We start from the raw sequence: 121,896 nt of genomic DNA on the forward strand, positions 1-121,896 counted from the left end.
CTGTCCCCAGCAAGTTCACCCTGACTTCAGTCACCGGCCACAAGTTTGGGAGTCCCCAGGCTGCTCGCATTTCTGACCGATTGGCTGCAAAGTCAGGGATTCCCACAGCTCTCTCAGCTTTGCTACTTCGCTCAGTGACTCAGAGCTCAAGAGAGCGCTATACTCACAATTGTAGTTTTTTACTAAAGGCTACACATCAGGACCAGCCAGATGAAGAGACGCAAAGGGCGAGGTCCAGGAGGGTCTCGAATGCACAGCTTCTGAGCATTCCACCCATGGAATCAAGACGTGTGACCCGTCCTCCCTGGCATCACCAGAGTTTTTATTGGGGTTTCATTATGTAGCATAATTGATTGAATCACTGGGCATGGATTGAACTCAGTTTCCTCGAGGTCAGGCTGGGTCAGAGCCATAGCCCTCTCATCACGTGGTCAGTCTTTCTGGTGACCGGCACCCACCTCCCTGCTGCCTGAGTCATCTCATTAACATTAGCTCAAGTGTGTGAAGGGCTCAAGAAAAAGGAAGATACTCCTGTTCCAAGGATTTAGAGCCTCTTTCCCAGGAGCCAGGGACAAAGACCAGACAAATTCTTTATTATGGCAACACTGATAAAGCTGGATTTGAGGGCAGCATGACTTTTGAGGATCCCGAATGGACTCTTAATGACTTCCTGCTGAACTGGACTTATCCCCAGGCCTCATCTTGGCCAGCTGACAGAGCATAGACAACCTAGAGTGAGCCCCGGAGAGGGGCAAGGCTGGGCTGAGCATGCCCAGTTCCTGCTCCCAGCCCATCAGGCAGCCAAGCTCCTCCTCTTCCCTTGGGGAGCAGTGAGGGGAGGGTGGGAGGAGAAGAGAGCCTGGGGCTGAGGGATCAGGGTGGGGGTGATGCTGGTGACTGTCCTGACACACTTTTCTTCCCGCTCTTTGGGTCCCCACCGCCTGTGGCTCTTGCAGCGGACACTGCTACTACCAGACTGTGGTGACCCCCGTCATTGAGCAGATCCTGCCTGATTCCCCCAGCTCCCACCTGCCCCACACAGTCACCCTCGTATCCATCCCAGCCTCGGCTCATGGCAAACGTGGTCTCTCGGTCTCCATCGACCCCCCTCACGGCCCGCCAGGCTGCAGCACAGAGCACTCCCACACCGTCCGCGTCCAGGGGTGAGTGGCTGGCCTGCTGAGGCTGCAGCTGGTGCAGCTGTGGGCGCGGATGTCTAGGTGGGTGGCTGACCCTGGGGCAGGGGGGCCATGAGAATGAGTGAGCACATGGGCCCAGATGGAACCCAGCTCTGACAACTGGTATACCAGATGCCTGGTCCAATCATTCCTCCAAAAAAAATAACAAATGTTAGATAAAATATTTTAAATGTTTTCTTTAATCCCTGCATGACCCAACAAGAAAGAGAAGTAACCAGGTCAGGAATAAGTGAAGGAAGGAGCCCAGGGGTGTCAGCAGAGCACGGAAGGCAGCCATGACTTAAGGGCAAATCTGAATTGGGTGAATTAGGCTTCAGTTTTCGAGTCTTCTCATGGCTGAGTCTCTCAAAGCCCTGCCTTGCTCAAGGAAAGTGAGACTAATAAGAGAACGCCTCCCCACCCCATAAAGCTGCAACCCCCAAAGGGCTCTCAGGGTGAGGAAGAGCAAGAAATAAACCACACCTTCCACCAGCCGCCCACCCTGCCGCCCCTGGCAACCAACTCCCAGAACTAGAAAATAAACTGATTTGAACCTAAATGGAAGGGGAGAGGGAATCTCCCCTGAGAATTCATACACTTGGGTTTGCCAACCAAGTTCACATGCCTGGGTGGTTCAGAAAACCTCCAGGCAAAATTGTAAAAGTTTAAAGTACTTCTCCGCTAGGGGTAATGTCCTCAGGCCGCGACAGAATCAGACGCAGATCCTTTCTGGAGGAACCCACCTCCAGGCTTCACAGAATTTCTCTTGAGATAAGCGTCCCAAGGAAGGTGAGCCATTTGGTCAAAAATCACAGAGAACAAGGCACTGTGAGCAGGAACCAGCGGAAACAACAGGTGGCAGAAGCAGACCTGCAAAACCTGCAGATAGTAGGATTATCAGAAACAGTACAAAATAATTATGCTCCATATGTTTTAATAAATAAGAGATCCTTGGAAAAAGTGAGTAAAGAGCAAATGAATTTGGAAAATAACCACATAGAACCCCTAGAAGTGAAAGATGGGTTTAGCAGTAGAGGAGGGTTTTAAACAGCTGAAGGGAGAAGCAAAAACACAGCAAGGTGAAAATAGGGAAAGAGAGGTTAAGACGTACGGAGGACAGAGTGAGCAGCTCTAATCATCCATCTAGAATCACAGGCGGAGAGAATGGGAGAGAGGCAGTATTTGAAGATATGATGGCTGAGAACTTCCCAGAGCTGATTAAAAGATACCAATCCACAGACTGAAACCCAGTGAATCCCAAACAGGAAAAGTAAAAAAAAATTCACCCATAGATTCCCCCACCTGGTGAAACTACGACACCAAAGGCAAAAGAAAAGACTTTAAAAGTACCCATAGGGAGGACTTCCCTGGTGGCTCAGTGGTTAAGAATCCGCCTGCCAAGGTAGGGGACACGGGTTTGAGCCCTGGTCTGGGAAGATCCCACATGCCGAGGAGCAACTAAGCCTGTGTGCCACAACTACTGAGCCTGTGCTCTAGAGCCCGCGAGCCACAACTACTGAGCCCCTGTGCCAGAGCTACTGAAGCCCTTGCGTCTAGAGCCCATGCTCCACAAGAGAAGCCACTGCAATGAGAAGCCTGCACACTGCAATGAAGAGTAGCCCCGACTCGCCACAATAGAGAGAAAGCCTGCGTGCAGCAGCAACAAAGACCCAACGCAGCCAAAAATAAATAAATTTATTTAAAAAAAAATTTCCTTCAAAAACAGAACAGGCTGACACCTGATTTCTCAACAGAAACAATGAAAGCCAGAAATAGTGAAATGATATATTCAATGCACTCAGCAAAAAAGAACCATCAACCTAGAATTCTATACTTGATGAGAATATCCTTCAAGCATGAAGGTGAAATAAAGACATGTTAAGGCAGACAAAATGAGATTTGATACTAGCAGATCATCCCTAAAGAAAATTCTAAAGGTTGTAGAAAAGGTCCGAGATGTAAGAAGAAATGAAGGTTAAGGGGCTGACGCAGTTGATAACATGCTATGAGACGTTGAGCAGTTCCCTTGTCCTCTCGGGCCTTTGGGGTCTCTGTCTGAACAATGAGGAAGTCAGATACCTTGGGGCCTTCTGAGATTTCTCCTGGGCCTTCATGGACCCTTGAGAAATAGTTTTAAACGTTCCCCGTGTCTGGGTGTGGGAGCCACGTGCCAGCTTTCTTTGGATTCAGTCAACGTTTCTCACATACCTGCCAGGTACCAGGCCCCATGCCTAAGCACTGGTGAGAAGTGAAGATGGTACTTGGGGGGGGGGGGGGGAGGAAGTTGGGCTTGACTCTGCATCTCCACCCCCATCTTGAGCATCAGCCAGGCCAGCTGCTGCCTTCCATACACAAGTGAACAGACAGATTGGTGAGAGAGATGGGGAAACTCCCAGACCAGCTGGTCCCTGACAACTGGGCAGAATTTTAGGAGTAGAGGGTCCACGGCACCTCCTCCCTGCCTCCCTCACTGGGTGAGCATTCTTTCCTGCTTCTCTCCCCCCCTTTGGCCACACTGTGCAGCTTGTGGGATCTTAGTTCCCCCACCAGGGATCGAACCCGGGCCACAGCAGTGAAAGCACCGAGTCCTAACCACTGGACCACCAGGCAGTTCCCTAAGGAATATATATATATTTTTTATTTATTTATTTATTTTTTCCTCGGTACGCGGGCCTCTCACTGTTGTGGCCTCTCCCGTTGCGGAGCACAGGCTCCGGACGCGCAGGCTCAGTGGCCATGGCTCACGGGCCCAGCCGCTCCGCGGCATGTGAGCTCTTCCCGGACCGGGGCACGAACCCGTGTCCCCTGCATTGGCAGGCGGACTCCCAACCACTGCGCCACCAGGGAAGCCCAGGAATATATTTTTAAGGCTATATCCATAAGAAGTCTTTATCCATGAAAATATATTCACTATTTTTTAACTTTTTTAATCCTGAAAATTTCAAATTTACAGAAAAATTACTAAAATAATAAGTATATTGAATACCTGTACACCTTTTACCTAAGTTCACCAATTTTAACTTTCTGCCACACTTGAGGCATGTGTGTCTCTCCCTCTGTCTATGTATTTGTGTGTATGTACATATATATACTTATTTGTATATACACACATGTACATATTGCTATTTTTTTACTAAATCATTTGAGTGGAGGTTGTAGGCACCATTGACCCATCCTCCCCCCACATACTTCAGACCTTCTCCTAAGAACAAGGGCATTCCCTTACATAATTATCCATTGTATCTTACAGTGTAATGATGATGTTTAGGAAGTTTAACATTGACACTTGTATTCAGTATACAGTCCACATTCGAATTTTGCCAGTTGTCTCAACACTGTCCTTTATGGCAGTTTCCCCCTTGATCCAAGATCCAGTCCAGGATCACACATTGCATTGAATCCTCACATCTCTTCGGTCTCTTTTAATCTGTGCCAGTTCCTCAGCTTTTCATTGTCCTTTATGACCTTGACATGTGTGAAGAGTGCAAGTCAGTTAAGGAAGCATGCCCCTCCGTTGGGGTTCTACAGAGGGTTCCTCTTCCTTAGGTTGAAGTCATGCATTTTAACCAGATAACTGATGCTGTGTCCTTCTCTGTGCATCTTACTGGTAGACACAGGATGTCAGTGAAGTGCTCCCTTTATTGGGGATGTCAACTTCGATTATTTGGTTAAAGTGCAGTCCACTCTCTCTGCTGTAAAGGATTTTTTTTCCCCTTTGCAGTGTAACCAGTTTGAGTCATCTGTGAGATATGAGTCTGTAAATATCCTGTTTCCAGCAGCCTTTCACTGACTCTAGCATCCACAGATAATTCTGTGATGGCTACAAAGTGGTGATTTTCTGTGTTCTTCCTGCTGTATTTATTACCTGACTTTCCTGTGTAAGGAAGCACTTCTCCCCCATGTGAGAATATACTCTCGATAATTGAAAAATTGCTAGCAATCTGTTTTTCTTAAAGCTCTCAGTCTCCTTTCTGTCCTGCCTACCCTCCCCCAGCCCTTCCCCATCTCAAGTCAGAGACAAAGTGACCATTCTTTGAAAAGCTTTTACAAAGACAAAATGACAATCAGACAGTTAACACCAAGGAGTTAAAAGAAGCAAGTAAATTTGGCAAGTTGGCCATTCCGTGAGTTAGTTTATGGCCGAGTAATCCAGGGCACCAGCCCCATCTCCACCCTGCAGCTGTGGCCCAGCCCAGGCTACTGGCTCCTTCCCGCCGATCCCAGAGGAGTGGGAGCCTTAGCTTCATCTTGCAGGGCAAGTTTGGGGGTCAGGTAGGAAGCAGTGGGTCCAAACCCTCTTAGGACTCTTTGACGCTTGTCTGCCCCACACGTACCAGCCAGGTAGAAGGAGAGGTCTGTCCTCCATGGCAGAGACAACGGTCTGTTGAACAGGAGCCCCCGAGCATCTAGTATAGGGGGGCAAACACCTGGAGGGCATGCCACTTTTCTCCAGTTCCACACCCATAGGGGGCAAGCATTGTAATTACTATAGAACTCTTCCCACCAAACCAGAATTCGGTGTTCCCGCCAGTTGCCACCTGCCGATCACACAAGATAGAATGGTTTGCCCCACGCTCCTGATCTGATCCCCTTGGCCTTGGTTACCTAGTGGGGTGAGCAGGGGTCTGACCACCGCTCTATGCCCACAGAGTGGACCCAGGCTGCATGAGCCCGGATGTGAAGAATTCCATCCACGTTGGAGACCGGATCCTGGAAATCAATGGCACACCCATCCGGAATGTGCCCTTGGACGAGGTATGGGTCCTGAGTCTGGTTGGATGTGGTGCTCCCCTGAGAGCACCACCCCTGAGACTCACCTGTCCACACTCCTGCTCTCCCCAGATTGATCTGCTGATCCAGGAAACCAGCCGCCTGCTCCAGCTGACTCTTGAGCATGACCCCCATGACGCACTGGGCCACGGGCTCGGGCCTGAGTCCAGCCCCCTGGTCTCCCCGGTTCACACTCCCAGCGGGGAGGCGGGCAGCTCCGGCCGGCAGAAGCCTGTCCTGTAAGTCAGCCCTGCACCTTGATGTACTGTATCTTGGTACTTTCACTGACGCTGGGCCGCAGGGGGCATGGGACCTGGTCCCTACCCTCCGGTAGCTCACAGTCTGATGGGGGAGTCAGCCCTGCAAAAAGAAGGAGGCCGGCAAGGGGTGAAGGGGGCTAGAAAGAGGAAGGAGAATGAGGAGCAGACGGGGAAAGCAGCACCCCCAGCTGGGGATGACAGCGCTTCCAGGGTGGACCAGCGCCCTGGCTTCGAGGAGCAGCTGGCCAGCAGCTCAGGATGCTGGGGCATTGGATGTGTTGGGGAGTGATGGGCCCTGAGGCAGAAACTCGTGGCGGGGTCTTCGGGCTTTGCCCATCCCGGGGCGCCACCGAAGGGTGTTGCAGCACAGTGATGTGTTTCACAGAGACCACTCTGGTCCCCTTTGCAGGGAGGTGCCCGGGACCAGAGACAGCTGGGGGACTGTTGTGGTGGTCCAGGCCAGAGGGGCCAAGTGCTCTGTACCCTCTTAAAGAGAGGTGGGGAGGCACCAGGAAGAAGCCTAGAAGCAGGCTGGTCCTCGTGCCACTCACTGCAGGGGTCTGCTCAGGACTCCTGGTCAAGGCTTTGAGGGGGACACCTGGGATGACAGCCTTTACGCTAAGAAACAGTGGTACTGAAGGCATGTGTTTCCTCCTCCCTTGCATTTGTCTGGAGCTCAGGCTACCCTGCAAGGCCACCTGTGGGCATTCTGGGCAGGTAGTCTGCCTCTGCACTCCAAGGCCTGGGACTCAAATGCTGGGAGACAAAGCGTCTGATCCAGGGTCACCAGGCAGAGAAGGCCTAGGGCAAACATTCCTACCTTAACAGGAAGTCCAAGCCAGACAGGGCACTGGGTGCTGGCATCAGGATGGGGCAAGAGCCTTATGACTGCCCCAGAAGAGCTGTCCTCTGCTGCCCTTTCTGGCTGTACGGGTGACTGTACATAGACTGGCATCAATGGGGCATGGCGGGTAGGGGGAAGGGGGCAGGGCCAAGACCTGGCCTCCCCCCAAGGGGGCCTCGTCCGGGTGCCCACCTGGTGGCAGCGGGCACTGGGTGTGTCCCCCCAGGAGGAGCTGCAGCATCGACAGGTCCCCGGGCGCCGGCTCGCTGGGCTCCCCGGCCTCCCAGCGCAAGGACCTGGGTCGCTCCGAGTCCCTCCGTGTGGTCTGCCGGCCGCACCGCATCTTCCGGCCTTCGGACCTCATCCACGGGGAGGTGTTGGGCAAGGGCTGCTTCGGCCAGGCCATCAAGGTACAGGGCACGCCAGGCAGGGATGGGGCCGTGGGTGGGAGCAGGGGGGCAGTCTGTGTGTGACCCGTTGGTCCTCCACCCTCCTCCCACCAGTGTCCCCAGGAAGCCCCAGTGGACGGGTATCTGGCTTCCAGACTCGCTGGCCAGAGCTCTCCTCCACCTGGGCCTCCCTGAGCTAGTTAGGGGGAGGGGACTTACTATAGATAGACCACGAAAAGTGGCTCCTCAGGGTGGGGGATGGGAGGGCAGCCCGGACTGACCCTGAAGGCTCCCTCCCCCAGGCCCCCTTACTGAGCCCAATACCAGCCCCCTCCTGGCCTCTGGGCTGCTCACCCCCTTCACACTCTCCCACAGCAAGACACAAGCCCTTCCCTGGCTCTGATGTCACCTGGCTATGACCAGACTGGAAGGTTCAGAGTTACACAAAGGGCACCAGCCAGGTTGCCCACATGTGCAGACAGGCCCCAGCCCCTGTCCCTGGTCAGAATCTCTGGTAGAGCTACCATTTGACTTCCAGGAGACAGCCCAGCAGAGCAGAGGAAAGAGAACTGGCCTCTGGGTCAGGTAGTCCTGGACCCAAGCCCTGGCCACCCCCCTTCCTGCCACCTGGGTGACCGTGGACCCTGGTGGGAAACCTTCTTGAGTCTCAGTTTCCTCACCTGTAAAGGACTTAAGCCCCACCCCCTCGGGGGCTGCGAGCATCCCATGAAAAGTCTGCGAAGGGCTTGAAGCCGTCTGTCCATCTGCCTGGGGTGGGGATGGGCCTCCTGCAGGGCGGGCCTAGAGCAGAGCACGTGCCTGTGCTGAGTCTCAACCCCTGGGCGTCCCCACACAGGTGACACACCGGGAGACAGGCGAGGTGATGGTGATGAAGGAGCTGATCCGCTTCGATGAGGAGACCCAGCGGACGTTCCTCAAGGAGGTGGGTGAGGGGCCTGCTGCACCCTCTGCACCAGACTCCTAGGACCTGCCCCACCCTTCGCCATTGAGAGGGGGTGGGGTGGCAGAGGGCTCCAGGAGGATGTGTCGCTCAAGCCCACGCTGGAAGAAGAGAAACTATCTGCCAGGAGGGCGAGAGGGGCAAGGACGTCGCTGGGGGTGGGAGCAGCCCAAGCAAAGAGCACGGCAGCCGGCAGATGTGACCCCGGGGGCTTGAAGGCTCCTCCATCTTTGGAACTGTCCGTGTTGGCCTCTGGTGGGAAACGGGGAGAAGGAGATGTGGGCCCAGCCTGTTTGCACCCCACCAGGTGAAGGTCATGCGATGCCTGGAGCACCCCAACGTGCTCAAGTTCATTGGGGTGCTCTACAAGGACAAGAGGCTCAACTTCATCACCGAGTACATCAAGGGTGGCACGCTCCGGGCCCTCATCAAGGGCATGGTGAGTGCCGGGCAGAGCCCCTGCCTGAGACCCGTCCCAGCCGCTCCTGCCCTAGGACCCTGGGCCCAGCGGCTCCTCTGTCGGTCCCAGTTTCCTCCCAGGCTCTTCACTGGGGATCGGCCTCTGGTGTCAGAGGCCCTCCAGACCCTGATTCTGAATCAAATAAGGGAGCAACTGACTCCATCTAAGGTGGGGGGGGAAGCTGGGGCCCAGAGAAGGGTGGCAGCTTTGCTGAGGGGATGCACAGGCTGTCAGGTTAACCCCGTGCACCTGCCATAGGTTACCTCTCCCAGAGGGTCTTTGTTTTGCTTCTAAGCAAAACCAAGTCACTTACTGTTTGCCATGACATATAAAATTCAGAACCTGCTGTGACAGCTTGGATGAAATTACCGATCCTCCTCTGAAAAAGAAGCGTTTGGAGGGGAGCTTCCAGCTCTCCTGGGATGCTGACGGTGCCCCGGGATCCGACACTCAGCATCACCACCCCAGCATCACCCTCAGACCCAGAGACCCGCTGAGACCTCCTCAGTCCCTTAGGTTGGATTACCTGCTGTCACCAGAGTATGGTCCCTGCAGGCTCCAGACAGGTGTAACTTCTCAGAGGGATTCTATGGTCCAGTGCAACTTAGAAATGCTGGGCTGCACCAGCGCAGGCTTCCTGGCTGCACCTGAATCTTTAATACGTTCTGATGTCCTTGCTCTCCCATTTGAGGTCTCCAAGGAGATGGGGGGAGAGAATGGGGTGTTTCCCCAAATGATTTGAGCCCAGAGCCCTGTTCTCCAGAGTGACTCACCGCAGCTCTCTGCAGGCGACCTTGCCAGGCCCGTCTCTGCTGGGCCATGAAAGCAGGTTCAGGTTTTTTAAAAACTTGAAAAAATGGGATTTTGTAGAAGAGAGTTTTTGTTCTCAGAGGAGGTGGGTCAGGAACTATAGAAGAGTATCTCCCACCCCGTCACTGTTTGGAACCAGTTCTGTTAGAAAATTGTTTTGAATTATTCACCCACAGCCCTTAGAGGGGATAGTTGTGAGGGGCTTCCTTGGCAGTCCAGTGGTTAGGACTCAGCACTCTCACTGCCGGGGCCGCAGGTTCAATCACTGGTTGGGGAGCTAAGATCCCAGAAGCCACATGGCAAAAAAAAAAAAAAAAAAAGAAGGGACAGTTGTGGGTGTAGAAGAGAGTTGGGGGTGTGTCATCAGACCCTACAGGACAGTCGCCCCTTCCTGTCTCTCTCTCACCCAATGTCCTGCAACTGTGGCCCCGTTGGCTCATCCTGGTCATTCTCCCCACCTCCAGGACAGCCAGTACCCGTGGAGTCAGAGGGTGAGCTTTGCCAAGGACATCGCTTCGGGGATGGTGAGTAGGCTCCGATTGCCGCGGGGCGTGTGGGCTGGGTGATCAGGCCCCACTTATAAAAGCATCTCGGGGCTTCCCTGGTGGTCCAGTGGCTAAGACTCCGCGCTTCCACTGCAGGGGGCGCGGGTTCCATCCCCGGTCGGGGAAGTAAGATCCCGCAGGCCACGCGGTGCGGCAAAAAACGAAAACCAATACACGTTCTCCAGCGCTCACCTAAACTTCACAAGTTTAGAAATGGAAGGCACAGGAAGCTTTGAGAGAGGACAGAGGGGATCCAGTGGGAAGGGGAAGGTGGGAGCCTTGGGGTGACCAGGGCGGGGCTGGGGGCCCTCAGCACGGCTGCCCCCTGATCCCCGTGCCCCCCACCCTCAGGCCTACCTCCACTCCATGAACATCATCCACCGGGACCTGAACTCCCACAACTGCCTGGTTCGTGAGGTGAGCGGCTGGGCCGGGAGGGGACAGCGGGGGCCCCGCCCACCACGCTGCTAGACGTGCGAGGGCGGGGCTCTGCTGTCAGCGTGGCCTTGACGGAGAGCCGCCCACACGAGGCTGCACCAGGGGCTGCGGGCCCGGAGGAGGGCCCGGGTGTGTGGACTGGGGTGGTCAGGGCAGGCTTCCTGAAAGAAGCTTTGGGGGGGGATGTATTTCAATGGGGGACAAGTGGGCCCAGGGAACCCGGCTCTAAGGGGCAGTGACTGAGGGACCACAGGCTGTGGTCGAGGAGGGAGTGGGCAGATGGTGCCAGGGGCGTGTCTCAGTGTGGCTCTACTTCCGGGTCACCCAGAACAAGAACGTGGTGGTGGCCGACTTCGGGCTGGCGCGGCTTATGGTGGACGAGAAGACGCAGCCCGAGGACCTGCGGAGCCTCAAGAAGCCAGACCGGAAAAAGCGTTACACGGTGGTGGGCAACCCCTACTGGATGGCGCCCGAGATGATCCACGGTGAGTCGGCAGCCCCGCCTGGCACATCCCCCAGGGCCCCGCAGTCCCAGGCGGAGCTGCAGGAGGCGGAGGTCCTGCCCTGCCCCTCTTTGAGTCCTGTCGTTGGTTTCCTTGTGCTGCTGCAACCAGTCATCACACACTTGGCTTAAAAAACACAAATTAGGGCTTCCCTGTGATGCAGTGGTTGGGAATCCGCCTGCCAATGCAGGGGACACGGGTTCGAGCCCTGGTCCGGGAAGATCCCACATGCCGCGCGCAGCAACCAAGTCCGTGCGCCACAACTACTGAGGCTGCGCTCTGTAGCCCGCAAGCCACAGCTACTGAACCCCACGCACCTAGAGCCCGTGCGCCGCAGCAAGAGAAGCCACCGCAAATGAGAAGCCCGTGCACCGCAACGAAGAGTAGCCTCCGCTCACCGCAACTAGAGAAAGCCTGCGCGCAGCAACGAAGACCCAGTGCAGCCAAAAACAAAATAAATAAGTAAATAAATTTATTTAAAAAACCCCACAAATTATCCCGTAGTTCTGGAGGTCAGGAGTCCAGTATCAGGCTCACTGAAGTCTGAAGTCTGGTGTCAGCAGGGCTGCATTCCTTCCGGAGGCTCAAGGGGAGAGGATCTGTTTCCTTTCCTTTTCCAGTTTCTAGAGGCTGCCTCATTCCCTGGCTCCTGGTCCCTCCTCCAGCAAGGCCAGCAACGTAGCCTCTTCTCTCTGACATCTGTGTCCATTGTCACGTCTCCTTCCCTGACCCTGACCCTCCACCCTCCTTCATAAAGACCTTTGTGATCCCATAGGGCTCGGCTGAATGATCCAAGATAATCTCATCTCGAGATCCCTAACTGAGTCACACCTGCAAAGTCTCGTATAAGGCAGCGTGTTCACAGGGTCCAGGAGTTAGGATGGGGACACCTCCAGGACCGTTCTTCAGCCTCCCACTGATCCCCTTTCTCCCACTCCATTTCTTTTTTTTTCAGGCCTGTTACACAGCGGTCCCATGTGTGCCCAGACTGGGGCTTTATAAAGCCTCTGCACAGGCAGGGGACACGCAGACACAGGGTCAGGGCCGCAGAGCCAGGGTCACCTCAACGCCAGCTCTGACCAAAGTTAACCCCCCCCAATAGCTTAACCTGTAAATTGGGGTTAATAGTCCCTATCTCTAAGGAGTAATGTGAGAATTAGATAAGGTTTGTAAGCTAGTCAGAATTCAATAGAGAGTGGCTGTCCTGATTATTTTTAACGTCGTCAGAGAGCGGGTATTGTTTCCATTTTACAGCTGAGGCAACTGAGGCTCAGAGAGTCTGTATCAGTCCCTGAGGCTGCTGCAACAAATTACCACAAACCAGGTGGCTTAACAACAGACACTTATTCTCTTATAGTTCTGGAAGCCAGAAGTCTGAAATCCAGTAGAGCCATGCTCCCTCCGGGGATTTTAAGGGAGAATCCATTCCTTGCTGCTTATAGGTTCTGATCCTGGCGTGTCCGGACTTGTGGCCACATCGGTCCAATCTCTGCCTCTGTCTTCATGTGACTGCCTCCTCCTCTGTGTCTTTTCCTTTTCAGTCTCTTTTTTAAGGACAACTGTGATGGCATTTAGGGCCCGCCCGGATAATCCAGGACTGTCTCATCTCAGGATCTTTAACTTAATCGTAACTTCAAAGACCCTTTTTCCAATAACATTCACAGGTTCCAGGGGTCTGACACAGTTCTCTTTCGGGGTCACCACTAGGTCCATGACCTGCCCAGAGTCACATCGCTGGTTAGTGACCGAGCTGGGCCTGGAACCCCTTGCCCAGGGCTTTCACCTTTACCCACTGCCTACCCCCGCCAACAGGTTGGCTCAGACTGGGTGGGCTCGGGTAGTGTCAGAGCCTAAGGCCTGATGCTACAGAGGTTTCCAGCATCTGCCTCCTGTCCTGACCTGCTGGCCAGGGCATCCCCCCAGTGGGCGGGTCCCTGGCCCGGCACCCTCACCAGCTGACATGCCTGGCCCCGTGCACTTGCTGACAGTGGTCTCTTCATCCAGGCCGCAGCTACGATGAGAAGGTGGATGTGTTTTCCTTTGGAATCGTCCTGTGCGAGGTAGGTCCAGGGTGGGCTCACACTCCCAGGCTGCAGGCTGAAGTCTGCAGGGGCCCAGGCCGGGGAGGCTCTGGGAACGGGGCTGCCCACAGCCACCTGCATTCCCAGGGGGGTGGTGGTCCAGGGGGCGCCAGGCCCGGGTGTGACCTGCCCTCGAACCCACCTGGGTGGTGCCCAGTCCCAGGGGCCCTGGGTAACTGCTGGGCTTCGTGCTGGACAGATCATCGGGCGGGTGAACGCTGACCCAGACTACCTGCCGCGCACCATGGATTTTGGCCTCAATGTGCGAGGCTTCCTGGACCGCTACTGCCCCCCAAACTGCCCCCCAAGCTTCTTCCCCATTACTGTGTGCTGCTGTGATCTGGACCCTGAGAAGAGGTGAGTGGGTTGGGGGCTTAGGGTGGGGTGGTCCCCAGCAGAGCCCGAACCCACCATCCCCTTGCCTGTCTCCCCAGGCCCTCTTTCGTGAAGCTGGAGCAGTGGCTGGAGACGCTCCGCATGCACTTGGCTGGCCACCTGCCACTGGGCCCACAGCTGGAGCAGCTAGACAGGGGCTTCTGGGAGACCTACCGGCGCGGCGAGAGTGGACTGCCCGCCCACCCCGAGGTCCCCGACTGAGACCGGCCCGCCCAGCTGCCCCTGTCCCCGACTCGGGAGAACCCACCCTGCACCAGATTCCTCTGTGTGCGGTGGCCAGGTGTGGCACCCTCAGCGGGGCAGCGGACACCCAGACCCCTCCCCAGCGCCAGGCCCTAACTTGCCTTCTACCCTGTGGGCCGCGGCCCCTGCCCTTCCTCTGCCCCCGGCCCCAGAGCTGGCCTGGCTGCACAGACACCATCACCTCGCCCTGCCTTACCTCTGTCTTGGTGGGACCACCCCCTCACGCTTCTCCTTGCATGAGCTGGAGGACCCGTGTGAGCTGTACCCCATCCCATACCCGGTACCCTACCCCACACCCGCTGCCCCGGCTGTCCTATGCACACTCTACCCGTCTGCAGCTCCTCCGAGGCCGGGCCAGAGGACAGACAGCCTCAGACCGTGGCTCATCACTATTCCCAGGAGCCAAACAGGGAGTCTGGGGCCCATCACCCCCCCAGGGGGTGTCTAGGTAGCGTCAGGTATTGATAATTATCCAAACCCCCAAAGCAGAGAGAGGTCGTCTCCTGTGGAGTGGAAATCCCCGTGGCTGGGCAACAGCCCTCCCTCGCTTTGGGTCTTTTTGTTTCTTTATTGAAGCCACTTTAGTGAGAAGCAGGTACCAGGCCTCAGGGTGAAGGGTGGGTCCCTGGAGGGAGAGGGGAGCCGTGGTCCCAGGGCCAGAGCTGCTGGGAGGAGCAGCAGAGGGAGGCTGGGCAGAGTGGACGAGGCAGTGTCCACCAGCATCCCAGCCCCCTGAAGTTCATCTCAGCACCATCCCGGGCCTCTCCCCGAGGCTCCCTGCCAGTGGCCAGAGCAGCCCCTGCCCCTCCCCGTGCCCCTCTGTCCTCTGGGTTCTTTCTGTGTAATCTATTTTTTAAGAAGAGTTTGTATTATTTTTTCATACGGCTGCAGCAGCAGCAGCTGCTGGGGGCTTGGGGTTTTATTTTTTTGGCGGGCGGGGGTGGGGGGGCCATTTTGTCACTTTGCCTCAGTTGAGCATCTAGGAAGTATTAAGACTGTGAAGCCTTCTCAGTGCACTTTGAACCTGGAAAGCAATTGAAACAGGCCCATGGGACTCTGACTCAGGGAGGTGGGACACAGTCACCTCCATCCAGGAATCACGATGTCTAAGGAACAAAACCCAGACTCAGAATAATAAAATAAATTCTGTACTCCCCACCAGATCCCGCTTTGTGACATGTGTCTGGGGGCCCTGAGGAAACAGGAGGAGAGAGGAACTTTTTGGATTAGAAGCCTTGTGGGAAGACAGGAATGGAGGTGTGGGAATGGAGGTGTGGACGGAGGGCATAGAGGGTGGGGATGGAGGTGGTGGCCCAGCTGGGACAAGTGAGGACTTTCCAAAGCTGGGTTTGGTGGTGGGGGGAGGATTGGGGAAGAGTGGGAGAGACTAGGGAATGGATTGCTCTTATATCATGCTTGCTTTTTTTCTAAAATGTAAAGGCTCCAATCAGGAAAACAGAAACCACGCTAGTTATTTCAAATATAGGTCATTTAATCCAGGGAATTGTTTATACAGGTGGCGAAAACACAGTGGAAGGGCGAAAAGTGGATACTGAGATAACCATTTCTGAGGAACTGCAGGAGGCAGCTGCTACCCCTTGGCTGGGGCACTTAAGGAAAGAGGAGGTTAGTTTAGTTATCTGGTGTCGGGTAGCACTTCACCACTTAAATTTGGTGGCTTGAAATAACAGCGATCACTCATGGATCACAACCGCTCTGTCAAGGATATGGGAGCAGCTTGGGTGGGTGGTTCTGGTCTGGGTTCTCTCCTAGGGTTGTGTTGGTGTTTTGGGTCTGGGGTCTCTCCTAAGTTTGTGGTCAGATACTGCCTGGGGCTACAGACATTTGAGGGCTCGAGTGGGACCAGAGGGTCCACTTCCAGGGGCCCTCTGTATGTGGCTCACACCCATGGCCGCAAATTGGCGCTGGCTGTTGATGAGAAGCCTCAGTCCCTGTCAGGAGCCTCGCCATAGGGCTCCTTGAATGTCCCTACAGCATCCTCTAGGCGTGAGTATCCCCTAGGGTGAGCGTCCCAAGAGATGAAAGCAGAGGCTCCACTGCCTTTTAGGACCTGCTCTCAGAAGCCACACAGGGTCACTTCCACCGTACTTCACTGGTCACACAGACCAACCCTGATTCAACGTGGGAAGTGTCTACACAAGGCCACAAGTAACGGTCCAGGAGATACCACTGGGGTCTTCTTGGACACTGGCTAGAGACGTGGAGGGTGGAGCCCCAGGAGACCAGTGCTTGGATTTTTGATTTTATGGGGGGGAAGGGTTGGATTCCAGTTGGTGCTGGAACTTCTAAGAAGGTAGATGCAGAAATAGTGCTAGAGCTAAACATTTGCTCCTGCTGGACTGGAGGGCAGTAGAAAGTCCCTCCTCATTCACATTCCAGTCTCCCTCAGCTGGTCCCTATTAGCAGGCCCACCTCAACAGGAATCCAGTTGCAAGGGAGCCTGGGAAATGTAGTTTTCAGTGGTCCAGCAACTGTATCACAGACCAGAAAGTGGAGTGGGCTTGAGGCTGAGATACCACAAGCAAGCAGCACAACCCACCCCTTTGGCTACTCATCACCCATGCGCATCTTTCTACCATATTTGATATCCCTACAACTCTAACAGCTTCATGCCTCCACCTAACAAGACGCAAGTATCCTTTGTACACAGATGTGTCATTCTCTTCCTAATACTGAAATCAGAAATAGTACAAGAAGAGGAAAATCACACACCATTATCATTCTAGAAATATCTAAAAAGAATAATATACTATGACCAAGTAGGGTTTATCCCAGGAATGTAATAGTGTTTCAGTATTTCAGAAGTAAATCCATGGAAAACCACAGTGAGATACCACTTAACACCCACAAGGATGGCAGTAATTTTTTTAAATTTTTATTTATTTATTTATTTTTGGCTGCATTGGGTCTTTGTTGCTGTGCGTGGGCTTTCTCTAGTTGCAGAGAGCGGGGGCTACTCTTTGTTGCAGTGTGCAGGGCTTCTCATTACGGTGGCTTCTCATTGTGGAGCACAGGCTATGGGCGTGCAGGCTCTAGAGCACAGGCCCCGTAGTTGTGGCGCACAGGCTTAGTTGCTCTGCAGCATGTGGGCTCTTCCCGGACCAGGGATTGAACCCGTGTCTCCTGCATTGGCAGGCGGATTCTCAACCACTGTGCCACCAGGGAAGTGCCCATAATTTGTAAAAAGAAAGAAAAAATGTGTTGGTGAGGATGTGGAGAAATTGGAAACCTCATTCTCTGCTAACGGGAATGTAAAATGGTGCAGCTGCTGTGCAAAACAGTCTGGCAGTTCCTCAAAATGTTAAACAGAGTTCTGACCCAGCCATTCCACTCTCAGGTGTATAAACAGGAGGAATGGAAACGTACACACAGAAACTTGTACATGAAGGTGCATAGCAACATCATTCATAACAGCCCAGAAGTGGGAATGACCCAAATGTCCACCACCTGCTGAATGGATAAACAAAATCTGGTCTGTACGCACAATGGAATATTACTCAGCCATGAAAAGGGATGGAATACTGATACGTGCTACAACATGGATGAACCTTGAAAACATTATGCTAAGAGAAAGAAGCCAGACAGAAAAGGTCACATGTTGATGATTCTGTGTACATGAAATGTCCAGAATAAGCAAATTCATAGAGACAGAAAGGAGATTCGTTGGGGGGAAGAAGGGTGCATAGGGAGTGATTGCTAATGGGTATGGAGTTTATTGGGGAGATGAAGAAAATGTTCTGGAATTAGGCAGTGGTGATGGTTGCACAACTCTGTGAGCATGTTAAAAACCACTCAATTGTACATTTTAAAATGGTAAATTTTAAGGTATGTGAATTACCTCAATTTTTAATCCATCAGTCAATGAAATCCATCATATGACCAGATCATATCACATGATGTTGATAGTGTCTGACAAAAATTCAACATCCATTCCTGGTTTAAAAAAAAAAAATCTCAGCAAACTAAAAATAGAAGGTAACTTCCTTAAGCTGAGTGAAGGCAGCTACAAAAAAAAAAAAAAAACCAAAAAAGCCCCACAGCTCACACTATACTTAATGGTAAAATAATGCACGCTTTCTTCCTAAGATCAGGAAAAAAAAGGCAAGGAGGTGTAGCCTCACCACTCCTATTCACCATTGAACTGAAGTCCTGGTCACTGCAGGAAGAGAAGGAAACAGACAAGAAGTAAGATGTGTACAGATTGGGAAGGAAGAAATAAAACTGTTCCTATTTCAGAAGACATGATTGTCTAGGTAGACAATACTAACAAATCTACCAAAACAAACAAACAAACACCCTCCTAAGAACTAACTTCAGCAAAGTCAGAAAATAAAAAGGTCAAAGTCAGCGTGAAAAATCAGTCTACATACTACCAATGCACAATTGGAAACCAAATTTTTTTTTTCATTTATTTTGGGCCATGCCACGTGGCTTGCGGAATCTTAGTTCCCCAACCAGGGATCGAACCTGTGCCCTCTGCAATGGAAGCGTGGAGTCCTAACCACTGGACCGCCAGGGAATTCCAAAATATTTTTAAAGCACCATTCACAATAGTCCCTCCCAAAAGGAAATAGATCTAACAAAATCTAAAAGTTACAGATCTAACAAAATATGTGTAAGATCTGTATGCTGAAAACTGTAAAATGCTGAAGAAAGAACTCAAAGAAGACCTAAATAAATAGACATAGTGCTCATGAACTGGATTACTCAATACAATTAAGATGTTAATTCTCCCCAAATTGATCTGTTGATTTCACACAATTCCAATAAAAATCCCAAGAACATTTTTTTGTAGAAATAGACAAGCTGAGTCTAAAATTTATATGCAATAGCAAAAGGACTAGAAAAGTTAAAGTACTTTTGAAAAAAGAAAAAGTTGAAAGACACACACTACCCAATTTCATGACCTGTAGGAACTATAGTAATCATGACAGGTTTGGTGAAGAGATAGACGTGTGCACCAATGGAACAGAAGAGAGTCCAGAAATAGACCCACGTGTATATAGCCAATTGCTTTTTTTTTTAATTAATTAATTTCTTTACTTTTGGCTGTGTTGGGTCTTCGTTGCTGCGTGCAGTCTTTCTCTAGTTGTGGCGAGCGGGGGCTACTCTTCATTGTGGTAGGCAGGCTTCTCATTGCAGTGGCTTCTCTTGTTGCAGACCACGGGCTCTAGGCACGCGGGCTTCAGTAGTTGTGGCACATGGACTTAGTTGCTCTGCGGCATGTGGGATCTTCCCGGACCAGGGATCGAACCCGTGTCCCCTGCACTGGCAGGCGGATTCTCAACCACTACACCACCAGGGAAGTCCAGTTGCTTTTGACAAAGATGCAAAGGCAATTCAGTGGAGGAAGGCTAGTCTTTCTAACAAATGGTGTTGGAAAAGTTAGACATCCATAATATCCTAAATAAATAAAGATCCCAACCTAAACCTCAAACTCTATAGAAAAATTAACTCAAAATGGATCATAGAGGGACTTCCCTGGTGGTCCAGTGGCTAAGACTCTGCACTCCCAATGCCGGGGGCCCAGGGTTCGATCCCTGGTCAGGGAACTAGATCCCACATGCCACAGCTAAGAGTTCACATGCCGCAACTAAAGATCCCGCATTGCCGCAATGAAGATCCCGCATGCAGCAATGAAGATCCCACTGAGACCCAGCACAGCCAAATAAATAAATAAATATATTTTAAAAATGGATCATAGATCTAAATGTAAAATGTGAAAGTATAAAATGTTTATACGAAAACGAAGAAGAAAATCTGCATGACTTGGGTTAAACAAAGATTTCTTAGATGTGACACCAAAAGCACAATCAAAAAAAAAAAAGGTTGATAAATTAGACTTCATCAAAATTAAAACACTTCCTCTGTAAAATACAATGATTGTGGTGGTGGTTATATGTATCTATAAATGTGTTAAAACACCTAGAACTGTAAGTGGAAAAAGAAGGTAATTTTACTCTGTGTACATTTTTAAAATAATTTTAAAAAATCATACCAAAGCAGATGGCAAGCCAGAAGAAATATTTGCAACATACAGAAAATATTTGCAAGCCATGTAATAGTCAAAGAATTCTATAATATATTGAATATAAAGTGTTCCTACAAAAAAAAAAAATTGTCAGATGGGATTCAAAAAATAATTTATATGCTGCTTACAAGAAACCAACCTGAGGGCTTCCCTGGTGGCGCAGTGGTTGAGAGTCCGCCTGCCGATGCAGGGGACACGGGTTCGTGCCCCGGTCTGGGAAAATCCCACATGCCGTGGAGCGGCTGGGCCCGTGAGCCATGGCCGCTGAGCCTGCGCTTCCGGAGGCTGTGCTCCGCAATGGGAGAGACCACAACAGTGAGAGGCCCGCGTATCGCAAAAAAAAAAAAAAAAGAAAGAAACCAACCTGAAATGTAATTATATAGATAAAGTAAAAGGATGAAACGATACACCACACAAACACTAGTTTTTTTTTAAAGCTGGACTGGCTATATTTAGATTAGATGAGATAGATTAGATTAATATCAATCAAAGTAGACTTCAGAACTGGGAAGATGATTAGGGATAAAGAGAATTACATGATAATAAGAGAATCAACTAGCCAAGAAGACACGAAATGTGTATGCATCTAAAAACATTGTTTTGAAATACATAAAGCAAAAATTCCTAGAACTGAAAGGAAAAATAGATATTATAGAAGTACCACCTTTACAGCCATGTGAAGTAGTACCTTTGAAGTGGATTCACCAGCCCTAGATTGGTGACTGTGGTCCCAGTCAATATCTTGACTGCAACCTTATCAGAGACGCTGAGCCAGAACTATCCGGATAAGTCACTCCTGAATTCCAGACCATCAGAAACTGATAAGTGTTTATTAATATTTTAAGACACTAACTTCTAGATGAATTTGTTACACAGCAATAGATACCTAATAAAGCCACCATAAAACCTCTCTGGTTCTTTGACCATGACTTAAGCTGAGAATTAAAGCCCTAAGCTAGTCCCTTTCTTCCTGTAACTCTGCAGTGCAGTCAGAAATAGCCAGCCCACCTCACCATTCTTATAGTTTTCCGTAGCTATTTGTTTTCACGTGGCACTGGGCACTTCTCAAGCAACCACGAGTGGTAATCAGTTTATCTGAGATGTCTCTTTATGCCAGGGGACATGAGAATCCCATTTACATTGGCAAGGTGCTCAGCACTGAGTTCAAGGTCGGGGGCGTAACCAAATCAGTTTCATGGTCCCACCTTTTAAAGTCTACTTCTCTTGCCAGCTGGCTTCCTTCTAACTTCTGACAACGGGAATCACTAAAGGGACCTTGGAAGATGGACAAAGGGGAAAAAGGACTCCTTCCAGCTTTCCGGGGATTGTCTGTATTTCTCAAGCAACAGCAAACACTTGACTTCTGCCCCCAACTACTTGCAGCAGGCATAGGCCAGGCTGCCTATAGCTCTCTCTTCACAGGTCTGAGTACCAGCCACATGACACAGCCTCCGCAGTAGTCTGGGTACCACCCAAGGGCTCCCTTTCCTCAGGGTTCTAAACACCAGCTACATGGAGATACAATGTAGAGCTCCTAGGTCTTGGTAAATTATAAGTTTTGGTTCCCATTATCCTGACTAGTCCCTGATTGATATAGTACTTGGTACTGGAGTGGGGTTGAAATATTTGCTGGATAGGGCTTCCCTGGTGGCGCGGTGGTTGAGAGTCCACCTGCCGATGCAGGGGACACGGGTTCGTGCCCCGGTCTGGGAAGATCCCACATGCCGTGGAGCGGCTGGGCCCGTGAGCCATGGCCGCTGAGCCTGCGCATCCGGAGCCTGTGCTCCGCAACAGGAGAGGCCACAACAGTGAGAGGCCCACGTACCGCAAAAAAAAAAAAAAAGAAATATTTGCTGGATAAATGAACAGAATAATGAATAATTGAGCTTGTAAGATCTAGGACTCCCAGCTGCCATCTTACTCTCAGGAGGAGCAACTAAATTATTCCTTCAGTAATTAAATCATTCAACATCTGCTCTTTGTCTATGTTAACCTCTTTACCACTCCATCAAATGAGTCCATCAACGCCTTTCTGCTTCCACCTCTTGGCCCGATAAATTTATTTTTTTTAATTTATTTTACTGAAGTAGAGTTGATTTACAACGTGTTAATTTCTGCTGTAGAGCAAAGTGAGTCAGTTATACATGTATATGCATTCTTTTTCATATTATTTTCCATTGTGGTTTATCAGAGGATATTGAATATAGCTCCCTGTGCTATACAGTAGGACCTTGTTGTTTAATCCGTTCTATATATAATAGTTTGCATCTGCTAATCCCAAGCTCCCACTCCATCCCTCACCTACCCCCCTCCCCCTTGGCAACCACAAGTCTGTTCTCTATGTCTGTGAGTCTGTTCCTGTTTCATAGATATGTTCATTTGTGTTGTATCTTAGGTTCCACATATAAGTGATATCATATGGTATTTGTCTTTCTCTGTCTGACTTACTTCACTTAGTATGATAATCTCTAGGTTCATCCATGTTGCTGCAAATGGCATTTTTTCATTCTTTTTTATGGCTGAGTAGTACTCCATTGTATATATGTACCACATCTTCTTTATCCATTCATCTGTCGATGGACATTTAGGTTGTTTCCATGTCTTGGCTATTGTGAATACTGCTGCTATGAATATAGAGATGCAGGTATCTTTTTGAAGTATAGTTTTGTCCATATATAAGCCCAGGAATGGGATTGCTGGATCATATGGCAACTCCATTTTTAGTTTTTTGAGGAACATCCATACTGTGTCTGCATCAATTTACATTCCCACCAACAATATAGGAGGGTTCCCTTTTTTCCACACCCTCTCCAGCATTTGTTATTTGTAAATTTTTTAAAAGATGGCCATTCTGACCAGTGTGAGGTAGTACCTCATTGTACTTTTGATTTGCATTTCTCTAACAGTTAGTGATGTTGAGCATCTTTTCATGTGCCTGTTGGCTATCTGTATGTCTTCTTTGGAGAAATGTCTATTTAAGTCTTCTGCCCATTTTTTTTTTCTTTTTTTTTTGCGGTATGCGGGCCTCTCACTGCTGTGGCCTCTCCCGTTGCGGAGCACAGGCTCCGGACACACAGGCTCAGCGGCCATGGCTCACGGGCCCAGCCCACTCTGTGGCATGTGGGATCTTCCTGGCCTGGGGCACGAACCCGTGTGCCCTGCATCGGCAGGCGGACTCTCAACCACTGCGCCACCAGGGAAGCCCTTCTGCCCATTTTTTGATTGGGTTGTTTGTTTTTTGTTGTTGTTGAGTTGTATGAGCTGTTGTATATTTTGGAAATTAAGCCCTTGTAGGTCACATCGTTTGCAAATATTTGCTCCCAGTCTGTAGGTTGTCTTTTTGTTTTATTTATGGTTTCCTTTGCTATACAAGAACTTGCAAGTTTGATTAGGTCCCATTTGTTTATTTTTGCTTTATCTCTGTTGCTTTGGGAGACTGACCTAAAAAAACATTGGTACAATTTATGTCAGAGAATGTTTTGCCTATGTTCTCTTCTAGGAGTTTTATGATGTCATGTCTTATATTTAAGTCGTTAAGCCATTTTGAATTTTTTTTGTGTGTGGCATAAGGGAGTGTTCTAACTTCACTGATTTACATGAGGCTGTCCAGCTTTCCCAACACCACTTGCTGAAGTGACTGCCTTTTTTCCATAGTATATTCTCGGCTCCTTTGTTGAAGATTAATTGACCACAGGTGAGTCGGTTTATTTCTGGTTAGCCCAATAAATTTAAATAAGACTCAGACTCTGCAACCCTCTGTTTGAATAAGAAATCCAATAGGTTTGGAGTTTTATTAAATTTTTGCAGGTAGGGAAAGGAAAAAATTGCCAATGATCCTTTCTTGACTTAATAAAAAGATTAATTATGTATATCTTTCAGAAAGCATATACATCAAATTAAACACTATTAGAAGCGCAACAAATTATTAAATGAGATAACCAGAGGACTTTCCTGGTGGCGCAGTGGTTAAGAATCCACCTGACAATGCAGGGGACACGGGTTTGAGCCCTGCTCCAGGAAGATCCCACATTCAATGGAGCAGCTAAACCCGTGCACCACAGCTACTGAGCCTGCGCTCTAGAGCCCACGAGCCACAGCTACTGAGCCCACGTGCCACAACTACTGAAGCCCCCGCACCTAGAACCTGTGCTTCGCAACAAGAAATGCCACCGTAATGAGAAGCCTGTGCACCACAATGAAGAGTAGCCCCCCCTTGCTGCAACTAGAGAAAGCTGGCGTGCAGCAACGATGACCCAACGCAGCCAAAAATTAATTAATTAATTATTTTAAAAAGGTAACCAGAATGTAGACTTTCAGGGATTATTGGTTACAGTTCACACAATATAGTGAAAGACCCTGAAGTCTGAGTGTCTTAAAAGACTCATTTGGGACTTCCCTGGTGGCACAGTGGTTAAGAATCTGCCTGCCAATGCAGGGGGACATGGGTTCGAACCCTGGTCTGGGAAGATCCCATATGCTGTGGGGCAACTAAGCCCATGCACCACAACTACTGAGCCCACATGCCACAACTACTGAAGCCCGCGTGCCTAGAGCCTGTGCTCCACAACAAGAGGAGCCACTGCAATGAGAAGCCCGTGCACCACAACAAAGAGTAGCCCCCACTCGCTGCAACTAGAGAAAGCCCGTGCACAGCAGTGAAGACCAAGCACAGGCAAAAATAATAAATTTAAAAAATAAAAAAAACTCATTTGAACAAATACCATTTCTAGAAGAAGATTATACATTTGCAAACTGTCACATCAGATAGGAGTGCAGAACTGATACTTTTGTGAATGCTCTATCAGAAATAGCTTTATGATCCTCAGTGATGGTCTGCATCTCTGCAGCTGTAGGACAAGGCTACATATACTTCTCTTACATTTTCTTTACTAGCAGCATTTTCAAACCTACTCCCCAGAATTCCATTAATTAGCACCGAAAAACAGAAGAGACCTATTAAACCTAAAACATAAAGTAGGGAAAAGAACTGCCAAGATAATTTTTAGATAAAATCTACACACAAGGGCTTCCCTGGTGTCGCAGTGGTTGAGAGACCGCCTGCCGATACAGGAGACGCGGGATCGTGCCCCGGTCTGGGAGGATCCCACATGCCGCGGAGCGGCTGGGCCCGTGAGCCATGGCCGCTGAGCCTGCGCATCCGGAGCCTGTGCTCCGCAACGGGAGAGGCCACAACAGTGAGAGGCCCGCGTACCGCAAAAAAAAAAAAAAAAAAAATCAACACAGGGTTATATAAAAGAATCTAGAGGGGCTTCCCTGGTGGCGCAGGGGTTAAGAATCCGCCTGCCAATGTAGGGGACACAGGTTCGAGCCCTGGTCCGGGAAGATCCCACATGCCACGGAGCAACTAAGCCCGTGAGCCACAATTACTGAGCCTGTGCTCTAGAGCCTGCAAGCCACAACTACGGAAGCCCACACGCCTAGAGCCCGTGCTCTGCAACAAGAGAAGCCACCACAATTAGAAGCCCATGCACTGCAACGAAGAGTAGCCCCCGCTCGCCTCAATTAGAGAAAGCCCGCACCCAGTAACAAAGACCCAACACAGCCAAAAGTAAATAAATAAGAATCTAGAATCTCTTCAACATAATATTCACAAGGTTCAGGATAAAATCCAAATAGGAAAATGTGACCAATCTCGACAGAAAAGAAAGTCAATCATCCAAGGCCAATCCCCAAATAATCCAAATGTCGACATTAGCACTATGGAATTTTATTTTAAAGTAGCTATTATAATTATGCCAATGAAGTAAAGGAACATTTTTTCATGATGAATTAGGAAATCTTAGTGGAGAAATGGAAACTATGAAAAAGAAGCAAATTTAAATTCTAGAACTTAAAATATCTAACATAAAAAATTTGGGAATTCCCGGGTGGTCCAGCAGTTAGGACTCCGCGCTTCCACTGCAGGGAGGCTGGGTTCAGTCCCTGGTCGGGGAACAAAGATCCTGCAAGCCATGCAGTGAGGCCAAAAAAAGGGGAAAAAAAGGAATTGAATTTAGAAGGAGTTGCATTGTAGCCTTGGTTACTTTGGCTTCACTTTTTTTTTTTTTTTTTTTTGCGGTACGCGGGCCTCTCACTGTTGTGGCCTCTCCGGTTGCGGAGCACAGGCTCCGGACGCGCAGGCTCAGCGGCCATGGCTCACGGGCCCAGCCGCTCCGCGGCACGTGGGATCTTCCCAGACCGAGGCACAGAACCCGTGACCCCTGAATCGGCAGGCGGACTCTCAACCACTGCGCCACCAGGGAAGCCCTGGCTTCACTTTTATATTTAACTCTAGTAGTGTCCTAGAATCTAAGCACCACGAGACTGTGCCACCTCTCTTTGCTTTGTAGCCTCAATCCCATCACCCCATACCCAGCAAATTCCCCGAGAAAGTAGGGGCTGTAGGCTTGTCAGGTTGTTCAACCTATTTATCTGTTTTTAAGAAATGTATAATCATTAGAACATAACACTTTTTCAGGAACAAATCTACCTTACCCATATTCTACACACCAACTTGTTTCCAAATATAAATAGTTACCCACATTTTGTTTAGTTAAAATGTTGTTTTGGGGACTTCCCTGGCGGTCCAGTGGTTAGGACTCCGTGCTTCCATTGCAGGGGGCACGGGTTCCATCCCTGGTCGGGGAACTAAGATCACACATGCCGCGAGGTGTGGCCAAAAATTTTTTTTAAAAAAAAGTTGTTTTGGTTGTAAAACCAATCTTCTGTTTCCAAAAATAATCACATACTTCATGTATCTGAACTGCTTTTACAAATGGACTAATAAACCTTAAGCTAAACAAGATTTTATACATGTATTTTCATTAAGATATAATTCACATAAAATTCATCCTTCTACAGATAATCAAGCATTTTTTTAAGTGAATCATGTTTTTTAAAAATTCCATCGGTATTTTTATTTGTTTGGTTGTTTATTTATTTATTTTTGGCTGTGTTGGGTCTTCGCTGCGCGCAGGTTTTCTCTAGTTGCGGCGAGCGGGGGCTACTCTTCCTTGTGGTGTGCAGGCTTCTCATTGCGGTGGCTTCTCTTGTTGCAGAGCACGGGCTCTAGGTGCACAGGCTTCAGTAGTTGTGGCATGTGGACTCAGTAGTTGTGGCTCGCGGGCTTAGTTGCTCCGCAGCATGTGGGATCTTCCCAGACCAGGGCTTGAACCCGTGTCCCCTGCATTGGCAGGCGGATTCTTAACCACTGTGCCACCAGAGAAGTCCCTCAAGCAGTTTTTAATGTATTTACAAAGTTATATTTACAACCATCAGCACGATCAAATCACAGAACATTTCATCTAAAAGAAATCCCATCTGCACTAGTAGACACTGCCCATTCCCCTGCTCCACAGCCTCTGAAAACCACGAATCTACTTTCCGTTTCTATGGACTTTCCTATTCTGGACATTCCAGAATCATACAGTATGTGGAATTTTGTGTCTGGCTTCTTCCATTTAGAATAATGTTTTCAAGTTTCATCCATCTTGTAGCATGATTCATCCATTCCTCTTTAGGGCTGAATAATGTTCCATTGTATTCATGTACTGCATTTTGTTTATCCATTCATGAGCTGATGGACATTTGGATTGTTTCCACCTTTTGACTATTATAATACTGCTATGGACATCTGTTTGAACATGCATTTTCAGTTCTCTTCAGCATATACCTAAGAGTGGATTGCTGGCAGATATGGCAACTCTATGTTTAACTTTTTGAAGAACTGCCAAACTGTTTTTCAAAGTGCCAAGAGTTTTCTAGTTTCAGATCTTACATTTAGACCTGTGATTTGAGTTAATTTTTGTATATGACATGAGGTAGGGGTCCAGCTTCATTCTTTTGCATGTGGATAGTGAGTTGTCCCACTACCATTTGTTGAAGAGACTATTCTTCCCCCATTGAATGATCTTGGCACTCTTGTCAAAAATCGATTGACCATATTCGTATGGGTTTATTTCTGAACTTTCCATTCTATTCTATTGATTAATATGTTTATCTTTATGCCAGTATCAACAGTCTTGATCTCTGTTACTTTGTAGTAACCTTTGGCATCAGGAAAGGTGAACCCTCCAACTTTGTTCTTCTTTTTCAAGATTGTTTCCATATGAATTTTAGGAACAGCTTGTCTGTTTCTGGGGCAAAAAAAAAAAACCCAGCTAGGGTTTTTTTGGTTTGGTTTTTTGGCTTGTTTTGCGGAGGGGGGGGGGGGTTGTTTTTTGTTTTGGGATTTTTGTTGTTGTTTTTGGGGGGTTTTCTGTTTGTGTTTTTTTGGCTGCTTTGGGTCTTCATTGCTGTGCGCAGGCTTTCTTTAGTTACGGCGAGCGGGGGCTACTCTTGGTCGCAGTGCATGGGCTTCTCATTGCAGTGGCTTCTCTTGTTGTGGAGCACAGGCTCTAGGCACGCAGGCTTCAGTAGTTGTGGCACTTGGGTTCAGTAGTTGTGGCTCCTCGGCTGTAGAGCACAGGCTCAGTAGTTGTGGCTCGAGGGCTTAGTTGCTCCGTGGCACGTGGGATCTTCCCGGACCAGGGCTTGAACATGTGTCCCCTGCATTGGCAGGTGGATTCTTAACCACTGTGCCACCGGAGAAGTCCCCTAGCTAGGGTTTTTGATAGAGATTGCTTTGAATCTGTAGATCAATTGAGGAGTATTGGAGTATTGATATCTTAACAATATTGTCTCTTCTAATCCGTGAACATGTCTTTCCGTTTATTTGAGTCTTAAATTTCTTTCAATGACGTTTTGAAGTTTTCATTGTATAAGTTGTGCACTTCTTTTGTTACATTTATTCCTAAGCACTTTGTTCTTTTAATGAGATTGTTCATTTTGGCGGGGGGTGTTGTTCATTGCTAGTGAATGCAAATACAATTGATTTTTGTATATTAATCTTGTTTCCTTGCTGAACTCTTTTATTAGCTCTACTAATTTTTTGTGGATTTCTCAGGATTTTCTATATACAAGATCATGTCATCTGCAAATAAAGATAGCTTTTATTTTTCCCTTCCAGTCTGAATGCCTTTATCTGCCTTTCTTCCCTAATTGCCCTGACTAGAACCTCCAGTACAATGTTGAACAGACGTGGCAAGGGAAGACACCCTTGTCTTGTTCCTAATCTTAGAAAGCTTTCAGTCTTTCACCATTACATATGATGTTAAGCTGTGGGTTTATGCCGTTTATCAGGCTGAGGAAGTTTCCTGCTGTTCTTAGTTTGTTGAGTGCTATCATGACAGGGTGTTGAATTTTGTCAAATGCTTCTTCTGCATCTATTGAGATGATCACGTGGGTTTTGTAACCAATATTCTAAGTAGAAAGAACTCTATTTTTCAAATAAGTTAGTATCTGTTTCTGTGGTTTACATGCATACATTAACTTTCTCTTTTATAAGAAACTTTAAGTTGATCACTTACATTAAGCATTATAAAATAAAGGCAAAGTGGGCTTCCCTGGCGGCACAGTGGATAAGAATCTGCCTGCCAATGCAGGAGACACAGATTCGACCCCTGGTCCGGGAAGATCCCACATGCTGCAGAGCAACTAAGCCCGTGCACCACAACTACTGAGCCTGCGCTCTAAGAGCCTGTGAGCCATAACTACTGAAGTCCGTATGCTTAGAGCCCGTGCACCACCATGAAAAGAAGCCCCCGCTCGCCACAACTAGAGAAAGCCCGCGCGCAGCAGCTAAGACCCAACGCAGCCAAAAATAAATAAATTTATAAATTTTAAAAAAAATTTTAAAAACTTTTAATTAAAAAAACTATTAAAAATATAAATAAATAAAGGCAAAGCTAATTGCCTATTAGCGAACTACTCTGTATGCAACAATTGCCAATATCAGAAATACTATTTAGTGGTTGTCAATTACATGCCCTGAAATAGGAAACAAAATTCACTTACTGTATTGTTTTTCAGATAGCCCCTGGCCTTCAGAATCAGAAATAGGGACTTGCCTGTCAGTCCAGGGGTTAAGACTCTGCACTTCCACTGCAGGGGGGCAGGTTCGATCCCTGATTGGGGAACTAAGATCCCACATGCCACATGGTGCAGCAAAAAAAAAAAATATATATATATATATATATACACATACATATATATATATATGTATACACACACACACATACATACATAATCACAAATAAGGATTTCCCATAAATAAGAACCACTGCAGTGCATCTAGTGGTTAAGTCAGTTGTTGTTTTCCCAGCTGTGGCACCACATTATTAAAAGCGTTATGCACCTAGGAATTATGCTGCAGTTAGTTGATAAGCCAAATAATGCCTGTCTCCTTTTAAAAAGAGTGTTCTGTGTTCACAATTACTTCAAAATGTGATTACATTCAAATAATTGATATATCATGCTCTAGCAATTACAGAAGTGTGATTTTTGACACACGGCAATTTTATAAATTAGGCAAATGTAAAATGCTAAAAGATGTGAACAGCTGTTCTGTTTAAGCTTAGAGTGCTTCGAAATGTAGGCAATAGATTTCAGTTAACATAATCAGCCTATAATACAGCCTTCTAAATCATAAAGACTTTTGGAAATACAAATATAAACAAGGGAATTACTTTTCCAAATTACAAAATTTTGGCCAATCAATACAGTACTTTGTAATACAGTAAAACTGTGTTGTATTTGTTGGAATCATATATCACTTTAACGGTAATTCCCACCACAAAAATACTATTTAAGTATGAAATCAAATTACTAAGTCTTTTTATCAGAGTTTATAGCAGAAGCAGCTGTTTTATATAGATTAATATGGCTTTTAAAATTATATACTTTCCTTCTTTTAGAGTGCATTCCTTCTTGTAAGCTGCTGAGTTAATACAGCAAAGCAATCACATGTATGTAAAATGGGCTCTGTTTCCTTCTGAGGTTGGCCCCAAACCATTCATGAAAAGGTTTAAAATTCTACTTTAAGAAGCTCAAACATGCCAATAACTAATTTTGCAAATATTGTTAATTCTTCCATAAATAGGAAAACCCTCAATGATAGATGATCACATATATAGTTTTTTTTTTTTAATTGTGAACCAACATGACCTATTTCAAGCCCAATATCCTTAGATTATTTTTCTGGTTTCGATGTACTGGCTAGTACCACCTATACAGTGTTGAACAGAAGTGGATATTGGACAAGCTTTTCTTGTTCCTAATTTTAAAAGGATACTTTCAATATTTCTCTTTTGAAAATTATTTTTATTATAGGATTTTGGTAAATACTCTGTATCCAGTTAAAGAAGTTCCCTGCTTTCATTGTTTGCTAAGAGGTTGTAACATGAATAGATTTTGAAAAGTATGAATTATTTCCTATTCATCTATTGGGGTGCTTATGGTTTTTCTTTGTAAAACTGACAATGTGATAACTTACATTAATTTTTTAAGATTATTTTATTTTATTTTATTTTGGCCACACCACGCGGCATGCAGGATCTTAGTTCCCCGACCAGAGATCGAACCCACGCCCCCTGCAGTGGAAGCACAGAGGTTTAACCACCGGACTGCCAGAGAAGTCCCTACATTAATTTTTTTAAATGTTAAAAACCTTGCATTCTTGGAACAAACCCAATTTTGCTATAATGTGTTCAGTTTTGTACATACTGTTGGATTTTATTGGCTAAGATTTTTTATGATACTTACACCCATAATTCAGAGGAAGATGGTCCTCTAGCTTTCCATTCCCCTGTTATCCTTTTTTTGTTTTGGCATTGAGCTTATACTAGCCTCATATAATATTTGGGTACTATTCTTTTTGTTTTTTCTTTTTCTATTCTCTAGAAGACTATGTATTACGCTCTTGTGGAATTCCTTGAATGTTTGGCAGAAGTCACCTATAAGGCTGCTGTGAATGTTGTCATTTTTTAAAGACTTAACATACCGTTCAATTTCTTTCATTGACTGAAAGAAAAGCACACAACGTTAAGAGCTGTGAGTTGAGTTTTATTCAGTGTTTTGCTGAGGACTATAGCCCAGGAGACAGCCTCTCAGACAGCTCTGAGAAACTGCTCTGAAGATGTGGGGGGAGAAGCCAGTATATATATAATTTTGGCTAAGGAGCACATGCAATCAGGCATACATCTCAGTAGGAAGTTACTGCTAGTCACAAGGAACAGATATCCCAGTTAATGATTCTAGTGCTTTTCTAAGTATGGGAAGATGCAAGAATCTGGGTTCATAAAAATGTTTCCCGAAGTATAGCTAAGTATCTAAGGGCGTTTTCCCAAAGTACAAAGTGCCTCGTCCTGTTCTTGGTCTTGAATTCCTTTCAGGCTGCACTATAGGTCAGCGACTGCAGTGGCTAACGACTTGATTCTTGGAAAACTGTATGGTATGCAACATTTTTGTTTTACACATTGATGATTTTCTACGTCATCTTGAGTCAGTTTTGATAATTTGCATTTTTCTAGAAAACTCACCATTCGACTTAAGATTTTAAATTATTGTTAGAAAATGATAGTTTAAATCTCTCTGTCCTCTTTATCATTTCTGAAAATGTTAATTTGTGCCTCTTTTTCTTCTTGATAATTTTCCCACAGGTTTCTTTTTATAGATCTTCTTTATTATTTATTTGTTTGATGGTTCATTAATTTTTGCTCTTGTTTAGGTTCCTTCCTTCCTTCTGATTTCTTTTCATTTGCTCCATTTTTCTTTTTCTACATTTCTGAGATTATTTGCTCTTTCTTATTTTATATATAATTTATTTTTAAATACAGGTATTTATGGTTGTACATTTAACTCCTATAGCCACATCCTACATTTTTTTTTTTAATATTAATTAATTTATTTATTTGGCTGCGCTGGGTCTTAGTTGTGACATGCGGGATCTTTTAGTTGCAGCATGTGGGATCTAGTTCCCTGACCAGGGATCGAACCTGGGCCCCCTGCATTGGGAGTGCAGCGTCTTAACCACTGGACCACCAGGGAAGTCCCTACAGATATTTAGTGTTTGTATTAGTTTCCTATGGCTGCTATAACAAATTGCCACAAACTTGGTGGCTTAAAACAACAGAAATATTTTCTCTCACTGTTTTGGAAATCTGAAAATCAGTGTCACTGGGCCAAAATCAGGGTGTCAGCAGGTTTCCGTATAACACTTACAAGTCCCACAAGTATCTCCAAGCCTGTAAGTGCACAACATTAAATAGCAAATTAAAAACCACCATGAAAAGTCAACACATTTTCATGGAATAAAGAAAAAGTCCTCACATTTTCATTTTGCACTGGGATCCACACATTACATAGCTGGCCCTGCTTCTGGGACTCCCGTTACATGTATGTTGATATACTCGATAGCGTTCCACTCAACAATTTTTCTTTATTTTCTGTCTAGTCTTCAGACTGGATCATCCGTATGGACCTATGTATCTTCAAATTTGCTAATGCCTTCTTCTGTCAACTCAAATCGGTTGTTGAGTCTCTCTAGTGAATTTTTTATTTCAGTTACTGTACTTTTCAACTCCAGAATTCCTATCTGGTTCTTTTTAAGCCATTTCCATTTCTTTATTGATGTTCTTTATTTGATAATTGTCATACTTTCCTTTAATTCAATAAACATGTATTCTTTAGTTCTTTGAACATATTTATCATAGCTGATTTAAAGTCTTTGTCTACTAAGTCCAGTGTCTAGGCCCCTTCAGACAGTTTCTTATTACTTCTTTTCCCCCTGTGTTTGGGCTATACTTTCCTGTTCCTTTGCATGTCAGTCAGACCAAAATTTGTGTGTCAGTGCGGCCGTGTCCTAGCTGTGTGAAATTTGTGTGTCAGTGCGGCCGTGTCCTAGCTGTGTGAAATTTGTGTGTCAGTGCAGCCGTGTCCTAGCTGTGTGATTTGGAGCAAGCTACTTTATCATTCTGAGCCTCATTTTCCACAAATGTAAGTTAGAAATAGCTCTGTTGGGAGGATTAAATGAGATCTGCCTCGTAATTTTTTACTGAAAACTGAACATTTTAGAGAATATATTGTTAACTCTGGATCCTGATCTCCCAGGGACTGTTGTTGTTGATTCTATCGTTGTTGTTGTTTGCTGCTTGGCCGGTTGGTTGACTTAGTGACTTGTCTGGACTAATTCTTTATAGTTTGTCTTCCCCACAGTGTGCAGCCACCGAAGTCTCTGTTCAGTTTTATTCTGGTGTGGTGTTTTGTTGTTGTTGTTTTTTCATCTTGTTTTTACTTTTAAGCTTGACTTCCTAGGTATCACCCCTGGGTCAGCATAGCTTAGTGGCCAGCCAGTGGTTGGTCAGAAGTTTTTCTTAAACAGCTTGAGCCCGTGCCTTCCGCCCTTTGCCAAGTGGGTCTGTGTGTGGACTGGGGCACACAAAGTTCAGGCAGGTTACAAGTCTGCCTTGGTTTTTACTTTCTGCTTTTGCACAAGGCCTGATGTTCAGCCAGGGATCTGGGGTGGGGTCCTCAACTGCACGCACATGTGTGTGCACACCTCTAGATCCCCAGGAATATGTCAGAGCTTCTCAAAGCCCCCTGTGGCTATCTGGTGCCCTACATCTCCTTTTCAAACTTTTGACTGCTCTCTTGCTTGCCCCAGGCAGCACTGTAGCCTTAGGCAAATGTGACAGTGGCCTTTCCCAATTGTTTGCCACCAATCGATATTATTTTCAACATCACCCCTCACCATGAGCTTTTTTGCAGAGCTCCAAATCAGGTCAGCTCCTCCAGCAGCAGAAGTGAGGCTGCCAGTTTTCATGGCTACCATGTCTTGGCATTGTGGGTGGGGGAAGGGAAATGGAAGCAGCCTGGAGATAAAATGCCACAGACCCACTGTTATTACTGAGGTTCAATTTTTCTTGAATAAATGCCTTTCAATTTGCTGTATGCCTTTAGTTACCTTCCAGAGCACTGAAATAGTTGTATTGGATAATTTTGCCAGTTTTATCATTGCTTTTTCTGAGGAGAGGATTTGCCAAGGTCACTTCCCTCTGTTACTTCCCCTCCTCATTCTTCACTGCTTCTTATAATGCTCTAAGTAGAAATTTCTTCTTCCTGAAGTACATCCATTAGGAATTCTTTCAGAAAGGATCTGTGAGAAATAAAATCTTTTTTCTTTTTAACCTTTATCTGCTTTTTATTACCATGGGAATCTATTTGGACCTAGTTTAAATTGTATTTAGTGTTCATAGTGTTTCTTCATTCTTGAGAATCGTGTCTCAACAATTCTGGAAAATTCTTAGTCATTATATCTTCAGATATCTCTACTTCATTCTTTTCATACTCTTTCTGGAATCTCTATTAGACATACGTTGAATATTCTGATTCTATTATCTGTGTCTCCTAACTTCTTTTTCACCATTTCAGTTCTCTGTGCTTCTTCAACTCTCTTTTCCAGTTCATTAATCCTCTCTTCTACTGTGTTCAATCTGCTGTTAAATCCACCCCTGGAGGGCTTTATTGTGCTGTTTGTTCCAGTGACTACATTTTCTGTTTTTAGAAACTGTTTCTTTGTCAAATTCTGGGGGTTTTATTGTTCGTTTTCTTAGAGTTTGGATTTCTAACATTGAATTTTATGTTCTCCTCCATGCTGTTGTTGTATAATCTCAACATCTAGGGGCTCTGATTGTCCTAATTGTAATTTTTAGTCTCATATGTGAAAAAGTGTGTCAGGGCTTTGACATTTTTTAATTGTAATAATGGGTACAATTTCCATTGTAGGTGGGTCCAACTGCCATACTTACCCCGCCCCCCCCAAAAAATATATATATGCTTGTTTATACATATATATTTTATATTTTATATATATATATATATACACACACACACATAATACAGGATGCCTATATACATGTATATATATATGTACATATATATAGGCATCCTGTATTGTTCTGTATTTTTTTTCTTGTAACCCTAGTGCAGGGCCTCATCTCCTGTCACTCCTGGTTATTGACCCTCATTGACACTTAAGGGAAGACACATTATCAACTCATCGACTGTCATCTATGCTGTTTAGTCCCCTCTTTGTTTCTGGACTCCTGAATTTTCTCTTTCTTCCATGGGAACTCAGCTGTGCATCTAAAATCATTTTTAATTTAATCAAACATTTCAAACAATTTTGCTAGTAGAGTTTTCTGGTTATCCTAGCTGACAAATCAGAAACATATGGGGAGATTTTTCAGAACATGTTTCCTAGTCCTTCTTCCCCTGCCAAAATTCTGATACCACCTCCTAGAGAGTCTGCCAAAATCTGGGTGGAGCTGGGACCAGAAATGGGGTGGCGGTGGGGATCATTCCTGTATAATTTGAAAAACAACACAACTCACTTCCTTAGTGTTCTGATTCCGTTCCTGGTGTCTTAGACTTCTGTGCCTAATGCAGTTTCACGGCCCACAGGAGATACCGGGTAAAGATATGCTGAATACATGACTGATTACTGACTGATACTTGTGTTCAGCATAACGCCCACCGTGCAGGTCCCACATGTGATTAAACTAGATAGTAACTGCTCGATAAAGATCATTTTCCCTTCCCCTAAAACAGGAAAGAGGGGCTTACCAGCACCCCATGGGCGTGGCAGGCTCAGGTTAGACTACTCTCAAGGTGGACAACCTGCATTCCAGCCTTGGTCCAGGTCTCTGAGGACTGTGATGGAGGGCACGAGGGAAGCACGTGAGTTGGCCTGGACTCCATTCTGTGGATTTTCACCCTCATGCGCCTGATGAATGGGCCAATCAGCCTGGAGGACAGGCCCTAGGGGGTGCCTCACAGGTCTGTATTAGGCCCTACCTATTTATCTGTTTGGGGGGTGACACAGAGTTGAGAAGGATCAGGACACCTTAGGTGACAGTCAGGACCCTGGATCCCCTCTTTTGCCCCTTAAAGCCTCAGCTTTCCTTCTCCATCCCCTCCCTACTCTTCCAATCTGTCCCCAGCCCTTTCCTGACTCTGTCTCTCTGCAGACGACGACTCCTTCAGCAGGGCTGCCCACACCAGCGCCTCCAGCTCATCTCTCCAGGTCACCAACCCATTGCAGGAAGACCCAAAGGCTCTTCAAAGGCCAAGTGCACAGACACAGACTCCCCTTCCCCCAGCATCCTGCCCTCCTTCTGTGATCCCAACTCCAGGGTATCATCCAACCCACGCAGGCACTGTGAGTCACCCTGGACTCCGCCCTCCTCTTTCCAAATCTGTTTAGACCAAGTCTCCTGGATGGAATCCACTTCTGGGTATGTCTGCAATCAGGCCTCTGCCTTCCACCTTCCCTCCGCACCATCACCTGAGGTCAGTCACCAGCGTGGCCCTCGGGATCATCATACCTCCTAACTCAGCTGCAGCCTCTAGTCCGGGGTTGGTGGCCCTTGAGCCTGATCAGGGCCTCAGACTTGTTTTGTCTGCCTCCAACTGTGGTTTGCTTTGCTTCTGCTTTTAAATGAGCTAACACTATCAACTAGAAGATCTCACATACAAGGAAAGAATTCTGGCTGCTCTTGAGTAATTTGCGGGGCCCAAATGCATGCTGTCCCCTTGGAGGGGCTGTTAGCTGTCCCCAAGTGGCAGCTGTTCCCTGATGATCACAGACCCCTAACCAGTCTGCCTTGCCCCTCAGGGCACTGGAGACTAAGGCTTTTCTCCGGTCTGTCATCATCCTCACTGCTCCCAGCTAAAACTCAAAGTTGACGCTGTCATTCAGCAGTTTGTCCAACGTCCTGCAGAGGAAATCAGCCTCTTTAACCTGGCATTCGAGTCCCTTCCCCAGTCCACCCAGGCCAACCCTCCAGCCTCACCCCAGTCCTTCTCCCCTGGAGAAGCACAGCTTACCCGTCTCACAATTCCCATACACATCCTGCTTTCCCAAACCTTTCTGCCTGTAATTGGGCTTTTGTTCCTACTTAGTTTACTTAAGAATGATTGTACTGGACCATATACACAAAAGTGAGTACACTGAGTATAAAACATTGTCTCGATGAATGAGCGCTGTCTTGGAGGATAGGCTCTTTTTTTTTTTTTTTTTTGCAAACTTTTCATTAGGATAAATTTCAAATACTAAGAAATAATAAGTTAATGAGTCCCTTCTGCCCACTACCTATATTCAACAATTGTTAACATTTGTTGATGTATGTATAGGGTTAGCTAGTTGGTTGGTTGGTTTTGCTGAACTATTTGAAATCAGTTTGCAAATATCATTACGTTTCACTTCCTGAATATATCAAATACCTAAGCATGCATCTCCTAAAAGCACATTTTCTTCAAAACCACAAAACCATTATTAGACTCAAGAAAATTAACAACAATTCCCAGTATTATCTAACATCTAGTCCATAGTCAGTTTCCCCAGTTTTCTCAGCTAAGCATTTCTCAGCTGTGTTGTCATTGTTGGTCACATCAGGATTCAGTTGAGGCTTTAGGGCAACTTTGCATGTTGTGTCTCTTTGTTCTTGTGCCCCCACCAATCCTTTTGTCCCTGACATTTTTTTGTCCCAGGCCAATCATCTTGTATAAATCCTACCTTCTGGATTTGTCATGTTTCCTTGAGGTGTCATTTAACCTTGTTCCTCTATCCCCTTTACTTCCTGTAAATGGGGAGGGAGGTTAAATATAAAGGCTTGACTGGGCTTAGTTAAACATTTTGACAGGAACATCTCATGGGTGATGCGGTGTAAATAGGGGAAAGGAGTTTGATTTAGTCTCCATGGTTTTCTGCTGTTGTTGTTGTTTTTGTGGCAGTGGCGCACAGCATGTGGGACCTTAGTTCCCCAACCAGGGACCAAACCCATGCCCCCTTCCGTGGAAGCACAGAGTCTTAACCACTGGACTGCCAGGGAAGTCCCAAGTCTCCATGTTTAGACTGATGTCTGGAACTGGTGGACATTACAGGGAAAAAGGGAGCTGTGTACAGACATCAGAGCTGCTGAATGTGGCATGGGCTGCCTTGTGAGGTGGTGAGCCCTCATCACCAGGGGCATCCCAGCAGGCGCTGGTGGACCATCAAGTACCTTGGTGAGGAGTCTGCTGCTTTGGTTAGAGTGCCAGACCCCCTCACCCGCTGGATACTTTAAGGGGTGCTTTTGCTCGTCACAATGACTGCAAATGTTGTTGATAGACAGTGGACGCTGAGAGCCTTGCAACTTGTGGGACAGTCCCATAAAAAGAGCTGTGTACCCAAGATGCTGTTGAGGACCCTGGGCAAGGGCTTGGTTAGAAAAGGGGCTTTCGAACCACTTTTAGCGATGGAGCTATTTTTCAAACAATAGCTTCACAGAACTGAGTATACAGAATAGAATCACGGTGCTTAAAGCTGGGGTGGCTGCGCTGTGGCCCTTCTCCAGAACCCTAAGGCACCAGAGAACACATGTGAAAACCACAGAGCTGGGTAACCTGAGATCCAGATGCTTCTGAAATTCTCTGTCACAGGAGCGGGGTGGTCCATTCCAGGCCCCACGGCCACCATCACTCACGCTGTGGGTACCTGCAGGCAAGTGCTGGCCCTCTCAGGCTCAGGTGAGGGGACAGCAGTGCCCACTTGCCCTTACAAGGACTGCAGGAAGCGTGGTCCAGCCAATGCCTGGCTTGTGGCGGGGGCTCCATAATGTTTGTTAAAGCTTAATCTGAAACTCATTTGTTTTCTTGAATAAGAAATACATTCACATGGTAGGAAATTCAGAAGGCACACACAATTATACTGTGGCTTCCCCAGCGGACGGAGGTTAATGCTCTTCCCAGCACACACTTCTTTTTAATGGGCGTGTACTCCTCTGTGTTTTTCTTTCCATCTCAGAATCTCAGAGATCATTTCATTCCAGTTACATGGAAAGGTTTCTCATTCCTTTTCTGTAACTCCTTTTTTTAAGTATAATATACATATATAAAAGTGAACGTAAGGGAAAAAGCTCAATGAATTTTCACACACCCAAGAGACCAGCGCCCAGATGAAGAGGCAGATTCCAGCCTCCCAATGCCAGCATGTGCTACCCCAAAAGTAACCACTATCCTGACTTCTAACACTGGAGTTTCGTTTTGCCTGCTTTTGGACTTTTATTATAGAAATAGACTCAGTATGTTGTCTTTTGTGTCTGGCTTCTTTCGTTCAACATTACGTCTGTGAAATTCATCCACACTGTGTGTAGTCGTAGCTGATTCATTCTCACATTTGTGAGCTACTCTGTTGAATGGCATGACTGTTTATTCATCTATTCTACTGTTGCTGGGCTTCTGGGTGTGCTCCAAGGTTTTGTTGTACCGAATAGTGCTGTTTGTGGGTCAGGCACTGCCCAGGAACAAATCCAGCTCCCACCCGTGGTGCCCTGGGGAAGCTGGTGGGTGCATTGTGCAGTTGCACTGTCATTCATTCCTGTGGCAGGGGTCCACGAGTTTGAGTTTCGGCCCAGACCCCTCATTACAGCTCCTTTATATTCCCTCTTACTATCCCTGTCCTCAGGCGGTCGTGGTTTACCCAAGCATCAAATCTTTCTGTAGTTCCCAGAGAGCTTGCAGAGAACAAGATTATCCTGCCCTCCAGGCACTGCCTGTGAAACCCACATAGCCCTGGAGGAAGGGCGTTCACAGCCTTGAGGCACAGCAGTTGTCTTTGGGAAGGGGAATTGGGCGGCCTGAAGCCCAGAGTGCCGGGACGGGGAGGACAGACCTCTCACCTTAAACCCCTGGATGAATTTTGAATATTCATCCAGGGGTCATGCATATAAAACCATGCATGTGTCATGCATATAAAACTTACTCTTTTTTTTTTTTTTTTTTTGCGGTACACAGGCCTCTCACTGTTGTGGCCTCTCCCATTGCGGAGCACAGGCTCCGGAAGCGCAGGCTCAGCGGCCATGGCTCAAGGGCCCAGCAGCTCCGTGGCATGTGGGATCTTCCCGGACCGGGGCACAAACCCGCCTCCCCTGCATCGGCAGGCGGACTCCCAACCACTGCACCACCAGGGAAGTCCTATAAAGCTTACTCTTAAAAACAAATGTTATACATGTGTGTACATATACACATAGAATACGTATATTAGAGTGTTTGGGGAACATAGATGTCGGGCTTTCTAGGGGAGGTGACATTTGAGATTTTGGCTTTTAAAGAAAATGAGCCCATCAGGAAAGCGGGTTGGGGGTGATAGAGAGGGCCTGCGAGGAAGAGGGAATGGCTAGTGTGGGCAAAGGCCTTCAGGCTTGGGAAAGCGGGAAGAGTTTGGGGAATCCCAAGATGCGTGAGGCTGTAACGGAGGCACCCAGGGGAGCTGGAGCCCCTGGAGGAAGAGCTCTCCAGGGAGAGTCTGGGGTCAGGAAAGGGCTGAGGACAGAATGGAGGAGTGGGGAGGGGATGGAGAAGGAAAGCTGAAGTTTTTAAGGGGCAAAAGAGGTCATCCAGGGTCCTGTCACCTAAGGTGTCCCTGATCCTTCTCAACTTTGTGTCACCCCCCAAATAGATAAATAGATGGGGCCTAATACAGACCCCTGAGGCACCCCCTAGGGCCTGTCCTCCAGGCTGACTGGCTCTTTCCTCAAGCACGTATGGGTCCAAATTCACAGAATGGAATCCAGGCCAACCCACATGCTTCCCATGTGACCTCCATCAAGGTCCTCAGAGACCTGGACCAAGGCTGGAATGCAGGTTGTCCACGCCCTAGGATTAGTCTGACCTGAGCCTGGGGAGGTGGTGAGCTCCTGCTTCCTTTCCAAGGCTGCACTGTCCAATATGGGAGCCACCAGCCACATTTGGCTATTTAAATCTCAACGTCAACTGGTTAAAATAATAAAATTTAAAAATCAGTTCCACAGCCACACGAGCTGCCTTTCAAATGCTCAATACCTCCTCAAGGTGTACAGAACAGAAATTATATCAAATGCTCAGCTGAGGTCCCAGGAAAGAAAGAGAAATCCCAAATGCCAAAAACAAGAGGGGACTGACCCCGACAGACGACAGCTAATGAGCTCACCCTGCTTCTGGGGTGAGGATGGGGTGAGAAGCAGGGGCTTGTGCTTAAGCGCATGTGGGGACAGAAGACAGCCTTGGGAGCACACTTAAGGTCAGGGCAGGTCCTGAGATCTCTGTATAAAGCTGGACCCTTGAAAAGCCGCACTCTCGGCAAAAGGGCGAACTTGAGAAAAAACGCCCATCTACAAGGAGGTGACAAGCAAGCCTGTCTGTTTCAGCCTGAGAATCCAAAGCTCCCAACTCAGCATCGCATGGTTTGGGATATCAATTTACTGGACAGGAATGGTCCAGAAACTCCCAACTCTAAGCAATGACATAAATACTGAACATAGTCTGGTGATACTTCTGGGAGATAAGCAAAAAGGGAAAAGCTTTGAAGCCATGCTCCCAAGACCCAGGCTGCAACAGGCTCTATTGGAGGAAAAAAATAAAAGAACCCACCACCCTAAGGGTGAGCTCATAGCAAGAAATGTCACAATCCCTGGGGGAACAATCCATGAGGATTGAAAGTCAGAAGACACAACAAATACAAGATAACAGGCCCAGGGTCTCCAGAACACACAACGGTCTGACAGAGAACACAAAGTTAGTCTGTTAGAGATGAGTGGTTGCCTTTGGGGGGAAGGAGCGGGCGTGAGAGAGGCTTCTGGGGGTACTGAATGTTCTGTGTCCCGACCCAAGTGCTGGTTACATGCGTTTGTTCAGTTTTGAAAATTTACTGAGGTACATACCTATGATTTGTGTACTTTTTAGGATGTATGTTATAATTCAATAAAATGACATAATAAATAATTAAAGGAAAAATATTAGGAATCAGAATTCTAAAGAATAAGACATTATGGGGGTGGAAACAGAGGAGGCAGGTTTTAAGAAGAATCAAACAGAACTTTTAAAGATGAAAAATGGGGACTTCCCCGGTGGCGCAGTGGTTAAGAATCCGCCTGCCAATGCAGGGGACACGGGTTCGAGCCCTGGTCCGGGAAGATCCCACATGCCGCGGAGCAACTAAGCCTGTGCGCCACAACTACTGAGCCTGCTCTCTAGAGCCCGCAAGCCACAACTACTGAGCCCATGCGCTACAACTACTGAAGCCCGCGCAGCTAGAGCCCGTGCTCCGCAATGAGAGAAGTCACTGCAATGAGAAGCCTGTGCATCGCAACGAAGAGTAGCCCCCACTCGCCGCAACTAGAGAAAGCCCACGCACAGCAATGAAAACCCAACACTGCCAAAAATAAATAAATATTAAAATAAATAAAATTTAAAAATAAAGATGAAAAATGCAATCAATGAAACAAATTTTTATAAGGGAAATGAGTTATGTAACAGGTTAAATGTACCTGAAATGAAAATTACTGACCTGGGAGACATATCTGAGGAACAGATTAAATGTGCCCAGAATGCACAGAAAGCCAAAATGGTGGAAAATATAAAAGAAAAGTTAGGGGACATAGAAAAGAGAATAACAAATTCGACACAGGTCTAATAGGTTCTATAAGGAGAAAGAAAGAATGTGGGGAAGACAATATTTAAAGAGAGAATGATTACTAATTTTCCAGAGTTGATCAAAGACACAATTTTAAAGATTCAAGAAGCAGAAACTCTACCCCTGCTCAGAAACAATAAGTCCACATTAATTTTTTTAATAAGTATTTTATTTATTTAGCCGCACCTTGCAGCTTTCAGGAACTTAATTCCCCAACCAGGGATTGAACCCAGGCCACAGCAGTGAGAGCACCAAGTCCTAACCACTGGACCACCAGGGAATTCCCAATAAGTCCACATTTAGAACCATCATAGTGAAAAGGCAGAACAAAGGCCAAAAGAAAAACTGTTTAAAGCTACCAGAGGGCAAAATGCTGATAATCTGACAGTGAGATTGACAGCAAAACAACAGCAACATCAGAAGACAAAAAGGGCAAATGGAACATCATCATTAGATTCTACAGGAAAATAATTCCCAACCGTGGAATCGATACCCAGCTTAGTCATCATTCAATATTGAAAGTAAAATAAAATTTTTTTCAGAAACGACTCAGAGAATTTCTCTCTCATAAATCCTTTCTGAGAGTATTATAAAGGATGTACTCCAGGAAGAAAGAACTAGAATTCAGAACGAAGTGGTCAGTTGCAAGAAGTGATGAGAACAAAGACATGATTAGTACACATGTGGACAAATCTAAACAAGCATGGACTTTTAAGAAGACTAATTTTGGTGTTGAAAATAAAATACTGGAAATTGATAACTTTTGAGATGTTGTATTTGTTTTTTTATAAATTTATGTATTTAATTTATTTATTTTTGGCTGAGTTGTGTCTTTGTTGCTGTGCACGGGCTTTCTCTTGTTGCAGTGGGCGGGGGCTACTCTTCATTGCAGTGGCTTCTCTTGTTGCAGAGAATGGGCTGTAGGCGCATGGGCATCAGTAGTTGTGGCACACAGGCTCAGTAGTTGTGGCTCATGGGCTCTAGAGCGCAGGCTCCGTAGTTGTGGCACACGGGCTTAGTTGCTCCGCGGCATATGGGATCTTCCTGGACCAGGGATCGAACCCCTCTCCCCTGCATTGGCAGGTGGATTCTCAGCCACTGCGCCACCAGGGAAGCCCCTGTATTTGTTTTTTTAGGTGTGCCCTAACCTAGGTGCCACAAACTGGGTGGCCTAAAACAACAGAAATTTATTATCTTGCAGTTCTGGAGGCCAGAAATCAAGGTGTCAGCAGGGTTGACTCCTTCTGGAGGTTCTGAGGGAGAATCTGCTTCACGCCTCTCTCCTGGCTTCTGGTAGCTGTTGGCATCCCTTGGCATTCCTTGGCTTGTAGCTGCATCACTCCAGTCTCTGCCTCCATCCTTACATGGCCTTCCCCTCTGTTCTTTTTTTTTTTTTTTTAATATTTATTTATTTTCTTTATTTTTTTGGCTGCACTGGGTCTTACTTGCAGCATGTGGGATCTTTCATTGCGGCACGGGCTCTTCATTGTGGCGCACCAGGGTTCTCTCTAGTTGTGGTGTGCGGATTTTCTCTCTCTAGCTGTGGTACAGGGGCTCCAGGGCGTGTGGGCTCCAGAGCATGTGGGCTCAGTAGTTGTGGCACATGGGCTTAGTTGACCTGCGGCATGTGGGATCTCAGTTCCCCAACCAGGGATAGAACCTGTGTTGGAAGGCGGATTCTTTTTTTTATCAATTATTTATTACTATTATTATTTTTTTATTTTTTAAATTTTTGGCTGCACTGGGTCTTCATTGCTGCGTGGGCTTTCTCTAGTTGCAGCGAGCGGGGGCTACTCTTTGTTGCAGTGTACGGGCCTCTCATTGCAGTGGCTTCTCTTGTTGCAGAGCAGAGGCTCTAGGTGCACAGGCTTCAGTAGCTGTGGCACATGGGCTCAGTAGTTGTGGTGCACGGTCTTAGTTGCTCCGCAGCATGTGGGATCTTCCCAGACCACGGCTCGAATGTCCCTTGCATTGGCAGGCGGATTCTTAACCACTGCGCCACCAGGGAATCCCTGGAAGGCAGATCCTTTACCACTGGACCACCAGGGAAGTCCCTCCTCTGTGTTTCTATCTCACATCTCCCTCTGCCTTTCTCTTCTAAGAATCCCTGTCATTGGATTTAGGGCTCGCCCTAAACCCAGGATGATCTCATCTCTAGATCCTTAACTTAACTACATCTACAGACACCCTTTTTCCTAACAAGATCACATTCACTTGGTTCAGAGGATTAAGACTTGTTTTGGGGGACTACTATTCAACTTACTACAGATGGCTAGAGAGTTATTAAAGAGTTGTAGGGTCCTTGTTTTGTTTTGGATTGATTTTAGACTTTGTGAAATCAAATATGTGTGCTGGAAACTAAATGACAATTTCCCAAATATCTGAAATAAAATTATTGTAAGTTGGGAAGGAATAAAAAATTTTGACCAATTTAATAGAAGATAGAACCAAAGAAAGGCAAAGAAAAAGTACAGTATATAGAAAGCACGAAATAGGATGACATAAATAATCCAAATATAGCAGGACTCACAATAAATGAAAATGCACTAACTCACCAATTAACAGGTAGACATTACCTGATGACATGCTGTTCATACTGTTTAACCATATACTATTTATGAAGCCCACCTCAAAATATAAAGATTCAGAAAGGCTAAATATAAAGGGATGAAAGAAAATGTGCTAGGCAAAGAAAGCTGGTGTGCTTCTGTGTGTCCTATGCATTAGTAAAGACATTTAAATAGACTTTGAGCCCTCCCCACCCCCCAAAAAAAATTAGGAATAGAGAGAAGGCTCACTACATAATGTTAAAAGGATTAGCAGACCAAGAAGATAAGATTATTTAAACTCATATGCAATAGCAACAAAGAGTGTCCAAATATACAGTGCCACAATTACAGAGAATAAATTGACAAGTCCACAACCACAGTGTGGAGATTTTAATATACGTCTCCCATTAGTTGAGAGCTAGCTCAAGCGGACAAAAATTAGTGAGGACACAGAAGAGTTAACCTACCTTCACAAAACTCCATATTCAACAATTAGAGACTACACATGGAACATTTTCAAAAACTGACCACATGATAAGTCAGAAATAAGCCTTAGGGACTTTCCTGGTGGCACAGTGGTTAAGAATCCGCCTGCCAATGCAGGAGACGTGGGTTCGAGCCCTGATCCGGCAAGATCCCATATGCCGCGGAGCAACTAAGCCCATGTGCCACAACTACTGAGCCTGTGCCCTACAGCCCGCGAGCCACAACTACTGAGCCCACATGCCGCAACTACTGAAGCCCGCGCGCCTAGAGCCCATGCTCCACAACAAGAGAAGCCACCACAATGAGAAGCCCACACACCGCAATGAAGAGTAGCGCCCGCTTGCTGCAAATAGAGAAAGCCCACACACAGCAACGAAGACCCAACGCAGCCAAAAAATTAATAAATTAATAAATAAATAAATTTAAAAAAAAAGAAATAAGCCTTAATAAATGCCAAAAATTTAATACCGTACATACCATCTTCTCTGGTGATAATAAAATGAGGAATCAGTAAGAGAAAACATACGCAAGTCCATGCACATTTGAAATTTTAAAATACACTTCTGAGTATTTTACCGCTCAAAGAAATGAAAATACCATGTAACAAAACTGGTAGGATGTGGCTATAAAAATATATACTAATACTTAGGGGAAATTTTTTAACCTTAAATGTATATGTTAGAAATAAAGACCAAAAGTCAGTGAGCTGGGCATCCAACTCAAGAAGTTAGAGGGAAAAAAACAAAATAGAAAAACCCCAAAGGAAAAAAAAAGGAAACAATAAAATTGAGAACAAAGAAACAAGATAGAAAGCCCATAAACCCAAAACTGGTTCTTTTAAAAGTCTAAGAAATCCCCTGATGAAAGAAAGAGAGAGAGAGGGAGGAGAAAAACTATTGGGAAAAAAAAGGGCCATATTATAGATATAGCAGAGACTGTACTGTGAACCACTTTATAACATTAAATTTGAAATTTTAGATGGAATAGATAATTTATCTTAAAAATATAACTTACCAAAATGTATTCAAAAATGTATTGAAGAAGAAATAGAAACCCCCAATAAACCTATAACCTTTTTTTTTTTTTTTTTTTTTTTGCGGTACGCAGGCCTCTCACTGCTGTGGCCTCTCCCGTTGCGGAGCACAGGCTCCAGACGCACAGGCTCAGCGGCCATGGCTCACGGGCCCAGCCGCTCCGCAGCATGTGGGATCTTCCTGGACCAGGGCACGAACCCGTGTCCCCTGCATCGGCAGGCGGACTCTCAACCACTGCGCCACCAGGGAAGCCCCCTATAACCATTTTTTAAATGGGTCGTTTAATACCCAACCACCAATTGGTCCTAACAGGAAAATAAATAAATTGAGGTTCAGGCACATAATGGAATACCATAGAGGTGCTAAAAAGAATGAACTAGTTTCACAAACGTCCACACGAATACAAGTAAGAAACAATTTGGAATGGAATCATGTGCAAAAGGAATTGTAAAGTCTGATAACATTTCATAAAATGGTAAAATACAAACAATAATCATATCTATTCCTTAGAGATGAAGGGATTGACTGTTAAGTCAATGGCAAGTGGTGAGAGTCTGCAGGCCAGGAGGACTTGGGGGCCCAGCTGGCCTGGTGGGGGTCCATACTCAGCTCCAGTGCCTGGTACCATGGAGAAATGAAGGCCCAGGGTCACCAGATCTTCCCAGTTTTTGAAAGTGAACAAGAAATCAAGGCATTTATGTGAATTATGTTCCAATTCTTTGAAAGCCTGAACTTGGGGAGGGGAGATCTTCCATAGGAGGATCACATTTGGTCTATGGCCCCCCCAGTTTCTGGCTTTTGGCCCAGGCCACAAGAAGTTGGGTCTGGGTTTGAACAGGAGCTCTGGGGAGAACAGGCTAGATCAGCCACCCTGGAAGCAGCCTAGATTCTGCCCAATGAAAGCTCCCTGGCTTAGGCAACAGGCTCTTAGATATGACATTTAAAGCATAAACAACTAAAGAAAAAAAATAGATAAACTGGACATCATTAAAATTTTAATGTTTCAAACACCACCATAATGAAAGTGGAAAAAGAAACACCCCACAAAACTGGAGAACATTTTTGCAAATCATATCTGATAAGGGTCTTGTATCTAGAATAAAGAACTCTTACAGCTCAATAATAACAAGACCAATAATTCAATTTAAAAACAACGGCTCTGATTACACATTTCTCCAAATAAGATATATAAATGACCAATAAGCACATGAAAAGATGTTCATAGCCATCAGGAAAATGCAATTCAAAACAACAACGAGCTCCCACTTCATAACCACAAGATGGTCATAATCAAAAAGATAAGTGTTGGGGAGGAAGGGGAGACATCGGAACCCTTATATACTGCTGGTAAGAATGTGAAATGGTGCAGCCACTTTGGAAAACAGTCCACAAGTTCCTCAAATAGTTAAACGTAGAGTTAACCATATGATCCACCATTTTCACTTCCAGGCATAGACCCAAGAGAAGGGAAGACACACAAAATCTTGTACACAATATTCATAGCAGCATTATTCATACTGACCCCAAATGGAAACAATGCAAATGTCCATTAGCTGATGAGTGGATAAATAAAATATGGCATACCCACACAATGGAATTTTATTTCACAATAACAAAGAATGAAGTACTGCATGGATGTACTACATGATACAGCATGGATGAACCTTGAAAATATTATGCTAAATGAAAGAAGCCAGTCACAAAGGATCACATATTGAATGATTCCATTTACATGGAATGTCCAGAATGGACAACTCTATAGACAGTAGATTAGTTGGTCTCTGACTCTGGGAGAGCATATGGGGGTTGGGGAGTTAGGCTAAGGGGAGCAGAGTTTCTTCTGGGTATTGAAAATGTTCTGAATTGATAGTGTTGATGGTTGTACAATTCTGTGACTATCCTACAAACCACTGAATTATACACTTTAAATGGGTGAATGGCATGGTATGTGAATTATATCTCAATAAAACTATTAAAAATAGTACTAATGAAGCACATGAATGGTGCCATTGTTGAATCACAGGGTCTTTTTGTCCACAGAGCACCAGTGGCTGCGGAAGCTCTTTGCAATGCTACCCAAGTTGAGGCATGGGAGGAAATGGGATGATGAAGAAAGGGTTTTAATCAAACTCCAAATATTTTCATCTGATTCCCAGTTTTCATAGAAGCAACCAGTATTTATTGAACTTCCTCTATGAGACAGTCCCTGCTTTAGGTGTCAAGACTTCATCAGCCAGCAAAACAAATTCCCTGCTCTCGGGGAAGATGGACTTTAAATAAGAAAACAATAAATAGATAAGAAGTCAGGTGCGACAAGTGCTGGGAGAAAGAACCACCAGGGCAGGAAAGAGAAAACTGGAGGCTGTTGCTATTTCGAACAGAGCAGTTAGGAAGGCTCCTTTAAGCAGAAGCCCAAAGGAAGCAAAGGTGCATGCCATGTGGGTGTCAGGGGGACAGGCAAAGCAAAGGCTTGAAGTGGTGAAGTGATCAGGGTGCTAGAGGAAGAGGAAAGAAAACAGGGTGGCTGGGCAGACAAGTGATGGGAAAGACAGGGAGGAGGGGCTGGGAGGGGACAGAATAGGGCCTTTAGGCCATAGTAAGGGCACTGGCTCCTACCCAGGAAGATGGGAGGGTTGGAGCAGAGAAAATGACATGCCCTGATTTAGGGTTTAGAAAAAACACTATGACTGCTTTGTGAAAAATGGACCAAGGGGGCAGAGTTGAAGCATCCTTCTTCTCCAAATAGTTTCACCGCTTATTTGATATATTTGAGATCTTTTTAAACAGTTTTTTGAGTTACTTCACAAAGTCTGCACAGTTTTAGTGCTAGTAAGCTATAGTTTTGGTTACAAAGAAAGCATATTCAGTACTCTTTTTCTTCTTTATTTTCATCATGTATAGATAGAGATTTCATTTTTAATTTTTCTCATATTCACATTCACTTGTTTGGAAAGCCTTTGACCTAGAGTAACACGTGCTTGTAACAGAAGCTTTGCAGTAGCTCAATACAGATGCTTACTGAGATTCACGCAGGGCCAGATCTGCGTAGATTTGTAGAGTATCAGTATGTCTTTTCACATAAATTGACTAAGTCATTGATCTTAATCTCAACATAAAAGTGATTCATATTTGAGGTTATTTTAGATAGGTTAACAGCATTTCACCAACAAAACATCGTTTCGAAACTTAAAAACAGCTGAATACTGAAAACTGTTATCACAAGGACTATCGTTCTTTTATAGGCAAAGAATTGACAGATTAAACAATTTGAGGTCACACAGCTAGTAGTTAAGTGGGTTGGCCAGGATTTAAACACAGGCAGTTTGAAATGCAACCCACAAGCTTCACTACACTATAGGTATCTCAAAGAAAGTGGCATCTGAGATGGGTCCTCTAGCAGGTTACACCCCCAACTCCCAGGATTAAAGAGAACTGGTAAAGGCTGGGATATCCACTCTTGGGAAGGAGTTAGGGAACAAATTAGGATCAAAGCTCATGAGGACAATCTCAGGAGAGTTTGGGCATCTAGCTTTGCCATGGAGGCAGTCAGCACATTTATGGAACTTTCTAGGGTTGGTCTCAATCCTCTGGATCCTGTGTGGGACACAGGTTGTGTGCTAGAGACCAACAGAAGGGGAAAGGGCCTATGGATAGTAAAGCTTAAGAGTGTGGCCTGAGACTGGCCCCGGGTGTTGCCCAAGTAGAGAAAAGGCCATTAAGCCTGGTGGGAGGGGATGGCCCCTGGATGGGCCTGGTGCTGGGAAAGCCCCAGACATACACCTTCCTATTAGTCTTCCCTCCTTTTACTTCATTCATGATAAATCACTCTCTTCTCCCTCACGCAGGGCCCTGTAGGATGACAGACCTCTCTCAACACGGGTTCCTATCCTCCAGAATCTCACCTTGGGGTGACTTTGGACTGGGAGACTTTGCTTCTCATTTAATCTTTACAATCTGAGGAGGTGGGTGATATCCTCCTCTTATGATAAAATGATAAAATTGAGACATTAAAGAGGTTAAGTAACTTGCTTGAGGTCACACAACTAGTAAGAGGCAGGGCCCAGATTACTTTGGGTCTATTGGATAGTAAAGTGGTTTTATTATCAATACTTAATAAAGATAGAGACAGAAAAGCAAACACCGAGTTAACAGCTGCCCTGTGAATGCCAGCACTGGGATAAAGTAGCAGAAGTGCTTAAATATAACAGTACTGGGCATACGTTGCAAAAATTCTGAGGTTCTTCTAAACTCTTCCTAGACACGGAAGGGTTTGGAGGATCCAATATTACCACAATCTCAATCACAAACTGGAGAAATTACCAGTGTAATGAATTCTCATTGCACATCCATTCTTCGTGATTGCTAGATGGACTTCACGTCAGGATAGAATTTTCTTCCAAAAGTAAGATGCACCAACTCGCTCGCAGGTTCAACGACAAGCTATACTCCAATCTCAACACCCCTTCCCCACCACCAATACCCAGGCGGCAAGTAGATCCTTGAAGGCAGGATTCAATAAGGGCATCCCCATTGCCTCACACGCTCAGATGCTGACCCCAATCTCACCCTTCCAGGCCTTTCGCCCCCTCTGCATTCTCAACAAATGCTCAGCTCTGCGGGGTCTCCGTCCTGGGGGAGGTAGACCTTTCTTTGGTGTTAGCAAGCGACGCCCTGGCCGTGTAGGTGTCGGAGTGGGACCTCCCCGCCCCCACTGTGTAAGTGTCGGAGTGGGACCTCCCCGCCACCTCCCCACCCCCCACCCCCCCACCAAGCGGAGGAGACCTCTGGCGTCCCTGCCAGGTCTGGAGTTCGGAAGCTAGGCGACAGAAAACACCGCGAGCCCGGCGCAGATTCCAAGGCCAGCCCGGGGCGGGGCCTTCGCAGCGCGCGGAAGGAGCCACAGGAGGTTCGGCTGGTAGGGCAAGGCTCACGTCCAAGGGTGGGGCGGGGCGGGGCAGGGGCAGGAGGCGGCCGCGGGTGAAGCCTCAGAGCTAGCACACAATGGGCCGGAGCGCCAGGGTAGGAGCCGAGCCAACGCGCCGCCGCACCACGTGGGCCGCAAAACGCGCCGGGCTGCCAAAGGCCAGCCAGCCCAGACCCGGCGCGGCGTACGTGCGCGCACGCGAGCGTGCGTGCGTGCGATTTGCGATCAGGCGGTGCGGCGGACAGCCCCGGCGGCGGGGCGGGGGGAGTTATATTGCGGGGTCCTTCCTCGCTCACCCTGGTTCCTCTCGGAGCGGAGACGGCAAATGGCGGACTTCGATACCTACGACGATCGGGCCTACAGCAGCTTCGGCGGCGGCAGAGGGTGAGGCGGGCGTGCGCGGGCCCCGGCCGGGCGCGAGAGGCGGGCGGAGTCAGGGGCCCCTGGCCCGCGGCCTTCTCGCGCGCACAGCAAGGGGCGGCGAGCGGTAGGGGCCCGGCTGGGCCGACTGAGGCCTCGTAGAGGCGCCGGGAGGAGTGGGGTCTGGAAATGGCGCGCTCGGGGAGGGTGCGGCGGCGGTTAGGCTCCCCGGGTTTTGCTCGCGGGACAGATCCCTCTCTGTGCCACCCCTCCCCCGCCGCCTACGATGTGTCTTTCCTCTGCCTCGGTCGCAGGGCCAGGCCGCAGCGGCGCTGAGTGCCCGGTAGGACGAGCTCCCGCTTCCAGCCCCATCCCCCAGTACGGCGGGGCCGGCGCGGGGCTGTGCTGCAGCGCGGGGGTGGGGGCCGCGGCCTGCCCCGCTCCAGTCCCGGTCCCGGCCGCGGCTTCCTGTTGTCAGCCTGCGCTGCAGGCCCCCTGGCCCCTTTCGCCAGGAGACCAGCGGGCTTGGTATGATCGGAAGGCCGAGAGAGGGGCGATTCCCATCCCTTTACGGGTGTGAGGCTGGGATTTGGCAGCTGGAGCCCTGGAATAGTTCGATTCACCCCGGGGTCGGGGGAGACCAACCAGAACATACACATCATAGCATTGTATTTATCCTTTCTTAGATCAGAGTGCCTTGCTGACAAGTGCTACGTGCCTACTGGCAGAAGATGTTATTCTCCCTGGTTTCTCCAGACCTGGAGAAGGAATCGCGTTTAGCTTCGTTCTGATTCTGGTCCTACACAGGCTATATGTAATTGAGGCACCTTGTTTAAAAGAAAGATCCCTGACTAGTGAAGGAAAAGCTTATGGTGTTCAATTCCAGGAACCCGCCCTAGATTATTTCTTTTTAGCCACAAGTTACCTCATACAGAATTTAGAAGATAGGCTGTAAACATCTTGTTGTTTGTCAAGGGCACACTTGGCCTTTGTGTGATTCACAGAAAGGATTACTTTCCCAGGATAACACCACAATAGTACCTACTGAGGTGTCCAGTCTCCTGGGTTTCAATCCTAAAAGTATCTTTGTTTGGTGAAGAATGATCTTTTAATACCTTGGTTTGGGAATGGCTCAAATAAAAGCTTGTTTGGGTGCGGGAGTGTACCCAGTATCATTCATGAAAGTTGGGGACATGGAAGTTGGGGGAGGTGGAGCCACCTGTTACTTCAAAGAATACTTTATTTACTAATAAAAAAGAAATAGATGTTGGATTACATGTAAAGTTAATGCTTTGGGGGTAGGTTTCTAGACATCAAATTTGTACGTCAGTCATCTTGAAATTTAATAACTAGGATTTTTTTTTCCTTCCTAGTTTCAAAAAGCATTTGGAAGTACCCAGGAAAACTCTTAAACAGAGTAGTTCAGATTAAGGCAGTTCCAAGGAATTTTAGTTGGTTTGGAACTACAGTGTTAGTCATATTATACAGAGCCTGGGGATTTTTTTTATTATTATTTTTTAATTCTGCCTTTTGACAAATTTACCAGCTGTTCTGGTGACTAGAGGTGTTCGAGTTAGACTTTCAGTGGATATCAAATTTTGACAGTTGGAGTACCTTGAACAATAGAAGTTGATCAAAAGTAAAATTCTCTTTTAAGATGCCATTTATTTATCAGAATATCAAAAGACGAGGACACTGTTAGCCATTTACCCAGATGTACTCCAAAAACTTGTATAAGAGAATAGTAGCTGGCATGATACATCTCCTAAGCTTCCTCATAAAAAGTCCTTTTACTATTAAGCACCTTCTACATCTTACCTTCTCAGAATTTTCCACTTCATCTTCATGTAAAAGTACATAGGAAATACTGCTCAGATTGCCAGAAAGTAGTTTTTAGAACCTGTCGGTGAATTTGTGTGTTCTTTGAGGCGGTGTCACAGGTGAGTCAGGAAACTTCACAGAGGACTAGACATGTAGTGATGTGATCTGTGCCAAAGCTTTCCTATTCCAGATAGTTAATATTATTTTAACTTCATCAGGTCGAAAGTTATCAGTTATTGGAATCTTTGAAATTTAGCAAGGTGATAGGATAGTTGACCAGATATTCTTCAATGATAATTTTGAGTTTTGAATTATGTTCACATCAGTACGTGTCTCAGTGCTGTTTGTTTATGTTCAGATAGAAGCTTAAGCATTATAGACGATTACCACCTATGGAAAGCTGGTCTTGTATTGCTTTGTTTGGTGCTTTTTGTTTTTTAATTTATTTATTTATTTTTGGTTGCGTTGGGTCTTCGTTGCTGCGCGCGTGCTTTCTGTGGTTGCGGCGAGTGAGGGCTGCTCTTCATTGCAGTGCGTGGGCTACTCACTGCGGTGGCTTCTCTTGTTGCAGAGCACGGGCTCTAGGCACGTGGGCTTCAGTAGTTGTGGCACACAGGCTCAGTAGTTGTGGCTCTAGGGCTCTAGAGTGCAGGCTCCGTAGTTGTGGCGCACGGGCTTAGTTGCTCTGTGGCATGTGGGATCTTCCCGGCCCAGGGCTCGAACCCGTGTCCCCTGCATTGGCAGGTGGATTCTTAACCACTGCGCCAACAGGGAAGTCCCTGTTTGGTACTTTTGTAAGGCAACTTCTCACTAGTCTAAAACACCTTAGCTAGATAAGATGTCTCAACTCTAAGCAACTTGGGTCACAGGTGAAAGGAATGGCAGGTTTGAAATATAGAGTCAAGGGGCTTCCCTGCAGTGGTTAAGAATCCACCTGCCAATGCAGGGGACATGGGTTCAAGCCCTGGCCTGGGAAGATCCCACATGCCGCGGAGCAACTAAGTCCTTGGGCCACAACTACTGAGCCTGCACTCTAGAGCCTGCGAGCCATAACTACTGAAGCCCACGCGCCTAGAGCCTGTGCTCCACAACAAGAGAAGCCACCGCAATGAGAAGCCTGCACACTGCAAGGAAGGTAGCCCCTGCTCACTGCAACTAGAGAAAGCCCGTATGCAGAAACAAAGACCCAACGCAGCCAAAAATAAAATAAATAAAAATAAATTAATTAAAAAAAAGAAGGGTCTTCTCATTTAATAAAAAAAAAAACCAAGAACTTGGGTTTTAATAATTATACATTCCCCGTAAGTTTATTTTGTAGTTGTGTGTAATAACCAGTACGGTTGTCAGGAAGCAATACTGAACAACTGCTTTATTTCCCCAGCCTATAGAGGCATGTCGCCTGCAGCAGAGGAGAGAACCAGGGACTGCATTGTTGCTCAGAAAGCAAGTCAAAACAAAATTCCAAATTATCAGGAGTTGATTGTACCATATCTTGAATGTATTTGGTTTTTCACTTTGCTAAATTATCTTTGTGGGGTTCCAGTTTTTCATTTGCTATTGACAGTAAAGTGGAGAGTAACACTGATTTTACATTTTTAACTGCAAAAGGCCTTTTGAGTGCTTAACCTAAAAGTAGCATCAATCCTGAGAATTAGATTGGAACTTGGAATTAGCAAGAATTGATATTACTGAAATGGTACCTGCTAAAAATTGATTAAGCTACAAAATTAAATATTCTTTATTAGGTTCCAGTTAGGGGATTTAGAATTCTAATCTTCGAGTCTTATAGGATTTAAGCTTGGCATCTCTGTCTAAATTTCTAAGGATATTTTAAGCCTTAAAATGGGGAAGAAAGTGTATAAAAGCTAGCTAGTTTCACTTATAACAGGATCTGTAAAGGTGTTGAAAGGCATATTCTAAAATCCTGTTTACCTATCAGATGGCAAGTTGTTTGGGTTTACTGTCATCCTTCTCTCCACTCAGTCTCCCAGTGCTTGATTCCAAGTCATTGTCCTCTTTGCGAAGTGTTGTTACCACAAATACTTGGTTTTACCAAGAGATCTCTGAGATGTCAGATGTTCAGGCAGAAGCCCTGGCTTTAGAATCAGGCAGACCAGAGCTTAAGTGTCCTCTTGGCTGTGTATGAGCAGTATGATCTGGACAAGTTTCTTTACCTCTCTGAGCCTCACTTTCCCTGCATATAAGATAGAAACTCCTCTATAGGGCTGTTGGGGAGTATTAAATGAGATGTTAAACTGTGCAGCACAGTATTTGGTCCATTAAAAATGCTTAATATTTGATAGCTGTTGATTTATAATTTTTAAAAATTTATTTATTTTTGGCTGCGTTGGGTCTTCATTGCTGCGCACGGGCTTTCTCTAGTTGCGGCGAGAGGGGGCTACTCTTTTGTTGCGGTGCGTGGGCTTCTCTTGTTGTGGAGCACAGGCTCTAGGCATGCGGGTTCAGTAGTTGTGGCACATGGGCTCTGTAGTTGTGGCTTGCAGGCTCTAGAGCACAGACTCAGTAGTTGTGGCCCACGGGCTTAGTTGCTCTGCGGCATGTGGGATCTTCCCAGACCAGGGCTCAAACCTGTGTCCCCTGCATTGGCAGGCAGATTCTTAACCACTGCACCACGAGGGAAGTCCAATTTATAATTTTTTAATTCTTAAAATAATTCCTTTGGAGTTAGAGTGGGAAAATTTCTGTTGAGGGTTAGATGGAGTGAGTTTTTATTTTCCTGTCTATATTTCTAAAGCCAATAAAGGGAAAGCTGTTCAGTTTATAGGCATAAAGCATTTGTAATGTAATACCATAAGTATGGTAAATTAGTACCAAGTAATTCATTCTTTTTATTCATTTATTTATTGGCTGCTTTGGCTCTTAGTTGCTGAGCACAGGCTTTCTCTTTCATTGCAGTGCGCGGGCTTCTCGTTGCGGTAGCTTGTTGCGGAGCATGGGCTCTAGGCGCATGGGCTTCAGTAGTTGTGGCACTCCGGCTCAATAGTTGTGGCTCGAGGGCTCTAGACTGCAGGTGCACGGGCTTAGTTGCTCCATGGCTTGTGGGATCTTCCCGGACCAGGGCTCAAACGCGTGTCTTCTGCATTGGCAAGCAGATTCTTAACCACTGTGCCACCAGGGAAGTCCCACCAAGTAATTCATTCTTTTTTTTTTTTTTTTTTTGCGGTACGCGGGCCTCTCACTGCTGTGGCCTCTCCCGTTGCGGAGCACAGGCTCCGGACGCGCGGGCTCAGCGACCATGGCTTACGGGCCCAGCCGCTCCCCGGCATGTGGGATCTTCCCGGACTGGGGCACGAACCTGTGTCCCCTGCATTGGCAGGTGGACTCTCAACCACTGCGCCACCAGGGAAGCCCAAGTAATTCATCCTTGTACATTATTGGTTTGTAACAGAACTCATGCTTGGAATATTTAAATGCTTCTGAGATTTCTAAAAAAAAAATTTTTTTTCGCATACTTTCAAAATTTATATTTCTGTTTGAAATTAACCTTAGTGTTCTGGAAAGACTTTACACAAATTCAAGAAGTCTTCCCAGAAACTTGGAACATACAAAGCAGAATGTTTGGCTGGGGGTGTGGGGGGGCATGGTCAGTCCTAGATCAGATCCACCTTCCAGTTTCCAGCTTCTGCTAGAAATGGAAGAGTGTTGGGCAAAAGACCATGCCATGCATCTTTACCTTTTCATCATTTGTGCAGCTGGTTAGACCTGCACACTCGGCACGAAGTAAGTGACCACTTGATTTTGATTGCACTTAGCAGCTGTAATGTCTAGGTTGTCTTTTTAAATAATTGAACATCCTATTTTTTTTAAGTTTGCCAACCATATGATGGTTTTTAAAATGTTCTTGATAGGACCCTCTGGATGTGCTTCAGTATGTTGATACTCTACTGAAAACATAGTACCTTCATTGCACTCCAGTATAGGATAGATGTAGCTGGTGATCTCCCTCGCTCTGCACATTGTTCTCTAATTGAAATAATCAATTGCATTTTTGGAGCCACCCACCCACCCCCTTTTTTTTTTTTTGGCCGCACCGCGGGGCTTCTGGTATCTTAGTTCCCCTGACTATGAATTGAACCTGGGCCCTTGGCAGTGAAAGCAAGGAGTCCTAACAACTGGACCGCCAGGGAATTCCCTGGAGCCTTTTGAATATCTGGCTGAGTAGAAGACAGCTCGTTTCTCATAGCTGCTTCTGTATTCACTCTTGAGGTAGGTTGTTTGGTTGACATATATGAAGAAAATCCAGCCTTACATAGGTAAGTAGTTGGAAGTGGGAGGACTTTTTAATAGCCTTTTCAGATAATTGTAGATACTCTTGTGACTGTACCAAAACTTGACAGGTGGTAATTTCCATAAAAGTTAGTTGTAACAATAAACTTTTAATACTCTTACATTAAAATCCATAGATCTATCTTATATTTTGAGTGGATCTTTTACTGTGCTTTTTTTTTTTTTTTTTTTTTTTGGCTGTATTGGGTCTTTGTTGCTGTGCGCAAGCTTTCTCTAGTTGCGGTGAGCAGGGGCTACTCTTCGTTGTGGTGCGTGAGCTTCTCATTGTCGTGGCTTCTCTTGTTGTGGAGCGTGGGCTTCAGTAGTTGTGGCACACGGGCTTAGTTGCTCCGCGGCATGTGGGATCTTCCCCGGCCAGGGCTCAAACCTGTGTCCCTTGCATTGGCAGGCAGATTCTTAACCACTGCGCCACCAGGGAAGTCCAGCTGTACATTGGTTTTTTTTTTTTTTTTGGTAACATGATACTTTGGTCATTTGGAAAATACCAGTTCACTGAGTTATGTAGCTCTTCCAAATGTTGAAGCATTTCACTATACAGTATCAAAAATCATGTTCATTAATGTCACCATCAGTTTCATCAGAAAATTTTCAGGTATTGGGAGACTGTCAAGCTTATATTGATAGATAAAAGTTCTCTAAAATTCTGGTTTTTGCTTGAAAGCCTGCGTTTTGTCATTCGCAGCAGACAATACTGTTGTTTTCCTTGAAGTGACAGGCTCACTTCATTTACAAGAAAATGTCTATGTAGCATCCGAGTCTGAACCATAGTTAGTCAGTTCTTTCAGGTAAAAATGGTGTTCCATGAAAAGAATAGCTAGTTCAGCTTGTAACTCACTTGCAGGAGTGCCTTTCCTGGAGATAACCATGTACTTCTGTAAGCAGCAGAAGTGCTTCATTCCCATTTTGTAACGGAATATTTTAAAAGTGGGTCAGTATTTAATAAAATTAATCATTTTTACCACTTTATCAAAAACATTCTTTGCAGAAGGTGGCTTTTTTTTTTTTGGCTGCGCCATGAGGCTTGTCGGATCTTTGTTCCTCCACCAGGGATTGAACCTGGGTGAAAGCGTGGACTGCTAACCACTGGACCATTAGGGAATCCACCCCCCCCTTTTTTTTTAATACTGCAAATGCATGAGTAATAGTGCAGTTTGGTGCCCCGGCCTGATTCATGCGAAGGCCAATGGCAGGATCGGTGTATGTGTTTGCTCTCTTTGACTTAACAGGGATACTACAGCCAGAAAGGTTTGACTCTGTGGGGGCAGAGCCAGAACCAAAGGAAGTACATTTTGGTGCTTTTAGAGGCCGTCTGAAAATGCAAAGAATTGTTACTTTAACTGATTTTCTGTTAACGGAGGAACCTCAGTATGGTCTAGATTGGAATTTACCAGTTGCTCATTTTACCTAATAGTTAAAGATTTTTAAAATAAATGTATTTATTATTTTTTATATTTTTATTTTTGGTTGCATTGGGTCTTCGTTGCTGCGCACAGGTTTTCTCTAGTTGCGGTGAGCGGAGGTGACTCTTGCGGTGCGCGGGCTTCTCATTGCAGTGGCTTCTCTTGATGCGGAGCATGGGCTCAGTAGTTGTGGCATGCGGGCTCTAGAGCGCACGCTCAGTAGTTGTGGCACACGGGCTTAGTTGCTCTGTGGCATGTGGGATCTTCCCGGACCAGGGCTCGAACCCATGTCCCCTGCATTGGCAGGCAGATTCTCAACCAATGCGCCACCAGGGAAGTCCAAATCTGGAACTTTTGGATTGAGTAACCTTTTTCACCCATATGAAGTTATTAAATTACTAAGCGCATTTCTTTCCTTTCATGTTAGGAGTCCAGAATTTTAGTTCATTATGATAAGTACCTTTTCCCAGTAAGAAAAGTTCCCTAAAAGACTCTGTAAACCAGAAGTCCCTTTCGTGTTCACTATTCATCTAAAACAAGGCTTTCAAACTGCCTGTTGTGTCCTGTTGGGAGATGATGAAATCAACTTAGTGTGGGTCCTGGTAAGCATCTTTTAAGGTGAAATAGAATAGACAATAGTGTGCATTATACTATGAGTTAGTACTGTTGGCAAGCTTTTTAAAATTAATTTGTGTAGTTAACATGCAGGAATGTATGCATGTATTAAGTTGTGATGTAAAATGTATTTCTTGTTGTTGTGCACAGCCTGAAAATTTTTTGAAAAATACTTAAATACAGGGCTTCCCTGGTGGCGCAGTGGTTGAGAGTCTGCCTGCCGATGCAGGGGACGCGGGTTCGTGCCCCAGTCCAGGAGGATCCCACATACCGCAGAGTGGCTGGGCCCGTGAGCCATGGCCGCTGAGCCTGCGCGTCCGGAGCCTCCGCAATGGGAGAAGCCACAGCGGTGAGAGGCCCCCATACCGCAAAAAAAAAAAAAAAAAAAAAAACTTAAGTTCATAATTGGGGATGTCTTCTGAATACATGTAACCCTCTCTTATAATCTAAATTTTTTTCCAAATAAGCGTACCCACATTGGTGAAGAAGTTACTGGCAGCCCTAAAGTAGTTGGTAGGCCTGTGGCTTCATTCCTTCCACCCTAAGTCTCAGATATTGTAATAGTTTTGGAGATAAAGCAGTGAACAAGACAGGAGCTCCTGCCTCAGAACAACTTTGCATTTCTCTGCATTGCTTTTTATATCTTACTGATGTGATTGAATTATTAAGTTCCCATTCACAGCAGAAAAGAGCTCCTTGAAATAGGGCTCATTGAAGAATTCACCATAGACACTGCTCCCTCCCCACCCCCAGTGTTTACCAGAAACTTTCAGAGGCTTTCATGCATATCCTGTAGGAATGACAGTTGTCAAGATAAAGGGATTTAATTTTGAGTGCTAATTGAAGGCCTTGGAAAATACATACACTTAGAGGAAGATCTGCTTGGAACTGAAGGGTCTTTAATCCAAGTTCATTGGACTAGTTTTTTAAAACCTAAGTTACAACTAAAATGTAATGTGGCATCTTGGATGGGATCCTGGGACAGGAAAAGGACATTAGGTGAAAGCTAGGAAAATCTGAATAAACTGAACTAGTTAGTAATGAATTAGTTGGTAATGTATTGATGTTGGTTCTGTGATTGTAACCAGTGTATCTTCCTAATGTAAGACGTTAATAGGTAGTGTAAAAGGGTGTTTATGAAATAAGGGCTTGGCTTTTGAGAGCCTAACCTTTTTTGATTATTGTCTAGAAACCAAGTAGGTTACACATTTTGATCTTTCTTTCTTTCTGCATGCTCAGAGGATTTTGTCTTTGTTGCTTACTTGGATTTTATTCAAGGTAGTCTTACTGTGATTTTATGTAGGATCTAGGATAGTGCCTCAGGCCATGTGATATATGCTAATAAGCTCTAGGTGGCACATGAAAGACCAAAGTTGTTGATCAGCCCCAATGAAACGAACTCAGTTATCACCCAGAAGTAATAGAGGGAGAGCACCTAATGTTCCAAATACCAAAGAGAGGTTAATACTCTATAGTCATGGTATCTTGGCACTGGTCTTAAAGTTTTAAGAATGACAGCAACAGTACTTAAATTCTGTATAGTTTCTAATGCACCGAGGAATCTTCGTAAAATTCTTGTCCAGAAATAATAGCATGTGGCCTTCATTTTTTATTATCTTTTACACTTTGGAAGCAAGTCTTGAGCACTTAATTTTGTTTCATCCACTTACTGACTCTAATCCCAGCCCTAATAATCTCTTCTCTTCTTTTTTCTTATAGTTGCCATTCCTCCAGTTTCCTCTCACTCCTATATATCTTTGCTTATTCACACATTATCATCTTAAGAGTTCAGTGTTTTGTCTGCTGCCTGGAAAATAGAGTCCAAGTGCCTTTTGCTCCACCCTGCAGAGACAGTGCTTGTTGCTGTCTCCTGAATTTTCTGCAGTCTTTTACTTGGGATGTGATTTCTCCTTTCTAGATGCCTGGACCCCCTTAGCTGAATTATAAGCTCCTTGAGGATAGGAACAAGTCTTAGGTTTGTGCCCTCAATATGGTGCTCTGTATTTAATAGACATTCAGATACTTTGTTGATTTGAGTGAAGAAACGTGATTTGTCTGTAGCTCCAGGTGTGATTTTGGTCACACCTGGAGTTGAAAGTTGGATTTCCTGAATGACTGAGGATGTGATTATTACTTTAAAACTTTCATATTTTTTTTTTAAATCAATAGACTGTCCCTTTGTGCAGCAGTAATGAGCGGGCAAGCCCATTGCTCAGTGGGAGCGATATGGCCTGGGAGTTTGCAGCACAGCCCTTCAGGTCTCTATTCTGAATTGCAGGGTGGTGGGGAGGTGGGGGTGTGTGCCCAGGCCTGCAGCTTTGCCTCATCTGTTGCCTGCTTTACATCCATGGCTTGTTAGTCAGCCTCCTTCTGTATAAGCAGTGTATCCTGTAGCGTGTTTAATTTACCCATAACACTTTAGAATTATTAAACTTTTGTAAAGCAATCAGTCTCTGTGAAGTGTTTTTATGGTCAATTTCAAACTCCTTTATAACATAGAAATTTGAAATATTTATAAAGTAACAGGTGAGAAAACCAAGGTACAGAGGTGATTTGGAAGAGGTCCTACACCAAGCTAAGTAAGGTGCCAGGTGTGTCTTCTGTGTTTTTAACCTGTTTTAGAAAGTGCTTTCATGTAACATAGCTTATTTAGATAATAGTCCCCTCTAAACTTAAATTAGTGTCAAAAGTATCTCATAAGAATTTTAGCTCAAAGAATTTCTGACATTTGACATTTTTATTTGATTGATGACAGAATGTATCCTTTTATTACGTCCATATGCATTCTCTGGGGTTTGTCTTCTTCACCCTTGTCTCTCAAGTTGCTGGCACACTGCAGACTCTTCATAGAGGGAATAAATTGAAATCTACCAGGCTGGCCCCAGTCCCACTGCATTGTAATGTCTTCAGTGAACTACTCAAGGAAAAGCTAAAAACCACTCAAGTCCTGTAGAACTGACCACATCAGGTAGGGCAGTATTGAGGACTGCATCGGTTAGTCTTGAAAAAATCTAGAGTGTTAAGCCACTGGCAGTTTTGTGAGGCTAGGGTGAAATGAGCAAGTTGATGGGCTTGGGTTAGCTCTTTCCACATCTCCAGCTCTTAAAGTACTGCTTGCCTGAAGCAGGATTTTTCTATCTTTGCAAAGACAGATCTGGCTTCTGATCCTGCTGCATTCTTGCTAGTGCCCCCCCTCCTCAGTAGCATTCACCTGGGCAGCGGTCCTTATCAAGGCTTGCTTACATGGCTTTCTGTACTCAGTCAGAGGTCGGTTGACCCTATCTTTTCAGTCCTCTGTCCAGCACCCCACAGAAGTTCTCATGTGCCCTTTTAGCAAGACTTCCTACCTCCATTTTCTTGCTTCATCAAACAGACACCTGCCAAATTTATCATTTCTTCATCCTCACCTTCATGTTGAATTTTTAAAAAATCATTGTAGCCCTTTGCTTTTTTACATGTCTATGTAAATGTATACACAAACATGCATGTATGCATTTACAGTTATTTATGTTTTATATGTGCTACTCAGGTGTAAGCTATTCCAGGACAAGGGGCTGTTTTCCACCAGATGTTTAATAAATGTTGAGTAGATGAATTTAAAGTGTTTTTAATTATAGTTGGTCCCCTGTTTTGACAGTTTTCCAAGTGTTTATACTGTATTTTATATGTTCAGTACCCAGCCCCAAAGAGTATCTTACTGAGAATATTTTAGGTTTTATGGGGTTTTTTTGTTGTTGGTGGGTTTTTTTGTTTGTTTGGCTGCATTGGGTCTTCGTTGCTGCGCGTGGGCTTTCTCTAGTTGCGGCGAGCGGGGGCTACTCTTCATTGCAGTGGTTTCTCTTGTTGCAGAGCACAGGCTCTAGGCGTGTGGGCTTCAGTAGTTGTGGCACGCGGGCTCAGTAGTTGTGGCGCACGGCTTAGTTGCTCCGCGGCATGTGGGATCTTCCCCAGCTAGGGCTCGAGCCCTAGTTCCCTGCACTGGCAAGAGGATTCTTAACCACTGCGCCACCAGGGAAGTCCCAGTTTTATGGTTATTGAAATGCAAAATAAGTCACATTCACTTGTAAGCCTATTTTTCTGGTATTAGGACAGAATGCAGGATTTTTCTGTTGGGAAGCAGCAGTTCTGAGGTAATTAAACTTAAAATTTTTAGCCATCTAATAATTACTTCATAGCCTGGTTCTTCTGCTTAAAAAAAAAAAAAGAAAGCGTTGTCTTAAAGACTGGTATTTATTATCAAATATTTGAGATATCTGGAATTTGTGTCAGGCAAGATGTGGAATCTCTTTCATGATATTTCTAGCAATATATGAATTTTAAAAATCAAGTTACTTTCGAAGACCTGGTATTAATATATATTCTGCCAAAAGAAAGGAAGGTTGACTTTAAGCAGATTTTTGACTGATATGAGGAGACTCTTTAGCTTTAAATGTCTCTTAAAGAAAAACAACACCTCCCCCTTTTAAATTTGTTTTCTCCTGTGTTCTGCAAACATTTTATTTTGAAATTTTTCAAGTCTTCAGTAAAGTTGAAAGAATGCAATACGATGGACACTGGTAGATGTCACAAGTTTCACACTTGCTTTATCTTTATATATTCGTGCATGCACACATGGCTTTATGCTGAACCCTTTGAAAATAAATGGCTGTCCTGACACTTCACTCCTAAGTACTTTGTCTCTCCTGAGAACAGAGGCATCCTACTAACTTCAGTACCAATTAATCACTCCTAAGAAATTTAATGCTCACAATAATATTTATACTCATCAGATTCAGATTTCTCCATCTGCTTTTTCTTTTATGGCTGTGTGTTCCAGGATCCAAAGATCACATGTAGCATTGGTTATCATTTCGTTAGTTCCCCTGCCTTTTTTGTCTTTCATGACTTTTACATATTTGAAGAATCTGTGCCAAAATAGAAGGCACATTTAAATTTCTCCCATTATTAGTGATACTAAGTTCAGTTACCTGGTTGCAGTAGTGACTGGCAGATTCATTTTATCAGTGTTTTGGCATCCTTTGAGCCTTGCCTGAATCAGTCACTACTACATTGGTGGTTGCAGAGTAGAGGTTTTCTAATTACATGATTCCTCCTACATTTTTTAGCTGACAGCCTTATTGATGTAAAGAAGAGCTCCCTTCCCATTAATTTAGTAGACCATCTATTAGAGCAATGTAGGTTCAGAGCAGAATTGATCAGAAAGTATAGAGTTCCCATATGCCCTCTGCCCTCACAAATGCACAGGGGCACAGCTTCCCCTGCTGCCAACATCTGCACCAGAGTAGTACATTTGTTCCAATCAATGAATCTGCATTGACAATGTCATTATCACCCAATGTCCATAGTTAACATTAGGGTTCACTCTTGGTGTTGTCCATTCTGTGCTATGGGTTTTGACAAATGTATAATGGCCCCATTTATTTTTTTGTTTGTTTTTAAAATATTTATTTGGCTGCAGTTGGTCTTAGTTGAGGCACGCAGGATCCTCAGTTGCGTCATGCAGGCTCTTAGTTGCATTATGTGGGATCTAGTTCCCTGACCAGGGATCAAACCTGGGCCCCCTGCGTTGGGAGCGTGGAGTCTTAACCACTGGACCACCAGGGGGAAGTCCCGTGGCCCTATTTATTTATTTGTTTGTTTGCTTTTTGTGGTTTTTTTTTTTTTGGCTGAGTTGGGTCTTCGTTGCTGCGCATGGGCCTCCTCTAGTTGCGGCGAGCGGGGGCTACTGTTTGCTGCGGTACGCGGGCTTGTCATTGCAGTGGCTTCTCTTGTTGCGGAGCACAGGCTCTAGGCGTGTGGGCTCAGTAGTTGCGGCACGTGGGCTCAGTAGTTGTGACTCGCAGGCTCTAGAGTGCAGGCTCAGCAGTTGTGGCACACGGGCTTAGTTGTTCCACGGCATGTGGGATCTTTCCAGACCAGGGCTCGAACCCATGTCCCCTGAATTGGCAGGCGGATTCCCAACCGCTGCGCCACCAGGGAAGGTGGTCCCATTTATTTTTAAATTATCTATAAAACATTGTAAACCTCAGGTGTTAGACGGCAGTTATTATGGTCATTGTTACTCTACACATGTGAACTATGTGACAGGCAGTGTATGACGCACCATATGTTATTTCTCAATAATTCAAGGTCTCTCTTAGTATTAACCCAGTTTTCCAAATAAGGCTTAGAGAAATTGAGTAACTCCTCAAGATTATATGGTGGAGTAAGTATGTGGTAGAGCTCGGATTTAAACCAGTGAGTACGCAGATTAGCCATGATATGGTGGAGTCAGGGTCCTGCCACTTTTAAGCTCTGTAACCATAGACAAGCTAAACACCTCTTGACTTAGCTGAGGAAATGACATTGACGTTTAAATGAATTAGTAATATGCACCTTGTGTTTGAGGATCCAGTGAGGTAGTGCATGGGGGAGTGGAGAGTAATATGTACAATACATAGTACTTGCTGCACAAAATCTAAAATTTTTATTAGAGCATATTATCTATAATCAGCAAGAAACAATTGTATTGTGAATGAGTTAAACTTCAGCTTCAGGGTAATAAGTGGACACTCCATTTCTGTGTGTGTTAGTGTTATCGGGTGTGAAGGAGGGCATTGGCTTAGGTTCTTTTCTCCTATTCTTAGTGAATAGGAGAGAACCACTTGTCTGTAGGAGGATGTTAATGTTTGGATTCGATTCTCCAGGGAAATGTACGTTCACAGAGATTCTGTGTTTCTGTGGACATTTCTGTCATCCAGAAATAAGCATGTTTTTCATAAATATTTTGGAATACTCTATTATTTCAAGGAGATGTTACTGTACACATTATATAGGATTATTTTGCCTGGGTGGTGTGGCTGAGTGGGAGACATTTTCCTTGGCCCTCTGGGGCAAGTACACAGGGGCAGAGTTGAATCCTGTCTGTTTCCCCTCCTAGGTCCCGTGGCAGTGCTGGTGGCCATGGTTCCCGTAGCCAGAAGGAGCTGCCCACAGAGCCCCCCTACACAGCATATGTAGGAAATCTACCTTTTAATACGGTGCAGGGCGACATAGACGCTATCTTTAAGGATCTCAGCATAAGGAGTGTACGGCTAGTCAGAGACAAAGACACAGACAAATTTAAAGGTGAGTTTGGGGGATTTTTACTGTGCATTATTGTAAGGGGAGGAGGGTCTAAACCAGAGGGCTCTAATTATGAAAGTGTTTCAATGAAAGTGTTCCGAACGTTTGCCTACTCCACGCAGTTGAAATAAACATTTATTAGCGCTTTAACGCGTAGGCCTTCAGTTCTATTTGGGGGGGAAAGTGTTATACATAATCTAGTTTGTAGAAATATGTGGCATATGCCCAAGTAAATCTGGTGTTTTCCTGAGCTATATAGCAATCCTGTCTCTGCCAGAAAAGGAGTTACCAGAAAAGAAATGAACAGATAAAACTCAGGACTTTTCAGGTGCATATCACCTTGGCCGACTCCTGCATTTTTAGGGGGTAGTTTTTCTGTAATCTAGTTTATTATGAAATCCAAAAGGTAACCTAGTACTTGTTGTCACTATACATTTGTGATTTCAGAGCATGTGTTTAGGGAAATGATTGGCTCAAATTTCAGATAAAGTTAAGTGTCTGTAGGTTAGTCTTTCAGGTTCTTGAGCAGAGGAGTAAGAATGAGGAACCAGATGGGCATTATCCAACTTCCAAGGCTTCCTAAAGGGAAATGTGCCCTGTATTTAAGTGCGTGATGCCAGATACAAGGGCATTTGGTTTGCTTTATTTACCCAGAAGTACATCCATGAAAGGCACACAGGCTGTGGGGCTGTAGAAGAAGCAGGGGTGCTGCTCAGCAGAGCGGTTCCATAGTTTTGTTGTTCTGAAAGCCTTCTGACTTAAGAACCTGGAGCCTTGTTATAGTAAGTGATCAAACAGTGAAAAAGAATGTATCAGTTAAGCTTGGAGCAGTAAGTCCTGCTGCTAGGAAGCGTTAGGAATGCAAATTTAAGGTAAAAATGTGTGGGTGAAGCCAGCCTTTGGGCTGAGTCAGCAGCAGCAGAGATTGTCTCATAGAAGGGCATCTTTAGTTTCAGCAGCTCTGGAGTGTGAGATGAGTGGGAGCTCTGGAGTGACTAGGCTCTTGTTGCCTCTTTGAACTTGCAAGTAGTTTTCTCAGTTCTTCTAAGCATTGAATCCACTTAGGGGAAAAGGCATGGATGGGGAGGTGGAGTATGGTTGGGGGTGGAGGACGGGGAACTCTACAGCCAAGCAGTACATTCTTTGTGTAAGCAAATGGCGAACAGGAAAAGTTTGGACCCAGGCTTTAGAAGCACTTGCAGTCTAGTGGGCTTTGAAGGTGAAGTGTAATCGTCATACAGGATGGGGATCGGGAGGGTGGTGATACAGGGTGCAGTGTGAGCATACGGGGCAGGGGGAGTGCTTAACCCAGATTTAACCGAGAGGGCATGGACAAGAGTGTTGCAGCTAGAAGGAAAAGCTTATTCAGAGGTTAGAGGTGAGAGAGAGGGTGTGGTTTCTTCTGCCTGGAGTGTCCTCTGCTTACAGGCCTGTGTCAGAATCTAGCGTTAGAGACTCAAGTTGTCAATAAAGCATGCTGCACCAAGGCCATCTGTCTTTAATTAATTAGCATGCTGAGGAGGATGTGCTTGTGGCCGAGGGTATGTTTTTTAGCTTTGTAAAACAAGTTTTATACCAGCTACCTGAGTAGTAAGTAATGGCGCCCTCAGCCTGTTCCATCAAAGCATGCTTGGTATCGAATTTGAAGTCTGTGTCTTAAAGCCCCTGTTAGGTTATATGAAAGTCGTTCAGAAGTCAGAACTAACAGCTCTTCAGTGACCCAAGAAGGTTTTAATATTATGGTTAAAACATAAAGCTTTATAAAAACACAGCTACTATTTCAGTACCTATTTGATTAGCACTTTCTGTTAGAATATAATTAAGAGGGGAAAAAATATAATTAAGAGGGAGGAATACCAGTCAAGTTCTATTTATTAGAAAGTAAAATATGCTCTTTCAGGTTCTGCAAGTCTGCTACCATCTCGATGCAACAGAAGTGGTAGTTATGATGTAGGGAAATGGTACAGACAGGGATCCCACCTTATCTTTAACTCGGAATTCCTTGAGGAAATCGGGGGTTTGTTTTCTCTTACAGGATTCTGCTATGTAGAATTTGATGAAGTGGATTCCCTTAAGGAAGCCTTGACATACGATGGTGCAGTAAGTATATTCAGGTTTTCTCTGTGGTGGTAGTAGTTGAGATTTTTTTCTTGCCAGTACTTACAGTGTTTTCCACTTATTAGCTCTTGGGTGACCGGTCACTTCGTGTGGACATTGCAGAAGGCAGAAAACAAGATAAAGGCGGCTTTGGATTCAGGAAAGGTGGACCAGATGACAGAGGTGATTGGTTCTTCTACAACTGAGCATAAAACTTGCTGTATGCCCACTGATTACAGCTCTTGAAGGTTACCAGAAGAACTCTTATCTTGTAGGTCTGATAGGTGTTTATGAGCTTTTAAAAATGTGTAAAATCTTAGAAAGAATGGATGATGCTTCTGCAAGCCTGGGTTTTTTTCTTCCTGTTGGCAGCAAAAACTCTTATAATTTCATTGAACTTCCCATCACATGAGTTGTACGTCTTCCCAATGAATTTTTCCATGTTTGTGCAGCAAGGTAATGATACGACCTCAACTTTATCTTTTTTGTGTATCCTCAGGAATGGGTGGCTCTCAAGAATCTAGAGGTGGATGGGATTCCCGGGATGACTGCAATTCCGGTATCAGTATTTAAAGTATCACCACTTCCCTTTTCGGTGGCCTTGCTGCTATTGTACATTTCTTGTGAGTAGCCCGCCTGGCCGGACTACTTTAGTTCCTTTCACAAATGAAACTGTCCGAAAAGGTACCCAGGCATGCAATAAGCCTCTGTTAGAACCTCAGTGTTTGGGGTAGGACTTGAAAGCTTCCACATCGTGGGCAAGTTGGACTGATCCGCCTTATTTTGTTACCTTTTCTTAGTCTACTCTTCTTATATGTGCCTGTGTCTCATGCTGAGTCTTTCTCAGGGTTTAGCCCAGGGGAGCCCCTTGATGATGCTTGTGTGTATGGCATGAATAGAAGTACTACTATTTCTAGAAGTCTGAAGGTTCTAGAAGCTTACAGAAAGCCTCATACTAATGGTTCCTGGTGGCTCCCTCTTAGATGGTAATAGGTAGTCCTGATGACCTCTTTGTCTCTTAAAGGGCGTGGAGCACCTGTCCCTTAAGTGGACATAATCCACTTTATCATTGCTTTTCTTAACTCATCAAAGCATACCAGTGGGTGCCTCCTTGTGTCAACTCAAGAGGTCAGTTTGCATGCCAGGCTTTGAAGGGTTGATCTCCTAAACATCTCTTCATCTCTTTACTTGTTTTTTTTTTTAATTATCAAGGTAAATCATATGGTAAAAATGTCCATTGTAACCATAAGGTAGAGAATGAAAAACAAGTCTGTTTTCTTTCCTACAAACTTGAGGTTGTCTCTGCATTTGCCACCACATAAGATGAGATCATTAGTGCCTGCCCCCCCATCACCCCCCCCAATCAAAACAAAAATCAGTAGAAAGTAACTGGTAAGTATGGGAGGAACTTGTCTTGTGAGTCGAAATTTTTTAAAAGTTCATTCCAGTACTGTGTTAGCTAAACAGATTACTGCTTATATCTGTTGAATAATTTAATTCCTAAAAGTCCTATAGCCAATCAGAAATGAGCTTATTCATAAAAGTACAGTATAATCCAGTAAACCTGTAATTTTATGTATAAGCTAGTCTCTGATTGAAAAATGCAACAGATGTCATCTCAAAGCCACCTCAGGTGTAGTAGTTAGTGACTTGATGAGTGGTGGTCTCCAATCTGCCAGTTTTGCCTTTCCTAGTACTGTAGAAATAGTACAGTGAGCTCACAGCTTTGGAGGTTACCAAAGGAACTGATGTCTTTCTACTGCTGGCTTAGCTTGGGCTTTTTTACTCTGAAGCAAGACATATAGTGAACATAGCCAGAGAAGCTACCTTGCCACCAACCAGTGTAAACTACAGTGTTCTGGTAATAATCTAAAACCAGCAGTGCGCACGTGGTGGGGTACGGCCTATATACATTATTTGTATAGGTAGACCATTTTTACTCTGTAGAATAATGCCTTTTTTTAAATGACATACTCTCATTGTAAAAAAAATTTTTTTTTAAGCAGTACAAAAAAATATATAAAGAAGAAAACAAATAAGAAAGTCCCTGTCAACCAGAAATAGGCAGTGTGCTTTTATTTATTTTTTATCTTTTTTTTTTTTTTGGCCGTGCCATGCAGCATGCAGGATCTTAGTTTCCCACTAGGGATCGAACCCGCGCCCCCTGCAGTGGAAGTGCGGAGTCTTAACCACTGGACCACCAGGGAAGTCCCTAGGCGGTGTGTTAAACTAAACTTCGTAAAGAAAGCTCAGAAGATTTTCATGAATAGTGTGCCTCCTAGAAATCTGTCATCAAACTTGATGAAAAGATAATTGTTAGTGTCAAACCTTGGTTCCCCACCCCCCATAATCTTCCCATCGCTCATATCATAAGAGTTTTGAAATGAGGTGGTCACTTGATGTTAATGTACACTAGGTTTTGGGGTTTTTCCCCACTATACTTTGTCTCATGGACCTGGACAAAGTAGCAGTTGTGTTTATGTGCCTTGTCAGTGTGGGTGTGAGTTAATTTGTTTTATGCTAAACACTGGTAGCAAAAATTAATCTCATTAAGAGGGAAGTAACTTTACTTTCATAATCAGTGTGGAAAGGTACACACAGTTTAGTTTGGGGGAAATGTCAGGTTAAATGTTTGAATACTAATTAAGCTTGTTTAATGAATGGTGTATCCTCTCTGGTTGATAGAAAAGATTTTGTAAAGAAACTTATACTTGATGATATGCTTCCAAAATGGGTTTTCCCCCAAAGCAGTGCTCCTGTTGGTCTGAACCTTCTTAGAATTGTTTTCATTACTTGTTTTGTTAAAATTGAAATTGTTCGATTTAGTCTCTGAACTGAGTTTCAGATAACTTGATCAATTTAAAAATTCCTTGCTACCCTTAAAGAACAAAAGAACCCCACTATTGCAGATAGTTAATTCTCCATATTCACAGTAGTTAGGTTCTTTAAAACCACTGCAAACAGCAAATTGGCGGATACGGAGCCATCGCTCATAGAGGAAATACACAGGCTCCTGTGAGCCTCTGGTCATATTTTTGTCAGCCATTCAATACATAACCTTGCTTTATGTGTTTGTGTTTAAAGACGCCTTGTTTAATATATATAGTTGATTGATTAACAATGAACTCACGGCCAGCAGCACTGTAACTCATGCCTGCGTGAGGCTTCTTTAACAAGGCACATCCCAGCCTTGCACTTAGGAGTACTAGACAGCACTTCAGCATGATGTTTGGGTGCTGTTTTATTTTAACAGCAAAATCACTAACAAAAAGCACAAAAGAGCAGAAAGCCTGGCACTAAATAGATTGTGAAAAGGACACTTGTTTACTGTTTGAGCTGAGACAAGGCAGAGTGTTGGCTCATTCAACCCTCAGCTGGGAATGTATGTGTCAGGTGACAGACGTTTCACTGCTCTGTGCATGTCTGAATGACAGCGAAAGGCCCCAAGTATTGATTTCAGGGTTACAAATAAATTTTAGTGAGTAGACAAATTTGCAAACGTGAAATCTATGAATAATGGGAATCAACTATTTAGTAGAAGAATATTTCTCAAGCTCAGGATCCTTCTTCAAGGATAAGTTCCTGCAAAGCTTTGAGCAATTGCACTGTCCTTGGAGTGAGTAAAAATAGTCACCTTCAGGAGCTTAAACAGAGGGGGCAAGCTCATTTGTTTAATTATAGTCTTATTGCTTAAATTTTTACTGAAAGTTAAGTTGGTTATACTGTTAAAAGGTTAATTATCTTAACCTCCCCCTATGACTTTCAGTTAAATGCAAAACTAAATAAGCCTTAAGGTTCTTAAAGTCCATTGAGAAGATATTCTTCACACTGATGAGAATTGTAACTTTTTTAATATAAATTTACTTATTTATTTATTTTTCGCTGCGTTGGGTCTTTGTTGCTGTGCATGGGTTTTCTCTAGTTGTGGTGAGCAGGGGCTTCTCTTCGTTGCGGTGCGTGGGCTTCTCGTTGCGGTGGCTTCTCTTGTTGCGGAGCACAGGCTCTAGGCGCGTGGGCGTCAGTAGTTGTGGCTCGTGGGCTCTTGAGCTCAGGCTCAGTAGTTGTGGCGCATGGGCTTAGGTGCTCCGCGGCATGTGGGATCTTCCCAGACCAGGGCTCGAACCCGTGTCTCCTGCATTGGCAGGAGGATTCTTAACTACTGCGCCACCAGGGAAGTCCAAATTGCAACTTACTTTTTAATTCTAAATGAGATGCAGTTTACTTCTGTTGGTAATTATTTTAGCGGTGCACAAATGAATGGGGTGTGGGAACCCTTTGCAGCCAGAGGAGGTGTGGGTTGGGTCTGCGGTTCCTGCTCTCTGGCGCCCTCTCTGGGAAGGGAGTGGGCCTGATCACAGCTTTGTTTACACACAGGTGCTTTGCTTTTAGAATGATCCACACCCGAATCGCAGCAGAAACAGAAAAATGGGGGATGTCACCCAGAGGTGACTTTGTATTTTTATTTTGTCTTCATATCTAGCTTTTTCCTTTTGATTTTGTGTTCTAAATTATAACTTCTAAATTTCAGGTTTATCTTTTTTAATAACTGTATAGATTGTATTAGAAAACAATAAAACGGTGCTTTGAGCATTTTTGTGTTAAGCCATATTAGAATATTATGGACTTTTCCTGCAAGCTAAGAATTTACAGCTCGTTTTATTTTTCTCTCCTAAGATTCTTTTTTTATTTTAGAAGTCTGTTAGCATTGAAATTACCCAACAGATTCACGTTTGGACTCATTTTGTATGCACTTTTGATGCTGGACAAACTAAAGAATTTAAAATTAATTCACACAAGCTATGTTATCAGCTTTGAGACAGTAGTTTAAAAGATAATTCAATGTCATCTTCCTCCTTCAGGCTTCAGGGATGACTTCTTAGGAGGCAGGGGAGGGAGTCGCCCAGGTGACCGGCGAACAGGCCCCCCAATGGGAAGTCGTTTCAGAGATGGCCCTCCCCTTCGAGGGCCCAATATGGATTTCAGAGAACCAACAGAAGGTATGACGATAACGTGAACGTGTAAATGGAGCTCTGAAGGGTGTCTTCTCGTGACACATTTGTAAGCCATGTTGTGTTTCCCTCCCCCAGAGGAAAGAGCACAGAGACCACGGCTCCAGCTTAAACCTCGAACAGTTGCAACGCCCCTCAATCAAGTAGCCAACCCCAACTCTGCTATCTTCGGGGGAGCCAGGCCCAGAGAGGAAGTCGTTCACAAGGAGCAAGAATGAGCTTGCGGTTGGGAGGGAATGGGATGTGGGGGGGGTTCGAGCGAGAGCACAGCCTGGCTGCCCCCCAGACCGGCAGTCCTGCAGTTACCATTCCTGCGCCTGACCTTTGTCCTCCTTTCTTACAATGGAAACACAGAGCTTGTGAGTGCATGTCAGCAGTTAACAAGTGGTTTTTAGTACATTCTTGGCTTTGCTGAATCTACCTAGTGCCTGTTTTGTGCTTTTTTTTTTTTTTCTTTTTTTCCTTCCTGCCACTCCTTTCCTATTTTCCTTCTGTCCTTTTTCCTTCTCGCTCCTTGTTTCTTTCCAGCACATGAGTTTCTTTAGAGGGACAGAGGCAGCTGCCATGCGGGAGTTCTTTATATTGAAATGCTGCTTCATTTCTCTCCTTTGCTTTTCTGTTTTTCCTTTAGCCACACTGGGCGTTTCCTTTGATTTTTCTCAGCAACCTGCATGTTGAGTTCTGTATTGCTGTGGCTTCCAAGAAAAAAAAAACAGGTCACAAATTGGATAGCATCTTGTTTTTATTCAGCTGTTATCAACATACAGAATTTGGGACACATTGCTTTCAAAACAAGGATAAAATATCTGTTGATCTTTGCAAATTCCTTCCTGTAACTATTTATAGATAGTCCTGACTCCATTACTCCCTCCCCAGATGGGAGAATAGGCTTACATTTCAAACAGCAAAACCTAAAAAGATAATGTGAACTGCTGGCAGGGTGCACATAGGAGATAAATTGAATACACTGCTGTGTTCACATGCTTTATTATTGCTCTTTCAATACCGTGTCCAAACTGGTTCCCTTCTTTCACTGGCCGTCTTAGAGGCTCCTCTGTGGCTGGATGTAGCGAACTGCTGTCTGGTTTCCTTTCTGCTGGCTGCAGAGGTGCATTGGGCACTGCAGGTGGTAGCGCGGTGCTGGGCTCACTTCCTAGTGCGGACGCTGCTTCCTCTCAAACCCCTGTTGTCGTGTGTTCTGCATCACTCCCTGTGTTTATCTGTTCCCTGATACAAGTAATAGTGAGATACTGTGCTTCCCACCATCTCTTAATTTTAGAGTGAAAGAATGGGCCTAGAATGACTCTCTTTCACTTGATGAATTGAGAATTTGACTATGCAGAGCTGTCAGGTAACTGGTAGGTGGCTTGAGGTCACTAGTTCTCAGCTTTAGGACGTTCACTGCCACGTACAGTGTTCAGCACTCACCCAGGCTCGGCAGCAGCTTTTGAGCTTGAACACCTCTGTGTGAACAAATTCTTGAGCGCCCGAGTCCCACTTCATCCAATTGGGAGCAGTTCAGGGTCAGCTAGAGCCCCGGAAAAGAGAGACCCTCACCAGCATGACTGGAGGGCCGGGGGCAGGCTGGCCCACGCGGTGTGCTTAGAAAGTAGCTCCTCACTAGCTGCCATCCTCGGCCCCTCTTACTTTGTCTTTGTCACCAGGTCTCAGCAATTTACAGAACTCTCCCTCCTTTCCTTCCTTCCACCTGTCATGTTTGCTTCTGAAATAAGAACCATTTGTGTAACACCAATACTTACCTTAAGAAAGACATGCATTATGTGGTTGTAATCAAACCTGATGCTTTCAGATGACCTACTTACATCTTCAGTGTGGAAAAGATTAAGAACAAAACAAATTCATCTAAACTTCTGGGCAATCCAGTTGACTTTTAAATGTAAGAATGGAATTCCAAACACTTAACACATTCAGCTATATGACAGAAAGTAAATCTATGGATATGGTATTTTGTGAATGATCTTTTAAATAAAAGAAAACCTTACGTAATATTTAATGCTTGTCTTTATTTTTGAGTTGTTTTTTAGCTGCTTGTGAAGTTAATTTTAAATTTGGAAAGTAGTGTCCAAATTTAGTGGAATGTACTGCGGAGTGAGCAAAGCGTCTTGCTTTCGGAAGTTACAAGATTTGTGAAATTATTTTAGAAGCTGGTGATGATCAGAGATGGGATGCCAACTTTCTTCCTGTTTTTTTTTTCCCCCAAAAAACTAATTTCTCTCTTTTTGAGGGGGGGGGGTTAAATTTATTTTTGGCTGCGTTGGCTCTTCATTGCTGCGCACGGGCTTTCTCTAGTTGGGGCGAGCGGGGGCTACTCTTTGTTGCAGTGTGTGGGCTTTTCATTGCAGTGGCTTCTCTTGTTGTGGAGCATGGGCTCTAGGCGCGCGGGCTTCAGCAGTTGAGACGGGAAGGTACGTCTTTCTCCAAATAAGCACCTAAATAAATAGGGTCATTTTCATAAAAGTGTGTACCACCTATGTGAGTGTTCCAGAGATAGGTTTAGACAGATAGTTGACATCTGGTTTCTCTCTGCTATTCTTGAACTGGTTTCAGAGAAACATTTTAGTGGAGTGCCAAGTGAGGCCCTTTTAATAAGGGGTTCAGGTTTCTAAGAATGTTCTTTCCTCGGAGTCCATTTTGTCCAAAGCCAGATTGTTTCTCCAGGTCCCGGAAGAGGACAAGTTTCCACAGCAGGCTTCCAGAAGCCTGGGTTTCCCCTCATGACTCAAATGTCTTGTTTCTTCAGGGAGGTCTTGGTGAGCTCGAGGCAGAAAGGGGGCAGTAGTCAGGAGGGGCGTACGTGCGGGTGAGGAAGGAAGGTGTTGCCATTGTTACCTAGCATCCCCTTTCATTCGTCATTGCTTAGGGGTAGCCTGGTTTTCTCAGTGAAGGAAGTTACTTGGTAGAGATCAAGTCTAGAAGAAGAAAAACTGATTGACTTGAGTTTGTTAAAGCCACTCTGGCTTGAGATGCGTTAGAAACAGCATTGCTTTGCTATGTCTTGAGATGGTGCAAGGCAGCCTCTAGAGATTCCTGTGCCTGATTTTTTAAACAACCTTATTATAATCTCTCTTCACGAGTTATGCTTCAGATACGCTTTTGCTTCCTCTCAGCCCTCTTCTCAAATTCCAAATGGCTGTTGAGGTCATGCGGGGTCACTAGTACCGCGACAAGGTTCACTCTTTAGAATGACCACCTCAGTAGGACCTGAGGGGGCCCAGTGCTGTCTGTGGGGCTACTTGGTCCCGTGGAGGATGGGGTCAGTGGCCTGTTTGCAGTTCAGCTGCTGCTTGATGTCTGCACAGTGGGATTTCTCCCCACTGTTTCTGTAGGGAAATTGGGAAGGGAGATGGGTCACGTCCTGAACTTTCTGAAGGATCATCTGTACCGGAAGTCTGTGGCGCATGTCACAGATGGCTGTCTCCTGGCTCTCCCCACCCTCCCCAAACAGTTTGTCTGGCATGTAGGGTAGTGAACCATCCTAAAAGGTCCCCCTGAAGGGAGGCTGTGTGGACGGCAGGCTGGGCCCCTTGTGCTTCTTTCCAGGAACAGCTGGCCTGGGCCTGGCCACATCTGCCCTTGTTGGTGAGGAGCTTTGCTCTGTCTTTTGCATTTTCTTGGCCAGTCTTTAACAACATTGAGATGTTTGAGTTATTTTCTCGCTTGGGAGAGGTTCACAGGCTTATAAACACATCTAGTATCTGAGAGTTTTCCTTTTGCAGTTTTTTGTCATGAAAATGAGCCGAAATAATGAAAGCTCTGTACTTAATTATAGCCTCCTACTAATCTCTTCCTCCATCTGTAACCACACTCTAACTGTAGAATATTAAATATACAAACAGAAGCGCACTCCTTTGCAGCGGCAGGCTCTTTGGTTTTCAGTTCAGGCACTTAGAAAAAATCTGTTTCCTGTACCTGTTCTTCCGTTCACTGTGGGAGACAAGGTAAATGGTAATAAAATTACTGGCCTAGAAGCTTATCTTTCCAAACGGGATTGGGAGGGAGGGAGATCAGAGAAGCTTTCCAGGTAGCCCAGAGGTTCTGTAAATAGCACCAAGACTCCTCGGAATGGGTAGAAGTCTCTCACATGCGTTATACTCTTGAAAGTGAGAATATGCTCACTAGATTTTTTTTAAAGTAATGTATCAAAATATAGATAAAACGGAGGTATTACATTCTAAAAATACATGAAGGGCATATGATGATTTCCTGCAGATCTGTAAGAGGAAAACAGTAGGAAACTAAGCAACACGTGCACAGGCATTTCATAGGAGAGGAAATATGGCCCCACAATGGTCAGCCTCATTAGCAGTCAAGGAGCTGTAAATCAAGACTACAAAGAAAATACTTTTCTACACCCCTCCACACGGCAAGAAGCCTGACAGACCGGTTGCTGGCAAGTGTGTGGGTCTCTCAGCATGTTACAAATGAGACTGTGAGTACAGCCGCTGTGGGAATTCATTTGAAATTAGCATTAACCTGAAAATTGAATGTTCCCACACTCTAGCCCAGCAGTTCCCCTCCCAGATACGTACCCAAGAGAAGTAACAGCCACGCAGCATGATAATTTTATACATAAAAGACACTTTAGAAATACACATAGATGACAAAAAAGTCACGTAGGTCGGGGGAGGCAGAAGAATTGGGAGGATATTCTAGGTTCCGTTGGGTAGTGAGGTCATGACCAAAGGTAAATCATAAATGGCTGGAGATGAGGGACAGGAATGATGCTTGTCTGTACCTTGAGAGCTGAGGGTGGCAGACAGCTTTATAGACAGGCTCCAGGGGCTCCTAGAATGTTGTGTACGCTTCTCAAGGTGCATTTTTCTGAAGAAAATCCCTCCCTTCACGCTAGCCTTTAAGGCATGTATGATGCCCGAATATTCTGAGCCTTGGAGTTGTTGAGTTCTTAGAACTGCTGCATGACTACCTAGATATCTCGCTTCTGTAACGTGTACGTAACTGACACTCAGCTGTGAGCTGAAAAGCCAATTAGCCCTGTTTGGAGTGATGAAAACTTTGAAAATAGACTGGTGACAGTTGTACAACGTGAATAATGAATGCTGCTGAATTGCACACAAAAGTGGCTAAAGTAACTTTTGTGTTATATATGTTTTGTCACAACTTTTTAAAATGTAATATACCAGCAACCATTGAATTGAAAACAAAAAAGCAATAAAAAAAAACCCCGGGACTTCCCTTGTGGGCCAGTGGTTAAGACTCCACACTTCCAAGGCAGGGGTTGCAGGTTTGATCCCTGGTCAGGGAACTAGGATTCCACATGCTGTGAGCACAAAACAAAACCCAAGTGCACTAGCGTTTACACAACCGGACATGAAATATCTAATTTGGGTTTTTGGTTTTTTGTTTTTTTTTTTTTGAAAACTGGTCTATAAATGAAATAGAACTTGGAGGAATTTGAGAATTGCCCAAAAGGGGGCAGGATCCTCCTTCCACTCAAGGCCAAAAAGGGTCTTTAGATTGACAGGGCCCTGTTTTTTGTTTTTTGAGTAACTTTATTTATTTAATTTATTTATTTTGTGCTGTGTAGGGTCTTCGTTTCTGTGCGAGGGCTTTCTCTAGTTGTGGCAAGCGGGGGCCACTCTTCATCGCGGTGCGTGGGTCTCTCACTATCGCGGCCTCTCTTGTTGCGGAGCACGGGCTCCAGATGCGCAGGCTCAGTAGTTGTGGCTCGCGGGTGTAGTTGCTCCGCGGCATGTGGGATCCTCCCAGACCAGGGCTCGAACCCGTGTCCCCTGCATTAGCAGGCAGATTCTCAACCACTGCACCACCAGGGAAGCCCAACAGGCCCCTGTTTTTATAGATGGAAAATGGGCTCAGAGAGGGTGCAAGAGGGCTCCTAGGTGCCACTGTAGACGGGCCCTGAGACTTTGCCGGTGGTTGGAGGTCACTTCTCCAGCATCTGCCATCGCTAAGGCCGCGACAGAAGCCAGCATGTAGAACAGAGCGCCATTCCCACTGGACATGTTGGAGCTTCTGTCCGTCTCTGTGGGCAGGAAACCCTGGGCAGGTACATAGTCCAGGTGGATGGAAACCAACACAGGCTTGTCCCAGTGGGTGAGGAGAAGCCAGGCAGGCGGTCCCAGAGAGCACCTGCGCTCAAGGGAGGTGAAAAGACGACAGGCTTTGGAGGCTTTGGAGTATGGGTTCAAATCCAGCTTAGCCTCTGAGCCTCAGTCAGCTCACCTGTATAAGAAAAGTAAGGTCTCCCTCCAAGAGTTGCCGTGGGACTTGAACGTAGCACTGCCCCACGTGGGATGAGGGAGGCAGCAGTGATTCTCAGGCTTGGGAGTCACGTGATGTTGGCTTTAGTCCTGGCGCCACCACTTGCGGGGATGAAGATTGCTGTTGATGCTCAGGGCCCACGGGCTCTCCCATAAGCTCCAGTCCCTGCAGCACCCTTCTGCCCCGCGGGGGGGCAGCAGCGGGCGCCCAGCCCTCGCATTTCTCTTTTGGTTGCCGCTGGGCTTCCTGGCGGCACTTCCACTGTCGCCTGGCCGGGTCTGGGACGCCTGTGGACCCTGGACTGGGGCTGAAAGAAAAACCTTGTCCCAGCAGAGAGGGGCCCAGAGCTGGGGAGCCCAGGCTCTGGGATGCCAGACAGATGGGGGTTGGGGTGACCCCTGTGGACTTCCTGGTCTCTAGCTGGTGGGGCACCACTAAGAGTTCAGTGGCCTTGGGCAAGTTATTTAATGGCCAGTAACGGGAGGCACTGGGGAACATTTTTGCTGCGTGCGTGCGGCGCACCCGTCTCTCTAGCGCCATCCTCACCTCTGAGGGAAGGGCCCAGGCACCAGGGCAGCAGGTGGAGGGAGTGGGGGCTGAGCTCTAGCCGCCCTGGCTGGCTCCACGCCTCTGTGAGCCTCATCTGGAAAATGGGTGTGCGGAGGCTCCCAGGCCTGGCAGAGGAGTCATGGTTGTCCTTCCTTCTGTCCTTCAGCTTGGTCCCTTCCTCTGCTGCCAGGGACTGTCCACTCCTTTGTCCATCTGTCTTTGTCTCTGCCCATTCGTTTGTGATGTCTGCCCTGATATATGTCTGTCTGTGCCCATCCACCCACATCCGATGTTGTGTGTGTGTGTGTGTGTGTGTGTGTGTGTATCTGTGTTTCTCATTCTCTCCCTGCACGTATATCTGTGTGTGTGTGTTTTTTCATTGTGGACGTGTATTTGTGTGTGTGTGTGTGTGTGTTTTCAGTGTGTCTCTCCGTGTCTTCCTACTCTCTCGCTGCCCGTGCGTGTCTGTGTGCGCTCCCCCATTTCGTTCCCTTTGTCCCTGTCCCGCAGTGTGTGTCACTTCCTCTTTGTGAGACATGTGTTTGTGTGTGTGTATTTAGTGTGAATTTTGTGTGTGTTTGTGTGTCCATGTCTTTCTTTTCTCTCTGTGCCTGTTTGTGTGTGTCTCTCTGTCTCTCTGTCTCTGTCTGTCTGTCTGTCTCTCTGCCTCTGTCTGTTAAGAGCAGAGCCTGTCCGGTGGAGCAGCGGATGTATGAGGGATGATTCAGTGGCTGACAGGAAGCTCGCCGCCTTGCATCCTGCCTGCCAGTGTCTGTGGCACTGACATCGGATCAGGCAGGTGTGTGGGCTCAGGATGAGGTGGCCGCAGTGAGGAGCCCCCCGCTCTCAGGTAAGCCTTTTCCAGGGGTGCCTGGAGCCTGGCCCCCAAGGCAGGGGTCCTGAGGCTGTTCCCCCGACACCCCACGGGGTTGGGAGTGGCCCTGCTGGCCCAGCAGGAGCGCTTGGCTGCCCGGCGGGTGGGCTGGAAAGAAGCCGGGATGCCCGGCACCCCCTCCCTTGGCCCCAGCCCTGTCCTGGCGCCCCCAGCTAGCAAGCCCTCGCCCCAGACCCTGTGGCACTAGAGGGGCAGCTGATTCTGGGGCTCTGGCCCCTCTCCCGCCCTGCCTTCCCCGGCCCAGCCTGCACAGCCCTGGGAAGCCCCCCAGGGCGGGTTCCATCACTTCCAGAGTCCAGTGAGGGTCGAGGACAGCAGCTCCGCAGGGAGGCCCAGACCTGTGAGCCTTGGTTTCTTCATCTGTAGAATGGGGCTGTAACAACCCTGCCCCAGGGCTGTGGGAGGATGGGAGAGATGCTACAGATAAGCAGAGCCAGGTCCTACCCCTGGCCTGGAGGAAGAAGCTGTCCCGGCCACCCAGCCCAGCCCCCAGGCTGGCCACCAGCTCTCTGCTGGGGGGCTGAGAAACTGTAGGCCCTGGGGTGCTCTTTGTTTGTTTTTTTAAATTCTATTTTATTTTTTTATACAGCAGGTTCTTATTAGTTATCCATTTTATCCACATCAGTGTATACATGTCAATCCCAATCTCCCAATTCATCCCACCACCACCACCACCGCTTTCCCCCCTTGGTGTCCATATGTTTGTTCTCTACATCTGTGTCTCTATTTCTACCCTGCAGACCGGTTCACCTGTACCATTTTTCTAGGTTCTGCATATATGCGTTAATATACGATATTTGTTTTTCTCTTTCTGACTTACTTCGCTCTGTGTGACAGTCTCCAGATGCATCCACGTCTCTACAAATGACCTGGGGTGCTCTTGGCGCCCTGCTCTGCCTACGGGTGGCCCTGACCTTCACCATCCCGCACCCGTGCCCGGAACAAGGGCTGCCCCGGTCCCTACCCCGGCCGCCTGAGCATAAGAGCCTCCATTAGAGACCTCTCGGTCAGCCTCATCTGAAGGCCAAGGTTATATGGGAAAACGGAGCAGAGCCCAGCGGATAAGCCTTTCCAGGGGTCGGACGGGGACCTCTGGGTCCACCCCTACCCCCGCAGCCTGACCTTTGGCCCTGGTGGGCCTCAGTTTCCCCATGTACTACATGAGGAGGGCTGGGAGGCTGGGCAGCAGGGTTGCCAAGGGCCTTTCAGGGTGAGCGGCTGGGTGCAGAGGGTTGCTCAGCCCAGCCCTGAGAGCTTTTCCGCCGTCAGCTTGTTGCAAAACTTGTTCATACGAAAACTGCCCACTTCCCTTTCTGCTATTTTGGCCTGCAGGCCACGGGCTGTGGCGGCCTCCCCTCCCCTCCCCACCCAACTCAGCCCTGTCTGGCCCCTTGGGGCCCTCCTGGGGCTGCCAGGCCTGCCTGCGCCAGGGGCCCAGCCCCTCTCCCTCCACCCTCCCCTGCCCCACTTGTTCTCAGGCCTGGTTGGGAAAGCAAGGAGAGAGGACAGATTGATTCAGTCTGGGGGGCAGCCACAGAGTTTTCCTCAAATGAGCCTCTCTTTTAAAAAATATTGCATGATTCTTAAAAATGTAATATAAGCAAATATATATATATATATATATATATAATATAAGAAAGGATTTACGTAAAGGAGTGTAGGCCTTGGAGTCAGCCTGCCCTGGGTGTAGATCTTGGTTCTGTGACTGGTCAGCTGTGTGACCTTGGGCAGAATACTCACCTCTCTGGGCCTCCCTCTCCTCCCTTGGAAGAAAGGAGCTGGCATCTCCAAGGTGATGCTACCCGCGTCTGTGACAACCGAAGGGCTGGGGCAACAGCGCTGCTCTCCTTCAGATCCCAGCCCCTCCCAGGGTCCCACCACGATGCCCTGCATGGTGCAGTAGAGGGGGGGCTCAGGCCTGCATGTCTGGGGGACCCGGCAGGGAGGGCTTCAGGTAGGGTTGACCCACACTGCTCAGTGCAGGCCGTCCAGCCAGCTCTGGCCCCGACAGGATGCGGCTGTCTCTTCCCATCCCACAGGGACCGTGATGATGGCAAGTCACAGTGGTCACAGGCAACCATGCCCCACCGGCCGGCACTAGCACCTTACAGGCATCCTCTCAATGCTGGGCCTCAGATGGCAACCTGAGTGTTGAGTGTCATTCTTTCCCTCGTTTAACAGAGGGGTGACCGAAGGCTGGTGACACTGGGATTCAACAGCTGGGGCAGAATTTGTGTTCTCATGCTCCCCTCCCTTCCCTCACCCAGTGCCAGGTCGGTGGAGATGGACCAGGGCTGGGGGCATCCCGAGCGTCTGCAGGGCCAGGAAGCAAGAGGGCTTTCTGATGGTCGGGGTCCTCTGGAAGGGAGGGCAGCAGAGGTCAGCAGCCCAGGTCCCAGGGCCTTGAATGCCAAGCTGAGAGTGTGGACTTGAACCTGGGGTCTTAAGCAGACCCCGGCGGTGGCCAGTGCTGGACCATTGTCCCATGGGTGCAACCCTCCCATGTGTCTGTGCCTGAACCTCCTCTGGGGCAGAAAGAGTCTCTGTCTTGACCAAAGGACAAAGACGTCAAGGGTGGGAGCCCAAGGGAACTGTCCAGACCAGCCAGCTGGAAATAACACCCTCAGCAAGTTTCTCTTCCGGAAACCCCAACCGTGATCCAGGCTGGACGTGCTTGTCCTCCCAACGACTCTTTGAGGAACGGCCTGGGTTGATCCCAGTCTTATAGATGAGAAAACTGACGCCAAGAGACCCCGAGGCACAGGCAAGCTTCCCTGCTTCAAGGCCAGATGCTCCCAACCTCACCAGCCTGAGATGGACTTGGGCCTTGGCTGGAGGCCCGGGAGGGAGGCAGCCCCGGGGCAGAACGAGGTGGGGGGGAGGGAGGAGGGTATGCAGCCTGGGAGGGCAGTGCCCAGGCTCGTAGATCCCCTCGGACAACCTCCTGGGGTGATCAGGTCATCCTCTCTCCTCGTGTGGAGGCCGCCGGGTCATGAGGTTTGGGAATGGTCATGTTTCCGCTGACTCACTTGGAGTTTGGGGGAAGGAGAGGTGACTTCTTCATGACGGGCCCCTGACTGGGGCTCAGCCCTGCATGGAGATTCCTTGTCATCTTTGCCACAGGGAATCAGGAAGCTCAGAGCGGCGAGGGGGACGGCTGGGTGCCATGCAGGCCTCTGGGGAGCCCGGAGCAGGAGGCGGGCAGCACAGAGCTCAGGTCTCCCCAAGCCTTGCTTTCCCCAGCTGGGAAGCAGGGAGAAGCCTCCTCCCAGGTGGGCCGCGGCAGGAGGAACAGGTGTTCACCGAGGGGACACTCAGTAGCGTGGGCTCCACGTGCCCACCACGGGGCACTGCCCTCTCAGGACCCCTGGCTGCCCTCAGCTCTGTCACTGGCATTTGCAAGGGGGGAGCTGAGTCTCTTTATAGTTGTAATGATTCTCCTTGGAGGGCCCCTCAAGAGGGCTGTACTCACCAGGCCCTCCTATGTGGGTGCCTGTGGCTTTGCTGAGGCCTGGCAGTCACAGCGGGGCCCCGAGGCTGGGACCGGCCACTGACCAAGAAGCAGCCTTTTAGCCCCACCTCCCAGCACATCCCACCACCAGCCACCAAGGTCCATCTGCCCAGGCGCCCTTCTTCCCCTCCTGGTCTCAGGCCCACCTCCTCCAGGAAGCCTTCCTGACCTCCCTCCTTCCGTCACCCAGGGCAGGAGGAATCTGGGCAGATGGGTGTTTTAGGAATGGAAATCCCACCCCCAGCTTCCCCAGAGGCCATGGGTGGGAGCGGAGAACCACCCAAGGGTGGATGGGGGCTGCCAGGGGCTCCCAGGCAGAAGGGGCCATGGACTCTGAGGTTGGGGAATAAAGCTGGGCAGGCAGGAGGCAACAGGATGCAGTGGGCGGAGCCAGCGTTAGGGTCTGGAGGCTGGAGTTCAAATCCTGTTTTTCCCCTTAGCAGCTGTGGGATCTCTGGCTTTTGTTTTCCTGTTTGTGAAATGGCTCGAGCCTCTCCCTCAAAGGGCAGTTGGGGGGTAAGCGAAGACGTGTGTGGGAGTATGCACATACATGTGGTGCTGTCTGGCGGGTCTCCAGAACCTTCCAGCACTTAACCAAGAGTTGATGATGGCCCTGGGAGCCCGGGGTGCAGGTTGGGGGTCAGATGGGGAAACAGGGCTGGTTCTGTCCCTGCCTGGTCCCGTCACTGCCTGGTCCCAGAGCAGGCAGGGGAGGTGATGCTGGGCTCAGCTGTGGGGTTGGCAGGGGACAGTGGGGGCCAGAAACCTGGGGTTCCTGGAGAGGGCGGCCCTGCAGCCTCCACCCCAGCTCACAGTGCCCCCACGTTGCAGCCCTGCAGGAAGAGTGGCCAGGAGTGGACATGAGCGTGGACACGGAGCTGCTGTGGTCGGGGGCGGCCCTACTGCTGCTGCTGCTGGGGGCGGCAGCCGGCCTGTGTGTACGCTGCTCCCCCCGCGCAGGTAAAGGCTGGGGTCACGGGTACGAGGGAGGGGCGTGCGGTGTGCCCAGCGAGCCACTCAGGCCCAGACCTGGCTGCAGTCGGAAGGGGCAGTCAGATAAGCCTCAGGAGGCAGAAGTGAACCCCAGCGGCCTGGGTTTCTCCTCTGAAGACAATGGGTCTGGCTCGCTGGGGGCTTCGGTTCTGCTGGGTCAAGGGCATGTGTCTGGGGCCGATGGACTGCGCTGGACAAGCGTGGGGAGGGGGGCTGGGCTGCCTGCGTCTGCCTTCTCCACGCTCCGCGTTCCTAAATAAATGGTGAGCAACCCCTGCCAGTGTCAGGTGGCCCCCAGTGATGGTGGCTTAGCCCGCACGTCCGGTCTGAGGCCTGCACAGGGCACAGGGGAGACACGATGGTTGGGCCTCGGATCTCAGTTCCCACCCGGCCCCGGGACGCTTGCTAATCTGGTCCTGTTCTTGCAGGTGCAAAGAGGTCCGAGAAAATCTATGAGCAGAGGAGCCTGTGAGTGTCTCAGTGTCCCCAGCACAGTGACGCTGTGTGCCCTGGGCATGGGTGTCCATGTGGGCATCCCCTCGGGCACCGCCACGCCCCACCCCTAACCCTTCACTCACACCTCCTCCGTGCCGGGCTCTAGTGGGTTCTAAGCAGTTAGGGGAGGGCGAGGGGGTGCCCAGGGGCTGTCCAGACCCGGCCCCAGCCTGGTTGGGGAGGGCTGGGGATGCCACAGGAGGGGAGGAGGGGATGCCACACTCCAGCTAGCCCAGGAGCATCTCCAGAAATCCCCGCAGTGACCCCAGCCCCGGGGAGCGCGCTGTGCCGGTGCTGGAGGTCGACAGAGCAATCCCACCCTCCCGGGGCAGTGAGGGGAACAGAGACCGGGCGCTGTGTCCGAGTCTCCCCTGGAAAACACTAAAGGACCTCAGGGGAGGATATGGGTGTGAAACTTGGGGGACCAGGGAAGGCCTCCTGGAGGAGGCGGGAGGGATTTTAAGAGAGAAAGAAGGCGAAAGGGGACATCCAGAGAGAGAGGGAATGGTGTGGGCATTTGCCGATGTCGGGCCGGGGTGGACATTGTCTTGGGGAAGAGGTGGTCGCTGTGAGCATGTCTTGAGAGAGATCAGCTGAATGCGGAGGAAGAAGAGTCTTGACTGTGGAGAGAGACCTTGGCCTTTGTCCTAAGGGCCAAAGGGAGCCACGGGAGAGCTGGAAGCAGGGCAGTGGGGGTGAGATGAAACGGGGCCACTGATCCCAGGCAGAGTTGCAGGACCTGGGCAGGAGGGAGTTCCAGGCACCTTGGGGACAGGCTGGCCGTTCTGTGAGCCGTGGGAGGGTCAGCAGTGCTGGGCGCTGCAGATCGGGGGGCAACCCAAGAACAACTCGAGGCAGGAGGGCAGCAGCCAGTGGTGTCCTTACAGTGCCTGGTGGAGGGCTCTGAGACCTGCGTGCACACACGTGCACAAGCCTGCATGCCCACTCGCACCCACAGGCTCCCCCAGCACTCGCTCATGCGTGCACTTCTCACACGCACGGCACTCGCTTGCACGCCTGGGCAGGCACTCACATACAAACTCACACACACACCCTCTCTCATTTCCTTTTGCAACTGAAAAACCACAATGAGATTTGAAAATAGAATTTTCCCATCCATGCCCACTCCTGGGGCCGGGGCTGGACTTTCCAAGGCTTTTGGGGCCACTTGGTCCCCTGGCTCGCCAGCCCATAACCTCCACCAGGGCTGGGCTGGGCTCCCCTAGTGCCCACCCACACCCCTGCCCCAGGGCAAGTTCCTCAGTATCTTCCCTCTCCCCTCCTCCCTTAGTCCCTGCCCACTCCAGGCCCCTGATTAATCTTAGAACCGAAGATAGTCAGAGGCACAAGTTAAACCTCCTCACGTGGGAGGTGGGAAAACTAGGCCTAAGTGGGAGGAGCTGGGAGGGGAGACTTGGGCTCTCCCCACCTCACTTGGGTTCAGTCCTATCAGCCTGTGTGTGCCAGGCCCAGCTCCTGCTTCATTTCCTCTGGGAAGCCATGCCTGACTCTCTTCTGTGGTTTTAGGGCATCATTCCTAAATCAGATCACTCTGACCCCCAGCCCCCCAGGCTGGAAGGCTGGGGCAGGTCACCATTCTGGTCCAGGGGAGGAACCCAAAATGGTTTAATGATTAGCTAATCTGATCCACCATCCTTAGCAGTGGCTTTCATTCCCAAGGGCATTTCATGGTCCAAAGTGGCAGCTAGAGCTCCAGCCCTCATCTCTGCCTTCCAGGCAGTAAGTAGTAAGAATGAAGGAGGACAGAAATGGGGCATCCCAGTTAGCAGTGCCTCCTTAAAGGAGTTTTCCTGAAAGCCCAACAACCTTGGCTTTGCATGTCATTAACCAGAATTATATGGTCACACATAAATGCAAGGGAGGCTGGGAAATATAGCCTTTTATTAAAAGTTGAGGTAACACTGGTTTATAACATTATATAAGTTTCATGTGTACGACATTATATTTCTACTTCTGTATACCCTACATTGAGATCACCAACAAAAATTTAGTTTCCATCTATCCCTTCACCCATTTTGCTCTCCCCACCCCTGGTAACCACAGGTAACCACTATTCTGTTCTCTGTATCTATGTGTTTGTTTGTGTTTGGTTTGTTCATTTATTTTGGGCTTTTTTGTTTGTTTCTTTTTTAATATTCCACATATGAATGAAATCATACAGAATTTTTCTTTCTCTGTTTGACTTATTTTACTTAGCATAATTCCCTCAAGGTCCATCCATGTTGTCACAAATGGCAAGGTTTCATCTTTTTTATGGCTGAATCGTATTCCAGTGTGTATATATACCACATCCTCTTTATCCATTCATCTGTTGATGGGCACCTAGGTTGTTTCCATGTCTTGACTATTGTAAATAGTGCTGCAACGAACATACGGGTGCATATATCTTTTCAAATTAGTTATTTTGTATTCTTTAGATAAATACCCAGGAGTGGGATTGCTGGCTCATATGGTAGCTCTATTCTTAGTTTTTTGAGGAATCTTTATACTGTGTTTATAGTGGCTGCACCAATTTACATTCCCCTCAACAGTGCCCAAGGGTTTCCTTTCCTCCACATCCTCACCAACCCTTGTTATTTCTTGTCTTTTTGATAATAGTCGTTCTAACAGGTGTGAGGTGTTACTTCATCACGGTTCTGATTTGCATTTATTTCCCTCATAATTAGTGATGGTGAGCAGCTTTTCACGTGTCTGTTGGCCATCTGTATGTCTTCTTTGGAAAAGTGTCTATTCAGTTCCTCTGCCCATTTTTTAATCAGGTTGTTTTTTTGTTGTTGAGTTAATTATATATTATATTATAAGGGGTATTAACCCCGTGTTGGATACATCATTTGCAAATACCTTCTCCCAATCGGTATGTTGTCTTTTTGTTTTGTCGATGATTTCCTTTGTTGAGCAGAAGGTTTCTAGTTTGAGGTAGTCCCATTTATTGGGAAATACAGTCCTTTGGATGGGTGTGTGGCTGTCTAAATGAAAATCAGGTTCTGTTTCAAAGGAAGAAGGTGATGGTTAGATACCTGGCTGTGTCTGCTAAGCCTTGAAGTTGCCTCATCAGGTACTGGGGAGTAAATGGCGTGTGTGAACAACTTAAGAGGACCGTGCTCTCTTAGGAACGTTAAACACTCCTGGGATGGCAGGTGGTGGGAGCAGCCTCTTTGTTGCTCCTGGCTGACGTCACTGCCAGGTCCCTGAGCAGCTGCCCCAGTCCTACCCACAGACTCTCCTGGGCATCTCCAGGGGTCCTGGGGAGGCTCTGTGGGGGCATATGTCTGGCTGGCAGCTGGCTCCAGCGCAGGGCCATGTGAGAAGTGTGGGCACGTGGTGGGCAGGCAGGGAAGCACTCTAGAGAAGGGGTGCATCAGGAAGCCCTGGATCTGAGTCCTGGGGGGCTGGCAGCCCCTCCTCACTCTCGCCCTGGTCTGTCCCTCCCTGTCCGTCTGTCCTGCCCCTCTGTCCCTGGGGCTGTGGGAGGCCAGGCCCTGGCTCAGCACAGCTCCATGTGTTTCCAGGCAAGAGAATCAGCAGAACTTTGCAGTGGCCCGGACCTATACCCGTGAGTCCCCAGACAGAAGGGTCCAGGGCTGGGCTCGGGATTGGGAGTGTCCACATCAAAGTCCCTTTCGTCCCCATTGTTCTGAGGCTGTGGCCAGGCCTGATCTAGTGGGGTGATGGGGTGAGGGGGCTGTGCTGGGCAGCTGGCCTGGGGGCCCAGCCAACACCCCGTCAACCTTTGCAGTGGTCAGGGAGGCCTGGCCAGGGCCCCTGGTGGACACGGCCTCCAACGTGGCATCAGCAAGGTAGGAAGGAGCCCCTGTCCCAGCCCCACGGGAGGCAATGAGGTGGGCCCCAGGGTCCCCACCTGGCTGAGCCCAGGCCAAGACCTTACTCCTTCCTCGGACCTCAGAGCCCCAGTTCTGATTCTGAGGGCCCTACCGGGGGGCTGTGGGACTGTGGCCTCCAGACCCCCAGGAAACCCGGGGCCTTCTCCCAGCCCCTCCTTAGCCTCTGCCCCACTCCCGTGCAGGAAGGACAAGCTGCTGCAGTTCTCCCCCAGCCTCGAGGGTGAGTGCCCTGGGACACAGGGTTGGGGGCAGGGGCGAGGTGGGACGGAGATGGGTGAATACCTGGTGGGACAGGTACTGAGCAGGAAGCCTTCCCAGAGGAGAGACGCTGTGAGCTGGGCTGGGAGGCCCGATGGGGCTGGCCCAGCAGGGGGAGGGGACGGAGAGCAGGTGTGAGGGCGTGAAGATTGGAAACACCTAGGCTTCTTCCTCCGGTGGTCACAGCTGGGAGGGGGCGGGGGCTGGGGAACCAGCATTGAGCCAACCGAACAGGCCTGGCCTTTCTTCCAGAGTCTTCATCCTCCAGGTACCAGAACTTCAGCAAAGGTAGGTGGGCTCCATGGAGGAGGGGGCCGCAGTGGGGCATACAGCCCGCGCTCAGGCCTGATTCTCGCCTCCTCCTGCAGGAAGTAGACGCACATCAGATGCATCCTACATGTGAGCGGGCTTCTCCGGGCCCTGGCCACCCCCTCGCCCCGCCGCCCGCCCTGCCCGCCCTGCCCGCAGCCTCCTTACGTGAGAAAGCCCTCCTGCCCTGGAACCCGCTGGCCCAGGCAGGCTCTCTGTAGCTCTGTTTCCCTCAGATGACCATAGCTTTGGGGGGGCTGAGGACAGGGACAGGAAGGAGCCCTGCTCTGTTTGGGGGTGGGGGAGGCCGTTGGGGGACCTCATCCTGCACCACCCGGTCAGAGACGAGTTCCACCGACCCTCAGATAGGAAGGGCCCCCAGGACGTCTCCTCATCTCACAGTTGGGCAAACTGAGGCCCAGGGCAGGAGGTAACTTGCATAAGGCCACACGGTGAGGTGGCTGGAGCCAGGGCAGCTCAAGGGTGCAGGGAAGCAGGGTGGGAGGATCGGGGGAGACCCTGGCAGGGCCCCCCACAGGCTCTGGGGCAGTGACGGCCGGAGCAGCCCTGGCCTCGCTGCCTGCTCAGGAAGCTCCCGGCCCGACCATGGGCCTGCCCAGCAGTTGGTGCTGTGTCTATGTTTTCTTGCCAGACACCCCTTCGCCACGGACTATTTTGATAGTGGGCGGTTCCAGAAGCCCCCGGAAGGTGAGGCAAAGGTCGATGAAGGGGAGAGGGAGGCGGTGGCCTGGGAGCGCAGCTTCAGAAGTCACACCCCCGGGGCGGGGCCAGAGGTGGCGGGAGGATGTAAAGCAGGAGGCCAGGCCTAGGTTTAGGTGGCTGGAGGGGGCTGGGCGGGGGGACCTGGGGGAGGCTGGCCCTGTGGAGGGAAGGAGGGAAGGGATGGGCGGGAAGAGAGGGTAGGGGGGCCAGAAGGGGAGCTGAGGGCAGGCGCAGGGGGCAGGCTGGTCCCCTTGTCATCCAGGCCCCTCTCAAGGCTGGGCACACAGGGGACCTTGAAGAAAGGCCCTGGACCGGTCAGCCTTGTTGACAAACGCTGAGCCCTCCAGGCTCCGAGGATACTGGCACCCTTTGTGAAGAGCAAAGGTGCTCCTAACACCTTTGCTCTACAGAAACTGAGAACTGAGGGTGGGCAGTGCCTGCTGAGAGGTGCACAGGGCTGGGCTCCTGCCTGGGCCGGGCTGGGGTGAGAGGTGGGGGGGTCCTTTTCTCCCCGCTGCGTTTCTAAATTGGGGAGAGGCCCTCACTTCTCAGAGCCTCTTCGACACAGATGGACACAGGGTGGGGTGGCGTTTAGAGCTCAGCTTCCCCGTTGGGGGGTTGGGGGGGAATACCGGGGTACCAGGCTCTGATATGCCACAACCAGCCTAGGCCCCCGGACAAAGGACCATCAGCCCACCCCACTGCCTGAAGGGTTAGGCAGGTTCCTGTCCCCTGGGCCCCCAGCGGCTCTCCCTGCCCCTCTTTGCCCCATAGAGATGGGCCTCCCTTCTCTGACTGTCCCTCGTGGGCCTGACTGCACCCCCCCACACCCCCTAATCTCCCCTCCCCAGGGCATTCAGGGGAAGACAGAGAAGGAGCCCAGGGTGGAGGCTGCTGGAGCCAGGCCAGCACCCATTAAGAAGCTTGTCCAGGAGAATGTTCGAGGCCCCGGGGGACCCAGAGGGCTGGGGGCTTGATGAGACAGAGGGAGAGAGGAAGGGCCAGGCCTGTCGGGCAGGGCCCACCAGCATCCGGCGCCCTCTCCTCTCTCCCTGGCAGATGAAGATGACACCAATTCCTATGAGAACGTGCTCATCTGTGAGCCAAAGAAAACCGAATCAGGTGAGGCTGCCCTCCCCGGAGCAGGGCAGGGAGGCCCTGCTAGGCCAGGCCCGCCTGCCCCGCTGAGCTCTGAAGTCCCCGCTGCACGGTTCACCAATATCAGACCCTGTGTCCGGGAGGAGTCCCCATCAGTCCTGGACTCTCCCTCCCTCCCTCGAGGGGCCTGCCCAGCACGAGGACACAGGCTGCCCCTCGGGAGGGGTGGACGTGGCACCTCTCTGGCCTAAGGGCTGGCCATGGTGGCTGCCCCTCTGCCAGCCCCTCCCCCGGTGTCCTCCCTGCAGGGGACGAGGAGTCTGAGGGTTATCAGAACTCAGCATCCATCCGGCAGTGGCGGGAGTCCAGGAGAGTCGTGGGTATGCGGCCGGAGCCCCGGTGCTTCCAAACGGTCACCTTCAGCAGGCTCAGAGGGGCCAGGCCTGGGACAGACAGTCGAGGGGAGGGGGAGAGAGAGGAGCTTAGGGGATCTGGCTGGGAGGGCAAGGCCGGGTGGGCTCCCCTACGGCCAGTCCAGCTGATTCCACAGCGAAGCTTCTGGCACATCAGCGGCTGCAGAGGCTCGAACCGTGCCAGGACCCCCCTCAGCAACACCATGGCCTCCTGAGGTTGGGTCCTCCTGGCCGGCTGCCCATCCAGCCGCACGCACGGCATCGCACTCGCCCTGCTCCCCGCAGGACGCACCTCTGGCAAATCCCAGAGAGGACAGGACAGACACACCATCCAGTGGAGCCTTTCCTGCGGGCGGTGTGGTGGCGGGAACAGGGCTGGGCATGTGCGTGTGAACCCTCTGACCATCTGCCCGCGGGTCGCAGAGCTGGTCCCGAGGGAAGCACCTCCCTACCCGGTAGGAAGCCCAGACGAGGACGACGGGGAGCCCGATTACGTGAATGGGGACGTGGCAGCCATCAACGCCTAGAGAAGCCCTGGAGGAAGGTACGGTCCAGGGTGGGGGCTGCACGGGCCTAAGGGGCTGCGCTCCCAGGGAGAAGCAGAGCTGGGGCGGGAGGAGCCACAGCAGGGACCATGGGGCAGCACCCACGGATGCTGAAACGGGGTGGTTCCTCGGGGCGCTGGGACGCCACCCTGGGTGCTGGGCCTCCCGAGCGGTCCCTGCCCACCCCCCGCTCCTGTGGCTGGTGTGGGGAGGTGACAGACCCACGGTGGACACAAAGTCTCAGGCCCAGGGGGTGTCAGGCAGGGCAGGCTGGTGAGTCATGGGGTGAGAAGGTGGGCTCTGGGTGGGCCTCTGCAACCTTGGGCGAGAGACTTAACCTCCCTCGACCCGTTTCCTCGCTTGCAACCTGCAGCTACTGGGACCCGTGTCTTGACAACACGCACAAGGCATAGCACGGAAAGCAGGACCAGTTGGACTCAGGGATGGGGCGGGATCGGGAGGAAATGGTGCCAAGCGCTCACACACACTGTCTCTTGGCGCCCCCAGGGCTCAGAGTGGACAAGCCACCTGCCGGAGGTCCCACTTAGAGTGAGTGGAGGAGGGAACGGTCCCCCAGGCGCTCAGATGTCGGAGCCCAGGCCCTGCCTCACGGGGAGCAGGTCCCGATGTGGGGGACACGGGCAGTCCTCTCAGCAGGCGGCCGGTCTGGGCCGTTTGAGAACGAGCAGCAGGATCGGTGGTAGCAGTTTAAGCCCAGCGGGCAGAGCCCGGGGTTCATTCATTCACCCAGTAGCTAGAGGGCCCCTGCCAGGGGCAAGTCCTGCCTTAGGGGCTGGGGACACAGTGATGAACAGAAGACACACAATCCCTGTCCGCTTAGAACTTCCGTTCTGGTGGGAGAGACAGAACATAACCAGCTGGAAGAGAAGGGGAGAGAAATGCAGCGCGTTAGGACTGCAGGCGTGGGAAGGGGCAGGGAGCAACGTCGGGTGGGGAGAGGCGGTGCCGTGATTCAAGCCGGGAGACAGCGCAGCCTTTCTGAGCTCCGCTCCTCGCCCCTCTGGGGACAGGAAGGACACCCAGGCAGAGGGACTGGCAAAGACCCCCGGCAGGAATCTGCGTCTGATAATGTGTGCGGGCAGACAGTGATGGGGGAGCATCGGCAGAGGTGGAGGGCGGCGGCGGGAGGTGTGCAGGGCCAGCACCTGGGTTTTCCTGAGATGGGGCAGGCGAAGGTCTGGAACAGAAGAGTGACTTGTTTCTAAAGGATCGCTGGCCTCCGCGCGTAGAGACGTGAATACGGGGGACGCGGTGGAGGCAGGGAGACCGGTGCGCTCAGGCAGGAATCCAGCGACTGTTTGTGGAGCGATGGGGCTCACTGATGCGTGGCGTGTCGGCTGCCCAGTAGAGCGAGGACTTGAGGAGGCCTGCAGGGGTTTGCCTGAGTAATGAGAGGGCATCGCTGCCAGCAACTGAGATCAGGGAGGCTACAGGCGGGGCGGGTTTTGTGGGCAAGGCCGGTTTATTTCTGGGCCTGTTAAATTGGAGATGCCATGCAGGAGGATGTATGAAATGGGCAGTTAGAGATCTGCGCCTGGATTCAGGGACAGGCAGGAGTGGAGAGGCTGTGCAGGTTCTTCAGACGAAAGAAACTAAGAGTATGTTGTACACTGACAAACGATACGGGAGGTTCGAGTCTGCGTCGGCTACGGCTGGCTGGAATTTACACCCGGGACCCCGCACACAGAAGGGACTGAACTCCATGGGCTGGGGCCCACAGCAGCCCGACAGGACTGCAGAGGCCCAATCCCTATATTCTAGCAGGTGGAAGGGCTGCCAGGCAAGGGGAAAGGCAGAGTGGAGTTAGGGCCCAGCACCCCTGTCAGGTCCCTTCTGGGTTCGAGGGGAGAGGACGCAGCTTAATGGTACTGGTCCCAGGACATGTGCGGGGGAAAGCCGCCAGCTGCTGTGCAGAGGGTGTTCCTGCACCCAAGGCACGTCAGAATAACTCGGGCCTCGGCCAGAACCGAGCAGTCAGGACTTCAAACAAAAAGCAGACGCTCCTGGAATAAGAAACATGCTTAAGGCTGCTTGACGGCGGGTTCTCTGCTCACTGGACTCTGACCAATGTGCATCCTCCCCGACCCGTGCCGGCTGCTCCGGGGCTGAGGGGACAAAGCGTCAGGCCAGGCAAACCTTTCCCTCTTTAACAAATACTTTTCCTTTTCATTGAAGGAGCCAGGGAACCATATACTGCCTCCCCAGGGTCCCTTCTCCAGAGCTGCTCGACTTCTAGACCCCCTACGGCTACTCCTGGGAGGGGCACCAATGCACCCTGAGGACCAGCCAGCCGGCCACGGGGTACCCAGCCCGGGAAAGGACAGTTACGCATGGAGCCGCCCTCTGACCGGCTCCCACGGGCAAGGCAGGAGCCTGGGGCTGAGGGCAGCTCCCGCTGTGGTCAGACGCCCAGGACTCAGGGCAGTCGCATCCCCTTAACCGCATTTAAAACATCATACTACATGGGTGTTCGTGTCCTTTTTTGCTTTGGATTTTGATCCCAAATTGCTTACTCATGTTGGTTGCTGGGATTCTTGTGCGTGGTGGATAAGCTTGTACAGTTAATTTATATAGGTGGAGTTGTATTTAATATTCTGCGTTTCAGAGTAGAGGTTGTGTCCATCTTGTCTCCTGTAAGCATTACACGTACTTAACTTCAGCAGAGTTACGGGGCGCCTTGGCGCTCCTTTCTTTGGCCCTCCGTTGACCGAATCAGAGATGAGGCCACGGCCACCTTCATGACCCTTCAGCAGGAGTGTCTGCTGTGGACAGAGCACGTCACGGTTCTGGGGAAGGGGCAGGCGGAGTGGAGTGGCCTGGAGCCTCAGCTGATTGGGCAGAAACAGGACCGTCTCATGGGAAGGACGGGGTCCAAGGGACCTCCTGAGTCAGAGAAGCCAGAGTCAGGGAAACAAAATGCCTCCTCCAACTGAAACATCTCAATAAACCGTTCCAGTTCAAGGGCAGCGATTCTCCCGTCTGCTTTCCCTGCTTCACGTAGAACCTTCTAAGGCAATGAAAGTCAGGCTTCTTGTTTCATAGAAAGGGACCCTGAGGCCTAGAGAGACAGAAGGCTGGGGACAAGAACTTGGTCCCTGAGTCCAACCCTCTTTCCAGATGCTGCACCGATTCTATGAGACGAAGTTAATGCTGCAAGTTAGGAAATTAGAAGAAAAAACATCTAGAACACAGCTGTTGGCCACTTGTCTCTTCACGCCCCGCAGTCCTGGCCTCACGACGTGGAGAGGACAGCTTAGGCCTGAGCACAGGTGTGGTGGGGCTGCAGTGAGGCTCCAGCGGGAGGGGGTCCTGCCCTGCTGTCACTGAGTGTGGGAAGCTGGGGTCTCACTTTGCACCATGGGCACGAGCATCCCTTCGCCTCATAAGGGTCCCAAGGCTCCGGACAAAAGATAAGAGTGAGAAGGTAGGGAATTCCCCTGGCGGCCCAGTGGTTAGGACTCGGTGCGTTCACTGCAGGGGCCTGGGTGAGAGCCCTGGTTGGGGAACTAAGATCCCGCAAGCCGTGCGCCAAAAAACAAAACAAAACAAACAATTGAGACGGTATGCCGAAGTATTTTTGTAAAACTTCCCCCTGCAGTTTCTGAGGACCTTAATTTTTTTTCCCCCTCTTAATCAAAACCCTAACCGCAAAGAACCAGTGACCCTGGAGCCTTTCCTGTATCCGTTCAACCACGTGGTCTGGACACGTGTCTAACCCTGCCTGGGATTTGCTTCAGAACAATCTGGGAGTGGGGTAGGATGCTGGTGCTGGTGTCGGGTACAGAGGAAACAAGACTGGCCACGTGTTGGTAAAACTGCTAAGATGGATGATGAGTATGTGGAAGTTCCCTGTATCATTCTCTGTTTTACGTACAATTGATATTTTTCATAATTTTTAAACGTGGAAAAAAATAACACCTTGCCAAAAAAGAAAAAGCAATTCCACAAATTAATGCAAAATTCACTGGGAAATTCTAAAGCAAATGCGTACACCCGTTTGCACAGAAAAGGCGACCTGGTGGGAGGGTCCCCTATGCCTGTCTGCACCATCCTCCTCTGTGATTCCTGGCAAGTCCTTTCTGAAGGGCTCAGGGCCCTGGGCTGTTCTGAGAAGCTGATAAATTACAACAAACCCTGCCTCACTCTGTGGGACTGTCCTCTAGGCGTCTAGAAAGATTGAGATTAGCCTGTCCAGTCTATTATCGAAATCACCTTTCTACCTGTAGGACACTAGGGGCGTATACACAGAGACGGGAAGCCAGCTTTCCTTGTGGCCTTGCACTGCCACCTTTCTGCTGACAAAGCTGTACGGTTTTATTACTAAAATGCCAACACGTGCACAGATCAGGCACTGGGCCCTGGAGGGTCTCTGGGGCCTTTCCATGCTGTCGCCCCACCACAAGTCTGAGGCTGAGGGTAAACGCTCCAGGAGCAGGGGAGACGTACTGGAAGGTGACGGCAAGGAAGATGCACTCCAGGGCCATCCAAGGCAGCACTTTTTCCACATCAGAAGGCTATGACTCCTGCCTCTCAGTGACAAGGACTCATAACCCCGCGAATGAGTTCTCTGCTCTAACTGGCCACCGGGGCCATTGTCTTCTGACACAGCCTGGCCAGGAGCCCTGCCATCTGCAGAAGGGAGTTCACACCTTCCGCTATTTTCATATGAGTGTATCCAATTTCCTGAAAAAAAAAAAATCAAATTTAAATCTGGTTAATAAGTGAGGGAAGAAGTTTAGTTTTTAAAATCTGAACATCTAAACGAATGGTTTGCTCAAAGGTGATGCAGTGAACTCAAACTCCAGCTGGAAAATGAACTCTGAGGAGTTCAATTTATTTCCTAAAAGGTTGCTGATATTTCTTTGACAGGTACTGCTAAGAAAATGAAAAAGAAAAAAAAAAGCCAGACTGGGAAAAAACATTTGTAACACACATATCTGACAGAGGACTTGTAACCAGAATATATAAAGAACCCTCAAAACGCAATAATAAGAACACAAACAACCCAATTTTAAAATGGGCAGGGCTTCCCTGGTGGCGCAGTGGCTGAGAGTCTGCCTGCCGATGCAGGGGACACGGGTTCGTGCCCTGGTCCGGGAAGATCCCACATGCCACGGAGCGGCTGGGCCCGTGAGCCATGGCCGCTGAGCCTGCGCGTCCGGAGCCTGTGCTCCACAACGGGAGAGGCCACAACAGCGAGAGGCTTGCGTACCACAAAAAAAAAAAAAAAAAAAAAAGGGTAGACTTAGACACTTCCTCAAAGAAGATCATGGATGTCAAATGAGCCACATGAAAAAGTACTTGACATCATTAGTTATTGGGAGATGCAAATTACAGCCATAATGAGATACTACTATACACCTATTATATGGCTTAAAAAAGACCAACTGAGCATTCCAAGTGCTGACCAGAAGGGGGATTGTCTGGAATGCTCACATACTGCTGATACAAAGGCAAAGTTCTATAGCCACTTCGGAAAAGTTTGGAAGTTTCCTATAAAGTTAACCCTTCGATTACCATTCAACCAAGGAATCTCACTCCTGGGAAGTTACCCAAGAGAAATGAAAACTGGGGTTCATGTTCACACCAGTTCACGTACACAAATGTTTACAGTGGTTCTATTCACTGTCACCAAAATCTGGAAACTCAAGTGTCCTTCAACTGGTGAACAACAGTGGGACGTCCACACAAGGGAACACGACTCAGCAATGAAAAGGAAGGACCCACCGACATAGGCAACAACGTGAACAAATCCAAAATGCATTAAGTGAAGTGAGAGAAGCCAGACGTAAAAGGTTACGTTCTGCTTGATTCCACTTGTATGGCCTTCTGGAAAATTCTGTCCCCCAAATAGAAAAGAGATCAGTGGTTTCCAGGTGCTAGGGGGACAAGCTGACTACAAAGCAGCCCATACAGTTGGGGAGATGACAGAGCTGTCCATAACTTGACTGCAGTGGTGTTTACAAGACTGAATGCTTTTGTCAACAGAATGCACCCAAGAGGCTGAATTTTACTCTATTTAAATTACACCTCAGTTAATCTCACTCAAACAACAAACAAATAAATACCTCTCTCATAAAGAGAGTCATTCCAAGGAACACTAGGTCACTGCCTGGCAGGACTGACTTAAACAAACCCCCAGCCCCCAGGATGACCGGCCACTGACTGAGCATCTTCCAGGCACCTGGTCTGCGAGTAAAACAAAACCTCAGCGTGGCCCACGTTCTTGACGAGAGAAGCATTGCTCTACTCTCACTGACCTTAATAAACTCCAGTTTCAAGTATTCTGCCATTTGGAAGGTTTTACACACTCGAAAAATGTTGCCAATGATGTCTTCTGGGGAATAGCCAAGATGCCACAGGTGAGCAAGGATCTAGACAAAAGAAAACACACGGAGGCCGCGTAACGGTGTGAACAAGGATGCTGGGGGAAGTGAGGTCAAACCCACACCAGTCTCAGGCCCGTCACACAGCTGGGAGCAGACAGGCCATCTGAGACAGCACGAGTGCTTCTAAGAATCGGCCCAACGCAGCGGCCCTGCTGGTGGGCCGCACCCTTTAGGTCATGTGGGGTGATCGATCTTCCCAGCAAGCAGAGAGATAGTATCGCAAATGTTTTAAACCATACTGCAAGACAGTCTGCCACCATACCCTGTAACGTCTTTATCCAAGGCTCTTAAAAAGACTTTTTAATCGTCCCAGTAAGTGCCCCAGAGTGTCTGCTACGCTCTCTGAGCTGCCACTCTTATAAATGAACACCCCCGGGACGATTAGGCCTGAACAAATCCTGACCAGGGCAGAGATGACCGCAGTGGTCTCAGCCTCCTGCCTTCTCAACCCCAGGCCCCAGTTCCAACGCTCACCCCACCCCAACTGCAGGGCCTGGAGTCCTTGGTTCCCTGGGGCAAACGCAGGGGGTGGGGTTAGCCCCGTGTCCATAAATCTGACGGCGTCCTTCAGGCCACGTGCCTGGGTCTCCCTGCCTTGCACGCCAGTTTCACGAGAGGTCGAGCTCTGCCCTAAACCCACTCAGCTTGTAGCTTAGTTTGGTGGCAGCATGGGGAGGGAAACCGGCTGCAATCAGAGCAATGGCCTCAGATCACATCAGTGCCCCCCACGTGGACTTGAGGGTCACCTACACCCCAACGATGCCCACTGGAATCTGCTCATAGGACCAGGCTCTGGGTCCCAGGATGCCCATTCCCAGGCTCTTCAGGAAGATAGAGGGGGACAGCTCCCCTCCACAAAGAGAAAGATGGCTTTTCTCTATAAAGCAAGGAATTGGGCTGTTCTTTCCTCATGTCCTAGGAGGACAAATTCCTCTTGCAGAGAATATAATTCAAGTAGAAAGGCATGACTTTGAATTCCAGGTCTATTACTTTCAAGCAGTGTGATTTAGAGCAACGAGTTTGGCCTCTGAGCCAGTTTTCTCACCTGTAGAGGGTACCCAACTCCCAGCATCAGTTAAGAATGAGATGGAGCAAAGTCCCCAGCACAGGGAGCGCCCTCTCTGCCCGGCTCAAGAAGCGAGAGGTTCCCCCCGCGTCAGGAAAGGGGGAGGAGACCCACCTTGTAGGCCTCATCGATACTGGCACTCACACAGTGCTGGATCATCTCCTTCACCAGCAAGGGGTGGGGCTCGTCACAGACCTGAGCAAACAGAAAAGAGGCCGGTCTGGGGCTGAGGGGGGCCATCCGAGGAGGAGCCCTGGCAGACCCACGTCTGGGTAACCTAGGTACCCACCGTCTTCACTTGCTGTTTACATTGAATTCTCCAGCAAACAGAACAAGGTTTGGGAATGCCTCTCTCACCACCAGAGTCGTCACCAAATAGAGTTCGGTGTCGACCTAGTGCGGTGAGGGAAAGCCTCTGACATCATCATTACAGATTTCTCACACCAGATGAATTCACAAGAGCCAATAAGGAATGTACACGCAAGGGGCAGCTTCAAAGCCACGAGTCACCTGTCTTACATCACTGGGAAGATGACCTGCCCAGTGGACTCTCTGAACCCACTTAAGAACTGGGAGGTCTTTGGGGGCCAATCTCCCACCTGGAAGAGGAACAGGCTTGCCCTGGACAGGGCCCCCAGCCTCAGCGTGATCTCGGGCCTGTTTCCTCAGCCCCAAAATGATGAGAACATCTGCGGGCAGGGATGTGTGAGGACCAAACAGGACACACGTGGAAGCCCTGGGCCTGCCGCAGCAGCGGGGCACGTCCACCACCCACATCACGCCACAGCCGAGCCCCTCCCGCTCTCCGCGGGGGCGAGTCTGTGCCCCTCATCCCAACGCCGCCCGCCCGCCCTCCTCTGCTGGCCCCGGCAGGTGCACGACGCTCTGTCGACCGTGATGCCCACGCCAGCTTTTACCTTGAACACATTCTCACTGTTGATGAAGCCGAATCCCGCGAAAGTGGACTGCAAGTTGTTCAACGCCTGCCGAGGAGCAGAAACAAGGCCAGGGTGATCTTCAGTCTCTGCCCGCCCCATCTCCCCTCTTGGGATCCGAACTTACCCCCCTACTTGCAGGCCTGCTCCCCACTGGCCCGAGGCCCCACCAGTGTATCTGGTCAACGTTCCCCAGTCTGGCTACACTCATCCCCAGGCAGCAGTCGCCCCCCTCTCCCCCCAAACGAGGGGTGCAGCAAGCCCGGGAGGCCGGCGCCCAAGCGGTGGCGCACGCACCTGCCTCATGTCGCCCTGGGCGGTGAAGAGGATGGCTTCCAGGCCGTCGTCCGTGTGCGGCACCTTCTCCTGCTCGATGACGCAAAGCAGCCTGGCAAGAATCTGGGCGTCGGTCAGCTTGGTGTAGCGGAGGACTGCGCACCGGGACTGAATGGGCTCTGCACGGGACAGGAAGAGTCAGGCTCCCCAGCAAAGCACGGCGTGACCCCATCGGTCCTTCAGTTACTCGGAAGCAGCCGCAAGAGCCACGTGGCCCGGCCATGCTGACGCCACAGCCCCTGCCCAGCAGTGCCCAAGAGGGACCCGGCAAACAGGCTCAATTTCAAAATACCAACCAATAGTGGCCTCAGCTAGGACTGCCCAGGCTGACCTTGGCTGGCCAGGGCTTCCAGAAGGGGAAAAGGTCCTCCAGGATAGAGACAGCCACGTGCCACAGCCCACAGGAGAGTCAGTGCGCGCCCAGGTGGCCTCCTGAACCGCCGGGTATGAGGTACGTCTGGGCCCTTCTGGGCAGGTCACGACCCAGCCAGTCTGGGGTGAGAACAGGGCACCTGCGTGGCTTCTTTAAGCTTCCACAGGAGATTCTGAGGCACATGAGAACCACCAGATGGACGAATGCCGGATTCTGGGTGCTATCCCTGACCTTCAGTTCAGACCATGACAACATCATCTCCATGATCTCCACGCCCCGAGTGGGTCTCTGATCCATCCTGCTCTGCTGCCCCACTGGCTTTCCTCAAAATGTGTTGACCCGTCGTCACCTCTGCCTGCCCAGGCAAACCCTTCAACTGCCCACCAAGGTCACGGTACAGACCACCTCTGACCCTCCTACATAAAATCTTCCGCAAACCTCACCGGTCTCTCCTCTCCTAAGCCCGCGTGCCTCCCATGGAAAAATCGACCTGTGCTCTCCTGGCAGCTCTTCCCACCAAGGACGTCCTTTCCCAGCTTCTCCCCACTTAAATCACAACCGTTATTGAAACAGCTCTTCTCCCACCCTCCTCCTCGCAGAGCCGGCCCAGACCACCCCAGACCGAAGTGACCGCCCCTCCTTTGCTCTCACATACACTTTCAAGGAACATGTTCCTGTTCGTTTATTTGCATTAAAGAAACCAGTTACCTCCCCCAGGGATGCAGTGGACGAACACCACGACCAGGCCCCGGCCCCTCAGAGCTTAGGTTTGCCAGGATAGAGGAGTGAGCACCAACAGGGACGTTCCCACACCCTGGGACAGGGCCATGGAAGAGGTTTGTAGGAACGGCTCCAGGAGCCCAGCCGGAGAGCGATCAGCTCCGTGGAGGTGAGTTCTGAGCTGGGCCTTTAGGGACGAGCTTTCCAGGCCGGAAAGGCAAAAGGAACAGCACATTCAGAGGCAAGAGTGATGAAAGGGCACAGGGGCTCTGGGGAGCCGTGAGGCACTGTGCAGCTGCGTCACACAGGGTAGGAGATGAGGCTGTGGGTAATGGGCTCCCGTGTGCTAGGATGGGGGTGGGCGTGGCTGTGTGGGCCATGAGGGACCACTGAAGGGCTCAGTGGGGGAGTGGCAGGGTCAGACCTGTGCTGAGAAGACCCCGGCAGCCAGCTGGTGACTCAGGTGCAGGGAAGCTGCAGGGACACTGCACCAGTGAAGGGGAGAAACTGAGGCCAGACCTAGAGTGAGGGAAGGAGGGGTAGGGGCTCAAGACACTGGGGAGGTGGGATGACCTTGGACCTGATTCTGGTGAGGGGCTGGCTGTGGTGGTGAGCAGAAAAGGGAGGACCTGAGATGGCTCAGGGCTTGCTGGCTTTGGGACACACCCCCTGCCTTGTGTGAGCCCCTGATGGGCAGGGACAGAGCCTCATACAGGTCTGTAGCCTCCACTGTGCCTTGGGTGGAGGAGATGCTGTGCACATAAAACACTGTGTTCAACATCTGTCCAATGGATGAGACGTTTCAAAGAACGGCTTTCCTAAGGGTTCATTTCAATTTGTCTGAAATCAGGAAGATTCACGACAGAACCTTCTTTACATATTTGGCTTAACAGCACAGACAAGAGAAAGACCAATTCGAAACGGGAGTTCTTGGGACTTCCCTTGTGGTCCCGTGGTTAGGACTCCGCACTGCCAATGCGGGGGGCCTGGGTTCGATCCCTGGTCGGGGAACTAGGATCCCACGTGCCACGCGGTGCGGCCAAAAAATAAATAAAATAAAACAAAACAAAACAAAAAAAACACAATGGAATTCTTATCTAAAAGCAATTAATATGCAAACTACACTAGAAGTTTCCTTTCATAGATTTTTCTCTTTGGAGAAGTACCAAAAGCTGCGAATTCAGATACACGTCAGAATAAAGCAGTCCTAGCCTTCCTCCAAGAAAGCAGAGCTCTCCCTTAACTGGTGTAGCTCCAGGAGCTAAGGTGAGGTTGTTACTGACAGTTTCAAAAATCAGCTCTGCAGTGATTTGATCATGAACCATCTCCTCTAAAGCTAAGCAATACATTTCTTTACAGATTTGGTTTACATGGTTCTTATATCCCTTTAGAAATTAAAAAATAATCAGAATGCTACCGATATATACCAGAAAAATTAATTTCATGAAAAGGGAGGGCCAGACCTTTCTCCACCAATAACTGCAGTTTCAAATCACAAAACAGACCCATCCACGTATAGCCCTATGCAAAATGCACTGGGGGGATGGCTTCACAGGCGAAGTCTATCAAACATTTAGAGAAGAGCTAACACCCATCCTTCTCAAACTCTTCCAAAATACAGCAGAGGGAGGAACACTCCCAAACTCATTCTACGAGGCCACCATCACCCTGATACCAAAACCAGACAAAGATGTCACAAAGAAAGAAAACTACGGGCCAATATCACTGATGAACATAGATGCAAAAATCCTCAACAGAATACAAGCAAACAGGGCTTCCCTGGTGGCGCAGTGGTTGAGAATCTGCCTGCCAGTGCAGGGGACACGGGTTCGAGCCCTGGTCTGGGAAGATCCCACATGCCACGGAGCAGCTGGGCCCGTGAGCCACAATTACTGAGCCTGCACCTCTGGAGCCTGTGCTCCACAACAAGAGAGGCCGCGATAGTGAGAGGCCCGCGCACCGCGATAAAGAGTGGCCCCCGCTTGCCACAACTAGAGAGAGCCCTCGCACAGAAACGAGGACCCAACACAGCCATAAATAAATAAATTTAAAAATTCACGACATATGTCAATATTAAAAAAAAAAAAATACGAGCAAACAGAATCCAACAGCACATTAAAAGGACCATACACCATGATCAAGTGGGGTTTATCCCAGGAATGCAAGGATTCTTCAATATACGCAAATCAATCATTGTGATACACCATATCAACAAACCGAAAGAGAAAAACCATATGATAGGGGCTTCCCTGGTGGTGCAGTGGTTGAGAGTCCGCCTGCCGATGCAGGGGACATGGGTTCGTGCCCCGGTCTGGGAAGATCCCACGTGCCGTGTAGCGGCTAGGCCCGTGAGCCATGGCCACTAAGCCTGTGCATCTGGAGCCTGTGCTCCGCAGCGGGAGAGGCCACAACAGGGAGAGGCCCACGTACCGCAAAAGAAAAAAAAAATGATAATCTCAATAGATGAAGAAAAAGCTTCTGACAAAACTCAACACCGATTTATGATCAAAACTCATCATAGAGGGAACCTACCTCAACATAATAAAGGCCATATATGACAAACCCACAGCCAACATCATTCTCAATGGTGAAAAACTGAAACCATTTCCTCTAAGATCAGGAACAAGACAAGGTTGCCCACTCTCACCACTATCATTCTACATAGTTTTGGAAGTTTTATCTACAACAGTCAGAGAGGAAAAAGAAATAAAAGGAATCCAAATTGGAAAAGAAGAAGTAAAATTGTCACTGTTTGCAGATGACAATACTATGCATAGAGAATCCTAAAGATGCTACCAGAAAACTACTAGGGCTAATCAATGAATTTGGTAGAGTAGCAGGATACAAAATTAATGCACAGAAATTGCTTGCATTTCTATACACTAATGATGAAAAATCAGAAAGAGAAATTAAGGAAACACTCCCATTTACCACTGCAACGAAAAGAATAAAATACCTAGGAATAAACCTACCTAGGGAGACAAAAGACCAGTATGCAGAAAACTATAAGACACTGATGAAAGAAATTAATGATAATACAAACAGATGGAAAGATATACCATGTTCTTGGATTGGAAGAATCAACATTGTGAAAACGACTATACTACCCAAAGCAATCTACAGATTCAATGCAATCCCTATCAAACTACCAATGGCATTTTTCACAGAACTAGAACAAAAAATTTCACTATTTGTATGGAAACACAAAAGACCCCAAATAACCAAAGCAATCTTGAGAAAGAAAAATGGAGCTGGAGGAATCAGGCTCCCGGACTCCAGACTATTCTACAAAGCTACAGTAATCAAGACAGTATGGTACTGGCACAAAAACAGAAATATAGATCAATGGAACAGGATAGAAAGCCCAGAGATAAACCCATGCACATATGGTCACCTTATCTTTGATAAAGGAGGCAAGAATATACAATGGAGAAAAGACAGCCTCTTCAGTAAGTGGCACTGGGAAACTGGACAGCTACATGTAAAAGAATGAAATTAGAACACTCCCTAACACCATACACAAAAATAAACTCAAAATGGATTAAAGACCTAAATGTAAGGCCAGACACTATAAAACTCTTAGAGGAAGACATAGGCAGAACACTCTATGGCATAAATCACAGCAAGATCCTTTTTGACCCACCTCCTAGAGAAATGGAAATAAAAACAAAAATAAACAAATGGGACCTAATGAAACTTAAAAGCTTTTGCACAGCAAAGGAAACCATAAACAAGACGAAAAGACAACCCTCAGAATGGGAGAAAATATTTGCAAACGAAGCAACTGACAAAAGATTAATCTCCAAAATATATAAGCAGCTCATGCAGCTCAATATCAAAAAGACAAACAACCCAATCCAAAAATGGGCAGAAGACCTAAATAGACATTTCTCCAAAGAAGATATACAGATTGCCAACAAACACATGAAAGGGTGCTCTACATCACTAATCATTGGAGAAATGCAAATCAAAACTACAATGAGGTATCACCTCACACCGGTCAGAATGGCTATCATCAAAAAATCTACAAACAATAAACGCTGGAGAGGGTGTGGAGAAAAGGGAATCCTCTTGCACTGTTGGTGGGAATGTAAATTGATACAGCCACTACAGAGAACAGTATGGAGGTTCCTAAAAAAACTAAAAATAGAATTATCATATGACCCAGATATCCCACTACTGGACATATACCCTGAGAAAACCATGATTCAAAAAGAGTCATGTACCACAATGTTCACTGCAGCTCTATTTACAATAGCCAGGACACGGAAGCAACCTAAGTGTCCACTGACAGATGAATGGATAAAGATGTGGCACATATATACAATGGAATATTACTCAGCCATAAAAAGGAACGAAATTGAGTTATTTGCAGTGAGATGGATGGACCTAGGGTCTGTCATACAGAGTGAAGTAAGTCAGAAAGAGAAAAACAAATACCGTATGCTAACACATATATATGGAATCTAAAAAAGAAAAAAAAAATGGTTCTGATGAACCTAGGGGCAGGACAGGAATAAAGACGCAGACGTAGAGAATGGACTTGAGGACACGGGGAGGGGGAAGGGTAAGCTGGGACAAAGTGAGAGAGTAGCACTGACATGTATACACTACCAAATGTAAAACAGATAGCTAGTGGGAAGCAGCTGCATAGCACAGGGAGATCAACTCCGTGCTTTGTGACCACCTAGAGGGGTGAGATAGGGAGGGTGGGAGGGAGATGCAAGAGGGAGGGGATATGGGGATATATGTATACATATAGCTGATTCACTTTGTTATACAGCGGAAGCTAACACAACATTGTAAAGCAATTATATACTCCAATAAAGATGTTTTAAAAAAAAAAGATAGCACAGCTACCTTGTTTGATACCACTCAGTTGTTAGTTAGGGGAGCAGGGATTTGATTTGAAATCTGTTTGCTTACAAAGTTCATGTTGTTTCCAGTTAAGCTGCTGATCTGGAAAGTTGAACATTATTTGGTAAAATCTGCACTCTGTAGTTTCCCTACTCTTGCCATTACCTGTAGATAGAATTTTGACTTCTAGGATATTGTTCATTTCACTTTTACAGTAAAATTTATAATAAAAATTTAAATTAAAAAAAAATGCACTGGGAGGTGGGGGCAGTTCTTTAAGTATAACACAGCTCCCGCCCTCCCAGACCTGTCCTACCACTGGTAAGGAGACAAGCAACATACGCGGCCATAAATCAAGACCTTTTAGCACAGTTTCCTCCACTGCACCATGGGTGTCTTGAAGGTAGAGAACGTTTCCTGTTAAACTCTGTCTGCTCTGCACTAGCCTAGTGCCCGACACCTACTAGGAACAGAGTAGATGTTTGTGGAATAGATTCATGACCTGGGGAAGGTCAAGGGCCACGAGCCCACTGGGGCTGGAGACAATGACTTTGGGGGGCATCATGGTTGGTACCACGCTTGTCTGGGTGGAGGAGCCGGACGGCTGAGCTTACACAGGCTGGGGGTTAGCGGGGCGGATGTGAGGCAAGGACAGAGGGACAAGAGAGCTGTGAGAAATAGTCAGAGAGAGAGTGAAAAAAAGCTGGGCTGTGCTCACAGTCTGTATCAGAAAGGGAAGGGTGTGAAACCAGCAGGAAGTTGAGACACTGAGGTGGGAGGGCTCAAAGCAGTGAGGAAGAAGACAGACTGCTGGGAGGGAAGGAGGGAGGGAGGGAGGGGGCTGGAAGGACCAACGCCAGGTCAGGAAGATGAGCGTGTGAGGTTTCACAGGGGAGGCAACTCCTGGTAATGACAAAACCCAGCGTGCAGACACACTGTATGCCAAGTGCTCCAGACACACAGAAAGCGCAAGAGCGCATCTGCACAGGGGCCGTGACCGTGACACTGCGCACAGGATACCAAAACATCACACGCGCCTGTGATGCAAGAGTCAGACAGACCTGGGGCTCCAATCCCAGCTCTTCGGCTTGCCGTGAGACTTTGGGCAAACTATTCGACCTCTCTGAGCTCCATGTTTTTTTCATCTCTAAGGTGGAACTAATAATACCTCCTCATAGAATTATATAAGATTAAATGAGAAAGCAGATTATACAGTGCTCAGCCCACGGCAGGCGATCAAAAGCCCCTTCGCTTCTGCTGCTAAAGAGCCAACGTGAACGGCACGTGGACCCCGAGCCATGCAGAGCTGACCCTCACCTATGATTTTATCCGAAGCGTTACAAGCAAGAGCGAAGCGGGTCGTTTTGGAGTAGATTTCCATCGTTCTCCTCAAGGCTTGCTGGGCTCCATCAGTCATGCTGAGAAGAAAAACACAAGGGGCGGTTTGCAGCTGGGACCCAAGGTCCACGGGACACAAATCCCCTCCTACGGACCCTGGGAAGCCTACACTCCTGATTGGGCATGCTCAGTCTCTCTCTGGGACCCCGTGTGGGTCTCACGCAGACAGGCTGCACATGGACAGAGCAGAGGCCCTGCAGGCAGGCTGCCTGGGCTCACCTCAAAGCTCCTTCATCCACTCCTGTGGGACCTTTAGGCAAATTATCTGAGCCTCAATGTCATCGCCTATAAGGAGATAATGCTACTGCCCACCTCAGAGGGTTGTTATGACAGTTAAATAAAACAATAACATGTAAAGTGTGTAGCAGAGCACCTAGCATAATGCAGATGCTTACAGATACGTGCTGGATAAACGTTAGCGGCTATTACTGCTGTAAATAATGTTACAGTAAAATGGTTAAGGTGTATCCCCACTATGGAACAAAATGGAACAGAATACAGCAATTAAAACCTATGTTCAGGGCTTCCCTGGTGGCGCAATGGTTGAGAGTCCGCCTGCCGATGCAGGGGACGGGGGTTCGTGCCCTGGTCCAGGAAGATCCCACATGCCGCGGAGCGGCTGGGCCCGTGAGCCATAGCCACTGGGCCTGCACGTGCGGAGCCTGTGCTCGGCAACGGGAGAGGGCACAGCGGTAAGAGGCCCGCGTACCGCAAAAAAAAAAAAAAAACCTATGTTCACAACAAGATTACAATAACATGGAACTCTGCTTTTCGCGTTAAAACGCAAAACCAGGATACAAAAATTATAATTATTATCATCTCAACTATGTAAAAATGCCCAGTGTAGAAAAACAGGAGATAAAATAAAGCAAGAAATTACCCATATCTTTAAAAGTTTCTTCAAAGAACATGAATTACTGTTATTTTTCTAAATGGCACCTAACATTTTCTCATTTATGCTGATAATGATCGCACAATGTTGTGAATGTACTAAATGCCGCTGAATGGTACACTTGAAAATGGCTGAAATGGTAAATTTTCTGTTAGATATATTTCACCACAATTTAAAAAAATCATTTAAATTATGCATGTAAGTGATGCTGGAACAAACACCTTAACTGTCTTCGACAAATGTTTGTAAATGACTTAATTAAGATCAGGTTTAGGGCTCAAGCCTCTATTAAATCTCTTTTGAAGATGTGATAAGCAAATCTGTCACAGAAGTGCCAAGGTGAGAGCTCTTCCTCCTGATTTAATCCAGCCGATAAAAGACTCAGAGATCAAGGTAAAAAATTCCTGGCAAAGCACTCTACCTGTCTGCTTCATCCAGGATGATGATCTTGTGTCGCCCTTTGGGAAGGGTGACTTTCTGTTGGGCAAACATTTTGATTTTGTTCCTCACAACGTCAATGCCCCTGAAACAATGAGCCACAATATTATTGTCACCTTCTGAGACCAATTCACTCACCTTCACGGGGACTTTTAACCCTCAGGACACCATCATGGGCCCAACTTTAGTTATTAAAGTTATTATTATTTAGTTATTATTTTTGGGCAATCTAACTATTTATAAGGATTGTCATTCATTACTTTTATTCCTTCTTGGAGGTCTTCAGAAGAACAAAGGAAAAAATTTACTTACTTTTTAAAAACAGAATGAAACTCATTTTATCTTGCAATTATCATATGGGTCCATTGGATTCTTTATAATCTAAGATACATTTTGGGGGTCTCAGTAATCTTATGCTTCCTGTATCTTAAAATGTTTGCTACTTCATCATCCTAGTACTTATTTCATCATTACTCATCAATTATTCCCAACTATGCTAAAAAAGACTAAAATAATAAAATGAAAGTGATGGAAATGCTTAGAAGATCGATGCAATATTCGGAAAAACTGTTACTACTGCCTCATCCTTCCGTTTTTTATTATTTTGTGAGGTACTACATTATCTTTCTGGAAGATACAAAAGTAGTTCAGATACACCATCTGAAAGCTTTCATTGACCACAGCCAAAAATTCAAAATTTTTCATTTTCTACCCATAATGTCACAGAGAAAAGAAATGACAGCGGAAGATGTTTCATCATTATAAGACAAGTCAGAAAATGAAGTAGAGAGACAGCAGGATTCTAGACTCTGATGATGCTGATGGTGAAATAGATCACATAAACAAAATTTTAGACTACGAGTCTTCAGATGCCAAAATCCTCCATGAATTTTCTCAAACTTAAGAATCAAGGCGTGAACATATTTCTAAGGACAAAAACTAAACATATTTTCACCCAGTTAGTCACTCAACAGGAAGGACTTAGCTCTCCAATGTCTTGTGACAAGAACTTGGACCATCCTGTTTTGCTAAAAGAACATGTGACAGGACTTCCGTGGTGGCGCAATGGTTAAGAATCTGCCTGCCAATGCAGGGGACACGGGTTCGAGCTTTGGTCTGGGAAGATCCCACATGTCGTGGAGCAACTAAGCCCTCAAGCCACAACTACTGAGCCTGCATGCCACAACTACTGAAGCCCATGAGCCTAGAGCCCGTGCTCCATAAGAGAAGCCACTGCAATGAGAAGCCCGAGTGCCACAATGAAGAGTAGCCCCCGCTCGCTGCAACTAGAGAAAGCCTGAGAGCAGCAACAAAGACCCAACACAGCCAATAAATAAATAACTGTATTAAAAAAAAAAAAGAACATGTGACCATATTCGTTCATCTTTGATATTCGAACACCCACATTTACTGGGTACAGTTTGTAAGTGATCAAAAGCTGAAGGCAGGTGTGTATAATAAGGTTCCTGGAAGGAAACAGATGATAAAGGAACCAAAAAAAGCCATTGTATGGATCCCTCTAATAAATCTGAAATTGAAAATATTTGCAATCATGGGCCATCCTCTCTTCAACACAGTTAAGAGCCACCAACATTTTCTGCTGGTATCTGCCATCTGGAATCGGCGTTTACAAAACGGCTCAACTGCAGGCGTGTTCATGGCATCCGACGAGCTGTTAGTTGCATTCAAACAACAGAGCCCGTTTCAGGTCTGTATACATCATCAAAACCAGGAAGACGTTGCAGAGTAGAGAACCACGGCAGACTTTGCAGACATTTTATTCAACAGGTCCTCATTTTATAATCCTCTACTATCCCGTGTCTAAAAAGTAAACTGGGGGGCGGCTTCCCTGGTGGCGCAGTGGTTGAGAGTCCGCCTGCCGATGCAGGGGACACGGGTTTGTGCCCCGGTCCGGGAGGATCCCACATGCCGCGGAGCGGCTGGGCCCGTGAGCCATGGCTGCTGACCCTGCGCGTCCGGAGCCTGCGCGTCCGGAGCCTGTGCTCCGCAACGCGAGAGGCCACAGCAGCGAGAGGCCCGCGTACCGCAAAAAAAAAAAAAAAAAAAAAAAAAAAGTAAACTGGGGGAGTTCCCTGGCAGTCCAGTGGTTAGGACTCGGCTCTCTCACTGCCATGGGAGGGGGTTCAATCCCTGGTCGGGGAACTAAGATCCCACAAGCCACGCTGTGCAGCCGAAAATAAATAAATAAATTAATTAATTAATAAAAGCAAAAAGGTTAAGATGGTAAATTTAATGTTAAAAAAAAAAAGTAGTAGGGACTTCCTTCGTGGCGCAGTGGTTAAGAATCCGCCTGCCAAGGCAGGGGACACAGGTTCGATCCCTGGTCCGGGAAGATCCCACGTGCTGCGGAGCAACTAAGCCCGTGTGCCACAACTACTGAGCCTGCGCTCTAGAGCCCATGCTCTGCAACAAGAGAAACCACCGCAGTGAGAAGCCTGTGCACCTCAACGAAGAGTAGCCTCCGCTCGATGTGACTAGAGAAAGCTAGCGTGTAGCAATGAAGATCCAACGCAGCCAAAAATAAATTAAAAAAAAAAAAGTAAACTAGCAGCCCACCTCCATTAGGATGGTTACTAACAACAACAGAAAATAACAAGTGTTGGTGAGGATGTGAAGAAAAGGGAGCCCTTGTGTTCTGTCGATGGGAATGTAAAATGGTGCAGCCACTATGGAAAACAGTACGGCGGTCCCTCAAAAATTGAAACATAGAATTACCAAATAATCCAGTGATTCCATTTCTGAGTCTATATCTGAAAGAATTGAAAGCGGGGTCTCAAAGAGATATTTGTGCACTCCTGCTCATAGCAGTATTATTCACAGTTCATAATGTTCAAAAGATAAAAGCAACGCAAGTGTCCATTGTCAGCTGAATGGATAAACAAAACATAGTGGTATATACCACTCAGCCTGAAAAAGGAGGGACATTCTGACACGTGCTACAACATGGAGGCACCTGAAATATGCATGAAATAAGCCAGTCACAAAAGCACAAATGCTGTATGATTCTACTTGTGTGCGGTTCCTAGAATAGTCAATTCATAGAGACAGAAAGTCACATGGTGGGTGCCAAGGGCTAGGGGAGGGGAATGGGGAGTTGTTGTTTAATGGGTGCAGAGTTTCCGTTTGGGAAGAAGAAAACAGTTCTGCAGATCTGTTGCACAATAATGTGAATGTACCCAACACCACTGAACTGTACACTTAAAGACGGTTAAGATGGTAAATTTTTTTTTAATAAATTTATTTATTTTATTTATTTATTTTTGGTTGTGTTGGGTCTTCATCACCGCGCACGGGCTTTCTCTAGTTGCAACGAACGGGGGCTACTCTTCGTTGCGGCAGGCAGGCTTCTCATTGCGGTGGCTTCTCTTGTTGCAGAGCACGGGCTCTAGGCATGCGGGCTCAGTAGTTGTGGCTCGCGGGCTCTAGAGTGCGGACTCAGTAGTTGTGGCACACGGGCTTAGTTGCTCTGCGGCATGTGGGATCCTCCCGGACCAGGGCTTGAACCCGTGTCCCCTGCGTTGGCAGGCGGATCCTTAGCCACTGCGCCGCCAGGGAAGTCCCAAGATGGTAAATTTTATGCGATGTGCATTTCAGCACAATTAAAAGTAATTTTTAAACTCTCCATTAAAAAAAAAAAACTAAACCAATAAGTCAAGTGCTTATGATGCCACATCAACAAGCCAGCAATCCCCATTCTCTTTCATTGGAAAGATTAAAGGAAAACACAAAGCCAGGAAAACAAGCTCTATAAGTGCTACAGAGACCTGAAAAATGTTGTTTCTATAACAGCTCAAAATGTAAAACACTTGCCACCCTTCAGGCCTAACTCCCAGGTGTACCTGTCATTTGAGGCATTGAGCTCCAAAACGGCATCCTTGAAGGCCGGGCCCAGCAGGGCTCGTGCCAAACACAGGATGCTGGTAGTTTTGCCGGTTCCTGGGGGGCCCTAGGAATGAGATCTCCAGTAAGTGCTTCAAGCCAACAGAATGAACGTAATGAGAACTCCCGATTTACTGCTCACCACTCTTTGCGCTCAGCCCCCGCCTAGAGCCCTCCCAACCCATAGCACACACCAGATCAATACAGCAACCAACCCGCAGACCTGACCAGTGGGAGGTGGGAATGGTATGGGCTCTGGTGGTCATGGGCTTCTCTGAGGAGGAAGCTCTGTACATGAGAAAGCGCTTAAGAGGGGGCGAAAACGAGCCTCCAAGATGTCCGACAGGGCCAGGACCCAGTACTCACAGCAATGATGATATTGGGCACATTCCCTTCTCTTGAAAAGACCTGAAGGAAGAAATGCTCGTTAAAACTGGTTCATCTGCAAACTTGAGGAGCCAGGTCTCCCCAACCACACAGGCCCGTGTAGCAAACATGGCTACAAACTGTTCCACGTGGATGCCCCGTGGACATCAACACACTCTAAACTGAATTCAACACTTTCCCCTATAAACCTGAGGTCCCCCCATGTTTCCCCTTCCGTGGACTGTCAACGGCATCAACCCTCCCGCCCACACCAGGAACCTGGAGGTCACCGTCATCCCTGATTGGCCTTCTCCCTCACCCCATGCAGCCCCTCAATGACAAAGGCTGGGCCCCTCTTTCTCCTTTATCTGGAGACCACTTGCTTCTCTTCAGCCCACTGCCACTTTCTTAGCCCATGACCTCTTTTTAAAAAATTATTATTCTTTTACATTTTTATTGGAGTCTAGCTGATTTACAATGTTGTGTTAGTTTCAGGTGTCCAGCAAAGTGAATCAGTTATACATGTACATATAGCCACTCTTTTTTAGATTCTTCTTAGCCCATTACCTCTTGCCTGCATTGCTTTCAACAGGCCATTGGCTGGTCTCCTTGCATCTAATCTTGCCCCACTCCAATCCACTTCCCATACGGTAACATAACCAATTTTCTAAAATACACATCTCTGAAAACACTCTTACCTGACTGGAACTCTTGGATGACTCAAACCCTTAAACCTGGTTCACGAGGCCCTGCCCACCTCACCAGCTCACCCCTCCCACCCCTCCCACCCCCCAGTACATGTGCTCTACAGCCTCGTTACTTGGTAGGCTCCACAGACCAGCAGCATCGGCATCTCCTGGGAGCTTGTCAGAAATGCAGACTCTCTGACCCCACTCCAGAACTACCAGATCCGAACCTGCATTTTGACAGCATCCCCAGGCGATTCGTATGCCATCCATGTCGGGAAAGCACTACTCTGTATTCCACTCAGACGGCATTCCCCACCCCCCACCCCCCACCCCCGCCATAGAATAAACCATGCTCTCTCTCACCTCCGGGCCTTTGCACATGCTGTTCCTGCTGCCTCCCCTCTCTCCACCCCTGACCCCCCAAGTCTGGCTGACTCCCACTCACTTAGCTTTGGTGTCACTTTTTCCATTTGGGAATTAGGACTCTGTAAACAGGTTAACTCTTCCCTGAACTAACCCACATGCCCCCACAGCCCCTGTACGTCCCCTGGCAGAGTGCTTATCACATGGCCTGATGACTTTAATGCTGCCCCAGTTCGACTGTAACTCCCACGCAGAGCTGGGCTCAGGTCTACTCTGTTCACCATTATATCAACCATTCCTAAAACCGCACCATAACTAGCCCAGAGAAGATATTCAAATATTTGCCAAACGAATAAGTCTGTAAAATAAATAAATACCCTGGTAGCTATTGAAGTCTAAGCCCCAGTTACTACAGAGACCGCCTCTGTCATGTCTCAGATAGCTGGGCTTCTAGATTCTGCCTAAAGACCTCTAGGGCTGGGAATTCAAAGCTTCCTCTACTGCTGACTGTTTCTGCTTGCTCCCGGTTTGTGTCATCCTGAAGTCGGTTGCCTTGTCACTTAGTTGCTTTAGGCAGGGCTTAGCAATTATGATGGAGAGGAAGGTGGGGGGAGTGGGGGTAGTCCACCCCAGACCCGTTTTTATAAGCTCCCTAGCTAAGAATGGTTTTCACATTTTTAAAGGGTTGTTTAAAAAATAAACAAAGGGACTTCCCCTGGGGGTCCAGTGGTTAAGACTGCGCTTCCACTGCAGGGGGCGCGGGTTCAATCCCTGGTCGGGGAACTAAGATCCCATGAGCTGCAAACGCGGCACGGCCAAAAAAAAATACAGAGAATATGTGACAAAGACTTTATATGGTTTGCAAAGCCTAAAATATCTATTCAGCGGCTTTTGCAGACAAAGTTTGCCACCTCTGCTCTTGAAGAATACAAAACAAGTCTGATAAGCCCTCTCCAATGAGCCAGTCCTTCAAACATCTGAAGTTACCCACCCTGTCCTCTAGATTCCTCTCCAAACTGAATGTCTCCCATTCCCTTAATTCTTCTGGATTTGTGGCCAGCCCCCAGCTCACTACCTTGGCTGTCTTCCTCCAAATGCCTTGAGCTTATCAAAGTCACAATAATGAGATGTAAGATCCTCTTTTAAAAACTCACCTCCAGCCTGCTCACTGTGTCTTCATTCCCGACAATTTCATTCAGCTTTACTGGTCTATATTTTTCAACCCTGTTTTTAAGAAAATGCATAAAGATGTTGACACGGCTATTTTCACGCTACCCAAAAGAAAGCACTGAAGGGCAATTCTGGGAGCTTTGTCAGAAGATGATATACATTCAATAAAAATACATCAAATGGTTGCAGGTTTTAAATTTAAAGAGATGCCCGAGTGCCATTTGAAAAGTCAATTGCATGAGAATTGTGCACCAAAGACTTCAAACCCGCCACAGCAGAGAAACACCTGCTGGTGCTGGAGAAGGGCCAGAGCAGGCCATCTGGAGAAATGTGACACTGTGTGGCCACACAGTCTGCCCATCACAACAGAAGTCCAGCGCACGCAGCACTGACACCATTTGCTCTGACAGACATGGATGCAACTGGGCCCCTTCTCATCCTTTAACTGCCAGTGTCTGCAGACTTGTGCCAGGTGCCCAGCACGGCTGACTAGACAGAAACCGCAGGCCTATCCTGTGATCCTATTAGGCTGTGTGGACTGGACAGCCTAGTGGCCTTTTCAGACCAATACTTCTTCTACTAAGCAAGCTATGCTATGAGAGAAAGTGACTTTCTCTGGCTCTGAGAATAGAAGTGGAAGTAGATTTGCAATGATTTGACCATCAGGACTTCCTCTGCCTTTATGATAGTCCCTGATTTACTCCTAGCTTGTATTCCCTCCAGGTACTGGTTTTGCACCAGAAGGAGCTGCATGCAAAGCTTTTTCGCCACATACTGCAGAAAACAGAGACAGCTCTCTTCCAAGGTCCGCAGATGGAGCATGCTTGTTCCTCCTCATTTATTCTTCATGCTCAGCCCCCTCCAGGTGCCAAGCGATGTGTAAGGAGCTAGCACACTCAACGGGAAGAAGGTAGCAGGTGCAGACATGAGCAAAACATAGTTCTTGCTCTCAAGGGCTTTCCCACTAGCGGGGAGACACAGCTTGGCAAATCCCACTACAATGCTAAACTGCTTATGAAAACCACGGGCTGTGGAAGCCCAGAGGAGGGAGGAATCGCCACCTGGGAATGTTTGGAGCTGAAATCTCAGCTAGATTTTGTTCTGTTTTAATAAATTTATTTTATTTCTTTATTTTTGGCTGCATTGGGTCTTCGTTGCACGGGCTTTCTCTAGTCGCGGTAAGCGGGGGCTACTCTTCGTTGTGGTCCATGGGCTTCTCATTTGCGGTGGCTTCTCTTGTTGCAGAGCATGGGCTCTAGGCGCCAGGACTTCAGTAGTTGTGGCACACGGCCTCAGTAGTTGTGGCTCGCAAGCCCTAGAGCGCAGCCTCAGTAGTTGTGGCGCACGGGATTAGTTGCTCCGCGGCATGTGGGTTCTTCCTGGACCACGGCTCGAACCCGTGTCCCCCGTATTGGCAGGCAGGTTCTTAACCACTGAGCCACCAGGGAAGTCCCTCTTAGCTAGACTTTGAACAAGGCAAACATACTCCTCCTTCAGGACCTTCATAGCTGCTCCCTGACTGAAAGCTCTCTCTGCCTCCATGGCCACATGGCTTCTTCCCTGAATTCAGGTCTTTACTCAAATATCATCTCATCAGAGGCCTTCCCTGACCACCATAGCAATTTACTCCACAGAAGCTGTCACCATCAAATATATTATATGTCTACTTGTTCATTTTTTACTTTGTCTTTCTCTATCAAATGTAAGCTCTGTGACAACAGCATTTGTTTTGCACACTGAAGTATCTTAAGCATCTAAAATAGGGTCGTGTGTGAAAATTATAATGCAAACCACATATGTAATCTTAAACTTTCTCATAGTCACATTTAAAAAGGTAAAAAGAAAATGGGTGAAGTTATTTTACTAATATGATTTAGAGAACCTAATATAGTCAAAATATTATCATTTTCAACATGTAATCAATATAAAAATTACTGAGTTTTTTTAAAACTAAGTCCTTGAAATACGGCGTGTATTGTACACTTACAAGCCCATCTCAATTCGGACTAGCATCAGACTCATGTGGCTAGTGGCGGGGGGGCTGGATAGCGCAGCGTAGATATTCCAGTAAGCTATACTGCCCATCATTTAGGTATCTGGTCTCGCCAAGAAGAGGGGTGGGCTGGAGGGATGGGAATACGCAGCGGACAGGGAGGAAACCATTCCCACGCCCAGTGGAGAGTTCCGAGAGGTGCGCACAGGGAGTGGAAACCGTGTGGAGAGCCTGCCCTACACCTGCGCCTGTTGGCAGGTGACTTCCCAAGTCACCTTTCCTCCCAGCTGCCCAGGATGTTGCTATTTAAAGTGAGCAAGCCACGGAAAACAGGCAGGGGCCTTCACATCATCCCGATTCCGGATCTGCGTCCGACACTTCCCGCCGAGCGACCATCAGAGTCGCGGCTGGCACAGCGCCTGGTGCACAGTGCGTGGTCGCAGCGGGCGGCTATTATCACAACTAGCATTGTTCTGACCAAGACCCCGCTTCCAGAGTTCAGACTGGTCACTCTCCAACCCAGGTGGGCTTAGCGACCCACATCCCTTGCCTTCTTCAAATAATAATCTACTGGACACCACCCCGGGGCCTCCTGCTCCGCTCAAGTGACCCCCAAATGAGCTCCCGCCCCTGGTTACCCCGGGACACACGGCCCGCCACTCGCCCACCCACATGTCCAGAGAACCCATCGTTGATGGCCTGGATCCTCACCACGGCAGCTCGTACTGGCCGGCACTGCCGGGGGCCTTGCTGGGGGCCGGGTCAGGGTCCTGGGCCCCGCACTCGCCACTGCCACCGCCACTCTCCTGCGTCTCCATTCTCCCGCCGCCTCTTCCCGCCTCCAGAGACCTCACCCCATGACGCCATCACGCAGGCACCGCCCCTTGCTTGCGAGGGACTCTGGGCGCGAGCGGAAGCCTTCTGCCCGCCCCTTTCTGCGCCTGCGCAGAGGGCACAGGCCTGGCGGGGGAGCTAGTTGCTATTGACGGCAGTTGCTATGGGAGACCTGGTGTACGGTCTGGGTAGTGAGTGGAAGGCGAGACCGGACCGCGTCGCCTTCCGAGAAGGCTGGTCG

At 47.9% G+C, this 121,896-nt stretch overlaps 4 protein-coding genes and 1 non-coding gene across 9 annotated transcripts in view; 3 read left to right on the plus strand and 2 right to left on the minus strand.

Moving 5' to 3' along the window:
• Positions 1–15,039, plus strand: part of LIMK1 (LIM domain kinase 1) — a 24,686-nt gene extending 9,647 nt beyond the window's left edge. For both annotated transcript variants that reach the window (XM_067705921.1, XM_067705923.1), the window contains 12 exons: positions 957–1,163; positions 5,828–5,933; positions 6,021–6,187; positions 7,279–7,462; positions 8,298–8,384; positions 8,710–8,841; positions 10,137–10,196; positions 10,569–10,634; positions 10,984–11,140; positions 13,163–13,218; positions 13,439–13,596; positions 13,674–15,039. In XM_067705921.1, coding sequence (XP_067562022.1) covers positions 957–1,163; positions 5,828–5,933; positions 6,021–6,187; positions 7,279–7,462; positions 8,298–8,384; positions 8,710–8,841; positions 10,137–10,196; positions 10,569–10,634; positions 10,984–11,140; positions 13,163–13,218; positions 13,439–13,596; positions 13,674–13,836 — 1,543 coding nt within the window. In that variant the 3' untranslated portion in view covers positions 13,837–15,039. The remainder of the gene's footprint in view (positions 1–956; positions 1,164–5,827; positions 5,934–6,020; positions 6,188–7,278; positions 7,463–8,297; positions 8,385–8,709; positions 8,842–10,136; positions 10,197–10,568; positions 10,635–10,983; positions 11,141–13,162; positions 13,219–13,438; positions 13,597–13,673) is intronic.
• A 17,742-nt stretch (positions 15,040–32,781) lies between these two features.
• On the minus strand, positions 32,782–32,854 carry TRNAG-CCC (transfer RNA glycine (anticodon CCC)). The gene has a single exon. It is a non-coding gene; the product is annotated as a tRNA-Gly (tRNA).
• Positions 32,855–52,513: 19,659 nt separating this feature from the next.
• On the plus strand, positions 52,514–77,011 carry EIF4H (eukaryotic translation initiation factor 4H). Of its 2 annotated transcripts, XM_067705928.1 has the most exons (7): positions 52,514–52,672; positions 67,712–67,899; positions 69,932–69,996; positions 70,080–70,176; positions 70,493–70,552; positions 74,853–74,990; positions 75,081–77,011. In XM_067705928.1, the coding sequence occupies exons 1-7, from the start codon at positions 52,614–52,616 to the stop codon at positions 75,218–75,220; spliced, it is 747 nt and encodes a 248-aa protein (XP_067562029.1). In that variant the 5' UTR covers positions 52,514–52,613; the 3' UTR covers positions 75,221–77,011. The 2 variants fall into 2 exon arrangements, with proteins under 2 accessions (XP_067562029.1, XP_067562030.1); XM_067705929.1 differs by lacking the exon at positions 70,493–70,552.
• A 4,456-nt stretch (positions 77,012–81,467) lies between these two features.
• Positions 81,468–97,399, plus strand: LAT2 (linker for activation of T cells family member 2). 2 transcript variants are annotated; one of them, XM_067705927.1, is made up of 13 exons: positions 81,468–82,662; positions 87,050–87,178; positions 87,640–87,679; positions 91,237–91,280; positions 91,464–91,524; positions 91,752–91,789; positions 92,080–92,115; positions 92,196–92,226; positions 92,789–92,844; positions 93,919–93,981; positions 94,266–94,337; positions 94,794–94,914; positions 97,112–97,399. In XM_067705927.1, the coding sequence occupies exons 2-12, from the start codon at positions 87,079–87,081 to the stop codon at positions 94,895–94,897; spliced, it is 645 nt and encodes a 214-aa protein (XP_067562028.1). In that variant the 5' UTR covers positions 81,468–82,662; positions 87,050–87,078; the 3' UTR covers positions 94,898–94,914; positions 97,112–97,399. The 2 variants fall into 2 exon arrangements, with proteins under 2 accessions (XP_067562028.1, XP_067562027.1); XM_067705926.1 differs by lacking the exon at positions 81,468–82,662 and adding an exon at positions 82,693–85,979.
• Positions 97,400–99,199: 1,800 nt separating this feature from the next.
• Positions 99,200–121,690, minus strand: RFC2 (replication factor C subunit 2). Of its 2 annotated transcripts, XM_067705924.1 has the most exons (11): positions 121,533–121,690; positions 118,813–118,882; positions 116,607–116,648; positions 116,201–116,307; positions 112,324–112,425; positions 110,930–111,030; positions 103,624–103,781; positions 103,309–103,374; positions 102,506–102,586; positions 101,197–101,310; positions 99,200–99,619 (listed from the first exon to the last, which is right to left on the minus strand). In XM_067705924.1, the coding sequence occupies exons 1-11, from the start codon at positions 121,637–121,639 to the stop codon at positions 99,509–99,511; spliced, it is 1,059 nt and encodes a 352-aa protein (XP_067562025.1). In that variant the 5' UTR covers positions 121,640–121,690; the 3' UTR covers positions 99,200–99,508. The 2 variants fall into 2 exon arrangements, with proteins under 2 accessions (XP_067562025.1, XP_067562026.1); XM_067705925.1 differs by lacking the exon at positions 112,324–112,425.
• Between the last annotated feature and the right edge of the window lie 206 nt (positions 121,691–121,896).

The sequence above is a fragment of the Pseudorca crassidens genome, chromosome 15 (genome assembly GCF_039906515.1).
Source record: "Pseudorca crassidens isolate mPseCra1 chromosome 15, mPseCra1.hap1, whole genome shotgun sequence".
Lineage (NCBI taxonomy): Eukaryota > Metazoa > Chordata > Mammalia > Artiodactyla > Delphinidae > Pseudorca > Pseudorca crassidens.

Excerpts from the sequence above, each read along its gene's own strand:
- EIF4H (XM_067705928.1), top strand. The coding sequence starts at position 52,614 with ATGGCGGACTTCGATACCTACGACGATCGGGCCTACAGCAGCTTCGGC. Across the intron at positions 52,673-67,711 it reads AGCTTCGGCGGCGGCAGAGG|GTCCCGTGGCAGTGCTGGTG; the intron begins GTGAGGCGGGCG and ends TTCCCCTCCTAG. Across the intron at positions 67,900-69,931 it reads AGACACAGACAAATTTAAAG|GATTCTGCTATGTAGAATTT; the intron begins GTGAGTTTGGGG and ends TTTCTCTTACAG.
- LAT2 (XM_067705926.1), top strand. The coding sequence starts at position 85,802 with ATGGAGATTCCTTGTCATCTTTGCCACAGGGAATCAGGAAGCTCAGAG. Across the intron at positions 87,680-91,236 it reads ATCTATGAGCAGAGGAGCCT|GCAAGAGAATCAGCAGAACT; the intron begins GTGAGTGTCTCA and ends ATGTGTTTCCAG. Across the intron at positions 91,790-92,079 it reads GTTCTCCCCCAGCCTCGAGG|AGTCTTCATCCTCCAGGTAC; the intron begins GTGAGTGCCCTG and ends CCTTTCTTCCAG.
- RFC2 (XM_067705924.1), bottom strand. The coding sequence starts at position 121,639 with ATGGAGACGCAGGAGAGTGGCGGTGGCAGTGGCGAGTGCGGGGCCCAG. Across the intron at positions 103,782-110,929 it reads CGCTTCGGATAAAATCATAG|AGCCCATTCAGTCCCGGTGC; the intron begins GTGAGGGTCAGC and ends TGTCCCGTGCAG. Across the intron at positions 101,311-102,505 it reads GTATCGATGAGGCCTACAAG|ATCCTTGCTCACCTGTGGCA; the intron begins GTGGGTCTCCTC and ends TCTTTTGTCTAG.